Source organism: Nelumbo nucifera, chromosome 2 (genome assembly GCF_055504915.1).
Source record: "Nelumbo nucifera cultivar China Antique chromosome 2, China Antique-T2T, whole genome shotgun sequence".
NCBI classification, from domain to species: Eukaryota; Viridiplantae; Streptophyta; class Magnoliopsida; order Proteales; family Nelumbonaceae; genus Nelumbo; species Nelumbo nucifera.
Window position 1 is genome coordinate 21,179,558 of NC_142650.1, and position 122,317 is coordinate 21,301,874.

At 40.7% G+C, this 122,317-nt stretch overlaps 4 protein-coding genes and 1 pseudogene across 7 annotated transcripts; 2 read left to right on the forward strand and 3 right to left on the reverse strand.

Annotated features, from left to right (window-relative positions):
* Positions 1-1,620: 1,620 nt before the first annotated feature.
* LOC148801980 (transcription repressor OFP4-like) lies at positions 1,621-2,668 on the reverse strand (annotated as a pseudogene).
* A 33,461-nt stretch (positions 2,669-36,129) lies between these two features.
* LOC104595132 (protein JINGUBANG-like) lies at positions 36,130-37,880 on the forward strand. Its single transcript, XM_010255727.3, has one exon. The coding sequence runs from the start codon at positions 36,301-36,303 to the stop codon at positions 37,669-37,671; it is 1,371 nt and encodes a 456-aa protein (XP_010254029.1). The 5' UTR covers positions 36,130-36,300; the 3' UTR covers positions 37,672-37,880.
* Positions 37,881-43,372: 5,492 nt separating this feature from the next.
* On the reverse strand, positions 43,373-48,917 carry LOC104595427 (aquaporin TIP4-1-like). Its single transcript, XM_088898927.1, has 3 exons — positions 48,752-48,917; positions 48,436-48,677; positions 43,373-43,825 (listed from the first exon to the last, which is right to left on the reverse strand). Exons 1-3 carry the CDS (start codon positions 48,876-48,878, stop codon positions 43,436-43,438), a joined length of 759 nt encoding a protein of 252 aa, XP_088755053.1. The 5' UTR covers positions 48,879-48,917; the 3' UTR covers positions 43,373-43,435.
* A 4,155-nt stretch (positions 48,918-53,072) lies between these two features.
* LOC104595133 (Putative eukaryotic LigT) lies at positions 53,073-95,908 on the reverse strand. 4 transcript variants are annotated; one of them, XM_088898001.1, is made up of 15 exons: positions 95,722-95,895; positions 95,544-95,607; positions 94,573-94,641; positions 92,629-92,773; positions 78,778-79,067; positions 76,742-76,779; positions 76,532-76,611; positions 73,724-73,791; positions 62,591-62,903; positions 62,181-62,293; positions 62,036-62,101; positions 57,585-57,675; positions 56,370-56,437; positions 53,540-53,577; positions 53,073-53,434 (listed from the first exon to the last, which is right to left on the reverse strand). In XM_088898001.1, the coding sequence occupies exons 3-15, from the start codon at positions 94,618-94,620 to the stop codon at positions 53,245-53,247; spliced, it is 1,548 nt and encodes a 515-aa protein (XP_088754127.1). In that variant the 5' UTR covers positions 94,621-94,641; positions 95,544-95,607; positions 95,722-95,895; the 3' UTR covers positions 53,073-53,244. The 4 variants fall into 4 exon arrangements, with proteins under 4 accessions (XP_088754127.1, XP_088754126.1, XP_010254030.1 ...); XM_088898000.1 differs by lacking the exon at positions 94,573-94,641 and adding an exon at positions 95,243-95,333; XM_010255728.3 differs by lacking the exon at positions 94,573-94,641 and having other exon boundaries at positions 95,722-95,908.
* Positions 95,909-104,224: 8,316 nt separating this feature from the next.
* Positions 104,225-111,818, forward strand: LOC104595134 (putative lactoylglutathione lyase, chloroplastic). Its single transcript, XM_010255730.3, has 9 exons — positions 104,225-104,642; positions 105,885-106,089; positions 106,204-106,328; positions 106,475-106,539; positions 107,638-107,850; positions 107,964-108,011; positions 109,342-109,449; positions 110,046-110,186; positions 111,519-111,818. Exons 1-9 carry the CDS (start codon positions 104,486-104,488, stop codon positions 111,558-111,560), a joined length of 1,104 nt encoding a protein of 367 aa, XP_010254032.1. The 5' UTR covers positions 104,225-104,485; the 3' UTR covers positions 111,561-111,818.
* The last annotated feature ends 10,499 nt before the right edge of the window (positions 111,819-122,317 follow it).

A 122,317-nucleotide genomic window follows, 5' to 3' on the forward strand; every position in this document is an offset into this window, starting at 1 on the left:
AGCCCAAAATAAAGGGCTCGCGGCTGACCGCCACCATGGCCAGAGGGAAAGGTGGTGTTTTCGGTTCACCACCGTAAGTACTACCATGGCCCACGCTTGACGCTCCTGATCAACAGAGAGAAAGAGAACTACGACGGAGGCGGAACAGGAACTGCGGAAGAGGAGAGGGAAAAAAGGGCACTCGTTTCATCGTCGTTTTTCCTGTTTTCCTCCCTTCCGACATTTGTTTTATTGTGCCCAATGAACTCCTTCATCCCCCCACGGAGCCTTACCGGGAGTTAATGGGTTTTCTTGGTATAGGACATCATTGCACCAGGCACGGATACATCTGCTCTGACAATTGAGTGGGCGCTAACAGAGGTGACCAACATCCTCCATTTTTCAAGAAACTAAGAGAAGAACTGGATTCAGTCGGCAAGACAAAGTTGGTCGAAGAATCTGACATCCCTAATCTACCTTACCTCCGGGCAGTCATAAAAGAGACTCTGAGGCTGCATGCTCCCGCCCCACTAATCGTCCGGCAATCAGTTCGCTACTGCAACATCAGAGGCTACGACATACCGGCGAATGCTAGGATGTTTGTGAATCTGTGGTCCATCTCAAGAAACCCCAACTACTGGGAGGATCCCTTCACATTCAACCCAGAAACATAATGCACCAGCACAAGGTATCTGACTGAGATAACTCGGTTCAAGAATCAGGATTAAGGAGTTTAATTTGAAGTCAGTATTTTGTTCTGTTGGATCGTTCTGATTTCGTTTAGAAAGGATACAAGTGACAAATCCGTCGGTGTCTGGGAAATTAATGGTATTTGACGTAAAATGCGGCCAAACTCGTTTGTCTTTTTCGGTGGTTAAAGCATAGAAACTGGAGCTTGCAGTTTGGGGTGGGGGGGGGGGGGTGTTGTTGGACAGGAAAATTGCTTCATCTTTATAACAAGCACATTCAACAACATGCATATGCAACTTTTATCTTTCTTTTTTCTTTAATAATTTATTATTTTGGTGGTTTCAATGGCGAAGCCCTGTTTTTATGCCGAAAAGAGAAAGAAGCGACCATTTACTGTATTTTCTACGATTTAAGACCCCATACAGACAACAGTCACACAGACACAGCGCGATCAAATCGAACCAGTAGAGAACTGCAGACAAATATCAGCGAACAAGCATGTAAATAATGAGCATTGGAGCTAATCATTACATCTTCCATTTTTTGGATTTTGATGGTGATGAGGGGCATTTGGCCCGACCTGCTAAACAGTGGACATGTGGATGTCATTTATTGATTGGATGTGATTCAACACATCAACATTTCCTATCAATTAGGTGAGTCAGGCCACATTGGGTGTCTTGGGCATCTCGGCAAGGACCGAGGTCTTAGTAGTTCGGAATGATCTGACCAATCGAGGTGACATATATTAGATTTCTAGAAGCATGTCAGTTGTCGTTGAGCTCTTCGGGATCACGTCACACAACCGTAGGCTTTATCCTCATCCCGTATGGATTGGATGGACCTAATAAGCCTTATCGGATAGCATGTTATCCACCTCCCAGGGCGGAACGAACTCCTAACAACATAGGCCGAGGATCTCAGGACTATTTTGTGAAACTCATGGCAGTTCATTTATACAAGGATACCAGCCCCTGAGACCCAATTACGCACAATTTAGTGTATCCTAGCTCTCCTATTATCAAATTATTAGCTTGCAACATCACAGTTACTAAGTTAAGCATTGGAGTGACTATACCGAGTTAGTCACCCCAATTTCTCTGATCTTATTTGTCTTGCAATTCGACCGGCCACCTAAGTAACTGATGTCCGAACTGCCATCCAACTAGGAGAAACTGTGAGATTTGCTAATTGAGTGAGATTCGAACGTACAAGGGAACCCAAATTCTGAGAGAAAGTATTTAGATAAAGCTAGTGATGTTTATTGACCGTTATATAGGATTATACACCTTTTTCTTTATTTCTAATTTTTGGACGAACGAATTACTACAATCGAATGTCGATGATGCCCGGATGAAAGATAACAGGCGAGTAGTTTCTCCAAGTCTTTTGATGCCCGGATGTTGTTCTCCACAATCATCTCCACCATTGAATCCCTAAAGTCCCTTTGTGGGTCGAACGAGGACTTGACGACTGCAAAACTCTCCGACAGGCTCTTCCTCCGTGGTCTCGAGCTCGGAGTGGACGACACAGACTTCCGACCATAGGCCTGAATCTTCTTGCTTGCAATTCTGGGAGAATTTGCTCGGAGCTTAAATCCGGGAGAAACCGGCAACTGTCTTCGCAGAGCAGGGCTGATCCTCTGTTCTTTGAGAGCCTTGACATTTTCATGTTTGACCACCTTGACGGAGAGAGACCTGTGCTCTTTTGTCTCCTCCAATTTAGTAGAATATCATCTAAGTTTAGCGGGTTCAGTAGTGGCATATTTCTTCTTCATATCCCGGATCATATCGCTAAATTTCGCAGGTTTGGTCAAAATTGGCAGTTCAAGCCGTGCAAACGAATCAAACCTATCAAGTTTATCGAAATCTCTAGTAAAGGACTTGTCGTTCGCATCAATGATGATATCAGTGGCCGAAGGATTGACCCCACAACAGCAAGAGCTAGACCATGAGCCCAATCCGTCGAATGGGTCGGTAGGGAGAATTCGGGTAACAACGGTTCATGGATTATTACGTTTTAAAGTTCGAGTATTAGATTGTCGTATTTTGAAAAATTGAGTACTAGATTGTTACGTTTTAAAGTTCGGGTATTAAATTAGCATTCGGCCTAAATTACAAGGTATCTATCAGGAATTTTCCCTTAATTTTATTTTCTAACATGCTCCCTTACAAGAAAATCCGTCTGACTTGAAGCATGGATAAATACAGGCCCACTATACCTTGTGCTTAAATTTAATTAATTACGATGGGGCAATAAGAATGGAACACTAGACTATTTGGTCAAATAGATTCCAATGTTATTCTAAAGAATGATTCAACTCAAAAGCTTAACCTCTTAGATGAAGTCTCTAGGTAGGTTTTTATTCTCTAACACCTCACTAATACCACAACTAAAGTCCAGCACAGCACCAGAAAACAATAAAGGCACAGCACTAAAAGACAAAAAAACTCTTCTTCAACCCCATCTTTACTGCCGTGTGAGCTGCCACGTTGGCCTTCCTTGAGCACCACTGGAAGGAGACAACCAAACCACGTTGGCCTTCCTGGGAAAACTATCATCAAAAAGTTCAAAACCACATAAACAGTCTACTAGATGACGCAGCGTGGAAGCAATGGAAAACCGGGCTGGCTTTGCAAGCACCGGGCAACCGCTAGTTCCTAGCGAAGAAAGCCGAATTCTCTAGAGGACAGAGAAAAGGTGGCAAAAATTGAAGAGAAAATCTGAATTGATTTAGAAGTGTAATGTGTTATTAACTAGAAAATAACAGTATTTATAATATATCTGGAAATTGTAAAAGAACTAGGAAAGAAAATTAAATTTGTAGTTGATCTAAACATCTCAATCTTGTAGATAGGTTCAAATTCTTCTTGGCTTAATCTCTACTGTCCGATCTCCCTGGATCTTATCCATGCATGACTTATCCTAATCTTGGTATGAATCTTGGGTTATCTTGAACTCTTGGCTTCTTAGATGATCTTGGATTCTTGAATTCTTGATGGGTTTTGAATTCTTGATGGTTCTTGAATTCTTGAATTATCTTGGATTCTTTGGGTTCTTTGGCTTATCTTGAATTCTTCCAATGAGATGTCGCCCATATGATGAGATGGGCCTCCCGGATGAGATGGGCCTCCATCATTCTCTCCCACTTGGGAAAGACTCGACCCCGAGTCGTGGCTAGGATATGCGAGGGTCGTCTCTGGTAGGTAGCGATGAAGGTCAGCAACATGAAATGTTTTGGAAATACCTATGTGATCTGGCAAGTCCACTATGTAAGCATTGCCGTTGATCTTCTTGAGGATCTTGTATGGGCCGTATTTCCGAGGATGAATGCGATCTCTACCTATCTTTAGAACTTCCCAAACTTCGTTGATGTTGTTTACATTGGCTTCACCCAGTCCTGGAACATGATGGATGCCTTTTGCAACTTGCCTTATTTCAAGCCTCTTTGCTGCTATTCCTGGCTGAGGTCCGGGCACAAGCAAATCTCGTATTTGCTCATTATAGACCTCTATGACACTTACAGAAACTTCATATCGGAATAGTGCCTGCGGATCTTTTATAATGCGAAACAACTCTTCAAGGGTCCTATAGTTGACTCCACGTGCTTCTTTTGTTCCCTCCATTGTAAATGTTTTCCTAGTTCCTATCTGACCATAAGCAAATATGCAGACATTGTATCCATCCGAGACTGATGTTGCCAAGGGGGTTGTTTCTCCAAATACATCAGCTTGTCCTGCTTGTGGGCGGAAGACAGAGTCAAATTTGAAGACCTTCTTGGCTACACCATTCACCTTGACTCTAAGTCCACCATCAATTGTCATTGGTGCTTCTGTAGCAATTTCTTCTGTGTCCAGAGGCCTACATCTGCAAAATTCCCTTTCATTTTGTAAAGCTCCTTCCCTCATGGCTTGAAGCGTATAATCGAGACAATTCTTGATGTATTGAATCCTGTCTGCATCTTCAAGAATATTTTCGAGTGGTTGTCCATTGCTCAGAGTCACGTAACCTATCTCTGTGATGTAAAGAGGAGGAGTGCCGTATTTAGTCTTGTCATTATCTACAAGTAACTTTATCCCACGAGGATAAGATATCCAGTACTCCACGCCTCCTTTACTGGGTCCAAGTGCAATACCACCCTTCTGGCTTGTGGTGGTAGCAAAGGTGTCTGGAATATTTGGGCTCTCAAGTGCATCAACGATGTCACTTTTCCGTGTAGGATCAAAAGAAGTTGAATTATCCATCACATACGATGACATATAGTAGTTCAATCCAATGAAGTCAAAAGAGCCCCTGATTTCTTTTGATTCTTCCTCACTAAATACTGGAAGCCGATCTCTGACCAGCTGCTTCACGGGGTACAGGTAGTCCCCAAACACAAGTGGATCCAGGTATAGGCCTAATTTGTTGTCCAAAACTCGCTGAGTTGCATCGACATCTAGTTTTGAAGATGAATAAGGAAGATACCAATCTGCGTATAAGGAGATGCCAATCACCCCTTTCTGCTTTTGCTGATACTGGGATCTGTAGATTTTGACTGCACGCATGTGTGCAAGGAGAAGATTGTGAGCAACAATGTAAGGCTCCCTTGAGGAGTCTCCTGCTGCACAATTGCCGCCATTAGTTGTACATCTCCCTGGCGCATCTTTTCCATTCCCATAACCATGTGTAGCAAAGATTGATGGTTTATTTACAATCACCCATTTCCGCACCCTGTCACCGAATTCCTTAAAACAAAACTCTACAAACTCACTGTGGTCATCTATAATTCTCTTGTTTCTGAATCCCCCATATTCATTCTCAAGAACTTGTGGCACGTCCCAGTGAAAAAAGGTCACAAGAGGCTCAATACCATTCTGTAATAACTCCTTTATAAGATTGTTGTAGTATTGCACTCCTTTTGGGTTCACTTGACCATGTCTTGCTGAACCTCCTGGAGATATCCTTGCCCAAGATACATCGACCCTCAGGCTCTTAAAAATTTGAACATCTTCCTGAGCATAAATGTTTATAAGAGAGAGAACCTTCTCTTCCTGTATAAAGACATCGGATATTCTCATCCCTGGTGGGCCATCTGTGAATATGAACTTTGCAAAATGTAGGCCAACACGATAATTCCCAACATCCAGCGTTTGAAATTTGTATGAGAAGTTCCCAAGTCGAGCAGTTTGGTACAGTGGAAGAAAGTCATCGTCTTCTGCGTTTTCCCTTTCTGTTCTAATAACATCTCCGCCCGTGAAAAAACTGTCTTCTAGGAAATCAACCCCAGCAGAAGTAACAGTCTGATCTATTCCTCCTGCATTTATGCTTAGCACCGGAAGGGAACTGTTGTCTTGGGCTGTGGATGACACTGGAAGCTCGAGGGAAGCTTCAGCAAGCACGTCTCCTTCTGCGGTCTGCACCTCTAGAAATAAATCTGACATTGTAGTTTGGTTCTCTTGAACCCCCTTAGTTTCTGACCCACGAATACCTTCCTCAAGAGAAAGTTCAATGAAGGCTCTAGTATTTCCCCGGCCTGCTGTCTTTAGGTGTTTTGGTGTCTCATTGAATCCAACGTTGCTGGGTACATCGTTTCTGCCATCATCGGGAATAACTGGAGCAACGCCAAATTCTAGCTCGCTGTCACTTTCATCATCAAGAACAGGATGTCTGCATACAGGATTGACGATGGGTCTACCGTGGTCGTCTCCTTCGATTGGGTACGGGTTCTCCCGGTTCCTTGGAACAACCTTCCGTAACAAGGTCAATAGTTGTTCAGCCATCTCTGCCAACTGCTGCTCGATGTTATATGTGGTTGTGCACTGTTATTCAATTGCTTTCCAAACAGCTTGTAACCCCTGATCTTCGTCACAGGGTGGATTGCGACTACTACCGTCTTGGTTGGTCATTTGACTGGGCGAATTCCCTGCTCTAATACCACCTGACGCAGCGTGGAAGCAATGGAAAACCGGGCTGGCTTTGCAAGCACCGGGCGATCGCTAGCTCCTAGCGAAGAAAGCCAAATTTTCTAGAGGAGAGAGAAAAAGTGGTGAAAATTGAAGAGAAAATCTGAATTGATTCTGAAGTGTAATGTGTTATTAACTGGAAAATAACAGTATTTATAATACATCTGGAAATTGTAAAAGAACTAGGAAAGAAAATTAAATTTGTAGTTGATCTAAACATCTCAATCTTGTAGATAGGTTCGAACTCTTCTTGGCTTAATCTCCACTGTTCGATCTCCCTGGATCTTATCCATGCATGAATTATCCTAATCTTGGTATGAATCTTGGGTTATCTTGAACTCTTGGCTTCTTGGATGATCTTGGATTCTTGAATTCTTAATGGGTCTTAAATTCTTGAATTCTTGAAGGTTCTTGGATTCTTGAATTATCTTGGATTCTTTGAATTCTTTGGCTTATCTTGAATTCTTCCCATGAGTTGTCGCCCATATGATGTAATGGGCCTCCCGGATGAGATGGGCCTCCATCACTAGAGGTCTGCTATCAGATTCAATAATTAGTTCTTCAAATTATGAGACTTAGAAAAATTCAGAGCTTCCAAAATGGCGTTAACTTCGCTATCAGAAGGGATGAGGCACCAATAGAATCAAAACCCCAACACAAACCAGCATGGTCCCTAATAAGAAAACCGAAAGCAGCAACACTAGGATTCAAAACACTCCCCATCTGTATTTATCTTCCAAACACCAAAATCTGAGGAATCAACAATTGAGAGGCGATTCAGTTGGTATGTTAACCGGTTCGCTCCAGCATATATACGGATTTGGTTCTCACAACCATTGACTTTGGGGAGGGGATTATTAGTGCGGTTATCACCAAATGCAAAAAAAAAAAAAGGGGGGGGGGGGCTAAATCTAAAATATTAGGCTTAGGTCTGGACGAACCCAAGATTAGTCCAACACAATTCAAATTTGGACTTGGATGGGTTGGATGGATTTGAAAAGATTTTTTAATGCACCCACACATTAATAAATGCATATATTCACATTTGTTATCTTCTGATGTGAATTAATCATTTCTGCTATAATAAGGTAAAGGTTAGATAGTCAGTTGGTAGAGTTTCGGGTCGGTTGTATGGGAGTCTTGGGATTGAATCTCACCTTCACCCCTGTTATCCCATGCACCTCAAAAAAAATTGCTGTAAAATGGCTAACAAAGAAATACATCAATATCATATATTAAGGTCTTATAAAAGATAAGGTATGGGCCATTTGGCCCATTTTATATCATTAAAAAAGAAACAAATATTGGGCTATGCTTGGTTAGAGTATAAATACAAATAATGAAAATGCACCTGATCTGGTTTTACATTGACTAGTGTAAAGGCATGTACTATGAATATTTGTAAATAACATTATATAATTAAATTTAATTTTTATAACTTACATCAAAACCAAAATACAAATACCAAATTCCAAAGTTGTCTTCTACCTTTTTTCTCTACAATAACCAACTTTACATGTAGATTTTGCTTCGATTTGTATTACTAACAATAATGAAATTCTTCAGTTTGTAGGATCTCTAATTCATTATAGCAGAGACCCGGGATCATATCTTGCTGCCATTAAGGTTGGGAACTTAAGGGGATCGAAAATGGGCCCGCACTGTATAGCCCCATGAAGCGGAAAAAACTTAGAAAAACCTAATTAAACAATTTTGTTCGCATTGCACCCAAACACCCATAAGTCAACCAAAATAAACATTATTCTTGTTTATCAGCATGCACATTAAATCTAACAACGTAATTCTTATACATTTTTTCACATATAAAGGGCTTATACTATAATATAATTGGAATAAGAATGAAATTTGGTTGGATCTATTCCAATAAGCATGTTTGGTTAAGACAGGAATGAGAATGAAAATTGGAATAAGAAAGAATGAAATTTCATTCCCAAGGGACGGGGAGAGAATGGCCATTTCTACAAATGAGGGAATGCCATTCCACAAGGAATGAGAATGGGATTCCAATTCCACCCAACTAAGGAGTTGAAATCGGAATAGTTCATTATGATTCCAATTCTAGATCCCTATTCCCACAAACCAAATAGGGCCTTAAAATCCAAAAGGTTGGAGGGAGTACTTTTATCATTGATGGTGCACGATCTGGAAGCTCATAACTGGAAGACTACCTAGACATTAGTCGCGTAGCGAGCTAGACCAAGCTGCAAGACAAAGGATTAGAAAACCCGGGGTGGCTAACCCGACGAGGTTGCTCCGATGCTTAAGTTAGTATTGCACTCTAGTTGCGAGCTGAAAGCTTGAATGCAAGTATGCTAGTGAGCAAGTAATTTGCACGTACTTGAGTCTTGGGGGTTGATGCCCTTATATAGCTGGGCTGCCGTGGGTCTCGCAAAACACTCCCAGAATCCTCAGCTCGTGACTTAGGGATCCGTTCCGCTTTGGAAGGAGCGTAGCGTACCACTTAATAAAGCTTATCGTTTCCCTCCGATTCGGGCGGGGTGAGAATAAGACCTACAATTATGCGGTGTGAACTTGAGAAGTTCGGAGACAACTGGCAAGTTTCTAAGTTCGGTTATGTGGCACCTCAAAGTACGTGCATATTGAGGTGTTCCGGCTCCTAAGTGACTGAGCACCCGAGGTCCCTCGATCTGTTGATATAGCACCACATGCTAATTTGTCGTCTGGCTAGCAGGGCGCATCTACATGTCCTTTACTTATTAGGTTGGGCCAAATCATCCATCATCAATTATCATCATCATCATCATCGTTACTATTATTAGGATAACCTATAGCCTGAAAAAGTTGGGTTGGATTGATGTTCAGTTTATGAGATGACTTAGGATTGAAGCTTTAGCCAACATGGCTTGGCTTCATATTTATATGCCTGTATATAAGCACTTATGTATATATGCCTGTATGCATGCGTATATATGTACATATTTAAAGCACGTGGTATGCAAATGTATGTATGTATGTTAACGTTTAAAGCCAAAATTTTTCACCAACCGAATGAACCTCAATCCTTGAACTTGAGAAATAAAAATATTTGGAAAAAATAAAAAAGTTGGTACAACTGAACCCAGCGTGAACTCAAACCAAACTCAGCCCGACCTATTTCAACCTAACCCAAAAACTTCGGGTTGAGTTAGGATTAGGTTTAATTTGAGGGTCCCAGAGCTTGATTTGGGTTTGGATTAACTTCAAATCTGACCTAACTGACTAACGAGGGCTGGCTCATTGATGTATTAGCTGATTTATTCTAGAGTTGAGGAAAAAGGGTGTCGAAGGAAAAAACCTAACCTAACAGGCCCGACCTGCCAACAAAAATAAATTCCAACACATTACCGACTCGATATCCAAAAATGATTAATTGGATTTTGATGTCAGACTTTCCAACTCCAATATTAACTGTACACACACAAAAGGATGATGAAATTGGAATAAAATATGGAGTTGCAAATTACAATGGCCCAGCTTTTAAATTAACCATCTGATTAAATTAGGTAGCTTCACCTTCAGGTTTAATGTTTGGAAGGCCCAACTGAAAACGCAAAGAGGTGGGAATTGATGTTATTAGGGCTAAAATGAGAAGGAATCAAAGTTCGAAGGCTCGAGAGGCGGACCCTCAAATTCTTTTAAGTGACATAACTTATTTTCTCAAGGTCTGCACTTTTCTTCACCATTTCTCTCCAAGAACGCTGCCAAGTTAAATGCTATCTTATTAATCTGGCCAAGTTCCCGAAGCTCACTGGTTCAGTAAAAGCCATTTTTTTTATATATATATAGAGGAAAATAACTATCTTAGGGTCTCACCAAAACGTGTTTGAAATATTAATATATCAGAGGTCGAGATAAACGTCAAAGCAATATATATATAGAGAGAGAGAATAATCTATTTTCATCTTTTTATATTTTATTATAATATCTGTTTTTTTTCTGCATTTTTTGTGATTTTTTATAGTTTCTAATGATTATCTATGATTTTACATTTTTGTATAATTTCTATTATTATTTTTATATCTTTCTTTTTCTTTTTCATTTTCTGTGTTTTTTGTGCAATTTAATCATTAAAATGACTAGTCAAAATCAATCCCGAGCTCAGTCAATAAAGTCTCTAACTGCTTGTAGTGGAGATTTGAGATCACGTCCAACCTTCATCAGAGTTTAATTTGTGGGTTATGAGCATGGGATGAGTGGGATCCACTTCCTAGCTACAAAAACTACCCCAACACATTTTCAGTATTAATTATATTATCTGTGTCATCACATCTCAGACATGGTTGGTGGGTTTCAATCTTATAGCGAGATGTGTAGATACAGATCAAATTTGCATACGGTGCCCGACAATCCATCCCAAGTAGGTATTTGGAAATATTTTTCAATGCAAGTATAAGAGATGTTTTGAATGCATGCTGAGATGTACACGTGAAATGCCTCATAGAAATAATGTTGGAACCGTATTTTGTCGGGATGAGTAGATCTGGAATAAAAAATTTTTGTCTATTTGGAAAGAGCAACTCAAAAGAACTAAATTAACGGCCAAAGTCTTCTCATTGTATAACCAATGAAGAAGAGAGAGATGGCTCTATTACACCACGTCCATCAATCATTGAATGGCAGATCTAAGCTACAGGTACAGCGTTTTGCCTTGTTTTCTCTGAACCTTGAACTATTATTGATCAATAAAAATGGGATACACGGAAAAAACAGAACTATTCATTTCTGCTTATTTGCACTTTGCGGTGTAAATCTAATTATGCACAAGTTTTATACTTGGTTCAATTTTGCATTCACTTTGTATTATGATTTGTACTATTATTATTATTCTGTTTTTCTTCTTCCGTTTTTTTCCCATAGAGCTATATATAGTGGCACAAGAGGGGCGTAGCCCATCCTCCCTATCCATGACCCTCCAACCCAAGTGACAGCAGGATTTCACAAAGTCTCCACTACAACCAGCCTGAGACCGTACCAATTAAGCCAATTTTGGCATCATATCTTTCATTTACACTCATTTGTAGTATAAAATTTGCATCGAAAAAATTGATACAAGTCCCAATTTAATCAATTTAATTAAAGTGATGTTTGGCATACATGATGGTTTTTCTTTGTTGATTATCCAGAAATCAGTAATTTTAAAATTATTGTTTGATATCATTTATGCCATGTAAACTGATATCTAAGAAATCGGCTTCGAGTCTGGTACTGATTTTCAAGAGTCGGATATTTTTGTATTAGAGTTATTATTCAATGTCATGTTATCCTCAAAAAATCAGAATTAGTTAAAAATCAGAAAATCACGAAACCCATGACACCCCTATGCTGTTACATGATTATTATTCAATGGTTACGATTGAATCGTGACCGTGAGAACATGATTCTCCCTGATCAAATCGATGTAAACCTCCCCATCGGTTGAATTCAGACTTGCACCGAAAAATCTATGACACCTACGTGAACCACGCGGTGCACTTACCCAATCCAATCGGGTGTCATGGAGGGTTGTAAAACAAAGCATTTGATTTTGGGATTTGAAAGTCTAAGCTGCTAGATGGGGTTGAGGTTTACATTGAATAATAACCAGTGTATTAAAGTTATTATTCAATGCCAAGTCATCCTCAAAAAAATTGGAATCAGTTAAAAATCAGGAAATCACCAAAAAAGCTGATGCCTGAAAAGAAATAATTTCAACAATCGATTTTTGGCTGTTTTCCTAGAAATCAGCATAATCGACCAATCAAACAAGAAAAAAATCATTGATTTTTTCAAATTCTGATGTAAATCTTACGTGACACCGATTTCTGAAAAATCATCATCGACACCAAACATCACCTAAATGATTGAGGATACAACCTAATAGAAATGGGAGCAAAAGGACATAGATACATTTGGAAGAGAGGCAATTTATTAAAAAAAAATTAATTGGGTCTTAACAAATCACCAATGGAGACAAACTTTTCCTCAAGCTCAACTAATGGACCTACCGTTCAAGAGGTCAGATCATACACCTCTTCGATAAGGAGAAACAAGAATCGGATAATTGGTATCAGAGACTTCGAAAATAACTAGATAACTGAGGTAAACCACCTTTGTCATACCTTAGTTCTCTCTCTCATATAAAATGGGACTTTCTCACTCACTTCTCCCAAACAAATAACCCTCTTCTTCCTTGCGTTCTCTTTTGTATTAGGTGGGGACCATATAATTTTACTTTCTATTTTACATAAGACAAATTCAAACCTGACGCATAAGTAAACCAAACAAAGGAAGCATTAAGAAACAAAGGAAGCATTAGGAAACTCACTTATTTCATGATCGATCAATGGAGAGAAACCTAATTATTTGCTCAAATTCTCAATCAGTTAATAACGCTTTAGAGGGGCATTTTGGTCACCCCTACACAATTACTGACACATGGACGCTGTTAGTGATATAACATCCAATTCAGCAAGACAGCTCGACAAACCAACACGTGGCAATCAACATCAAGTGTGTGGCCGAGCTTGGCCCGTCGACAATACTAGCTTGTCCCAAAACTGTTCCATGCACCGCATCCGCACGAACACTATTATCGCGACTATAGGAGCAGCTCGCTGAACCGTATGCCACAAGACCCGTGGGTGACCTATAACCGCCGTGCGAATCTAGCAATTGACAGTCCAATACATCGCCAAATTGCGAAAATAGCTCCGCAGAAGACTCAGAGATGTTGCTTGATGACAACTGAACCTCAGCTATAAAAAGACCCTAGGACCACTCTGAAAGGTATGCGTACAGAAACTCTTGAACTCTCTCACATATTCTCACTGAAATTCCCTTACTGACTTAAGCATCGGAATGTTTTTCTGGGTAAAACCTACCCAGGCACTCTAACTCTTCTCCTTTTACGGTCCTTCTCAGCTTGGACTAATAATTACCAGCTCGACATTGACAGATCAAAACTCAGTTCGAGCCCAATCATTGAATAGATAGCGCATCATCAACAATCATCCACACCCTTTGTGCCTCGACAATGTCTCCTCTTATATTTTTGTGTAAAATCCTTTAGTTACTAAATTGGAGTAGGTTTATTTTTGTTATGTATATAGTGCTTATAATGCTCCCTGCTCATAGGATACGCCCAATATGCTAAAAATATCGAACCCTTAGGCATGGTTTACATGGTTTGCTTTCTCCTGTATTAGACTATGTAAATTAAAAAAAAAAAAAGAAAAGAATTGGTCCACAATGCAATCCATTAAAATACTGCCTCCCGTGGAGTATACAGTACAGGCCGTTACAGTAATTATTGGGACAGGAAGGATGCATCAATAATTTATATCATAAAAAAAATAATTAATATCAAACTCGACCGACCCAATAATTTCAAGTATTTAGGGTTGTATGGTTATAATGCAACCAGCATGGCTCAATAATTAATAAATATACCAGATTTGTTGACCTCTTGACTCAATAATTCGACCAAACTCCTTATCCAAGTCTTTATTCAAACAGTACTAGATGTAATTGCTCGATCGACGCCTCTAGCTCTACCTTACTTGGAAGGAATTAAAAACATAAGAGCCAGCTATCTATCTTATTGACAGAGGACATTTGTTAATGGAGAGTACTGTTGTAAACCAGCACAATGACCACCATCCCTGAATGAAAACCAGGTGCAGCTAATAAATAAAGCATGCATATGGTGGGTTTTAGGCTTTTCTTCAACGCTCTCTTTCTCTCTTATATTCTATCAAATCAAACACAACGATAAGGATATGCACTTTACTTAAAATCAAAATTTACTTTGTTTCAACTTAAACAAATTGAAGGTGAGATTCTTTATTGTTTACAACTGGAATTTGGGTCTGTCCGTTCCTGTTGAAACTCAGCCCGACTGCAGTTGCTGAGATAAAGCAAGATTCGTTAGGCTAAAATACAAGTCAGATGTTAGTCAGGCTGACCTTAGGGCCTTGGCCACTACCGGTTAATTTGCAGCCCTACCCAAATTGCAACCCAAAAATGCTTCAAGCATAGCGCTTCAAACTTCATTAAATCATTTTTCACCGGTCCCAAGTGATGATCAGATGAGAAGAATTGCAGTGAGTAACCGCACCTGGCTCCTCCATCTCCATGTTCATCAGTCATTAATTAGCTCGAATGACCGGAGAATAAAACAAAATCGTACGCTGCTTTATTTTTCAGGCCGGTGAGAAGAGAGAGATTCATGGACGCCTCGGCAAGGAGAACACGTTACCAGGGTCGCAGAATAACTCAACGATCCCCCACTGATAAAATATCACATCTAGGAGTCGTTGAGTTATTCTACAACCCTCGTCGCAGGTAATGTTTTCTCATCAGCAAGAGCCACTCCGGATCTGTTGCTCAAATTGTTATCACATCTATCTCCACAAAATACCACTGCCTGTAGGGATGCAAAGGGATTGAAGCGGATTCAATCAAGGTATATTCAAATTCAATCCGACATTGTTTATGTCGGATTCGATTAGATATGTTGGATTCGATCTTATATAAAGATCTGAGCAAATTAGATAAGACTCGATTTAAATTTGAATCCTATCAGTAGGTTGGATCTTTGGATTTGATCAACTTATTTTCTTTAAAAATTAATAAATTATTAAAAGAAAAATAAAATATACTAATTTAAATAAAATAAAAACAAAAATATAAATTTTTTAATTATTTTTATCATATATATACATGTTTTTTATAAAAAATATATTTATAAATAAATAATATATATATATATATATGATTTATATATTTTTTTATAAATATATAATATATATCAGATCAGATCTATCCAGATCGAATAAGAATGATCCGAATTCGATCCGATTTCTGATCGAATCCTATTATCCGGATAGGATATCGGATCCATTTACACCCTTAAGCCTTAACTCTGCCTGTGTATTGAAAGCATCTGCCATGAGAGATAATTGAGACAACTGTAATATTGCGTAGGTGCTGGGTAGGTATGTGAGAAAAAGTCGTGGGTAGCAGATTGGGTGGGTCAATTGAATTGGGCAGGCCCTGTCCACTCAAGTAAATTAAGCAGCCCATGTTAAGAACAACCCCACCCGGCCAGCGGCCACCCCCACGGTCCACCTACTGCAGGACGGTGGGTCCCATCTCATGCCAACATTTTTGTCCTCTAGTATCAGGAATGTATTTTCGTGGGTCCCATTGAATATGAAACGGGTAGATGATTCATTAGCCTCTGCCTAGGTTTTTTTTTGACAGGTAAAGGCAAAATATATTAAACTGTACAACAAACTACAAAGTTTTGAAGAGGAGGAAGGAAGGAAGGATAATGATGAAATAAAACTAGTTCCTGCGACATATTTTTACACCATCTTGCTAGATCATGTACAGGAATATTATACATACGCTTAATATGTACAAACTTTATAAAGTTAAAAGAAGAAAATAAGTTGTATGTAGATGTAAGTAGTCCCAAAATATTCTAAGATAGATCAGATCGTCGTTCAAGTGCATTGATCACTGACTGTGAGTCTGGGGAGATTATCAAATTAGATTTTCTCAGTTGCCGAGCATATATAAGTCTTTGATAAATTGCAAACAGTTCCGCCTCTTTTATTAATGACAAAATCTTTCTACCACCTGCAATTTGTAAACACTCCAATTGTATTGTTAGACAAATAATTCCTAAGGAGAAATAAGATGAAGTAATTTTTCCTGCATCCTCCTTAAGAGAAAGATGCAACTGAGGAAGAGGGTTTTGTATTGGATTCAAATCAGATGATTTAGTCAAAATTTGATTACAAATGGAGTTTGTTTTGTGAATAACCCATAGATTGGAAACATCTGAGTTTTTTAAATTTTTTTTGTTCCTAGCAAACCAGATGTAGTATAATGCAACAACATACCAGTTGAGAGCTTTGTAAAAATCAGTTTTATGTGTAAATTTTTGTGCTAAACTGATTATGCAATCAATCCAAGTATGGTGGGTAGAAGTATTCAAAATGAGGAGCAATCAAGGAATAAATGGTTGGTGAATTCGGGATGAATTTGACAAAAGACACAAAGTTGATCTTGGTTGGGTCCAAATATTTTTGTTTTTACTGGTAGATAATTATTGAAGATGATGCGCCATAAAAGAAGCTGATAACGAGGAGGACAAGAAAGTTGCCATAACCATTTAATGCAGGATTGAATGGAATTATTTAAGTGAGATAAAATATCCTGAATTAATATTTTATAGGCAACTGAGTTTGAAAATTTATCAATATAATGTTTAGTCCAAATCCAAAAAGTAGGAGTATTATTTGGGAGAATAGGAATTTGTAAAATGTGAAAAGCTTGAATAATATCAAAAAGAGAATTGATTAGCCAAGAGTTCCATTCTCCATTATGGATGAGATCATTAAAAGTCGAGCTAAGGATTTCAGACAGTGGACTGGACCATATGAAAAGAATGGTTATTCTGAATCTAAGGTACTTGGGATATGGAATCCGTTTGAACTTATTGAAATCAGATATCCTACCTCCTCATGAAAAAGATTTTGAATTTTAGGAGCAGTGGATTTGCAGAAGAAAGAACTAGGTGGGGGTCCCACGCAAGCACAAGAATGAATGAAATATCACCTACTTGCATTACTCTTACTCTTTTTGAATGTTGTACTACTTTAGCACGAGCACAACAAAAACCATTAATTAATGCTTACTCTCTATATACATCATGTTATGTCCACGCAGACACAATCACGTACGCAAGCACAACATGCTGTGGTTAGCAATCTCAATGTACCTGAAGCCCTCACCAGCCGGACGGATAGATCTTGTTCCTATCAAAAACACTTGATATCCCACGTACCGTTAATATAGCCCATCTTGTGGCCTACAAAGCGTGTGTAACAAATGAACAGTATGTTTTTTGTTGATAGCCCACCTCCCTGGATAATAATTAAACTTTTTTTTTCTTCTCCTCTGTGGAGGACGGTACTCAAGTAATTAAATATATTTACTATACTCATCTTACAGCCACATCCCATATTGAAAACATCTACCATGAATAATGATGATGCGCAATCTGGCCGGTCTTAGCTGTCAACGATCTTGCCTCTGAACTGACTAGCAGGGAATCTGAAATGGAGGAGATGAGGAAGCTCCGGGGGGAACCCGGTGTAAAGGCTTCGAAGCTCAAGTTAGAATCCTTCAAAGGCAAGATAAAACCAGATAGCGCAAAGTTTGCATACCTCTTCTTTGGGGGGGTGGAGAGCCTTTTATAACCACCTCGCGCACTCACTCCTAGATTTCTGTCAGGTTGGGTATGATTACTTCCGTGCTTCTGCCAGTTTGGGTGTCATCGCCTCTGCTGGGGCAGAACCGTCATTGCTCTTTTTGTCGGAGCCGTCTCTATAACTGGAGATGGCGGTGGTAGGTGATGGTGGCAGGTGGCCGTTGAAGTGCGGCCGTCAAGCGTCAGATCCCAAGTCAGTCAGGTGCGCCGCCCCTGGATACGGACTCCTTCGGTGTCAGGTACAGTGTGGTTTGTCCAGTTCAATGCTCTGGAGGCGAAGTGATTGGAGCGGTGTGCGAGGCAAAGTCTTGAGTTCGGATAGGGGAGTGTCCCGAACTGCCATGAGTCGGGCCAGTTCGAGTCACTGCTTTGTGTGGCTCGGAGCCAAAGGGAGAGTTCGGGCTCCTCGTAGGGAGTTCGAGCTCTTAGTAGGGAGGTTGGGCTCCTCTTAGGGAGTTCGGGCTCCTTGTAGGGAGTTCAGGCTCCTCTTAGGGAGTTCGGGCTCCTCATAGGGAGTTCGGGCTCCTCGAGGGGAATTTGGACTACTGGTCTCTTCCCTTTGGTGTTTGCACCCTAGGTACGCTGCTTCAAGTGCCGAGCTACTTGTTTTTTGCCACGTGGCGTGATTGCGAGGCCGAGCCAAATCTTCTTCATCAATTGCCCCCCACTCCTCGTGCTAAGGGTCTTGCCCTGGCGTGGGGAGTTCGCAAGGTGTCAGGTAGATTTGCCCTGCACTTTGAATCTTGGTTCTGACGGCGCGAGGTGCGTTGTCAGGGTTCCTTGGGTTTCTTCGAGCGTCCAAAAGGCGGGAAGCGTGCCGGCCTGCCTAAATGCTGATAGATGTGGTGGCGCGCGCTTTATTTCAAAATTTCAAAAAAAAGCGCGCCACTTGGGAGGCGCGATAGCGGGCGTCTTTTCAAATTTGAAAAGATGTGTCGCTGCCGCTTTTATTGAGGAGACGTGCGCTGGCATTTCGTCAGTTTCGAAAAGATGTGCGTCGGCACTCTGTCAGTTTCAGAAAGACGTGCGCCAATTACGTCTCGGTCTCAGGGGACGTGCAGTCAATGCGGCTGTGGGCCGTTGGATTGGCTTTGATCTAAGCCGTCGCTTTTCGGTCACTGTGAGTATAAATACCGGGGGGGACCCCAGTCGCTGTCACTTCTGTATTTCTTTTGAGCTCGCATTCAGTTCGCGTCCAGGTTTCTTCAGTTCGCGTTCAAGGTCTTCTGCTCGTCCGAGCTCCTGTGGTCTACAGCCTTTTTCCGGGTGAATACTTTCCTGGATTCCATCTCACTCCCCGATGTCTAGCTCAAATAGTCCTTTCGGCGGGTCTGATGCAGGTTCCACGAACCGAGTTGCATCCCCTGATAGCCCTAGTGAGCCGGAGGTAGAGCTCGAGGAAGAGTTCGAACTCGTAGGCCGAGGCGCTTCGAGCAGTTTGGCATCCACCTCTCGTCGGGGTCGGATGTTAGACAAGTTTGGTCCTTCGACCATGATGCCCGAGGGGCTCCAATCCCTCATTACCTACTATAACTTGCCCGGGGAGTACGCCTATTTCATACCTTCGGGTAGCTTTCCTTGAGAACACGGTCCTGATGAGATCGTGATATTCCGGGAGCAGCTCGCCGCAGGGCTGCGATTACCTTTTCATCCCCTCTTTGTCGAAGTCTTGAATCACTTCGGCGTGACGGTCGGCCAGCTGCACCCGAACTCCATTCGAAATTTGGTGGGGACAATCTCTTTATTTTGCAAAGAGAGCTTCCCTTTGGACTTGGAGATTTTTTCTTCGATCTTGATGCTTAAGAAGCAAGCGGGTCCCCTCCCCGGGCGTAGGTGGGCATACTACCTGTCTCCTCGCCCGGGCTTTAAGCTTTTACATGAACTCCCCAACAAGGTCCCAGCATGGAAGCGGGACTATTTCGGGGTGCGAAGTGTGCTGGGGTGGCCGTTTCAGACCGGGTGGGGGATGGTCGCTCCTGACTCCGGGGTCACGCTTGACAAAGAGACGGCAAAGGGCCTTCGGCAATGGGCGCGGCTTGGGCTGAAGTGTCAACAGTATCTGACGGAGGCCAAGCTCATTGCAGACGGCCTGAGCTCGGGTAGGTTCTTCACTTAGAGATTCAGTCTTGCTGTTTTTCTTGCTTTTTACTAATGGTGAACTTCTTTTCATAGGTGTGATGGATTCTCGAGGGACCCGGGGTGGGCACTTGTTCCAAGGCATGAAGAGGAGAAAGCGGGTTGCCAAGCAAACTCGCATCGAGATGCCCCGAGATGCGGAGCCCGAGGTGCCGGACTATCAGCCAGAAGATTTGCCCAGGGAGCCTGAGATGGTTCCTCCAATGCAGAAGCCGGCAGGGGGCCCTTATGCTGAGACTACCTACACAGGGGCTCCTACATACTCTGGTGCTCCTGCTTACTCCGGGTCTGCTCATACGCGAGCTGGGCCCTCGGGCTCGGGGGCCCCGGGGGATTTCAGGAATGTGCTGTCGCCGACCCATGCTCTTCAAAAGAGTAAGGAGGCTATTTTCCCCGAGGAGGTCGCGGCGTGGACTGATCTCCCTCTGCATCAAGTGGCCTGTCGTGTCGTTACCCATGCCATGGTGGTAAGTGTTTTCCCTTTTTTAGAGCTCTTTGGCTTTCGTTTTGTTGGTTCTTTTGATCACTCGGTTCCTTTTGGTAGGTGAATTCTTCTATTCACGCCTTGACGGCTCAGGTGGAGAGGAGCTCGAGGCAGGCGTGAGCTGCCGAAGAGGCTCGTCGTGCTGCCGAGGAGGCTGCTCGTGCTGCCGAAGAGACTGCTCGTTTTTCGCGGATCAGGCAGGCGAGGTCTCAGAGAGATGCCGAGGCCATGGGAGTGGTGGTGAAGCACATGGCGGACTTGAGGCTGGATCTACAGCATCAGGTCGAGTACCTTTAGGAGGACATCAGGGAGAGGACGCAGATCTTTTCTCAAGGTTTCGAAGATGCCAAGAAGAAGGCTGTCGATGAGTACATTGCTTCGCCGGGCTTTGATGATCTGATGGTGGATTCATACAGGAGGGGTTTTAAACTAAGCTGGTGGATGATTCGGAATACGTACCCCGAGCTCGATATTAGCGCCATATCCTCCACTTCGCGCATAACTCAGGAGATGGCCAATGCTGCTGATGGTGAGCCAGACTCCGAGGGCGAGGCGGGGCCTTCGGGTATTGTTGAAGTGCCTTCTGATAATGAAAAAATAGCTTCAGGCTTGTAATTTTTTTTTATGTACTACTTTACTTTTGAAATGGAATGACTTTTGGTTAAGTGTTGGTTGTTCTTTCTCCCAAACTGAGCATATTTGCCGAACTAATCATATGTCCGATCTGTTTCCTGTCCGGGCTACCGCACTCGCGCGGCCTGTTTTGGTGGTGATTTTATCCACTTTGCTTGGCGGTCTATAGGTAGTATCGCCTTAGGTTGATGATGTTCCATGCTCGGGGTACTTGTTTTCCCTCTAAGGTTTCGAGCTCGTATGCCCCCCCAAGTGCTTTCTTTACTCTGTAGGGTCCTTCCCAATTTGGTCCGAGTTTTCCCATGCCGGGTTCGGGTACCATGATCTTACAGAGAACCAGGTCGCCGACGCGGAAGCTCCTCTTCTTTACTCTGGCGTTATAGTATCGAGCTACCTTTTGCTGGTAGGCCACAGTTTGGATGTGCGCGAGGTCTCTTACCTAATCCAGTAGGTCGAGGTTGGTGCGTAACTCGTCTCTGTTTGTCTGCTCGTTGTATGCTTCTAGTCGCAACGTAGGTACTTCGATTTCCGCCGGGATTACCGCTTCGGTGCCGTAGGCGAGGTTAAAGGGGGTCTCTCCCGTAGCGGTTTTTTCCGTGGTTTGGTGAGCCCACAACACACTTGGTAGCTCGTCCGCCCACAACCCTTTAGCTCGGTCTAGTCATGCTTTCAGTTCGCGGAGGATGGCTCTGTTCATTACTTCTATCTGACCGTTTGCCTGTGGGTGTGCAACCGACGTGAAGTTCTGACGAATTCCCATACTTTGGCACCATTCTTGGAACTTGATATCCTCGAACTGTTTGCCGTTGTCGGAGATCAGTACCCGAGGTAGCCCGAAGCGACATACTATGATCTTCCAAAAGAAGTTATGTATGTTTCGGGCTGTAACTGTTGCCAGAGGTTCAACTTCTATCCACTTTGTGAAGTAATCTACTACCACCACTAGGAATTTTCTCCCACCTGTTGCTGGCGGGAATGGCCGGCCCCAGAAGGTCGATGCCCCATTGTGCAAAGGGCCATGGACTGGTGAGGTACTTGAGGTCGGCAACAGGCTGATGGTGGATATTGGCATGCTTCTGACACTTGTCACATTTTTTGACGAGCTCGATGGCCTCTGCCTTCATCGTTGGCCAGTAGTATCCTTGTCGAAGTGCCTTTTGAGCGAGGGCTCTGCCCCCCAGGCGTCCACCGCACAAGCCTTCATGAGTGTCACGGAGTACGAGCTCGGCTTCGGCAGGTCGCAAGCAACGCAGGTAGGGGAGCATGTAGGATCGTTGGTACAACCGTTCGTCTATTATGACGTATTTGGCTGCCAGGCGCTGCACCCTCTTGGCTGCATTGCAGTCCGTAGGGAGGGTTCCATCTAGCAGGAAGCTCGCGAGTGGGTCGATCCAGCTCGGCTCTTCTTCAAAGACGGGAGCGACCTCTTTTGCCCCATCGAGAATGCTGGGCTGAGGTAAGTTCTCTATGTACACAGTTCTCAAGGCGTTGTGACTCGTGCTGGCTAGCCAGGACAGGGCGTCGGCCTCAGTGTTCTCTGACCTCGGGATTTGCCTGATGAAGTGTGACTGGAAGTTGAGCAGAGCCTCCTTTACATTTGCCAAGTATGCAATCATAGTGAGCTCGCGTGCTTCGTACTCGCCTGTAACTTGGTTGACCACGAGCTGGGAATCACTGCAGATAACTACGTGCTTTGCTCCGACCTTGTGTGCTAGGTTCAGCCCGGCTATCAGTGCCTCGTACTCCGCCTTGTTGTTGGATGTTGTGAACTCAAAGCGTAGTGCATATTCCAATTTTGTTCCACTCGGGCCGCGTAGCACTATTCCAGCTCCGCTGCCCTACTGGTTCGAGGAGCCATCTACGTGAAGGATCCAGGGCTCCTCATCCCAGTTCACATTTGGCCTAACCAGGAGAGATGCTACACTGGCTGCTACTTCACGGGGTTCAGACTCTATTGGCTTGGGAGCTCTGAGCTTGCCCGAACTGGAGATCTCGGGCTCGACCGGCTCAGGGGCTTTGAGACTAAACGTGCACTCGGCGATAAAATCTGCCAAGATTTGGGCCTTAATAGCAGTTCTTGGCTTGTACTGGAGGTCGTACTCGCTGAGTTCGATGGCCCATTTTGTTAGTTGACCAAAAACCTCGGGTTTGAGTAAAACTTGCCTCAGAGGTTTGTCAGTCAGGATGATGACGGTGTGAGCCTGGAAGTACGGGCGGAGTTTTCGAGCTACTATCACCAGTGTGTATGCTAGCTTTTTTATCTGCGGGTACCTTGTCTCTGCTCCCTGCAAAATTTTACTAACATAGTAGATGGGTCGTTGGACCCGGTCTGCTTCTTTTATTAGTACCGAACTGACCACCTCGTCGCTTGCCGAGAGGTACAGTTCTAAGACCTCGCCCTCATCGGGCCGGGCTAAGGTAGGCACACTAACGAGGTAACTTTTTAGTTCGTCAAACGCGAGCTGACAGTCTTGGGTCCATTTGAACCCTTTGCCTTTGATTGCTGATTTGGACATGAAGCGGCTTAGAGCGGCTATGCGGCCGTTTAGCCTCTGAACTTCTTTTATTTTCTAGGGTAGTCTCATATCTAGGATGGCTTTTATCTTGTCCGGGTTGGCCTCAATACCGCGCCGGTTGACAATGTACCCTAGGAACTTGCCTGAGGTGACGCCGAAGACACATTTGTTAGGGTTCAACTTCATGCCAAATTGACGCAGGATTTGGAAGACAGAATCTAAGTCTTGTATTAATTCCTGTGAAAACTGTGTCTTGACGACCATGTCGTCTACATAACATTCTATCTTCGTGCCAATCAAGGGCCGAAACAACCTATTTACAAGTCTTTGGAAGGTTGCCCCGGCATTTTTTAATCCAAAGGGCATGACCTTGTAGCAGTACAGGCTGAACTCGGTTATGAAGCTGGTTTTTTCCTCATCGGACTGGTCCATCCTGATTTGGTTGTAGCCCGAGTAGGCGTCCAGGAAGTTTAGCAACTCATGTCCCAAGGTCGCGTCCACTAGGCAATCAATTCTGGGGAGGGGGAAGCAATCTTTCGGGCAAGTTCGGTTCAGGTCGGTGTAGTCGACGCACATGCGCCACTTGCCGTTCGCCTTTTTTACAAGCTCTAGGTTGGCCACCCAGCTCGGGTAATGGACTTCCCTTATGAAGTCTGCAGCGAGGAGCTTCTCGACCTCCTCATCGACCGCCCTCCAGCGCTCTGGGGCTAAGTTGCGTTTCTTCTGTCTAACGGGTCTGACTACAGGATCAGTATTAAGTTTGTGAGTTATCAGGCCGGGGCTAATACCGGGCATGTCGGTCGCGGACCAGGCAAAAATATCTAAATTTTGAAGTAAAAAACTCACTAGTTCGTTCGTAGGGGTTCCTCGACGGAAGCACCGATCTATAGTGTGCGAGCTGGGTCCGTAACCGATGTCGGGACTGCGACCGTTTCCTCTGTGGGCAAAGCTCGTTCCTCGCCTTGCTCCGCAGGCCGCTCTAGTTCAAGGTTGTCGGCCACCTTGGTTTTTCCCTTCAGGGCGGCAACATAACACTTGCGAGACTCAAACTAGTCGCCCCGCGCTACCCCCACACCGAAGTCTGTAGGGAACTTCATGACCAAATAGTAGGTGAAGACCACCGCCCGTAGGGTATGCGTGATTGGCCACCCTATTATGGCATTGTATGGGGAGGGGGTCGCGACCACCAGGAAATCATGGTTGAGTCTGACCGTACAATGCCATGTGCCGACTTCCACAGGTACTATTATTTTTCCGAGGGGCCTGACTTCCTCTCCGTTGAAACCCACCAGAGGAGTGTTCGCGGGCTTCAGCTCGCTCCTCTGTAACTGTAGCTGGTCAAATGCGGATTTGAAGAGGATGTCCGCTGAGCTGCCAAAATCTACGAGTACGCATCTGACTTCGAAGTCGCTGATCCTTAGTTTAATGACAAGCGTGTCATCGTGGGGGTAGTGGACCCCTCGCGCGTCGTCTTCCGTGAAGAAGATTGGTTATTCGGTCTTTGGTCTTTTTGGGGGGTTCCGTTCCTCGAGGGCCGCTTCGCGAACTGAAGTCCGGGCTGCTGCCGAGGTACACCCTGCTACCACCGAACCTCCCACAATTACATGGATGGTTCCCCGAACTGGCCTCTCTTCCGGAGGCTGTCGCTGCAACGGTTCGGCAGGTCTGCTGCTAGATTCGAGGGCATCCTTTTCGTGCTCCCCTTGCCGACCTGCCTTATTGTTATTATTGTTATGTTGTATAAAATTTCTTAAGTATCTGCGACGGATGAGTCCCTCTATCTCGTCCGGGAGATTATTACACTGCTCGGTACTATGACCGTGGTCTCTATGGAAACTACAATACAAATTCTTATTTCTCTCGTTCGGATTTCCCTTTAGGCGAGGTGGCCACTTTACGTATGGGGCGTCCTTGATCGTCATTAAGATCTCAATCTGCCTCGTGTTTAACGGCGTGTAATCCGTCCGAACTGCTAGGGGAGCTCGGAGCGACTGGTTCGGCTTCAACTCCCGGGCTGGGTTTTTTCTGTCGATTGGGTTGGAGGGCTCACCTTCCCTCTTTCTTTTCTCGTTCCCGCTTTCGGTTCGTTGGTTAATTTCTTCCTCTATCCTCATGAACTTGTCCGCGAGCTTGAGGAATTCGGCCACGGTTGTGGGCTGGTTAGCTACCATGTGCCATTTGAACTCTTTGTGCGTTACTCCTCTCTTGGCCGCCACGAGCTGCACCGCGGGGTCTAACCGCGTTATCTACAAGCATGCTTCCTTGAATCGCTTGATGTAGCCCCGGATGGATTCTCCTTCCCTCTGGACTACTCCGAAGATGCTTTCCTCTGTTCTGGGGCACCGCTTGCTGGTTACAAAGTGTGCAATGAAGACCTGCATGAACTGGGCCCAGCACTTTATCGACCCAGGGGCCAGGTTCCTGTACCAAGTGCGGGCTACCTCCCTGAAGGTGGTGGTGAAGGCCACGTACATGCACGATTCACTGGCCCTGGCGAGGTGCATTTGGGACTGGAAAGCGTTAACTTGGTCATTGGGGTCGAAGGACCCGTCATACTTGTCCGAAGGTGGGAGCTTGAAATCTCTAGGCAAGGGGACCGCCAGGAGTTCTGATGCGAGGGGGGAAGGAACTGAGAGAATCGGGGCAGCTTCTACCTCGTCCGAGCTCATCTCTTCCTTGCCTCTGAGCTCTGACAAGACACGGGTGGCAGTTCGGCGACTTCGCCGGTGCCTTCGTTGTTGAGTGGGCCTGGTATTGGCGATGCTGGCCTCCGTGTTGCCAAGCTCGATGGGCCCGGAATGCTGGTAGTCTGCTGCCAGGGCGCCGAATCGGTTTTCCGTGAGCGGGAACTCGGGCTTGGAGCGCCGAGGTGCCGATCTTGCGGGCGAGGTTCCCGACCCACCTGCGAGCTGCGAGGCGGGGACAATTTTTCTCTCACTTCGGCCTGGGGACGGGGCCTAACTATTAGGGGGGTTCTGGGGCCGGGAGGCCTTTCCCCGGTGGGGGCGTCCATCCTGTGGGGAGGCCTTAACCGGCCTCGGAGTAGGGTGCCGAGGTGGAAGTAGTGGTTGGTTCAGCGGCAGTTGGGGGAATTGCTGTTGATAGTGATACTGGGAGATGTTGTGCAATACTTGGTGCTGATGAAGCTGGTGTTGCTGGAACTGTTGCATTTGGGCTTGCATTGCCCGCATGCACTGCATCAGGTCGTCCAACCGGTTTTGGCTGGCTGCCAGGGGGACGGCAATTGGTTCAGTAAAGGTTGTCTCAATAGAGGGAGGAAAGGGGATGCTCGTGGCAGGAAGGTTTACGGGCGCCACTGCTTATGGCGCATTCAAGCTGGGGATCCCATCCATCGAAAGGGGGATGGTGAACTGTCCAACGCATACCATGGGGACTTGAAGTTGTTCCTCGGTGGTGTTTGTCTCTGTGCCACGTCCGGCGTTGCTGGAAGAAGCCATGAGTGTTGGGTTTTTTGAAGAAAAGAGGTTATGAGAGTTTGGAGGGAGGCCTTTTGAAGCGTTCCCACAGACGGCGCCAATTGATGATGCACAATCCGGCCGGTCTTAGTTGTCAACGACCTTGCCTCTGAACTGAGTAGCAGGGAACCTGAAACGGAGGAGATGAGGAAGCTCCTGGGGGAACTCGGTGTAAAGGCTCCGAAGCTCAAGTTAGAATCCTTCAAAGGCAAGATAAAACCAGATAGCGCAAAGTTTGCATACCTCTTCTTTGAGGGGGTGGAGAGCCTTTTATAACCACCTTGCGCACTCACTCCTAGACTTCTGTCAGGTCGGGTATGATTACTTCCGTGCTTCTGCTAGTTCGGGTGTCGTCGCCTCTGTTGGGGCAGAACCGTCACTGCTCTTTTTGTCGGAGCCGTCTCTGTAACTGGAGATGGCGGTGGCAGGTGATGGTGGTAGGTGGTCGTTGAAGTGCGGCCGTCAAGTGTCAGATCCCAAGTCAGTCAGGTGCGCCGCCCCTGGATATGGACTCCTTCGGTGTCAGGTACGGTGTGGTTTGTCTAGTTCAATGCTCTGGAGGCGAAGTGCTTGGAGCGGTGTGCGAGGTGAAGTCTTGAGTTCGGATAGGGGAGTGTCCCGAACTGCCATGAGTCGGGCCAGTTCGGGTCACTGCTTTGTGTGGCTCGGGGCCAAAGGGAGAGTTCAGGCTCCTCGTAGGGAGTTCGAGCTCTTAGTAGGGAGGTCGGGCTCCTCTTAGGGAGTTCGGGCTCCTTGTAGGGAGTTCGAGCTCCTCTTAGGGAGTTCGGGCTCCTCGTAGGGAGTTCGGGCTCCTCGAGGGGAGTTCGGACTATTGGTCTCTTCCCTTTGGTGTTTGCACCCTGGGTACGCTACTTCAAGTGCCAAACTACTTGTTTTTTGCCACGTGGCGTGATTGCGAGGCCAGGCCAAATCTTCATTCATCAAATAATAAGGGAGATGTTTTCGATATAAGGCTTCAGTGTGAAAAGCAGATCTTAATCAATGAGGAGGAAGTTACCAAGTTTGTGATGCTAACAGAATGGATTAATTTATAAATTTTAGGCTGTCCACTTTGTCAAAAATTTTAATTTGTATCAGGTTGGCCTATTGGGTTTTTAAAATCTAAATCCTTTTTATATATAAAAATGGAAAATCTTCCATATTATATTCTCTCTATACTCTACATAAGACAATTCAGGTTTAGTATATTTTTGTTATATATAAGTAATAAACAAGTAAAATAACATAAACTAACATCAAAGTTTTTATTTTTTTCATTATAACACATAAAAAATACATAAAAATATCAATTATCTTTCGTATAAGACTCAAAACATATTCTCTAATGTATTGATAATTTAATTGTAAATATTAGGAGATTTTTAATAAATTCTGGCATTCCATCAGGGTGGGTAGGGCGGACGAGTAACCACTACGTAAGGTGAAAATTGACATCTCCAAATCAATGCCAATCTATATATACATGTATCTATCTATATATATGGGTGAATGATCTCTGCTTTTGATCTTGTTGGATAAATTTATTGGCACTTGTTACACGAATAACCCTCTTGGCTTTGGCTGATTTGTGCAGGCTGCATCCACAGCCAAAGTAAACCAATCAGCTAACAAGTTCACATCTGCGCCCTACAACGTTTCATAGTACATCTCTGCCATGTATTAGAAAATTCTCTTGATGATGTACCAAAAATGGTCATATCAGTATCGGGAGATGTTCTTAACACAGGGCGAGGATGTGCTTAAGGACGTTGTGGGGCACCCCTTTGTGGCGCAGATCTAAACTAACTCATAAGAGCTGTTGGATTGGTTTCAACGAATCAACGTCAAGCAAAACATTCCTTTAAGGCACTAAATTTTTTTGGGAGAATGACCAATAAGCCCAGATCAAAATTTTATAACCCCAACATAGGAGGAAATTCATCCTGACCATGAATTAATATTAAATTCACGGACAGAATGTGGTTTATAGGGGAAGAGGCTGAAATTAAGAATTCTGCACCGTGTGTATCCGTCTTTGTCCGATTCTTTTTCCCAAGGCAAAATAAGTGGTGATGGGCTTTTAAGTAGAAGGACACCAAAATACGGAGCAGCTGCAGAGAGGGATTAGGAGGTACAGCATTTAACTTGGGTGCTGTCCTGCAATTTGCTGCTGCTACACAAACGGCTATAGCCCAGCCCAGTTGACAGCCTCACATGAATTGGCATATTCATGTCACACGTGAACTTTTCAAACGGGCATTCTTTTATAACCCAACCAATCTATATTATTTCCTCTATTTCTCTCTCATAAATGTGAGGCGCAGAAAGTCAGAATTCAGAGGCACAAATTTGCAACGCAATCCATGTGTTAGAGACTCTTTTACTTCTTTCTTTTGTGTTGATTGTTGGTGGAAGGCCGGATCAAACGCAGAATGTATTAGGCCATGTTTATAAGAGTGCTTTTAAGTGTTTATTGAATAAGTATTAAAAATAATTGCTTATTTGAAAGAGCATTTATTTGCATTTGGCATCCAACTTTTTCATGTGTTTATTTTATATTGGGTGTTTGGTTGTCTTTTTCTCTAATAAGCACTTATGACTATTTTGTCCTTCATTTTCTTTCAAATTTTTAAAATATACCCTTTGAAAACATATTTATTAAATTACTTTTATAAAAACACATTATAAAAATATTTTTATGAAAACACTTTTTTGAAAATATTTTTATAAAAATATTTTTTTGAAAGCACTTTTAAGAAAGTACCTATACAAAATCACTTTTATAAAATTCAATAGGGATAATTTTGGAAGAGAAATATTGAATAAGCGTTTATTGTATAAGCACTTCAAAAAATCTGGAAATTTGGGCTTAAAAAATAAGCCCTTATTTTTAAAATAAGCACTTATTTCGAGCTTATTTCCTAAATACCAATAAGTGGTTAATGAATGGCCCAAATAAACACTTATTTTTAAGCATTCCCAAACATGGCCTTAGTCGCATAAGACGGAGTGACATGATTGAAAAAGATCCGAGTAAATATGCTTGTTAGTTTCCATTGTTTAATAACTAGTTAAGCTCTCCATGTAAAAGAACATAGAATCAATGTTTTAAGGAAGGTTTTAAAAACGGGACTGGATACGGAACCATTTCAGCCACTGGTTCTCAAGTCAAACAGTCCAATCGTCCGATTCAAATGGACAGCCCATTCTGATTTAAAAATAATAATTAAAATAAAAAAACAGCTAAAAACTGTTGTCCGAATTAACGGTTCAATTGCCCGGATTAGTGGGTCATTCACCAAGTCAACAATTTTTGGCCTAAGAATGGTATTAGGGTGAAACAGAACCGATTGGCTGAACAATTCTTGGGTCAACCAGTCTAACCATCCGATCTGGTCCGATTTTCAAACATGGTTTTAAGACTGCCCGGATCAGGCAATCGAATTGTGAAAACCGGGAACCTGTGGCCTTTTTGGGTCCCAGTTAAATGACAGTTTGGTGGGTTGAACGGGCAAATCGCTCAATTAACCGGTAAAACTAGAACCCAGAGAGTATTCTGGTTTTTACTCTGGTGAGCGTCGTTAAAGTTAAAACATTGCATAGAAGGATTCAGTGTTTTCTTTTTGAAAATTTTATACACTTTATCATAAAAATTCATTATAGAACTTGTAGCAATGGTTGGGGTTTCCAAATTTTGAATATAAAAGAGATGGGAAAACGTTATAAATAGTAGCATTTAATGTGCTATTTATTATTTTCCAAAAAAATGTGCTATATAATGAAGTGCGATACATACTTAGTTATGAGAAGCATTGTATACTAAATATCTGACGTACTATTTATTTAAAGGGTAAAGTATAAAAACCTCCCCTATAGTTTAATTTTAATAAAAACTTCTTGTAGATTTAAAACAAAAAACCCAACAACAATCTTCTTTCCGTTAACGATCAAGACAGAAAGCGTTATACTTATGAATCAATTTTTTTTTTCAATAAATACCTATTTTACCCGTTTTCAAATTAGTTTGCATCTATTTTTGTTAAAATATCTTTATCGACATTTTATCCTCTTTTCCTCTCATGTTGTCCTATTTACCCTCTTTTCTTATTCCAGCTGATCAAGTGCGAAGAGGAGTGGGAAGAACACAGCACAAGGGTTCAAGGAATTCTATTGATTCTGTTTTACCTGATTTTTGGTAAAATGAAGTGGGGATTCTTGCTTTGTAACGGAGAGCAAAATCCTTAAATGCCCTATTAGTCTTAGGGACAACAAAAACAATGTGAATGATTTGTTTCTAAAACAAAAACAAGAGTTTGATGGTGGCTTAATTGGTAGGTCATCCACGTGCGTCATAAAACCTGTTTCTTCATTTCTTAAAAAAGCAAACCCCTTTCTCTTTCTTTACTCACCTTATAGTTCAATGGCGGCCCCCAAGGGCGGAGCGAGGTTTTCAAAACAGTGTTCCATGTAAATTTTCCCCTCCCATACTCCTTAACCCAAATATGGTTGGCCCCCTTCTATGGGCTCATTTGTATTTATTCCATGGTTTTTAAAACAGGATCGAACCGGATGGATGGACAAAAAAACCGAGAATCGGTCACCTGATTAGTTCTGTTTTCCCCCAAAATCGTTGTTTTGGTCAACAAACCACTGAATCGGCCAGTTAATCGTTCGAACGGTTTTGACTATTTTCCAATTTTTTTAATTTTTTTTTTGTTAGAACAGGCTGGCTGTTCGGGTCGAATGATCGGACCATTCAAACCGGTAACCAAACGCCTAACCGGTTCGTTGTTAAAAACCATGATTTATTCCCCCCACCCCTAATCCACTTTAGGTTTTGGCTCCCTCATGAAAATTTCTTGGCCCCGCCCCCAGTGGCTAATATAAAGAGCCATTTATCCAGTGCATGGTTAGATATTCGATCTGTTATGTCAACTCTGCATGAACCAACCAATGTTTTTAACCCGTCGTTGATGCAGCTAGTCGAACTGTTCGAATCGTCATCTGGCCAGGATTTCGGATCTAGTTTAGTCAAGACCCGACAAATGATAAAAAGCCGTTGACTTGGTCAAGAACCGCTCAACCCGGTGACCAAGTCGCGGGTTGCACACTCAATACATGCAAAGCTTTCGGAGGCCATAACTTTGCACTCCAATGTCCGATTGGGGTGATTTTTTTTTTTTAATTTTGGGTAATTTTTCAAGATCTATGCATCCCAAAGAGCTGTAGGTGCCTTGCCTAACTATTTTCGCGAAAAAAAACACTTTTTGACTTTAAATTGTAATTTTTATATTTTTATAAATAAAAAATTAAAAAACATAAATTAAATATAAAATAATACATATAACATATCTAAAACATATTTATACATTATTTATTGATAATATATATATACACTTAATACATATATGTGCTACATGGCACAATCTGAACTGTTTGACCTGGTCGATTGAACCGGTGACCAGTGACCCAGAGGAAAAACGGTTCGGTCTTTGTGTCAATTTTTAAAGCATTGGAACCAACGGTGGCTCAGTATATATATATATATATACACACACACACACTTAATACATATATGTGCTACATGGCACAATCTGAACCGTTTGACCTGGTCAGCTGAACCGGTGACCGGTGACTGGTGACTTGGAGGCAAAAACGGTTCAACTTTTGTGTCAATTTTTAAAACATTGGAACCAAATGATGGTGGCTAAATTGGTAGGGTTCCTTGGCTCATTATTGTGAAGACTTAGGATCAAATCCTACTGTCACCAGGGTTGGGGGTTACGGGTATAGGGACGAGCCATGGGGTAAGGGGAAAAAAACTCCATGCAACAAGAATTTGCAAGTCAATACACTGAAAATGTGTACCAAAATTTTCATTTATTTTTCAAGCATTTTGAAATTAATGTTCAAATCATACTCAAATATTCCTAACTTTTGGCTGTAATAAAGTTGGGCACAATATTCAGTTTAACATTTCGGTATATCTAAACTAAATAACCAAAACCGACGTGGGATATATATAAATTTCATTACATTTTTGACAAAATAAAATAAAACTATGACCGTCACATTTTTTAACACACTTCGGATCTTCTATCCAAAAGTTCTTCCCACATCCCTACATACACAACACTACCTTGAGTATTGCAAACATCTCCCATTGAATGATAAGATAGATATTCCCAGTGCTTTGTGGGTGACAGATCTTAGATCTTTTAAACATGGCAAAACGAAGAAAAAAGTAAAAGTAAAAATAATTGAGAGATATCCACAACTGTGCACCTTCTTAAAATTTCTATCAAGTAGTTGGAGGAATATGGGTTGCCTCTACAAAGTAAGGGTGTAAAAGGATCGAATTCGAATTGGATCAGGCAATATCCTAATTCGAATCCAATTAGAAAATCCAATATCTGAATTCGATTCGATATCCAACAGATATTGAAAATTAATATCCAAATTCGAATCTGATTAAATATTTGAATATTTGATTCGATTAATTAATTATTTTAAATAATTAATAAATATATAAAATAAATATTTTATTGATATAAAGTATATAAATATATAAATTATTTATATAACTTAATTATATATAAATTATATATAATATTTTATATATTATATATAAGAATTAAGTAATCGGTCGAATTCGGATACTTATCGAATTGAATTAGGTCATATTCGAATTCGACCAATTAGATATTCGAATTATCCGAATTCGATTCGATTATGTCGAATATCGGATTTGAAATCAGATTTTCGAATCCCGTTTGCACCCCTACAAAGTAAGCAAACTGATCCTTGTGGAGCTTTTATGAAGTTTTAAGATGCAAATTAGGAAGGTGTGCGGCCCACTAATTCAAAATGTAGTGGATCCCACGGCTCATCATTTTCATTTGTCTAACAATAGAGTGGTTTAATTTAAAAATGAAGGGTAAATTGGGATCAAAGATATAATTAAGTAAGAGTAGATGTGGAATAAAAATGGGGAAAGACCAATTTATATCATTTTGCTATTAAAAGTATGAATGAGAGTTATAACTTTTGTTTGACTAAAATATCCCAATTTTTGAATTTGATCCATCTATAATTATAAGGATAGAAATGTGATTTGAACAATCACTTTTTCCTTATTTGAACCCCTATCATGAAGTCTTATTTTAAAGTGTTAACTTCCATTAATAGTCATTGAATCCTATTCTTAACTAGAATACCCCTATTTTTTAATTTAGTCCATCTTTCATTGTACTACATTTCTCCTCATTCAAAGAAAAATAAGTGTGACAAAGAATAATTATTTTTATTGATGATAAAAATAAAATTTAAAATTTAAAAAAAAATCCAAAAATGGAGTTGTTTTCCCATTTGGTGGTGAGTCAACAATTCAACCTTTTGGGTCAAATATGTCAACCCTTGATGTCATAATTAAATAATAATAATAATAATTGAAATATATAAAAACAAGAAAAAATATAAAAAATATATAAAAAGGTTTATAGAAAACATTTGGGTATATCTGTAATATTGTATATTCATCATATTAAACAAAAATAAGTGTGACAAATAAAAATAATTTTTATAGACATAAAAAACAAGAACTTCAAAAGCATATTATTTACTATTATCATCATCATAAAAAATTGTCACATACACATACACACTTATTAGTCAATTAAAGTTTCTAACTAATATCATTTTATTCTTTCTTTTTTTTTTCCACTAAGCTATGTATGAATTATGAAGAAAACGAAAAAATACTAACGTTATAAGAGAATTTGAATAAGAGTTTTTTTCTTGATGTTGCTTACTGGATATCAGTCCGAATCAGGTACGCACAAAGTTGATTTTCATACAGACATTGTTCAGTTATAATCAAGTTTTTTTATAAGATGGAGGATGTGTGCCCAGATCACCAACCCAGAAAATGATAAAGATGATCTTAATTTAGAGCAATACTTGGCTTATATAATGTAAATTGTTTAGCTTCCATTACATAATAATGAAACTAAACAATACAAAGATCGGCAAGAATTAATGTTTGAAATATTTGTCATTCACCCATCAGGGCCATGTTTGAGAGTATTAAAAATAAGTGCTTATTTGAGCCATTAAGCACTTATTGGTATTTAGGAAATAAGCTTGAAATAAGTGTTTATTTTAAAAATAAGGATTTATTTTTTTAAACCTAAACTTTCAGCTTTTTTAAGTGCTTATACAATGAAGTTATTCAATTTTTTTCTTCTAAAATTACCTCTATTTACATTGAATTTTAAAATACCACTTATAAAATTATCCCTAGTTGAATTTTATAAAAGTACTTTTACAAAAGCACTTTTATAAAAGTTTTTTTAAAAAAGCAATTTTATAAAAGTACTTTTACAAAAGTGCTTTCATAAAACTATAGAAGTACTTTTATAAAAGTGTTTTTATAAAAGTGCTTTCATAAAAGTACTTTAATTTCATAAAAGTGTTGTTATAAAAGTAATTTAATAAAAGTACTTTCAAAGGGTATATTTTGAAAATTTGAAAGAAAATAAAGGACAAAATAGTCACAAAGACTTATTTAAGTGCTTATCAAAGAAGAAAAAAACTATCAAGCATCTAATATAAAATAAGTGCTTATTTTAAAAAATAAACACTTGAAAAAATTGAATGCCAAATGCAAATTAGTGATTATTCGAATAAACACTTATTTTTAACTTTTAAACACTCCCAAACATGTCCTAGTTTTTTGCACGAAAAATATTGGTGGTTCAGTGGTTTATCTTTATATATTAAAAACTTAATATTTCATAGACCTCCAAAATTACGGAATTGACTGGTGACCCTTCTGGATTCTGGTACGACAGAAGTAACCTAACATTGAGACTCCCTCATTAATGGTGGATCCACAACCGTCAATCAAAACAAACATAAATTTAAGACCTATACCACAATGAAAAGGAAAATCGAGTAAGGAGAATAATTCCTTACCAAGTGTCCTTGTCGTATCTTTTAATGCCTTTAACTTGTCCCAAGCTAACCCTTTCTTTCTACAAATTCAGATTCACTCTTGACAGCTCTTTTGCATAACATCGATCTCCCACACTACCATCAATCTCCTCTGTCTAGATCTCTCTCTCTCTCTCTCTCTCTCTGAGCTGCTGCTCTTGTCATGGATCTCTATTCCAAGAAATCGCTGGAGAGTTTCTTCGGAGAAGAACAGAATCCCATGCAATCACCCGCTCATCATCTCTCCATCATAGCCCACCAACAGATGGCTGATCAACGAGATCCCCAGTTAAGTCCAGAAAGACCTTCTTCCACATCCGTGGTCCACGTTTCACCCCCAAGCCCTGTCTCACCATGGACGCTCTCTCCTCTCCGAACCCCCTCACCATCTCTACTGTACCAGTGCATCGCCTCACTCCATCGACACGAAGGTAACATCTTCTCAATCGCAGTCTTCAAGGGCATCGTCTTCACAGGCTCCGAGAGCAGCCGCATTCGTGTATGGAGGCAGCCGGAGTACGTCGAGCGCGAGTATCTCAAGACAAATTCCGGTGAAGTTCGTGCCATCTTAGCCTATGGAAACATGCTCTTCACGGCACACAGAGACCACAAAATCCGAGTTTGGAATGTGTCAGTTTCTGAAAGCTTTCGCTCAAAGAAGGTGGCGACCTTGCCTCGACGAAGCCCGTTTCTGTTGTTCCCCAGGACTAACTCCCAACAGCACAAGGGCTGCATCTCCTGCCTTGCTTACTACCATGCAGAAGGGTTGCTGTATACTGGTTCCTGGGACAAGATGGTCAAGGCTTGGCGGGTGTCCGACAGGAGATGCATCGACTCCTTTCAGGCACACGAAGACAATGTTAACGCCATTGTGATCAACCAAGAAGATGGCTGTGTTTTCACCTGCTCGTCGGACGGATCGATCAAAATCTGGAGAAGGGTCTTTGGTGAGAGCTCTCATACTCTCACCATGACACTACGCTTCCAACCATCACCCATTAACGCCCTGGCCCTGAGCTGCTCGCCAACAGCTGACTGCTTCCTCTACTCGGGGTCCTCAGACGGCTTCATTAATGTATGGGAGAAGGAGGGGATCTCAGGTAGGTTTAGCCATGGAGGATATTTACATGGCCACCGCTTTGCGGTTCTCTGCTTGGTGGCCATAGACAAGTTGGTCTTCAGTGGCTCCGAGGACACGACCATAAGGGTGTGGAGAAGGGAGGAGGGCTGCTGCTTCCACGCATGTCTGGCGATCTTGGACGGCCATCGTGGGCCAGTGAGATGCCTGGCCGCTTGCCTGGAGATGGAGAAGGTTGTGATGGGTTTCTTAGTCTACAGCGCAAGCTTGGATCGTACATTCAAGGTCTGGAGGGTTAAGGTTTTCCAGAACGATACCAAGGTGATGAGCATGGAGGAGGACACAGCAGACAAGTATGATCACAAGACAAAACACTCAGCCATGGAGTACGAAATGTTTCCTGTGTTATCGCCATCTTGGGTGGAGAAGAAGCTTCAAGGTAGCCATTTGTATTAACATATGGAAAATTAATTATGAGATGTTAATTAAATTACTAAGCTAGGAAGAAGGAGAGAATTGTCTTGTGATCGAGACTGAGAGTCTTTCCAATTTGCCTATTGACGTAATAATTATTATGTATAATAGTCTGAATTGTTTTCATCTTTGCACTTTATTGTAATTGTATTGCCAAATGGCCCAAATTAGAACTGAATGGCCTCTAGCTAGTCCGTAGTATACACCATAGACCATAGAGCTAGACTTATTAAATTTTGTATCTTTAATTATTATGGTTGGACAATTAATGAATGATTTGAGCGATCCATCACCAAGGATGAGTGGACTTGCTAGCTGCAACTGCAACTGTGTAGCAGTAGTTTATCTAGGCCGAGTATGGATGAATGCAGTTGATGGGTCTGTCTGCAGGTGCAGATTCATGGAACATTCTCCATGCTCCATTGTTTTCACAGTTATGTCATATGTGCTGGGCCCAGGGCTACCTACTTTGAGCTTTGGTCCAGCTCCAATTAATTGGTTAGCTCCCTGCTGATCGAGTCCCTGCTCCATGATCGATCATTCAAGTGGCAGGTGGCTCAACGGCCTACATGCATGTAAAATTTAGTGCAGTCAGGTGCTAAAATTGTTGGCTCCTGTGCTTGCCTTTCTTGATAGTTGTTATATATCTATATCTATCTATATCTATAATATCTTTAATTATCTATAAAAGTGTGAATGGCGGGTCTTAGTTTCTGGAATTTTTATTGAGCAGTTTTAGCCCTATATTTTAGGTCTTTGGAGGGCATACATGTAACTATAATTTAATAAAATGTTGAACATTAATTGACACAATTAAAGAATGAATATAACTGGCTTTCCCTTTTGTCTAAGAAACAGCCAAATAATAAATATAACTGAAGTTACTTTCTTCTTTATAACTGATGTGATTAATTGACACTGGTTGTTTAGTATACGAAGCATACGGAAAAACACTTAATTCCCCCTTGCAACACACACGGAACATAGTTTTGAATTTTGGGTTTCCAAGTGCGTATATTTGTATCAATTGGAAACACTAGCAAGTGGATATTGAACAGTTTTGGATGTTTTCGAGTCTAAGCCTTTCATAAACGATTGTGGAAATGGTGACATGGGGACAATTGGTTTACTTATTCTCCTCAGATGATCGACTCCTGTAGTCGATGTGATGGAACAAGATACAAGTCATCCTCCTGTGAATTTCCATCAAATTGAATCGTCTAGCTTCGAGTTTTCAGATGAAATTTCATGCATTACTGCAAACAATGAATTTTATAGGAAAGTTGGCTTCAACAAGAGGGCTTTGAAGGAAAAAGTAATAAGAGCGGAAGAAAGGTAACGCTGAGTTGTTAACCCTTTTTACCATGGCTTGTTTGAGTAGTGATGGCCAGTATTTTCAACTTGTCTTTGACTAACCGATTGAACTGCTCAAACCGTCATCCAATCAAGATTCAGGATCCAGTTTGAGTAAAACCTGGAGAGAGGTTAAAAACCGTTGACTTGATAAAAAACCGTCCAATACAGAAGGCTGGACAGTTGACCCATTCAACCGAGTACGGGTTGCATACTAACCATGTAAGCAAACTTTGGGAGGCCTAACTTTGCATTTCGATGTCCGATTGTTGTGACTTTTTTTTTATTTTGGTAACTTTTTAATATCAATTTATCCCAATGTTCCATATCCCATTATTTTTTCCAAATCCCCTTTTTTGCCTCAAATTGCAATTTTTAATATTTTTTACGAATAAAAATTTAAAATTAAATTAAACATAAATTAGACATCTTATTTTTGTGCCCTTCATTATTTCAGGAACACTTCGAGTTTCAAGCATGCTTTATCTAACCTCTCAACTAACCTAGAGACATTTTTAGAATTTTACAAAAGTTAGAACCTCATAAATCCAAGACCATAAGTACGTAGAGCCAAAAAATACAAATCCCAAGACACCAAGATCACTCGAATCCAACACCATTTACCCTTTCATCCTAAGACCCAAAGCCGGAACTGATTCTGATCGTTTGATTAGAGTCATTTTGATCATAAACCTCATTTCACGTCAAATCAAAAATCTAAAATCATAGGTACATAGATCCCATAAATCCAAATCCAACGACACAAAGATCACACTAATCTGACACTGCTTACCCCTTCATCTTAAGACCTAAAGCCGAAATCGATTATGATCGTCCAATCAAGATCATTTTGATCTTGAACCTCAATTCATGTCAAATCAGAAATTTGACACCATAGGTATATAGAGCCTAAAAATCCCAAACCAACGACACCCATATCACTGAAATCCAACACCATTTACCTCCATCTTACGACCCGAAGCTAGAGTCGATTCCGATCATCCGATCAGTCATTTTCATCCTAAATCTCATTTCACATCAAATCAGAAATAAAAAACCATAAGTACATAGATCCTAAAAATCCAAATCCAACGACACCAAGATCACCCGAATCCGACACCGTTTACCCCATCATCCTAAGACTCGAAGCCAAAATCAATTCTAATTGTCCAATTGGAGTCATTTTGATCCAGAACCTCATTTCATGTCAAATCTTAAATCTAAGACCATAGGTACATGGAGCCCAATAATACAAATCCAATGACGCCACGATCACTAGAATTCAACACCAATTACCCCTTCATCTTAAGACCCGAAGCCTTAACCGATTTCAATTGTTTAGTCAGAGTTATTTTGATCTTAAACTTCATTTCACATCAAATCATAAATCTAAAACCATAGCTACGTAGAGCCCAAAAAATCCAAATCCGACACTGTTTATCCCTTCGTCTTAAGACCTTAAGCTGAAACTGATTCCGATCATCCGATTGAGATCATTTTGATCATAAACCTCAGTTCATGTCAAATAAGAAATCTGACATCTTAAGTATATAGAGCCCAAAAATCCAAATCCAACAACACACAGATCACTGGAAACCAATATCCTTTACCTCTTCATCTTAAGACCCGAAGTAGAGCCGATTCCAATCATCTGATCACACTCATTTTCTAAACCTTAGTTTATGTCAAATCAGAAATATATATATATATATAAGTCAAAAAAATGTTATTTTACATATTCATTTAATGTTTTTATACTATTATTAAAAGTGTGAATAATGGTGTGGAACTTTGTATTAGAATGCCCTTATTTTTTAATTTAATTTCTCTCTAATTGTGAGGGTACAAAATGTAATTTGAACTACACTAAATTTCTTCTCATTCAATTACCTCTCATTAAATTGTACTATTAACTCCCATTCCTTTATTAAATCCTATATCTAAGATATTATTACAAAATAAAAATATAAATTTTATCAATTAGATCTACATCCAACACTTTTAACGATATAAATACATGTTTTTTTTTTTCAATTTACACAAAATGGAACTATTTTTCCATCATGGTGGTGAGTAAGCAATTCAACCATGTAAGTTAAGTGGGCTAATCCATGATGTCATAATTAAATAAAAACTTTTAAAATATTGACAAAATAACAAATGTAGAAAAATTGGACACACACACACACACACATATATATATATATGTATGTATGTATGTATGTATGTATGTATGTATGTATGTATGTATGTATGTATGTATGTATGTATGTATGTATGTATGTATGTATGTATGTATGTATGTATGTATTATTCATGTTGGAAAGCAATCCAAAAGTAAAAATTATTTTTGTGGTGGCGAGTCAACAATTCAACCTTTTGAATTAAATATGCCAACTTTTAATATCATAATTAAATAAAAATATAATGATACAAAATTTTGTAAATAACATTTAGGCACCTATCTAATATTTTATATTAATCATATTAAAAAAACAAGTGTGATAAATAATAATTGCTTTATTGGTGTTGGAAATAAAACCAACCTAAAAATGAAATTGTTTTCTTGGTGACAAGTTAACAATTAAACCTTTTGGATGATATGCGTCAATCATTGATTTCAGAATTAAACAATAAAAATTAAAAAAAAAAGATAAAAATACAAAAAATATGAAAAAAAACAGAAACTCTATAGAAAAACATTTGGTCACATCTCTAATATTTCATATTAATCATATTAAAATTTAGATACAATAAACAATAATTGTTTTTAACTTTTTATTGATGATATAAATAAAATACAAAATTCAAATTTAATCAAAAAGTGAAATTGTTTTCCTATTTGATGGTAGAGCAATACAACATTTTAGGTCAAAAGTATCAACTTGTGAAGTTATAATAGATAATAAAGATTTATTTTAAAAAGATAAAAACACAAAAGTATACAAAAAATATATAAATTATGTAAAAACATCCAGGTATATTTTAACAAGATATTTCGGTCTCAGACCAGACTAAATTTGCATGGGCTATCTTGTGTACACTTTGCCAGAATTAATTACCACTTCAACTCTGGCTTAGAACCCTCTTTTCCCTTATTTGCAAGTGTATATAATAAATAGCTTCAGTTCTACTAAAAAGGCATACAGATACGTGTACTCTTCAAATGGGTGACTATGTATCACAATTTTCCGCTGTGAAAAGTAGGATCTGCTAGTACTTAAGCTAGACTAGACAAGCGTTGCCCAGCTTTTGGCACGGCCGGCCGCTTACCAGCTTTTAGTTGGGTTTAAGTAAGCTTTTCTCAAGCTGAGACAAAAGCTTAAGAATTGATCGGCTTGAGCTCAGTCGTTTTATTTGATAAGTCTTTTTAGAAAGATATTTCAATAATTTAGTAGGCCAAAATATATATTGAGGTTTTATGGTTTTTGTCTTTAAAAATTTGATAAGCAGCTCAGTCTAATGGGCTTTTAAAAGCCTTTTTAGGATCTATTTATCACATAGAAATATCAGAAAGCCTCATTTGAAGTTTCCTGAAATTCAGCATTTTCGATCTTTTTGTGCACGTGTCTTCTTAGCCTTTTCAGCTTTTGATTACCAAATAGAAAAAAACCAATTTTTAATCTTCTAAACTTGTGGAAACCAAGAAGACAAGAAAACATCGCATGAAAAGACTTATCAAACGCCACCTTAAATATTTGATATCAGGCCCATTTAAAACCAAACCAGTAAAACATTACTCTGGATTTTCGCATTAAGTTATACCCAGTGCATTAACTAATATCTAAACGAATCAGGCTATTAAAACGAGTTTAGCACCTTATTTTTCCAAAGCCAGAAATTCTAATAATGGGAAATTATTTTCCAAAATGTGGAAATGAGTTGGATTTGGGGGGTCCTTTTTTGTTTGCATAATTTTGCCATAATAAAGAATGGCCACTCTGAGGCATTCAGGATATTTTACCCATAAACTTTCTCAACCCATATCCTTACGCACAAGGCATTAGTATTAGAAACATCTTCCTATGAATGACAAAAAAGATATTATAGTGTTGTGTAGATAAGAATGTGAGAAAAGTTGGTGTAAGAGATTCAAGCTCGCCCTCTGACTTGAATCCGCCACAGAATCAAACTTGTAAGCCCTAGATTTCTATTACACCAATCAATGACCCCAAAAACCAGGTAGAAATGGCTGTAATTAGGGTTAAAAAGAACTCTAGTGATCCGGGCGCAAGATCTTCCTTACGGTTTTACCCTGCTACAGATGCATCGTCCCTCACAATCCCATATTTCCATGGTTTATTAATTAAGAATAGGTCTGGTAATTTGGATGTATTAGAAATTCTCATCTCCCACATTTTAGACTTTACAAATCTGCAGAAAAATGAATTTTCTACAAGTAAGATATAGTTGTAATACATATGAGAGAGAGAGAGAGAGATTTAGAAGGTGTGAAGAAGTTGTCATAAAGGAAGCCTGCGAGCACTGCACCCAGAAGGGGTCCCACCCAGTAGACCCAATGATGGGTCCAGTTCCCGGTCACCAAAACAGGCCCAAAGGACCTAGCCGGGTTCATTGAAGCCCCAGAAAAAGGCGCAGCTGCCAAGATGTTGGCACCAACCACAAGCCCAATCAGTAAGGGGCCCAATCCATCTAGAGAGCCCTTCTTTGGGTCCAAGATAGTTGCGTAGACGACGAACAGCAAGGAGAAAGTAATAACCATCTCCATTATGACTCCTTGTACGGGGCTCACCCCACTTCCAAGTGTCTGTACCGGAATATCCTGCACCACATTAACTAAATAAAAATTAAAGAAAGAGGGTATATCACAGGAATTGGGACCTGTTCTTAACACAGTGCTCTTCACAACGGTTTCATAGACACATCTCACCGTGCATTGAAAACATTTCCTACAAATAATAACACATAAGTATGGAAGATGTTCGCAATGAACGGTGGGATGTGTCTGTAAGGTCGGTGTGAGGCGTCATCTGTGAGGAGCAGATCTGGTCTCATATCAGGGTAATCGGGTAAATTGCAAATAGGTAGTTGGACAGTCTCACTTTTAGGGCCTAAGCTTTCAAATTTATTATTTTAATACCTAAAATTTTAGAAATATACATTTAAGTCCAATTCCATTAAATTGACAATATGATAAAAAGTAAAATTATAAAAATACCCATGTTCTGACACTTGTTTCACTGTTCATCTTTCTTGCACCTTTGGATTACAGGTGCATACAAGCAGTGACAAAGTAAACTCATCCCAACCTGTTCATTGGAGATGTCTCGTTTTCAAATACTTATTTTGTCGCCATTAATTTGCGAAGTCCAAAAGTAGAAGACAGATGAACAGTAAAAAAGAGTAAAAGATATGGGCATTTTTATAGTTTTACCCCTCACCATAACATTAATTTAACTAAATTGGACTTATATGTATATTTATGAAAGTTGAGGTATAAAATTGGTACATTTGAAAGTTCATTCTCTAAAGTGAGACTACCCCAAATTACAGGGTAACTATATACAAGTTACCTTTTTAATAATAACATATACCCACCCTCAGTTTTTAAATTTACTCTTTATTAATCTGAATTAATCTAAATCATACCCATTCATAAGCTATGCTCAAACCTTTCTTCAAATTTATTCTTGGCATGCCACTTGGGCAACCCGGATAAAGTGTTATACATGCCAAAAAATCAATTATACGGTTGAGATCAAAAGTTGAATTTGAGATACCACATCTATGGGCTACATCAACAACTGAATGTTAACTCAATTTTTATTTGCAGCGTGCATTTAATTTGCATTTGTGTAAATGTATGGGAGTGCAAATAGGCTTAGTGTATATATATTCAAGTTTATTTTTATTTTAGATTTGACTATGTCTTATTTGTTTAAGATGGATGTATTTGATTGTGGTATAAATTTCATTTGCACTGGTGTAAATGTATGAGAATACAAATAGACTGAATATAAATTTTGATTTACTTTTTTTCTGCTATTGATTTGCTTTTACTTCAGATTCGACCTTTCCTTGTTTGTTGTCAAAACTAAAATAGGAAGTAAAATGGTATGATCTTGCTTTATATGCAAGAGAATGGAAATAGGAGGATTGTTGGTTTGGGAGTAAGGTAGGAAGCAAGATAATATGGTCCTTACTTTATAAGGGAGAGAACCGAGGTAAGAAGAAGGTGCATGGTGCAAATTTTACATCAGGAGATTGAAATTTTACACCATTAGTGAGTACAAATGAGATAAAAAGCACAAATTTTGTATCCAAGTGCAAATTGTAGTTACAAACAAACAAGTACAAAACTGAACCAAGTGCAAAATTGTTATCTGATTCAGATTTACATAGCAAGCAAAGACGGCTTTATGAGAAATTAAATAGAAAGTACGATGCTTTACCAAAATAAAAGTAGAAAGTACAGTGATGTAATCCCTACCTTATATGAAAAAAAAAGGAGGCATGAGGAGGGTTATTTATTTGAGAGTGGCATATATAAGAAGATCCCCAATTTAATTGACTTGTGAAAGAATTGACAGAGGAAGGTGGTGTAAATTTTGCATCAAATTTTAGAATGCAAAATTTGTGTTCCCAATAAATACAGATGATATAATGATTATAGAACTTGTTGTCTCAAGAGGGAGTGCAAATCAGTCATAAACAAACAGATGTGAAACTGAACCAGATATAAGTTTTGCACCCATTTATTTGTAACTGTAATTTGCATTCTCACCTGATATTTGCACTATACAAATTTTGCATCCTACCTTCCTAATCACTTAATCTTATTTCACTCCGAAAAAAAAAAAAACCATTTTGTTAATATGAAGTGGATACCACATCACTCCACTTCAAATACAAACAAATAAAACAATTAAATCTAATATCTATATATATATATATATATTAAAGTAATGAAATCAGGGCAAAGTCTTCCCCAGTCAGACATGTGGCTTATTTACATTTAGACACCTGTCTTTGCAAGAAGAGAGACCATTCACTTATAGACTAATAAAGCCCAAAGCCAACTACCATGGCCATTTCTGATTTTGTTTTCTCTAAACCTTCACATACGTGTGATACTATAACTCTTCATACCTGAGAAGTGGGAAGTTCGCACTCTCAATCTCTTCCTAAAAAACACACAGTATCAAACAATTTTCAATCTTCAGACGTGAGAGGTGAGAAGTGGGAAGTTGCCACTCTCAATCTCTTCCTAAAAAAAGCATTAAAAGCATTAATAATTAATACAATGGTATTCGGGCATGTACCATTGAAAGCATTAATAATTATCAAAATACTGATATTTACATTTTAACATACCATTAATAATTAATTATCAAGACCCATATCAGTTTTATTCTTTACATAATATTTTGTTACAGTTTAATTACTGTTAATTATTTATAATTAAATGCAATTTTCTGTTAATTAATACTCTTAATTATTGTGTGATGCACTGTTATTTACTGTTATTTAATTAATAAACGTTTTATACTGTATGGTGCACTGTTACATAATATTGTTTTTTAATAAATATCGTTAATTATTTAAAATACTATAATTATTAAAAATAATGTTAAATAATAAATACATTTCTGTTAATAAATGCTGTTAAATGTAATTTATTACAATTTATAATTAATTGCTGTTAATTATATTACTGTGAATTAATAAATACTTTATTTTTAATGTCTTTACATTAATTTATTTAAATACTTTAATTATCATAAATATTAGATGTATTATTGTTCATTATACTGTAATTATCATTTATTTATATTATTATTATTAATGCTTTCTAATTAATTAATATCGTCTATTAATTACTAATAATAATTACTCACTGAATTCATTACTGATAATAATTTCTTATAATAATTACTGCTACTTAATTAATTAATACTAATTACTAACTATTAATTAACAACGATAATTAATTACTAAAAATATTTACTTACTGATAATAATTACTTATAATTAATTACTGATACTAATTACTTACTTTTAATAATTAATTACTGATAATATTTGTACTTATTAATTACGACCGATATTTAATAATGATAATTACTATTTCAAATTTATTCGTTTAATATTTGTATTAATTCATAATATTTAAAACCGATCTATACCGGTTTTATTAATTGTTAATTAATTAAGTAATTACGCTAATTAGCATTTATTAGTTGCATTAACAATTAGTTAACGTATTTAGCTAAGTTAACTAATAATTAATTATTAATTAATAACTAAATAACTATTAATTACATTACTTAATAAATTATCATCACTCATTAATAATAATAACCAAAATTTCAATATTTATAAAAATTTAAAATAAGTAATGATTATTGAATATTTACTTTTTATACTTATTTTCAATAATAATAATATTATATATATATATATATATATATATATAAGTAATGAAATCAAGCCAATCTCCCTCCCAGTCGGACAAACTTCACTTTTCTGGAAAAAACCAACCCCTAGACATGTGGCATTGTATAACAGGTGCCCTATTTTCATTAACAATTCTTTACAAATAGGTGAGAAGTGGATAGTTTTTATTCTCGATCTATTCTTAAAAAAATGGAGAAAATAAAAAAGTGGTTATTCATACTCACTTCTGCCTACATTCTTCATCTAATCTAAGCAATTTTTCATCTCTCAATCTTCGTTATCTACAGTGCTGCAACCTTTCTGGATCAGGTTAGTTTAGTTCGTAATACATGCTCTGTTTTTTTATAGAGTTCTGTTCTCTTTCAATTTTCTCTTTAATTCCCTGTTCAATCTTCGCAAAAGTAGAGAGAATACACTAAGGTATACTAGAATGGTATACTTTAGTACATGTTAACAAGTTTTTGTAGTACATGTAGACATTGAAGGTCAGAATTACCTGCAATTTCTTCCCAAGATCTCTTCGCGGCTATACCATGTGAGTTCCAAGAAGCTGTCCGATGCAAATATTTGCGAATTTGAGCGGTTATAGGATTGGTATGAATTAGGAATTCACTTACTGGAAGATGGGTTACGTTCAATATTTCGACTACGTACAATTGACCGAATCTACACTCAGCCTATTTGCATTTGCACCAGTGCAAATGAAATTTGTACTGCAAATTTGGTTTTTGGTAAATCCAAAAGTATTGAAAACAGCGGTCAGGAGGGCATGCTTAGCATTTGACAATGTGGATTCACAGTCAAAACCAACTATTGGACCAATTCACGTGGACCTGGGTCTCCATCTAATCCAACCCAACCTGCCGATCATTTTCCCGGTCAACCTTTCCGACAGGATGGCCGATCTGGGTTTGAGAAATTAGTCTTTGGCTAAACAATTAACAATATGGTACAGAAGGGGGAGAAGTTACTCACCAACCCTCCAGTGAGATACTTGAGGAGAATACAAGCCAGAGAAGATGCCAACAATTGAACAATCCAGTACAGGATTGATCGGAATACGGTAATGTGACCACTCACTACAAGACCGAGGGTGACGGCAGGGCTAAGGTTACCGGCAGAGTTGCTTAAACCGGCGGAGATCATCACAGCCGTCACCAATGCATGAGCAACAGCCACGACCAACAAGCCCAACAGGGGACTCCCAACCATTCGATCTGTTACAGCATTTTCGTTGTCGTAATAATTATCAAACATGTGCAAGCAACATGTTAGCAGAAGATTCACGTACCAGCAGTCATGGCAGCTCCGACTCCGGTGAAGACGAAGAGGAATGAGCAAATGAACTCGGCGACGAGGGACTTGAGGCAGCCGGTGTCGGTAGCTTCTCGGGTGGTGCCAAACGCTATCTTCGCCATAATTTGTCACTGGAGCGATATTACCAACCACCTACACTTCCTCGCTGATAAGCAAGCCAGGCCGATTTATATATTAAAGCTGTCAATGGGTCGAGTTTGGTTTCGCACAGTGTTGACCAGTTTAATCGGGTCTATAAAACCAATTAGATCCGATTATACTTGACATCATGATAACTTGGAACATCATTTTTTGATAATATAACCCTATTAAAAATAACAGTAAATAGTAAATTGTTTATATGTTGATAAAACCAAGTATTTTTAACCAAAATTATCTTATATATTGTCTATAAATTTTGTCCTTTAAAGTTTAAACATAAAATATAACAAGAATTGCAAATAAAAAAAATTAGAAGACCTTTATATATTATTTACTGTGTAATCAATTTAGATCTAAATCGGTTCTGAACAGTAAGAATCGATCCCGACACAAACCACAGAACTAGAAACGAAATTATCAGTTTGATCGATTTGTATCATATAAACCCGACCCATTGACAGCTCTAAATAATAATGTAGTGTAGAGAATAGAGAACTCTTGGGTTTTCTACTTTTTCACAACTAGATCATTGGATGTGTGTGAAGGGATATCTCCAAGGTTTTTAAAACCGATCTGGACAACAAACCAGTCAGGGATCCGGTTCTTGGGTTAAACGGTCCAATCGTTTGAACCGAACGGATGGCCCGTTCTGAAAAATAAAAATAAAAAACAGTCAAAACCGTTGATCGATTCAAACGGTTCAATCACCTGGGTCAGCGATTTACTAACCAAATCAATATTTTTTAGCAAAAATTCAGTTTTGGAGATCCGGTCCAACCGTTTGGTCCTGTCCGATTTTGAAAATCATGTGGTATCTCAACCTTCTTGCATAGTTGCATATTATTGGTAGGAGAAGCCGTTTCAGATGTTATGATTTGTCATTTATGAGGATGGCCTAGTAGCCCACTACCTACTAAAATCCCTTCATCACTTGGCTGTGTTACTGTTCGACAATAATGTTTTTTTTTTTTTGTTAATAATGATTAATATGCATTATGTTGTGTAAAATACACTAAGTATTGCATTGGGCCCTTGCACCCTCGTACATTTGAGCCAACCACTGGCCCAGTCCTATTGTCATCATTTAATTTTAGCAGTTTGGCCAAATACTTTAAAAACCAATCCGGACAGTGATCCGGTTTTCTTTCTGGGTGAGACATCTCTCCTTTCATGGTGAGATGTTCCTGATGTACAGTTGCAATGGCTGTTGGGTCCGTGTGTTGGGACCAGATTCGAATTGATGCTTCGACCATCCAAGTTGATATTAGACCATCAACTCTTCAAGAGTGAATGATATCAAAATTTAAAAGAGTAAATTTATTCTCTCTCTCTCTCTCCCTCTCTCTACCACTGTCAAACTGTTAGCAAACGGATTGTAAAATTTTTCTTTCTTCTGTTTTTAGAAGAAGAGAAGCCAATGTTTGCACTACAGACTATTAGCTGTCCACGAGTGGTAGGCTTCGCCTGACTAATGTGAAGCCCAATTACAGCAGACACAGGAGGGTTAGGTTCATGTTTTCTTTTTAATTTCTTGATTTTTCTGAGTGAACCTTTCTCTTTTAAATTCATAAACACCAATCGGGATATATCTAATTCGTCAGTGATAAACAAAGTGAACCTCCAATATAAATACCAATCTCCACTGTCAATTTGTACTTTTAATTCTTTATGATGTTTCAGGGTTAGGTAAGGTAGAACAAAGATTGAAAGAAACTTCAAAGGGATCATGAAATAGAAATAAAATATTCCCACATCTGTAGGGAAGGAAATCAGGCTAAGCTAATATGGATCATAGAAGTTCAATTACAGGGCTTTGCTCTGTATGTGTTTTGTTTCTCTCTCAATTTATCAAAGAAACATAGTTCAAAGTTTTATACATTGAAAATGCATGAAATGAAAAAACTGCATTCTGCACGTATTAATACTTTGAACCTTTGTTCCGAAAACTGCTACAAGTTGTGGAAAGAACCTCCAACTATTTGACCACCAAGCTTTTTGAATAAACACAATGTTCCTTTGAATTTTTAAACCCTTCTAAATTGATAATATCTAAGGGTCTTTACTCGATATTGGTCCCAGTTGAGGTATATAGATCATGTTAGAGAATAAAAACCTATTCAGGGTATTAGAACCTATTCAGGGTCTTTACTAAATATTGACATCACCTAAGAGCTTAAACTTATAGATTGAACTGTTCCTTGACATGATATTAGAACTATTTGACAAGTGATTTAGCGTTTGAGCCTCCTTACCCCCATTGTAATTAAAATTTCAGTACAAGGTATGGAAAGGTCTGTGTTTATCCCACTTTTAAGTTCAATAGGCATTTGCAAGAGGGGTGCATTAGAGAATAAAAAACTATTTAAGGACCTCACCTAACAACTAAAGCATTTAGGTTCAACAGTTCCATGACAGATCAACATGCATGTTGATGGGAACCCATATGCATTGTTACTCGTATTGTACAAAACTCAACACTAGAAAATTAGTAATTGATGCTGCTCGATCCGAGGTAATGCTTAAACCAAGGTCAGAGTCAAATAATCCTGCTAACTGGGCGGAACCGAGGTGGAAGGACGAGGCCGCGCTCCAAGATCTGAAACCAAGAAAAGTCAGCGGCCTGAGGAGTTATCCTCGAGTAGATACTCCGACGCTCAAGTTAATCGAGAAAAGTAGGCGATTGAGCCAAGTAGTTAGAGAATGGTGCTAGTCGAAGCAGAGTAACGGTATGAAAAGCAAGAATTGGATCCGTTACTTTGAGAAAGAGGTACCTTTTTATAGCCAAAGATGTGTCCTAATCGGATGAGACTTCCGGAGTTATCGAGATGAGATTAACAACCAAAGTCTTCGGGATAAGACCTAATCCCCAGCGGAGTTGTCCTCATCTGTACGATGATCTCTTGTCTTGGTTGCGCTTATCCACATGACGTGGTGCCGACGAGGAGGAAGAAATAAGGTGAGCCACAAGGGGGCATAGAACTGACGTGGCCGAGGTGATAAGATGGGCCGCAGAGGTGACGCGACACTGACGTGGCCAAGGAAATAAGATGGCCACATAGACAACATGTGACGTCTGGGGCCAGCTCAACCATAAACCAAACAGTAATAAATCCTTTCAACTCACTCATTTGGACAGGAAACTTGGTGGAAACTCTCTAATGGCAATGCTAGATCCACCATGTTTCCTCAAAAGATGTAAAAAAGGTTGAGATTCTTAAAGAAGTGAAGAAATGAAGGGGAAGAGAGAGGACATTAAAAATGTACGTATATACCCGATAATTATCTCTGTTGCCATTGTCATCGCCTTCACTGTCACCAGCATGCCCCCCGAACAACACTTCTTATACTTTCTAAAGACTTAAATTTGATGTAATACATAACACCACAACATGATCTGCCACCTTGTCTAATAAAGGTCTTATGTCTTAAACATCAAGAGCCACTTGGGACACAACATGCGGTGTATCCTACTTGGTTGGGTTTTGAAAATTGAAGGTGCATTTATACCCTTCAAGATATCATCATCCAAGCCTTGTCTCAACTATAGTGTTGTGTTCTACATGATCCTGACCCAATCATACACTCTTCAAGGTATATTAATAACTATACCTTTTTTTGGCTTCAAAATTATATATAACATTTAATATTTATATTAAATTCATACTAGCTGTCTAGCTAAACTGTCTTTGTGAGTGCAAACCTCATTTCCATATATCCAGTATAAATTATGGATTAAAATTTAAGTTTTTCCGTCTTTGAGTTTCTATATCCATTTGAGCCCTTGAATTAATTGTAATTGTATTTCTGAGATTGACAAGTTTCCCTAGCACACATCAATACCATATCAACGCATTAGTGTATCCACCAATACATTTCTTAAAATTGCCTTTCTAATACTGTATGTATTACAGATACTTTGAACCTTGATACCAACCAAATTTTCAAGTTATTTTAATCATTTCTTATTTGCAATGCCGCTGGGTTATAGGAAGACTGATAATCAGCAAACTGCAGTTGATATTTATGAAGCGACCATATTAAAATCCCATTCCCTTAATTTGCAGGAAACCTATTCTTGCATGGATATTCAACATTTCTAGGTCATCACTCTCTTACATGTTAATAAGAATTAATAGTTAAGCTAAAACTCAAAGTTATTCTGAACCCATTTCCTCCTGAGCTTATCATCTTAAGACCCAACATTCGGTCTGCAAGATATGGTGATCATACAATTTAAGATGCAACAAGCATGATGGAACATTATCAATTAACACTTGTACTGTTCAGTTTTTGTAAGAACAAATGAATCCATGGTGAGAGAATCATTCAAGATTCAACTTGCATAAATTCAGGAAAATGAATTTTAGCACAACAGTGATAGTACCCATCATCATCATATACAAACCTCTGTGACAGATGAGCCTCACGGATCAAATATTCCCCCCATTCCTCAGAACCAAATTGTTTGACAATGTCCCGTGCATCAAATGAATCACTCTTTCTTCTTCTCTTTCTCCTGAATAATCCCATCCTCATATTTTTAGCCATAACCTTATATTACAATGAATAGAAATATTGCAGAAAACTGAAAAAAAAAAAACAGAATGTAGAGTATAAATACCTTTTTCTGTGTCTTGCATTCATAACAGTCGCATGTAACTGCAGTTAGGAGGGTAAAAAAATCATTAGTATGAAAAGGTTTGGCATGTAAAACAGCTTTACTAATAATCTATACTTCCAAATATCATTACAGATCAATAACCATATTTTCCTATGTGTACTTCAACTAAAAGTAAACAAAAAATACTACAAGCAAAATTCAAATTGGCATTGATTTATAAGTTATAACTATTAGATTTTCATGATTGCTAAATTGTAGGAAGAAGTCTTCACAAACCATAGGTACAGTACATATTGCATGGTTTCTCATAAAATGGACAACATGTCCATGATAGACACGTCATTGTCCAACATTCCACAAATTCTTGACAGTTCAAAATTTCTTTTTTATCTCCTAGCTTGTTAGACATAAATGAACAGCTAATGAAAATGATGAATGTATGAATGTCAATTTTCACATTGTTAAGAGGCACATGGGCAGGGGTATATATGTCTTTTCTCTTTATTTTATATTACAAGATAGAGTTACAGACGTGTCCCCACTTTAATTTGGCTGTCTCATACTTAACAATAGGCAGAATAGCCATTCTCATGTACCCAAAACTATAAATACAAACCTAACCACCTTAGGGGAGATCTATTCTTTTCTCCCCTCTCTTCTCTTTCTTCCTTTCTTTCTTGCTGAAGGCTGAATACCATTTACATGGTGTCAGAGACAGGTTCTGATCATTCTAATGGAGATCACAGACCTCTTTGATTCCTACTAGAAGGGTTTCTTCTCTCATTTTCTTCTGAGATGGTTATTCTTCTGCAGGTACAGGAGAACAAGTTCTTTTTCTCTTTCTTGTTCAGTTACAGTCACTTAGAGTGATCTGTGTGGTGGTTTAAGCCCTCCACTTGAGGTTACCAAGGAGAAAGTGCCGGTGAATGTGGTATGAGTTTGGTGGTTTGTGTTAGTGGCATCCAGATTTCATATGTTGTGTGGTTGTATTTTGAAACAGGTCTGTAGTGATGTGAACTGTGAAATTATTTATCTTCATTATTGCTGCTGAAAGTTGGTTTAGACATTTGGGATCATCATGGATGCATCTGAAGTGGTGAGATTAAACGAAGTGGCTTGGTTCAACCTAAATTTTCTGGTGTGCAAACTTCTATTAAGTTAAATGGGGAGAAGTATATACCTTGGGCCAAATCATTAGAAATGTTTATTAAGGCAAAAGAGAAACTAAAGGTACTTGAGAGATGGAACACCTGTAACTAGTTGCATATTTGATGGGCTCAAAGAAGACAAACACCCATTCCAGACCATGCCTGGGCCCAATTTCAATTCTCTCTCTTCATAAACTAAAAGCTAAAGAATTGGTAATCTGGATCCAATGGAATGACATGATACCTCTAACAACAGAGATAGAGACACCATGTCAAGTTTCTTTTTTTGGTAATAAATAAAAAAAAAAAAACTTGATTTTTTAACTGATAACAGACTTAAGATACAGAAAACAAAAGATAAAGAACCACTAGTCAAATGCTGGGAGCAAATCGAAGGCCACAGTAACAAGAACAGAAATAAGAAAATAGCAAAAACATAAAAGAATTACAAGACAACATGTATTGAAAATCAACTTCTCATACAGAGAGGATGTAAACAAAACTTAACTATAAGTGAAAATTAAGCATAAAATGATACGTTCAATTGGGGTCTTTCTGTGTAAAAATAGGTCATGGGGCTACCAGGCTGAGTCTGACACAGAAGTTTGCACACCATGAAGATGAGCTGTTGGTCCTGTTCATGCCTTCTTGCATCCTTTAATCTAATTAATGGATTGTTCTAAGACACACACAGCCCTCTCTTTAGCTTTCAAAATCTAAAAGAATTGTAGTTATGATTTTCTTTACAAGTCTTAGTGTAGCCAACTCCATATAGTTGGAATCAGGCTGAGATGATGATTTTCTTTGAAAGTTTTACTTTTCAAAAAAAAAAAAAGTCTAGCAAACTAAATTTGGTTTCCCATCAATTAGAAAAAGGATAGCAAACTAAATTTGGTTTCCCATCAATTAGAAAAAGGATAGCAAACTAAATTTGGTTTCCCATCAATTAGAAAAAGGATATCATGATAAGACAATTCAGAATAAAGTGAATCAGTCAATACACTGGGATAGCTAGTTTTTACAGGAATAGAAGTTTCCAAAGAAATCCTAATTTTACCAAGAAATGATGGATGTCTAGGTAACCATATATATGCAAAACAGTATGTAAGTCAGGGCTTTTGAATTGACAAATTGAACTCAGATTCTCTTTGTATTTTCTTCAAAAATCATTCCAAGTGCTGCATTTTCAGGAATGTCGGAACTGATATACTTTATTTTGTTGGTTCAAATTATATCACGTCTTCTCTGACAGTAGTTCCAAGGTAAATTGAACTAGACAGGGGAAATTAGCTCCACAGTATTACATGTCAGTCACATCAGCCAAAAGCCTGAACTGTATCAGCCTATGTCCATCAAGGAGATGCATGCTACAGATGGGCAAACCTGTTTCGACTGAATCAGAAGTAGTCTTGCTACTAAGAAAACCAGTGGTTCAAAATAGAATTCTAATAAAACCCACATCCAAAAGGACTATGCTTGGCTCTTTTATCACAGGACTTTGCTCCCCCAGGGATTTCATCAGCTTTTTTATCTGGAATCTCTCACTCCATACCCCACAAACACATAGGATACAGTTGTCATGGTCAACCACTCAAACTTATACGCATGTCTAATATAGTCAAGAGAAAACAACAATAAACAGAACTAAGAACAAAGATAGATAGGTAACCATAATATTTTACCTTCAGCTTTTGCCGAGCATCCTTCTCAAGAACAAGACCAGCTTCACCATATGCATCAAAAATAACTTCTACTGAAGCTCAAGAAACACAAAAGTATAGACCAAGAGTCATCATTGTAGAGAGACTGGGCAGAATGGGCCCTAGCCCATTACTATCTTATTGATTAGTTCCTTCTTGTTATTTGTTCTTAATGGGCCTTTTCTTTATGGGCCTTTAATTCTTTTTATGTTTTCTAAGTATGCTGATAAGGTGGACGCCCACTTAAGGGCAGACTTGTAATTTATGTAATCTTAGTAAGATTAATAAAAGATTAGAGTGGAGAAAGAGGAGATGATCGAACTCTTTCTTTCTCCTTCTTCTCCATTCTTCCTTCTTCTTCTTCTTGCTGTCTTCTTCTTCTTCTCTTCCTCTTCTGTTATAATCTGAATTATTTTTACTATTTTTCATTGGTCTGAATCACACCTTGGTATCAGAGCAGGTTTTCCTTCTCTTTTGCTTTTTTCTTTTCTTTTCTCATACACCTTTCGATTAGAGGAGTGTATGGAGAGATAAGTTGCTGATTATTCAGAGAACTTGTATGACTGGTTGGTAGAGGGTTTGGCGAGTCAGAATCTGGCTGTAGATTGCCAAGAAAGTGGGGCTGCTAATTTTTTTGCCCAAAACCCTAGCCGACTAGAGAGTTTCCAGTTACAGGTTAAAGAGCCTGTTTGGGCCTGTTAACTTCTTTTTTATTTTCTTTTAAGTTATTGCTTAGCTGGCCACCCACTCAAGGGAAGACATGTAATTAGCCTAATTAATTCAGATTAATAAACAATTAGTGAAGTGAGAGAGGAAACCACCGAACTCTCTTCCCCTTTCTCTTCTTCTTCTCCATCTTCTTCTATTCTGCTGTAATCTTCTTTTCTCTCTTTTCTTTTCTACTATAATCAGTATTTTTCTATCAGATTTAAAGGACAGATTTACATCTGGCAAAAAGTTGAGCCAAGGGTAATTTTCACAATCACCAAGTTTTTTGGGTAAAATGAGGCCAAGGATGAAAGGACTTCAGATGACCTCCTTGCCCGCCCTAAATGGATTACACCAGATCATTGGGTGAAGAAAACCCCTTACCCATCACCATGTAAAACTCCAAGGATACTTTTTTTAATTATAAAGAACTTTTACATTTAAAATCATAAAACAAATAAAGAGGCATCCTTATATTCATCTGGATACGACAAGCACGTAAAAGGCGGTTCTCGCCATCAATTTCTTCTACTGGAGTATAAAGAACATGGGCCTTTGCAAGTGAACCTCTCATGCACTCCTGCAAGGACATAAGCATTTACCATTAATATATTCTCCATATAGGTCATTATCATTTGTTAATAAAGTCAAATGTGATGGAACCAAAAGAAGGCACCATAAGATACATATAGACAAGCATAAACTATTGAACTTGAAACAATCCTAAATAATTAAGCTAACCATTTTCCACAAACCAAGATATCTTGGGCAAGTGCCTACAATACTGTGTCTGCAATTAAGGCCCCAATTACTTGCCACATGTTGCACATACCAAGGATCAAGACCTACCACTACATCAAGCCACTAGGAAGTGCTCATATGAAAAGCCAGCATAATTAAATGACTTTTAGGCATCTGATTCTGTAGAACTTTCAAACAGCTAGATTGGATCTATTCACCATTCAAATTTATATAGTACACACATTGATTTTCTTTCAAGGTGAAAGCTCAAATTAATCTCCATATTTGGATCCCTTAAATTGTTAGTCCCAAACTCCCAATCATTTGGATATGAGCATCTGGTGAGCTTCAGGCCTTCAGCCCAAACCTTTTCATCAGTCTTGTAGTTCAACTTTGCTAAATGTTAATGAAAACCATATGTTTATTTAGTTAATAACAGTGTTTTAAAAGGCATGGCGCTCCCAAAACGCCCTGAGGCGTATGCCAAAGGTGCTGACAACTCTGAGGCGTATGCCTCTTGTGCTTTCTTCATGAGGCATGCTAGAGGCATACGCCTCATGCACCTCATGCACATCTGATATAAAAAGAAAAAAAAAAAGAAAAAAAAGAAAAAAAAGAAAAAAAAAGGAAAGGAAAGGAAAAGTGAGATCCACCCCTTCCTCTTCATCCTGACACCCTCCTCCCCTTCCTCCTCCTAACCCCCTCCTCTTAAGGAGGCTCACGCCTCTTGTGTTCTGAACTACGCCTAACGCCTCTAGGTAGTGGAACGCCTCGTGTCACGCCTCTGCGTTTTAAAACATTGGTTAATAATAATAGCATATCTTACAGTGTTTTCAAGTGTGTTTGTAGAAACATAAATCAAGTGGTTTATAGATGTATGCATAAACACAACCGTAAAGCTTAGAACTAGGTGTTACATTTAAAATGTAACAAAGTGTATTGCAAATTGAAGGGCATAGCTAGAGACAGGCCAAAGGACATAGTTTTTTTTTTTTGAGTATAAAGGGCATGGGTCAAAGTAGTTTAAGGACACATAATTTAACTAAAGAAAAGCATAACATTGCCCATTGCAAGTTCCATCTATTTGGGATCTTGGGAAGGTTGGACTGGATACAGATCTAACCCCCTGGGTTCTAGCATGAAGTGGCTGCTCTCATACTAAAACCCTGTCTTTTCTAGGGGACTTGGACAGACACAGGATAAGCAATTGTTAAAATGTGAATGGACCAGGCCTGAGCGCCCGGGGATAATTCTGTGTAAATTCTTCAAATTGGGCACCCAACTTGCACCCCCAAGCTTTGTCATACATGTCAGTCCAAGATTTTACTATTGCACCAAACCATGGCTCCTTAAGTACTAGTACATTTTTTCTTTTTTTTTTTTTTGAGAAAAAGAAATTTCCATATCCATGCACTATTAGTAAAAAGCAATGAATTAGCAGTCCCAATGTCTTTCCTTCCAATAACAGTATTTTTCAGTAACAAGGTCAAAAAGATATGTTAAAGCAAAGAAGCAGCAGAAAGAATACAAAGATTTGTATTCGGGCCCAATTGGTATTGGTGATTCACTAAGGGCTGAAATCATGGCAATGCTTGAGGGGGAGTACAAAGGGCAAGGTGCCTGAACACAAGAAGGATAATTATTGAAGGAGATTCAAAGCTGGTTTTAGGATGGCTACAAAGAGAAGGGGCAATTTGGTGGAACTATAACAATGAAAAGAAGAAATTCAGGTGGCTTAGAAAAGGCATGGAAGTGAGACTGCATTGGGTAAAAAGAAGTGCAAACTCCATTGCCAACAGCTTGGCCAAACAGGGGGTGGGGAGAGATCGACTCTTTTGGGCAAAGCTGTAAGATAATGGAAATGTTTTGTGGAGAGAGATAAGAGGGTTTATCTCTCACTGTTTATATCTTTAATTGTACTCACTGCTTTATTATTAATTAATGAAGTCTATAGTTATTGATAAGAAAACAGCAGAAAGAATACAAAATTTGAAGCAAAAGAAAGGAAAACCTCAGCTGAATTTTGTTTTGTTTCAATCAGATTGGCTCTGCAGATGAAGATTGGGAGATTCAGATGGGGATTTATACCATCTACAGCCTGATTGTTCAATCCAGCTAACCACAGCACCATAGAAATATAACATTTGAAGATCTAAATGAGAACTGATACCACCTACAGCCCAATTACTATGGTACACTACAAATGCAGGATATAAATATCTAAATGGGGATTGGCACCACCTATATCCTGACAATTCAGTCCAGCTGACTACGGTTCCCTAGAGGGCCTGTTACCATATTCGTGAAGTCAACTGGTATATTAAATTTTTCTATTTGTATCTCAATCTCTATAAATTCTACAAGGAGAAATGCAACAAGAATTCCCATTAGAAGAATTCTGTAATTGTTGATATTATATATGTTGGACTTTTTTATTCATTTGCTTCTTAAAGTTAGAAGCAAAGGATTTTTTACTGCCCTTTGCACCATCTATATGATACCCCGAATAGGCTTTACAAAAAAGTAATTAAAAACAAAATTATTTAATTGAGTGAATTAAGTTGTACAAGAACTTTATCAAATTTTCATACCTACAGTCTCTCCTAAAACCAAAAATCCAAAAGATCCCAACAGAATATCTAAAAACTAGTTGAATAATAAGGCAATTTTAAATGTAAAATATGTAGTGTCTATGAAAAGAAAGCATGAAGGATTCATTTCCCCATGAAAGGTCCTCAGAAGGATGGATCTACAAGGGGAGGGTAGAATTAACGTGAAAAATACTTTCATGCATATAGAAGATTTAAATGAGCTTCCTAAGCCTTGTTCTCTCACCACATAAAGGATCATATAGAATGAATCATAAGAAAAAGGCATGCAAGGGAAAGATGGGTCTCCAAGGGAAGGATAGAATTTTAGGCACATTTCCATTCATATCTTTTTTTCCAGGAATCCAAGAAGGCAAGAACACCTATATATATCCATGATAAATATCTTAAAAGTGACCAACAATCCCTTTATGCCAATGTCTTAGTTATCAACACTACCATTTTCTAATTCTTCCATATGGAGTCATATGGCTAATCCTATGCATCCATTGGATAGGAGACCCGGTGGATTGGCCACACCATTCCCCTGGTTCATGTCAACCCTATACCTTACGGTCCTTACCTTGCATTTGAGTTTTACCAAATAATATTGGCTATCCAAACTTTTCAATTTTTTCAAAATTTGAAAGAAGTCTGCCCAAAGGCTTTGACTGGACATGTAGCGAAGGCTTTCCAGAATGGTTTTTTATAGTGAACTGAAGAGGAAATTTTATCAAAGAAGAAAAGTCAGCAAACATACAAAAGGAGTGATAACACCCTACCAGTAAGAAACAAAAAGACAAAAATCAAGAAAACCCTCCCAACAGCTCTAGAAAAGACCAAAAGCCTGGCCCAAAAGACTCTCTATGAACATTAGCAAAATCAGGAAGGATCAATAGTCAATTAATAATTGTATTTCCATTTTCTGAGCATGGCTTCTCATGACTTTTTTGTCTATCTTCAAACTTCTTTCGTTCTTTTCTTTCCAGATACCTCAGCAAACTGCAAATGGAATGCGACTCCAGAAGATCTTTGCCTTCTTACTCCATGAATATAGAGAGAAAAGAGAAATATGTAGGACTCAAATTAGAAATGAAGGTTTTCAGTTTTTACTTTAAGAATCCCCACAAAGAAGGTTTGCCTGGATACATGGCAAGGGCTTCTAAGCTGAAATTTGCCCCATGAACAGGGAGCGAAGATAGGAATATGCAGGGAACAACAGCAAGCAAGATTCCTTGGTCATTTAGACTTTTTTGGTTCTTCCCCAGCCAATACAACCAGAAATCGCATTCCTTATGGCAATTTGAGAACTACAGAAATTGTTTTAGTATCAAAGGCACCATTTCTAGAAATCAGTGTACATTTTAGACTAAATGTTCCATAGTACCACAAAACATCCAGACCAGAAAAAGGAAATGGGATCAAGCCCATTCAGCAACACTCTTATGATTCAATATAATGAGTGAAAAAGTATTGCTAGCAGTTGATCCAATGTGAACCATTTTATTACCAAAAACTCTCTGAAATTAGAAAACCATTAAGTCCAACTCATAAAACATCATTATACATTTAAACCAAGTGCTACAAAACAACTACAGGAAAGCATCATACCAGTCCTTTAAGCCTAACAGAAACAGGCCTTCCATCTAAAGCATCCATTACTCTAGATGAGATTCTCTGCACAGAATTAAAAAATACACATATAACTTAGAGGTTAGCTTTTGGCTAATAACATCATAAATCAGCACAATTTTACCTGCAAAACCTCAGTAGCTGCAGCAACACGTTCCTCATTCCACAACTTCAGCATGAGTACAGTTAAGTGAAACGTTTTTGGTTTAATAAATATAGATCTCTCAATTCCCAAATCTGCAAGGAGAAAAAGATTCATTAAAAACCCATGATAGAACAAGAACAGAAGGATTGTTGCAAAAACTCCAAAAGGTTTGTATATGTAAGGTACAAAGTGTAGATTCCAGAAAAGAAGGGAAATGGGCTAGAGAGATACATCTGTGCGCCCCCCCCCCCCCCCCCCCCCCGAACCCCCAAAAAACACACACACACACAAGAATTCACAGTAAAGATTTATTATTACATTCTAGAGTTCTAATGGAATTCACTGTTAGAGCTCAATATTATAACCACATATGCTTCTTGCTGTCATACCAGATAGGTTAGAAGATTTTGATGCTTTGGGTGGATAGCTCTTGAAAGCTATTTTATTTATCTCCACCTTAACATGTTCATTATCATCTTCAACTTTAAGAGTAACTGCAACATTATTTTCTTCATCTTTCAGCTGGTCCTTATCTTCCCCATCCGTATTTCCACTTGAATCACTATCAAGATTCTCTAGGCTAGAATCCGTATTTCCTAGTATGGAGTTCTGAAAATTTATAAGCTTATCCACCAGTCCAGGGTGGATAGCCAATGGAAGTGATACAAAGTGAGAATAATCCAGATTTGGGCTTTTAACTGCCTGCAATTTGAACAAAAGAAAATTGTGAAATAGTGGATGCATGAGAAAATGCATGCATGTTTAGGAAGAAAATGTTGACTAGCATTTTGACCAACAGTATGAGCTACATTGATGTAAACAAAGGAGATTACAGTGCCCAATGAAATTTTCAAAATCAAAACTAAACAAGTCATTATAGGAAAGTGTAGTGAGAATGGGCCGAATGGGCCTTAGTGTTCCTTATTTCTTTTAAGTAGTATTTAAAAGTTATGTTTCTTAGTTATGGGCCTTCTTTTATTTTCTTTAATTATTTCTTTAGTGCTGGCCGCCCCATTAAGGGCATCCAAGTAATTGTACTCAGACATAGAATTATTAATAAAAGTGGTGAAAGGGGGCTAGAGAGAGAGGTTCAAATTCTTCTTTTCTCTCTTCCCTTCTTTTCTTCTTCCACAACCTATTGCTGAAACTTCTTTCTTCTTCTTTCTCTTTCTCTCTTTTCTTCTTTTCTTGCATTATCAGAATTACTATAGGTGTAATTTTCAACTGAAAGAAAACCTGGACAACTATACCAATAAAGCAACCATATTTTGTGTGTGTGACAGAGAGAGAGAGAGAATGAGAAGACTTGGAAAAAGAAACTGGATTCTATAATGTCATCATCATTTCATGGTTATTAAATTATTTATTCAGACCAAAATTAGGGGTGTAAACGGTATCCAAGTATCCGATTTCGAATTCGATATCCGACATAAATTAATCGAATTCGGATAATTCGATTAATTTAATTGTCGAATTCGAATACTGGCCTATTTGATTCGATAAACGAATTCAATTAAATATAAATATAATATATAATATATATGAATATATTATAATATTGGATTTTGTGTTTTGTACTCTTAATACTCTTAACCTTTTTAGAAAAAGTATTAAGTGTTATCGAGACTAAAAGATACAATGGTCCTTTTTAGAAAAAGGACAAAACACATTAATGATACAACAGTTCAGTGATTATTATATTATTTTTCGTCATTGGGACAATCACCCATTAGCCCCCTATCGGCGCCTTTGGTAGCGAACTGCTAGGGGCAGTTAGCGAGCTCTTCCTCGTATGTCGCCTTAGGCTTGGCTAGCTCCTAGAACAGGTCATCGTAATCTTACGGGTCTGCTAGCTCAGCCTTGTCGAGGTGAAGGTCGGCCTGAGCGAGGTGCTCTAAGCTAACTTACCGAGCTGGTCAGCTGACTCAACGCCGAGGTGTCATCCGAAAACCATGTGTCGCTAAACGATTGGGAGGACCAAATTACCCCTCATCAATTGCCCCCCACTCTCAAGCCAACGTTAGCTCGATGAAGAGAGTAGCTCTTAGTAAGGGTAATTGGTCCGACTGATTCATAGGTCGTTCGGCTCGCTTTGTAACTCGGTCCCAAGCTGAGTGAACCACGATCTTATTTTCGAATTTCGAATCTGGGAGGAGAAGAGGGCACGCGCGGGAAGGATTTTAGAGAGGCGCGTGATTCGGGAGCACTAATTTTTCAAATTTCAAAAAGGGGGGCACTATTTTAAATCTTCCCGCGCACGCCGCTAGCTGTAATCCAGCTGTCGGCGCGCTCTGGACCGTCGATCTGCTCTTGGCGGGCTATAAGTATGGGGTCCCCCATTGAAGTCCCCACTCATACTGTTCTTTTCTTGGAATTTTCTGAGTACTGCGCTTAGCAAGCTAAGCTGGTATGTTAGTCCGAGCTCTATTTTCTGTTGGTCCGAGTTCTGCCATCGTCATCTTCAATTTTCCTTCATTTTTTTCCGGTGAGTACTCTGGTTCTCGCAATGTTTGATAGTGCGTCTAGGGGTAGGCTGCCCGATGATAGGTCGGATAGAAAGGCGATCTCCTCAGGGGAGAGCTCGATCAGAGTATACTATGATGGTTCTTTGGTAGGAAAAAGATACGAGGTTGAGGAAGTAATAAACATGTTTGAACCGACCGAGTTGAATGGGGAGGAAATAATCGAGCTCTGTCATAGGTATCAAATCCCCAATGAATACCGCTAGATCGAGCCGGTTGTTGACCACTATCCATGGGACCATAACCATGATGCGTTATGTGTCTATGAGGAGACATTGGCAGCTGGTCTTCGCTTCCATCTTCATCCTTTTGTAGTTGTTGTCTTAAGACTTTACCCTGCATCATTGGGTCAGCTCACCCCCAATGTAGTCCGAACTCTGGTTGGACTGATTAGCTTGTGTCACCATCGGAACTTTTTGTTGAGTCTTGAGGTCTTCTCCACTTTGGTTCATATGAAGAGGATCTCGGGTCCATTCTGCTTTTACCTTCCCTTTCGCAATGGGAGGAAGGTATTAGTTGATTTTCCCAACAAGGTCAAGGGGTGGAAGAAGAGGTTTTTCTTTCTTGCCAAGGATGGTGGTTGGGGCGTGGACACTACTTGGTATAGCACTTGTCGGAGTGTCGTTGAGAGTCAGGATGTCGAGCTTCAGGTCGCGCTTCAGGAGCTCATCCAAGAGAAGGTTCAAGTAGAAGGGCTTCTGGTCGAGCCCATGCTTGTTCAAGCCGGCCTAAGTCATGTAGGTAGGTGGGCCGTTAGGGCATAACATCTGCATTTCGTATTTTTTCTTTGTCTATCTAGTCGCTCTAATGGTTTGTCTTTTCTTAGATATGGCGAGCTTGACTTCTATGATGAATGTTGACAGAGAGAGGAGGTCATCCAGGAAGAAACAGAGGGCGGAGCATCGTTCTTCTATGGGGGGGACCTCAGCCAGTGCCGAGGTGAGGTCGCCCAACTCTGATCCACCCATCATCAACCTAGAGGGGGATGACGAGTCGATGTATACTAATCAGTACCCAATCCCTGCCACCTTCCAACCCCAAGTCAGCCAAGAGGAGTGAGAGGCCAGACCTTATGTCGAGGACATTCCTCCCTTTGTCCCCCGCATTACTAATGTCTCAATGATAGACCGATCGTACAACCCTTGTGTAGCTCTTCGGATAGCTAGGGGTATGCTTCTCCCTGAAGACATGTGCCATTACAGCGAACTAGATCCCATCGATGCCGAAGCTCGGATGACTCATTGCACCGTCCAGGTTTGTCTTCTTTTACAGTTTCTTGGTCCTTGTCTACAGGATATCTTATTATGATCGTGGTTTTTGTAGGCGAACACTTTCGGGCAAGTCTTGCTGGACCACGTCCATTTCGGGTAGAAGGATAGGGCCAGCATGCAGGCGAGCATCAGCTCGCTTTAGGCCAAGATGCAGAGACTCCGGGTCGATTCTGAAGAGGATCGCCAACGCTTCTTCAAGGTGAACCAAAAGTTGCAGCGCGAGCTGTCAAGGGCCCAGGCTCAATTGGAGGAGAGGTGGTCCAAGTATGCTCAGGACATGCTCCGAGCTAGGAAGGAGGTTGTTGCTCACTTCTTGAGGTCCCCGGAGTACAAGAAGAAAAGGGCGGAGGAAGGCATCCCTTCATTGGCTTCGTTTTTGTGCGTAATGTGCCAGACGAGCTCATCACGTAGGTCGACAAGGAGCCCTTGACCCCAAAGGAAGAGGAGGACGATGACGAAGAAGGGGACGAGGAGGGTGGCGACGACGAGGCCCAGGATGGTGATGGTGATGAGTAGCTCAGCCCTACAGCATGACTGGTCTAGTGGTGGTCTTTCTATTATTTCCGGGAGCCGGTGCACTCCTGTAAGCTCTTATGGGCCTGTGTGCCCTATTGATGTCCAAACTATTGAACTTGCTGGAACTTGATGGAACTTTTTTTGGTATCCCTGTACGGCCATTTCGCCTTCTTCTATCTCTTCAATGGAACTTGATATTTTCACAGCGTAGCTTTTGCCACTTGTTTATTTAGCTTGGTTGGCTTGTCGTCACGCTAGTCAAATATGGCTTTGTAATTTTAATTCGTCGATTTTTGCTTTCTGTGATTCTTGGTCGAGTTGTCGGCTAATCTTTAGCGAGCTTTAGTGAACTCATAAGCACAGCTCGAAACACTTCGCTTCAAAGGTAATAATACCTACGGAAGTTATCTATATTCCAGGCCTGGGGTACCGCCTTCCCTTCGAGTGTTTTGAGCTCGTACGCATTTCCGCCTATAATTTTGGAGATCCTATAAGTGCCTTCCCAATTCGGGCCGAGCTTTCCTACACCAGGCTCAAATACCATAACTTTCCTGAGTACCAGGTCGCCAACTCTAAATTGGAGTCCCTTAGGTGTTATAGTACCGGCTACACATTGTTGGTATGTTGTAGTCCGAATGTAAGCCAGGTCTCTCACTTCTACTAGATCAAGGTTTGCTCGTAGATCTTCTTCATTCGTCTCTTTAGCGAATGCCTCAGATCGTAACGTTGGTACTTCCACCTCTGTTGGTAGTATTGCCTCGGTTTCGTACGTCAAATTGAAGGGTGTTTCACCAGTTGTTGTTTTGACAGTTGTTCGGCAGGCCCATAGTACACTGGGCAGCTCCACCCACAAACCCTTAGCTCGGGAGAGCCAAGCTTTGAGAACGCGGAGGATCGCCCTATTGGTTACTTCAGCCTGACCGTTAGCTTGGGGGTGGGCAATCGAGGTGAGATTCTGCTTTATTCCCATTTGTGCGCACCAATTCTGGAATTTGATGTCTTCAAATTGTTTCCCGTTATCCGAGATCAATACTCTTGGTAAGCCGAACCTATAGACGATACTCCTCCAGAAGAAGTTTTGGACGTTGTGAGTTGTTATGGTGACCAACGGTTCAGCTTCCACCCACTTGGTGAAGTAGTCTACCGCCACCACTAGGAATTTTTTCTGACCTTTCGCTGGGGGGAAGGGGCCCAACAAGTCTATGCCCCATTGTGTGAAGGGCCATGGGCTGGTTAGGTATTTCAGGTCGGTCGTAGGCTGGTGTAGAATGCTGGCATGTCGCTGGCACTTATCGCATCGACGTACTAGCTTGACGGCATCTGCTTTCATGGTGAGCCAGTAGTACCATTGTCGCAGGGCCTTCTGAGCAAGGACCCTGCCCCCCAAGTGTCCTCCACGTACACCCTCGTGGATTTCGTGTAAACTCAATTGGCCTCAGCTTGGTGTAGGCATCGCAGATATGGCAACGTGAAAGATCTTCTGTAGAGTTGCTCGCCTACTATCACGTAGCGAGCTGCTTGTCATTCTATCTGCCGAGCTGCATTTCGTTCTTTCGGCAATATGACTTGTCTCAGGTAGGCGAAAATTGGGTCTATCCACTCGGCTCTGTTGTTATATTGGCGACCTCTTCTGCCTCTCTTTCTATTGGCGGACGAGGTAGCTCTTCTATGTAAACGGTTCTCTTAGTCAAGTCAATCATACTCGCTAGCCTAGAGAGGGCGTGCGTCGGCCTCTATGTTTTCCGATCTCGAAATTTGTTGGAGATACCAAGAATGGAAGCTGGAAAGGAGTTCTCTTACTTTGGCCAAGTAGGCCGACATGGCAGGTTCCCGGGCCTCATTCTCACCATTCACTTGATTTACCACAAGTTGTGAGTCACTGCAAACCACAAGATGTTTGGCTCCAACCTCCTTTGCTAGTGCCAACCCAGCTATGAGTGCCTCATACTCGCTCTCGTTGTTTGATGCTCAGAACAAAAACCGGAACGCGTATTCCAGTTTTACTTCGCTAGGTCCGTAGAGTATCAACCGAGCTCTGCTTCCACTCTGATTGGACGAGCCATCCACATGGAGTATCTAGGACTCCTCATCCCATCTCGCGATCTCACGAGTTGGAGGTGGAGCCACACTGGTTGAGGCCTCCGACGTGGTTGTGAGCTCGATCACTTCAGGGGTCGACGAGTTGAAGGTGCACTCGGCAATAAAGTCTACCAGAACCTGTGCTTTTATCGCTGGTCGCGGCTCATAACGGATGTCGTATTCGCTGAGCTCTATTGCCCACTTTGTCAGTCTCCCCGAGACCTCGGGCTTCTGAAGAATGTCTCAGAGGTCAACCGGTCAGGACTACAATAGTGTGAGCCTGGAAGTAGGACCTTAGTTTCCAAGCTACTAGTACTAGCGCAAAGGCGAGCTTCTCTATGTCTAGGTACCTGGTCTCAGCGGCGTGCAGGACTTTGCTCATGTAGTAAACAAGTCGTTGTATTTTATCTACTTCTCTTATTAGGACAGAACTAACCACCTCGTCCCCCGCAAAGAGGTAGAGTTTGAGCTCGTCCCTGGTTTCAGGTTTGGTTAGGCAAACTAAGATACCTCTTCAGCTCGTCGAAGGCAAGCTAACATTCCTCAGTCCACTCAAAGCTTTGGTTCTTCTTAATGGCCTTAAAAAAGGGTAAGCACTTCCCCACCGACTTAGACATGAATCGGTTTAGGGCAGCTATTTGACCGGTTAATAGGAGGTCGCATGTCTAGGATTGCCTGGATTTTGTTTGGGTTGGCGTCAATACCACGCTAGCTGACGATGTACCCGAGGAACTTGCCCGATGTTACACCGAAAGCACACTTGTTAGGGTTCAATTTTAGGTTATGTTGTCTCAAAACATTGAAAACGAGGTCTAGATCGACGACTAAATCATTCCAAAAACGAGTTTTAACCACCATGTCATCGACATAGCACTCCATTTTATTTCTAATTAGATCAGAAAACACATGATTTACAAGGCACTAGAATGTTGCTCCAGCATTTTCAGTCCAAAGGGCATGATTTTGTAGTAGTACAAGCCCATTTCTGTTACAAAGGCCATTTTTTCTTGGTCTGTTGGGTCCATCAGAATCTAGTTATAGCCGGAGTATGCGTCTATAAAACTCAACGGCTCGAATCCAGAGGTTGTGTCCACCAGGCGAATTATCCAGGGCAAGGGGAAGCTATCTTTGGGGCAAGCTCGGTTCAGGTCTGTGTAATAGATGCACACTTGCCATTGGCCTTTTTTACCAACACCGGATTCACTATCCAGCTCGGGTACTAGACTTCCTTCACAAAGTCCGCTGTTAGTAGCTTCCCCACCTCATCTACTACTTGCCATCTTTCCAGGGCGAGGTTCCTTTTCCTCTGTTGGGTCAACATTTAATTTATGAGTTATCAGCTCAGGGTCTATGCCGAGCATTTCTGCAGCCGACTAGGAGAAAACATCCAAATTATTAAGTAAAAAACTTACTAGCTCGGAGCACACTGGGTCTTTTAGGCGAGCTCCTATCTATAGTGTCTTTTCTAGCTCCGTTTGAGATACCGGAACCGAAATGGTTTCTTCAGTAGGACAAGCTCACTCATCTGTATTCTCAGGTAGTGGCTCCAAGTCAATGTCGATGGCAATCTTGCCCTTTGCTTTTAAGGCGGCCACATAACACTTATGGGATTCTAGCTGATCACCTCACAGTACTCCAATGCCTGTGTCAGCAGGGAATTTCATAGCCAGATGGTATGTTGAAACAACAGCTCGTAGGGTATGCAAGATAGGTCGGTCTAGTACGTTATATAGAGAAGGCGTGGCAACCACTAGAAAATCGTGGTCAAACCGCACCGTGTGGGGAGGCAAACCTGCTTCCACCAGTACTCTTATTTTTCCAATAGGTCAAACTACCTCTCTGTTGAATCCTATCAGAGGAATGCTGGCGGGTTGTAGGTCGGCTTTGCCGAACTCCATTCGCTCAAAGGCCTCTAGAAATAAGATGTCGGCGGAGCTGCTGGAGTCAACAAGAATTCTCTTCACCCTGAAATTGTTAATGAGCAGTCTCACTACTAAGGCATTGTCATGCAGGTGTTGGATCCCATGCATGTCATCCTCGGTAAAGTAGATTACCTCTTCTCTTTTTGGGCGCTTTGACAGGTTGTTTTCTTGCTCCAGTTCCCTAAGTTCTTACTCACTGAGGTGGTGCACCCGGCGATAATCGATCCTCCTGTGATCATGTTGATTGTTCCCCAGACAGATCGCTCTTGTTGGTATCTAGGAGCTGCATCTTGCTCCCAACTTGCTTGGGGTACCTCTCTGCCTTGATCTTCAGGTCGTCGTTCATCCTTGATTAACTGTTTCAAATACCCCCGTTTTATTAGGTCTTCTATTTTGTTTTTCAAGTTCCAGCAATTCTCAGTGTCATGGCCAACATCCCGGTGGAAGTGGCAATATTTGTTGGGGTTCCTAGTATTTGGGTCACCCCTCATCCTAGGCGGCCACTTTACATATTCATTAGATTTTATGTGCATCAAAATCTCTCCCCTTTTAGTATTCAAGGGGGTAAAAGTCCTATTATACAACGGTGGAGTGGCTTGTCTCCGAGTCGAGCTCCGAGGTGGCAATCTGCTTTTTCTTCGCGGTGAACTGCTGCGCCTGCTCCTTGGCAACCTGCTGCTTCTTGGAGATTTGCTTCTTCTAGGGGATTTGCTTCTCCTCTTCTTCTTGTTGTTGCTTGCTTCCTCCTCGACTTGCTTTCTCTTTCCTATCAAGTCGGACTTCAATCCCACAACTTCTGCTTTCATGAACTGATTTGCGATGGCGAGGAACTTTTCCATGGTTGCCAGCGGGTTTAACTCCATTTCCCAACATAGCTCAGGGTGGCATACACCATTTTTGGCTGCTGTCAACTGCACGGCGGGATCCAAATCTGGAATCTTCAAACGTTCCATGTTGAATCTCCGTACATATTCTCGCACCGTCTTGCGGACTTCGAGTGTCTTCTGATGGTTACGAACTGGCTGGTGAACATATTGGCGAACTTATCCCAATTCTTGATGGAACTTGGGGCCAATCTCGAATACCAGAGCTAGGCTTCTTCTTTCAATGTAGTCAGAAAGGCGACGCACATACTTGTGTCATTGGCCCAATGGAGCAACATAAGGGCTTGAAAACTATCTGCATGTTCATTCAGATTTGTGGTTCCCTTGTACGTTTTGAGAGGCGGTGCCCTGAAGTTTTTAGGCCTTGGTGCCTTAAGTATCTCTGTTGCCAAGGGGGATGCTCGACTCAGTCGTGGTTGCTCGGGTAGCGTACCGGCCTAGCTTACTGCCTTGCTACTTAGCTTACTTTCTTCCTTGTTCACTTTGCTTCCCAATGCCTCCCTGGTTGGAGCAAGCTGGCTTTTCTTCCTAGCGCAGTGAGTGTGCCTTCCGCACTTTTTCTTGGTCCCTGCAGACGAGCTTGCAGCCTCGGTCCTGACAAGAGCCGCAGCTTGGCTCTCCATCGGTAGCTGGTTGTTATTAAGGGCCACATTATCAAAGGGAGGCTGGTTGTTGGTGTTCCCTGGTACACCGTTGGATCCTTGAATCTGGCTACGGACTGAGGCAAAGTCGATGCGGACGACCTGACTCATGTTGGCATTCTGTTGGAGAGGTATCTATTGATTGTTTCGAGGCACCTGCTCGAGAGGCACCTACTGACTGTGTTGGGGTACCTGCTCAAGAGGCACTTGCTGGCGTTGGTGTTACTACTGTTGTTGTTGTTGTGGTTGTTGTGGTTGCTGCTGTCCTACTACAGTGGCGAATTTGTTTTCCCAAGATTTGAGTTGCTTGCTCATTCCCTACACGCAACGTACCAAATCATAGAATTAGCACGTGACTACTGCTGCAGGAGCTACTACGGGCTCAACCGCAGGAGGAGGTGCATTCACATTTTCTGGTACAGCTACGGGGTATAGAGGAACGTCGATTTGTCCAATAGTAACGGTGGGGATTCGGCCATTATCATTGTTATTGTTGTTGTTGTTACTGGCAAGCTGGTTGCTTGAGGAAGTCACTTCTTAACTTTCAAAAAACAGTAATAGAGAACTTAGCTTTTGCAGCGTGTTCCCACAGACAACGCCAATTGGTGTCGCACAATCTGGATGCTCCCTCGTGTATTGTGACTTGGACTCTGACTAGATGTCTACCTAACTAGGCCGAGCTATAGGGGCCAAGCTGATGTCTGAATGTCCGAGTTGATGTGTGCTGCAAGGAGTAGAAGGTGAGTGTCTAGGCATTTTTTACCCGGGGAGGGCATTCTGATGCTTAAGTCAGTAGATGTTTGAGAAGCTTTCTGAAAGAGTGAGAGAGCTCTAGAAGGTTTAGTGTGCATACCTTTCTGAGTGGGTTTGGGCGCCTTCTATAGGTCCCTGGACTCAGGGAATCTAGTGTAATGGTCTTGAGCTCTTTGTGGAGCCGTTTTCCTGCTTTCCTGGCGCACTAATGCGTCAGTTACTGGATCCTCACGGAGGTTACGATGTCTAAGTAAAGTCGAGGCAACGACATGGCATGTCATTCTAATGGTCGCGCTATCGGCACCTTTGGTAGCGAACTGCTGGGGGCGGTTAGTGAGATCTTCCTGCAAGTCGCCTTAGGCCCTCTCAGCTCGACCGGCTCATAGAACAGGTCGCCATAATCTTACGGGTCTGCTAGCTCATCCTTGCCGAGGTGAAGGTCGGCTTGAGTGAGGTGCTCTAAGCTAACTTACTAAGTCAACTCCGAGGTGTCATCCAGAAGCCATATGTCACTAAACGATTGGGAGGACCAAATTACCCCTCAACAGCAATCAGAGGTAGAATGAGAGGAAAAAAGGAGATAGCACCAGGTTTTGTCGAAGACAAATGGGTTTCGTGGTGTTCCAACTTCTATCATTCGAGTCTTAGCTTCTACCCACTATAGCCATCCAAGCACTTTCATCTCTTGCTTTCTTCTATGCTCATAAGTCAGGGTTTTTTTCTTGTATAATGATTTTTAGATTTAGAATTTTCAATATTTATAGAATTTTCAATTTATATTTTTCAATGACTGACGGATATCAGATCGAATTTGAATCAGCTATTCTTTAATCGGAATCGAATACGAATATTGTTTGATTCGATTCGAATTCGCTCCGCTTACAGGCCTAACCAAAATCAAGTAAGATTCAGTGCAATACATCAACAAACTGACCTCATCCAGTATAACTTGTACTTTTTCTGAGGCTTTAGTTACACTTTCCACAGAAACGCCTTCAATGGCTGCAACAAGAAAAGTCAAGCCAAACATACTTTTAAGCCAACATGAGACAGGACATACTACCATTGGAAGCTAGGGCAACAAGTACATTCATACCATTGGATGAGCAAGGTTGGCCCACCAATCCAACTACTGACCAATTAGACTTCCAATCCAAGTACTAGTTGGGACCTATGTGATGCATGGGCTTGTTAAGAAAATTTGAGGAACGAGCTCTATGACATTTCCAATTACACAGTGGCCATCCAAGTTCAATTCAAGCATTATTTTTTTGGATTATATCTAATTTATCCAATCACAATCCAAGTTGCGCTTAGTGAGAGTGGCCAATTTCCTATGCTCTAGATAAATTTGTATTATTTTTTGTATCTTAATGCTATTTTTTATTAATTTTTAAATTGTATTGGTTTTTTATTATTTTCGTATTATGTTTTAGGTAAAATTATAAAAAAACTCCTCTTATAACAATTCTACAAACCACCCTTGTGTTTTGATACTAACAAAAACCTCCCCTATAGTTTTGAAAAAAGTACAAATATCTCCCTTCCATTAGCTTTTCAATAACAAAGACGTTGAAGCAAGGTTTAAAGTATCGATACGATACGAGTTTTGGTTGTATCGTATCGGCACTTAGAAACGGCTGAAACTCTATTTTCTTTTTAGTTTTTTTTTTCAAATTTTGGTTTTTTGGGAAGTTTTAGCATGCTTTTTATTATTAAAAAAATTGGGGGTCCAAAACCCTAGAAACAGGCTTTTAGGATCGTATCGTTTTCAAAAGATACGATATGATACGCCTGATACGAGGCGTATCATATTGATACTTTGAACCATGCGTTGAAGTTACCAAAAACCCATATTATTGTTAAGGCGTTATTGTACACAATTTAAAGTTTCAACTTCACCCTCCAATAATTTATTTTACTAACAACTTTCAAAGAGTAATTCTACACTTCTTGGACGAAATAAGGTTAAGGCTGAAATGAAGTAAAAGGGAGCAAATCTTTTTTTTAAGGTATTTTAGTTTTAGTAAACTTACATCTGAATGAAGTTAATTAATAGTAAATTTGATATTTTAAAAAAACTAATGTATTACATCAGCATTTTCCATTTGGAATAATGGAAAAAGGTATTTGCACCTTTTTTCAAAACAATAGGGGAGGTTTTTGGTAAGGTCAAAACACAAGGGAGGTTCGCAGGACTGTTAGAAAACCCAAGGAGATTTTTATAATTTCCCTATTTTTAAATGGAATTTAAATTAACTAAACTATATTTAAAATTAATAAAATTTTATTAATTTTTGTTTTTATTAATTGTTACTAACTTTAATTAATTAATATATATAAGATTTTCCCATACTAATTGGCCCTGAAAACAAAGCCAAAATCCTCCTCTTTTTAAAATGTTACCTGTTCATGAAGTAACATCTCAGTATACGTCTAATTATCTATGACCTGTATACAAGTCCTCTTTTTGAATGAAATGATGAGAAAAGCTCAATTTTAGTATGCACTTTTTCCTTTATCTCTTTTATTCTAATCCTCTTCTGTAATTCTATTCCTTTTTTTTTAAAAAAAAAAAAAGCAAAGCATTAAATGCACATTTCTCTTCTACCCATATTTTCTCTTTAAAGAATATTATTTTTCACAACCTCCTCTCTTTTCTCTATTCTATCTCATCCCTTTGCCAGATCCTTGATTCAGCATACACTTTACATGATCCAGCCACCTACATCTCTTCTTTCATTTTCAATTTCTCCATTACAAACCCTATTTTCTGGTCCCTAATACTATTCCCATCACAGTATTAGGTAGTGTTGGGTAATGGGAACAATATTAGGTACCCTACAATTGGTCCCCCATTATAGGACCTAGACCTTTGACATGTGCACATAAGCCTCAAGGAGTGAGCCTCAACTTCATGCAATCTCATTCCTTGGAGACAAAATGTACTAAAATCAAAACAGAACAGAGATATGCACAAAAAAGGATTACTTTCATTTTAGAAAAATGTAAAGATGAATTTACACTCAGAGCTTTAAAGAAAATAATTGCACTATTATTAACCCTTTGGAGATTATTAGAAAGTTATTAAAGTAAAATGAGACATCAAATTAAAATTCTAAATATGCTAAGCATAACAAAGTATTAGCCTAAACAAGTTACATATACAAAAAAACTTAGAATTGGTCTTAACTCAATGTTAGTCTTGTGATTAGACCATTAGAGGCCTACTTCAATTAACATATTGAACATATGATCTTGAAATAAGGCATCTCAAGATACAAAAATGCACCTTACACTTTTAGGAGTGAACTTCAAGGTGTAAGCTTCATACACATTTCAAACACTGGTTTATATAATCCTATAATTATGTACCTATTTTTCCTTTTTTATTGATAATAGATCAATGGAATTCTATTAAAAATGTATGTGTATGAGAGAGAGAGAGAAGTACAAAGTTCAATAGATAAAAAATTTCATCTAAAAATAGAAAATAGAAGTTTGTAAAATAAAAACTAGCTCACCACCAAAACCATAATTAAACTGGGGTTTCTAGGGATCAGAGGATATTTTCTGTGACATGGAGTACTAGGAATTGTCAGGAATATTTATAGTAAATTGGTAATATTACAAAAAGGAATTCAACTTAAGATACCATTTAATCACTAAAGATAAACAATATAAAACTTTCTCATTGATAAGATAAAAAGGTAACAATCAGTTGGATCAGTAAGCAACTTACTAATGGAGTTCTCCTTCTTAGATGAGGGAAATACAATTTTTACTCCCATTTCTTCCTCAATTTGTTTCTGTGTAGATCCTCTAAAGGAATGAAAGAATTATTTAACCATTAGTGACATTAAAAATTTAGATGCTCAATTTAGGATCCTTTTTCCCTGGGTGGACATGTCAAAATAACTATTCTAAATCTGGCAAAAGATTAAAGGTATACCCTTTTCCTTCGATGAAACGAATCAGGGAAGCAGCTACCTGCACAAAAAAGACCAGTCACTAAGACAAGTATCCTAAACTTGCATGCATGACATGCAAATGGTAGTAATTGTGCTTCACACTAAGCTCTACGGCATGATAAGAAACTTCTGACATGCCAAAAGTGAAAAGGGAACTACCAGGTCCAAATGTTGCTTTCTAAGATTGCATTGTATATTCAAAACCTCAACAACAACCAACCAACCAAATTTACAAAACTACATCAAATTATAATTAAAAGCTTGCTAATCTGAAATCACCAGTATTCATTTAATTGTAATCCCTGCAATGCAACTACTGTCAACTAAAATGTCATGGAATAATTCCTTCACCCAGAAAAGTACAAACAAATACCGTACTTTTGGTCTTTGAGAAAATGCAAAAGGTTTCTCCTTGATCAGACACGAGTACTCTCCAAAGATTTAAGAGAACCTATCTAAATAAAGATCACCAGGCAACTAGTCTTATTGAGTTGGAGTCAGATCGAGGCCAAAGACAACATTTATTGGATAGAACATCATAGGCTAATCAATAGGAGATAATAAAAAATCTAAGTGATACAAGGTCGAAGAGACACTTGATTCTGGTTAGCTGTAGTCTGCTTGCATTGGCTACACCAGCCTCATGTAGAGATCTCTTGCCTGATCAACCACCACTACACAGCCAAAGGCTGAATCTTGTACATGTATCTTCCACTAGCATCCATGTTGAGATTTTTTTTTTGCCTCTTTTTCTTTTTTTCTTGAGAAAAAGGTAACTTTGTTCATTGTGTAGAAGCCATATGCCAAAATGTCAGTACATGACAGCATGTACGAAATGATATGGATGTACAGCCCTTCCAATTACAGAAAACAAAGTTGATGCAGACATGTCACTGTACGTGTGGGGAAAAACTACTCAACTCCTGACCTGGTTAGGCTATCTATTAATGTATTCAGGTTCCTAGGAGTCCATCTGAATTGGGCATTTGTGTTCACCATATTCTCCCTGATTCTATTTTGATAATTAACCATCTTGGCCCACTTCCCACCCTATGGCCCTAATTTACCGCAATAGTTAAATCCTTACCATGTTGAGAATTTATGCAAATATTTGGCAAGAAGAAAACCACAGAGAAATTATGAAACTAGGGTGGATCACCCATTTGTTGGGCCTGCACAGAAGAGTTGGATAAAAAGTACTATAGAGGGTAAGGAGAGGTTGAAAAGAAAATCACTAATCTTCTAAAACCAAGCTTCTACACCTTGACCGCAATTGCACAAAATGTAAAATAAAAAGGACAAAGCCACCCATTTAAGTTGAACTTTCCAAGGTGAGCACTGATGAAATTCCAAATCCAGCTCAACCTTGACAACACTGATGTTAAAAAGGCCAATCCTTGGGGAACAGATGAAAGCATTAAGTATTATCATGCAAGCACACTTACTGGTGACAGTGCCCAAAGCTGTATCTTTTCCTTGCTCAGGTTTTGGCATGGAAGAAGAGTAACATGGTATGATTAGTGTCTTCAAAATGGTCTTAGCAATGGAGAAAATTAATAATAACAACCTTTGGCATGTGAAGAAGGTCCAAGAGATATTTCTATAGTACTTTCACATAACCAAACAATAGAATGGATTCCCTGCTTCAGGGTCTAAGAGACCATATCAATCATATGGAATAGGATCTCTTATTTGATGCAGTTTCCTTTTCAGTTGTTTCTCTTCCAACTTCACTTATTAACCATTCTTAAGAGATTCATCACAGGTTTGAAATGAATAACAAAATTTGACAATGTAATAGGAATTATTTTATTATTAATATTACATATCGGTGACAACAGAAGCTTATATGTTAATCATTTCAAACATGGAACTGGCAAAGGAAAACAACAAAAGCATAATATAACAATTGTATACCCAAAAGGCTAGTTGAAACCCAGATATATTGTACAAATAAAACTTAAAAACAACCATATAAAGTCCAGAAACCATATACCATAATATATATTTAAATTACCTCAACTGAAATTGAATGCCTTTCTGTCTTACTGGCCAAGTGGACATTTTCTTCTGCCTCTGACCCAAAAGCACTGTCTTCTTTAATTTGAACTTCGTGAATCATCTCACCGGGCTTGGTCTCACTACTATTAAACTGATCCTGAGGCAAGATCTCCCCTCTCACATTTGCAGAAAAAGTTGAAATATTTTCTTCTAAAACTTCTTTTTGGAGGTTATATTGCAACTCTCTAGAATTTGATGGACCAGTCAACTCACTCAATGATTTGCCTTCTTCTGATTTTGGAACATCTGATACAGAAATGGAAGAGGTACAGTTAACTGCTTCAACAGGAACCACAACTTCTGAATTCTGACTTGACCTCCTTGTCCATACTTTCTGGTTGGATTGTCACATCCTTCGTTAAGCATCCTTCAAGTTCACATAAAATAATCCAGTGTTTTGCTAACTGGAGACCTTGCAGCAGAGCCAACAGTTCAGTCAATTGTATGAGAAACTCTTTGAAGGCCGAACTGTTCACTCTGCTGCAAGGTCTCGGGTTAGCAAAACAATGGATTATTTTATGTGAACTTGAAGGATGCTTAGCAAAGGATGTCACAGTCCAACCAGAATGTATGGACGAGGAGGTGAAGTCAGAACTAATTAATCCATGGGCAATACTGCAATAGTTGATATAAGCCCCTAGTATTCAAAGGGCCTTTTGCTCTTCTTGCTTACAAGAAATATAATACAATACTTGTTCAAAAAATAAACCATCAAAATATCCAAACATCAGGCTTAATAATTTCACAGTATAATTAATTGTAATAAGAATAATGGTCACCAGATCTATAGTCTACAGCAAATTAACAGATTGTAACAAAAATGAAAGAAAATATTCCAAATAAAGAACGACAATAACATCTTACAAGGCTGCAAGCAGAGCTCCTAAAATACAACTCAACAAAGCCTTATCTCACTATATAAGGTCAGTGACACCGAGTCTTGTTTCACCATTCCACTCTATCAAGGGCCATTTTCCATAAAATAAGACCAACAAAAGCATAAAAATATCATCAGCATCATCCAAGCGTTATCCTAACTATACGGCGTTGGCTACATGAATCCTTTTTTTCCGTTCTGCTCTGTCTAATGCCATATCCATTTTTTAATTATGAACGCTTAAATCATTTCTTACTACTTTGAACCATGTCCTTTTTGGTCTACCCATAGCCCTTCTAGCCCCTTAACTTGCAATAGATCACTTCTTATGGGTGCTGTCAATAATCTTCTACACACATTACTAAACCATCTTAGTCTACTTTCTCTCATTTTATCACCTATTGGAGTTACTCCTAGGTTCCTTCAAATGACTTCAATTCTAACCCTATCTTTCTAGCTATTCCAATCATCCATCTTAGCATGCGCATTTATGCCATTCATTTTTTTGGACGTGTTGTTTCTAGACTGCCCCCCAACACTCTGATCCATACAACATAGCTGGCATTCACATTACAACTGTTTTATAAAATTTTCTTTTTAATCTGTCATATTCACCTATCCCACAAGACTCCAAATGCACCCCTCCATGTTGCCCATCCTGCTGTAATTCTATGGGTGACATCCTCTTCAATCTCTCCCTTGTTATGAATTACCGAACCAAGGTACCAGAAAAGGTCTCCTTGAGTTATCTCTTAGTCTCCAATACTAAGTATACCCTAATTTACACTCTCATTATTACTAAACTTATATATCATATATTCTGTTTTAGTCTCTTGTTTCTAAGGTATTTGTCCATAAACATAACTTTGCATTTAATCCTTCACTAATTTCATCAACTAAAAGAATATTATCAGCAATATTGATAAAAAAAGAATATTATCACAAACAACATGTACCATGGAATCTCCTCCTACATATGTTTAGTTAATTCATCTATGAATGTCCACAGGTAATGATGGGTGGTGTTGGTGCTCAGGTTGGCCGAGGACAACAAAGTAATTTCGCCCCTAGACTCTGAAGGCTGGCCAAAGGCTTTGAGGGTTCGGAGAGCTTGCTGCTGAGGCCGAGGTGTGCAGGCCGAGGCGGAGAGGGCTCTGAATACTGTAGAAGCCGAAGGTAGGTGGCCAAGGTGCTGCAAGGCAGAATACGTCAGAGGCCCCGGGTGAGAACCCAAGGCAGAGTCTCCGACGGTCAAGTTAGTACGGGGTACGAAGAGGGGAACTAGGATATAGTTTGTGAGCCCAGTTCCAAATTTGAACTGAAGATTGTATTTGATCCCTTTACTTGGAGAGGGGCACCCCTATTTATACTTGAACTGCCTGGAGGTAGGTAGAGATGAACGCCTGAGATGGGTGTCGTACGAGGGCAGTCAGAGAGCTCTGCAGGGATGCGTGGGCGCCCCGCGATTGGCTCTGTACGAGGGGAGCAAGGTAACCCCTGTTGTAGTGGATCTCGATCCCGAATCTGGCGCTTGTGGGCTGGGCCTCCCAACCTCAAATGGGCTGAGTTGGGTCACCCCACATCACTTGCCCCCCACTCCCGAGGCCAAGAGAAAAATTCGGTATTGGCTGATGGGAGTAGTAATGGTGAGCGCCAGTGGGCCCGGTAGCCGAGGTGTACCCTGCAGTGGCGTCCTCTTTCGCATCTCTGCCTGGTTCGTCTTTATAAGTTGGACCGAGACTGCAAGTGGCCTATGGCATTGCTGCTTGGGACTAGTGACCCGGGAGGCACGCTCAGTAAGGATGCTCTAGTACCGTCATTTGGGCTGAGGACCTATGGAGCCAAAGGCTATTTAGGTCGAGGGCCTGTGAAGCTAAAGGTTGTTTAGGCCGAGGGCTTGTGAAGCCAAAGGCTGTTGAAGCCAGGGGCTTGTGAAGCCGAAGGCTGTTTAGGCCGAGGGCCTGTGAAGCCGAAGGCTGTTGAGGTCGGGGGCCTGTGAAGCTGAAGGTTGTTTAGACCAAGGGCCTGTGAAGCCAAAGGCTATTTAGGCTAGGGGCCTATGGGGCCCGAGGATCCGCGCGCGAGACAGCTTTTCAGTTGAACCGGTGTGCATGCTCGTGAGAATGGGTCACCCGGATCGGCGGGTCACTGTGGGCGGACGCGATGGTTATCTTGAGCATTGTTTCGCCTTCCGAGGGTGGGCAATTAGGAATGCGACGCGGCTAGATCGCAGGTGCGGAGGTGCTTCTCATCCGTTAGAATCGAGATGATCCAAGCCGTTATCAGCACGTTGCTTCGCCTTCCGAGGCTGAGCGTCACATGGTGCACAATGATTGGGTTGTGGAGGCGTTGGCTTCTCAACCGTTAGATCTCGATAAATCTAGGCCGTTCGTTCTTCTTTAAATAAGGGCTTCGACAACAGAATTCTTGTCATTTTGCCTCCAAGTGCTTTCACCTTCGAGTGAACTCAGCTCCCAGATTCTCCCGGTCTTCAACACTCTACCTTCACTTCTTTTCCTTCCACTCCCCTTTTTAGGTAATTTCCAACGATGTCTTTCTCAGATTCTGGACCTGAGTGCTATGAACTTCCGAATGTATCTAAGGGGAGCTCCATTCGAACCCCTTCTCCCCTTTCCCCTTTAAGCCCTTCTATTTCCGTTCCCCTTCGGTGTGAGGTGGAGGTGCTCCGGGAGAGGGTAACCTCCAGGGGAGCCGAAGGCATCCGCCGAGGCAATGACCCTCCCTGTGAGAGCGCCCCATCTGTGACGCCGAGGGAAGCTTAGGGGGAGCAGAACCTGGACCTCGTCCCCGGGACGAGGGTTGAGAGTGTTGTCGGGGTAGTGGCCGGGGCTGATCCTTCTCGCCCAGAGTTCGAAGGTTCTCTAGAATGGGATCAGGTCAAGGCCCTGACGAGGCAATACTTCATCCCTTCGTCCTATGGGGTGAGGGCGCCTAAAGCGAGTGATCGGCCGTGGACTCCCAAGGAGGGGGAAATTTGCATTTATCAACACTTCCTCCAATTCGGTCTTCGGTTCCCCCTTCATCCGTTGATCTCTGACCTGCTAAGGGTGTATTGGATTACCCTTAGCCAATTGGCGCCCAATGCGATAGGAACCATTGTGGCGATGCTGGTGGCGGCTCGACTCTAGGGGGTGGAGCTAACGCCGAAGCTCTTCCGAGCGGTCTTCGTGCTGAGGAAGCACTCTTCCGAAGCTGGTGTCTTCTACTCCCAACCCCGCAAGTCCAAGGCCGTAGATAACCCCTCTTCCGTGAACAAATGGAAGAGTAAATATTTCTTTTTGTCTTGTCCCGAGGGCTGGTCCTTCAAATCGGGGTGGGGAGAGGCTAGCTTGTCTACAGAGAAAAGTGTCCCCTTGCTTACGAGTGAGGAAAGTGACAATCTCGCGCGGCTGCTCAACCTGGGGAGAGTCCGAGCCCAGCCCTTGGTGGAGGAGGAAATCCCATTGGTTTTCGCGGGACTCAGCCCTACCCCCCCTCAGTAGGATAGGCCACCCAACTCCTTTCCATGTTTTCCTCGCCTTCGTCTTTGTATAATGGTACTAACTGTTGTTTTGCTTACAGAAGTGCCGATGGATGCTCGGAAGGCCATATTGAACCGTGCCCACGTGATACAGAAGGAGCGGGCGAAGGCTGGCGAACAAACAGTTCAGAAGCCCATCGTGGCCACGCCAGCCCAGAAGGAGAAGGCATCGGCCCCTACGAAGGGGGGTCTTCCCGCCAGGTCACTAACAAGGGGATGAGAGCATAGGTCCCTGCCAAAGGGACTTCTTCAATAGCTCCCCCAAAGGGAGCCACTCCACAGATCCCCGCAAAGGGGAAGGGGCCTGTCGAGGAGGGCCATCCGGGCGCAAAGAGCAAGCGCCACAGCATCCGGCTGAGGTGGCAAGAGGACCTGCCGACGGGGTCGAGGCAGGGAGGAAGAGGCCGGCCGAGGAGGCCGTAGGGGGTCAGCTGCAGCAGAAGATGGCCCACACTAGGAGTTGTGCCGGTGACGCCCTGAGGAAGCCCCACAAGGAGCGAATGGGGCCGTTTTCTGCTCCCACACCGTTGGAGGTGCTCGCCCAGCAGTCTGACCAAATCTTCCACCCTGAGTGGGAGATCCGCAAGGGGGACTCCATCAACAATGCGGAAGTTGGCCCAGCGTTGGTGAGTGGGGCTCTCCTGGCACGGGACCGCTTCCAGATGCTGGGGATGACCCCGAACAGGTTGTACGAGCAGGGGCTACAGAGCCTGGCCGAGGTAACAGCTTGCTCCCTTTTCCTTTCCTTCTTTTCTCCGTTTATCTATTGGGTGCTAACCGTTTTCTCGTTGCAGGTCTGTCTTCACTTTGTTGGGCTAGAGGATCGACTGAAATTGACCCTAGCCAACATGGACAAGCTGGAGGCTAAGAAAGACAAGCTTCAGCAAGTCGCCACCACTGCCGTGGAGAAGCGCCGCGAGTTCCAACGATAATTCGACGACGAACAAAAGCTTCACATGGAAGCTGAAGAAAAGCTGAAGAAGGCGCAGGATCTCCTCTCCCAAGAGTAGATGGAGAGGGTTCGTGCAAAGAGCCTCATTTCTGAGGCCGAACGGCGTCAAGCTGAGATAGACATCGCCGAGGCGAACAAGCGGGCGGTCGAGGCAAAAAAGAAGGCTGAGGAGGCAGCTAAGAGGATTGCAGAAGCCGAACAGAAGGCAATCGAGGCTGAGAAGAGGGCCCGGGAGGGAGGGAAACGGGTCGATGAGTTGGCCAATCTCACTTCCGGGGCTTATTTGGACGGGATCGAGGGCACCAAGAAGGCACTTGTGGCGGTGCTTCCAGATTTTGATGTCGAATCTTTGAAGGTGATCCCTGACTCTCCTGAAGAGGCTGCTGATTCTACACTTCCTCCTCCGACTGGTGGTGAGGCTTAAGCTAGGCTTTTTCTCTTTTTTCTTTATCTCCTCTTTTTTTTTTGACATTGTACATATGTTAGGTACAAGGGGTGGCCGAGATAGAGTTGAGGCCCGTCTGGCTCCGCGAGGCCTAGGTAGAGCCGAGGCTCGCCTGGCTCCCGTATCCTTGCGTATTAGCTTCAGCAAGGCCGAGGAGACTTTCCTTATTGGGGGGTGGCTGAGGCAGAGCTGAGGCTCGTCTGGCCTCATGGGGCCTAGGCAGAGCCGAGGCTCGCTTGGCTCCCATATCCCTGCATACTTGTTTCGATGAGGTCGAGCGTAACACTCCGAGGAGGCTGGCTTCCTTTGTTGGTAGCGCTAAGTGTGAAAGTTTAGGAGGCTAACTGCCGCCGAGGTGGGGCGCTGTGGCACATGAGGCCCTCGGTCGTCCTGGTGTATTCTGACACATTAAGTCACAGCTAGGGTGTTCGCTACTTATTCGCTAAGTCTTGGCGTCGGTCTAGCGAGGGGGTACAGTCCTCGTAGGAGGCCATGCGCCCCTGCCAGTCGCGAGGCCGAGGAGGAACTTAGTAGGTACACGCACTAAGCATTGAGCCGAAGAGGAACCTTGCTGCATTCATCAGTAGTTTCAAAAAGATATTACAATCATTTGTAGTACATCCGGAGATTCTCCGAGTTCCATGTCCGAGGTACAGGTCTTCCATCTAGGTGTTCTAGGTGAAAAGTGTTAGGGCCGACGACTCGCTTGATTTTGTAGGGGCCTTCCTAGTTGGGGCCCAACTTCCCTACTCCGGGTTTGGGGACCATCACTTTTCTGAGGACAAGGTCTCCTTCTTGATAATGTCTTTCTTTTACCCTGGAGTTGTAGTAGCGGGCCACTCGCTTCTGGTAAGCGGCTACCCTTATCTGTGCTTGCTCTCGGTCTTCTTCCAACAGGCCTAAGTTTGCTCTGAGAGCTTCATCATTTTTGGCTTCGTTGTACATCTCAATTCGGAGTGTCGGCTGGCCGATCTCTGCTGGGATTACTGCTTCTGTGCCGTAGGTTAAGCCAAAGGGAGTTTCTCCCGTGGCTGTCCGAGGAATAGTTCAGTAAGCCCAGAGTACACTGTTCAATTCTTCAGCCCATAGGCCTTTAGCTCGATCTAATATGGTCTTCAACCCATTCAATATTGTCCTGTTGGTGACCTCGACTAGGCAGTTGGTTTGAGGATAGCCTACCGAGGTGTATTGTTGCCTGATACCGAAGGAGGTGCACCACTCCCGGAACTTGGTGTCATCAAATTGCTTCCCGTTGCCTGATACCGAAGGAGGTCTACTGCAACAACGAGGTACTTTCTGCCCCCCGTGGCCGGAGGAAAGGGGCCAAGGAGGTCCATGCCCCATTTGGCAAAGGGCCATGGGCTGTTGAGGGCCGAGAGAGTGGTGACCGGCCAGTGGCATAAGTTGGCGTGCCTCTAACATGGATCACACTTTTGCACCAATCTAGCTGCGTCCTTGTGGAGGGTAGACCAGAAGTAGCCCTGCCTTAGGGCTTTTTGGGCTAGGGCTCTCCCGCCGAGGTGGTTATCGCAGATGCCTTCGTGAATTTCTTGTAGCACATAGCTGCCCTCCTCCGGACGAAGGCATCGGATGTAAGGCAAAGTGAAAGATCTTCGTTACAGCTACCCTTCCAGTAGGGTATTGTGGGTTGCCTGTCGTCTGAGTCGTTTTGCCTCATTTCTGTCTTTGGGCAACCATCCAGCTGATAGGAAGTTGACGATGGGATCCATCGATGAAGGTTCGGCCTCTATGGGGAGTACTAGGACTTCTTCAATGGAAGGCCGAAGTAGCTTCTCGACGTGTACGGCCTGGCCAAAAGTTCCGCTCGAGGTGCTTGCCAACTTGGAGAGGGCGTCGGCTCATGTGTTCTCGGCTCGCGGGATCCGTTGCAAGGAAAAGCATTGGAAGTGGTGGGCTAAGTCTTGGACTTTGGCAAAGTACTTGGACATGCTTTGTTCTCTGGCCTCGTACTCGCCATTCATCTTATTCACCACTAGCTGAGAGTCGCTGAAGGCTTCGACGTGTGAAGAGCCGAGGTCCCTAGCAAGTTGGAGACCAGCAAGGTGGGCCTCGTACTCTGCTTCGTTGTTCGATGTTGGAAAGTCGAACCTTAGCGCATACTCTAGGACAACATCATCTGAGGTGAGGATGAGGCCCGCTCTGCTTCCTTTGGCATTGGAGGAGCCGTCAACAAAAAGCTTCCATCGGGGTTGAGCCTCGTCGTCCACATGATCCCCCTCAAGATTTTCTGGGGGCTACCGAAGGTCTCGGCTGAAGGTGCATTCTACTATGAAATCTGCCAGGGCTTGTGCCTTGATCGCGGGCCTCAGCCGATACTGGATGTCAAACTCAGATAACTCGATGGCCCACTTCGTCAGTCATCCTGAGGTCTCGGGTTTGGCAAGGACGGCCTTGAGGGGCTGGTTCCTCAGGACCACTATAGTGTGGGCCTGGAAATATGGCCAAAGTTTCCTTGTTGAAACCACGAGAACAAAAGCCAACTTCTCTACCTCGGGGTACCTGGTTTCGGCGTCGTAGAGGACGTTGCTAGCATAGTAAACTGGCTTCTGCACGCCATCATCCTTGATAAGGACTGAACTAACTGCTTCATCCCCGGCCGAGAGGTGCAGGTAAAGGGTTTACCCTTCGGCCGACCGGGTGAGGAGGGGAGGCAAAGTAAGGTACGCCTTGAGCTCGTCGAAGGCACGCTACCACTCCTCCGTCCATTGAACCTCTTTCAGCTTCTTGATGGCACAAAAGAAGGGTAGGCAGCGGTCAGCTGACTTTGACATGAAGCGATTGAGGGCTGCTATCGGCCGGCGAGTTTTTGGGTCTCCTTCATCGTTCGCGAGGGTGCCATGTCTAGTATGGTCTGTATCTTCTCAGGATTAGCCTCAATGCCTCTTTGAGTGACGACGAAACCTAGGAATTTGCCTGATGTGATGCCGAAGGCACACTTGCTAGGGTTGAACTTCATATTGTACTTCCACAAGGTGTCGAAGGTCTCGACTAGGTCCGAGATGTGGGTCCCGGCCTTCAGGCTCTTCACTACCATGTCATCCACATAGTCTTCGACGTTCCTCCCCATCTGCTCTTTGAACACTTTGTTAATAAGGCGCTAGTCAGTGGCCCCAGCATTCTTGAGGCCGAAGGGCATCACACGGTAGCAGTATGTGCCATGTTCAGTGATGAACGAAGTCTCCTCTTCATCATCTGGGTGCATCTTTATCTGATTGTATCCGGAGAAGGCATCCATGAAGCTAAGTAGCTCGTACCCTGCAGTGGCGTCAACGAGATGGTATATCCTCGGCAAAGGAAAACTGTCCTTCGGGTAGGCTCAGTTAAGGTTTGTGAAATCAATACAGATCTGCCATTTCCCGTTAGCTTTCTTTACCATAACCACATTTGACAACCAGTTAGGGTAGTGTACCTCTCAGATGAAGCCGGTGTCGAGTAACTTTTCAACTTCCTCCTCTATGGCCTTCCAACGTTCCGGTGCAAAGTTCCTCTTCTTTTGCCAAACTGGCCTAGAACTCGAGTCCACGCTCAGCTAGTGCGTAATGACCAAGGGGTCAATTCCGGGCATGTCAGCGGCGGACCAAGCAAAGACGTCGGCATTGAGTCTGAGGAAACTTACCAGTTCGGATAGGCTCTCGGGGGGAAGGTTGGACCCGACGCGAACTGTCTTGTCGGATTCGTCCTCGTCTAGGGGGACCAAGACGAGGTCCTCAGCCGACTGGCCTCGGCTCGCTGGCTCCTCCCTGAGGTCGAGCCCCTCTAGTGGCAGAGCTTCTTTATTCTTGCCCTTCAGCGCTGCCACATAGCACTGACGAGCAGCATGCTGGTCCCCACGAACAACTCTGACACCGTACTCGGTGGGAAACTTCAAGGCGAGGTGGTAGGAGATGGCTGCTCGGAGTGCGTGAAGAGTTGGTCTCCCAATGATGGCGTTGTAGGGTGAGCCGATCTTCACAACTAGAAACTCTATCATCCTTGTCACCTGCTGGGGCTCCGTCCCTACTTTGACTGGTAGGGAGATCTTGCCCTTTGGTTTGACGATGCTGTCGGAGAAGCCGACTAGTGGGGCATCTACTGGTTGGAGGCGCTCCGAAGCTATCTTCATTTTTTCAAAAGCTTCGTAGAAAAGGATGTCGGCTGAGGAGCCACTGTCAACAAGGATCCTTTTGACTACGAAATTTGCAATGACGGCCGAGACCACCAATGCGTCGTCATGGGGGACTGCTACCCCCTTCAGGTCCTCATCCGTGAAGGAGAGGGGTTCTTGCTTCTGCTTCTTGGGGGCCGGCCCCTGAATGTTCAGCTAGTTGTCTGGCGTAGGCTTTGCGAGTTGAGGACGAGGCTCCACCCGAGGTCGTGCCTCCCGCTATGACGTCGATGATGCCTACTACTTGTTGGTGCTGCTGCTGCTGCTGCTAGGAGGACGAGGCACCGGCCTCGCCTCCAACGTACTGCTTGAGGTGTCCCCAACAAATGAGGGACTCTATCTCGTTTTTGAGATCATAGCAGTCCTCAGTGTCGTGGCCGGTACCTCGATGGAACTTGCAGTATTTTTTGGGATTCCCCCGGCAGGGGTTCTTCAACTTTTCAGGCCACTTCATAAATTTCTCTTGCCCGATCTACATCAGAACCTGTGTGCGAGTGGAGTTGAGTGGCGTGTACTGATTGTAAGACAAGGCCGAGACCGGTGGCTTCCTGTTGTAGTTGTTGTTGCTACGGCCCTGGTCTCCACTCTTCCTCTTCTTCTCAGGGGCTCCATCCCGATGCTCTGTGCCTCTCTCATGGGCTTCCGTAGCCGAAGCCTCTTCGACCGCAATGTACTTCTAGGCCTTTTCTAGGAACTCTAGCTTCGTCTTTGGTCGGCTTTTGGCAACGGAGCATTTGAGGGCCGAGCCGGGGAGGAGTCCGCTGATGGCGGCATGCATAGAGACCAGGGGGTCGAGGTCACGGACCTCAAGTTCTTTTTTGAAGCGGTCGATGTATGACCGCAAGCTCTCTCCTCGCTTCTGCTTAACAATCATCAGCGAGACAATGCTTTTTTGGGGGCGTCGTCTGTTGATGAAGCGGGCGAGGAACATGATGGAAAGTTGCTCCCATGAGGTGATGACCTAGGTGGGAGGCTGGAAAACCACCGCCGAACGGCTCCCTTAAAGGTCGCCTGGAAAGTCCGGCACATCAAGGCGTCGGAGTATCCATACAGGATCATGAGTGCCCTGAAGCTCTCTAGGTGGTCGTCCGGGTCTGTGTTCCCGTTGTACATCTCCAAGGTGGGAGCCTTGAAGTTCGAAGGTAGAGGCTCGACGACGATATCAAGAGAGAAGGCATCCATTCTCCCAAGGGAATTGTTCTGTTCGGCCGAGGTATCAGTTTGGCTCTCCTTAACTTGTCGGATCTCGGCTTTGATAGCGCCAAGCTCGGCTCGGAGTTCGGCGAACATGGGGTCAGGCATGGCCCGTGCACCGTCTCGATCTTCATGGGCATGGTGGCGATCGGTGCGGACTCCGGAGTGCTCGGAGTTGAGACTGCGTGCTTCGCACTTAGCGCGATGGTCGTTTAGGACGTCCCGGAGGTCCAAGACGTGAGGGGAAGAGGCTCGACGCCAGCCCTCGGCCCTGGAGTGAGCGTTGGGGCGATCACGGCGTCCGCCTTCGTCCCTCGGCTTGGCCCTTTGGCATCGGTGATGCTACTCAGAGGGTTGGCGGCTATCCTTCAACTGTTCCGGTTCTTCCTCCCTTCGGCTAGGAGGTCTGGAGTTGTCCTCCCTTCGGTTGGGTGGTCCGGAGGTCTGAGAGAGCGGATCGGCTAGACGACTGCTACCAGACTCGAAAGGCTCGATTTGCTGCACGTGGCCGAGGTTGGGGACCGATTGGCTGGTGGACCCATGCCGGCCCGGTTGTGTGGACTCCCTGGCGGGGGGGTCACCCTCGGGGCGACCTCTTGCCTGGGGGTAGTTCTAATTGACTAGTTGTGTCAAGTACTCCAGACGGTCGAGCACGGCCTGGAATTGTTCATTGGTGACAATATTTTGTGTATTTCTTGTTCTTCGTACCATGTTGGGTGGTTGGAGATCGGGGACCTGATAGCTTGTCAAAGTTCTTTTTAGGGAACGTCTTAGCAACATTTCCCACAGACGACGCCAATTGTTGGTGCTTGGGTTGGCCGAGGACAACAAAGTAATTCCATCCCTAGACTACGAAGGCTGGCCAAAGGCTTCGAGGGTTCAGAGAGCTTGTTGTTGAGGCCGAGGCGGAGAGGGCTCCGAATACTGTAGAAGTCGAAGGTAGATGGCCAAGGTGCTGCAAGGCAAAATACGTCAAAGGCCTCGGGTTCTCTCTGACGGTCAAGTTAGTACGGGGTACGGAGAGGGGAACTAGGATATAGTTTGTGAGCCCAGTTCCAAATTTGGACTGAAGATTGTATTCGATCCCTTTACCTGGAGGGGGGCACCCCTATTTATACTTGAACTGCCTGGAGGTAGGTGGAGCCCTGCAGGGACGCGTCGGCGCCCTGCGATTGGCTCCGTACGAGGGGAGCAAGGTAACCCCTGCTGTAGCGGATCTCGCTCCCAATCTGGCGCTCATGGGCTGGGCCTCCCAACCTCAAATGGGCTGAGTTGGGTCACCCCACATCAGGTGGCAAGTATTATCTCAGGTTCTGAGGAAAATGTACCTCAGTTTTTAGCTTTTGGAGGATTAAAAATGACGAGTTTTCTTGATTTAAGAACTGAAGATGCAGGAAAATGAATGCATTACAGAAAGAAGATATGGCAACTATTATCAGGCATTGATTACAAGATTGGTTAGATCTAGGCTCTAATTCTCATTGGATGCTTGATTTGCGGAAAGACCATTGAAGATTTTCCCTAATCTTTACGTGGTGGCCAAGGATAAAGAGACAAGGGTGCATCAATAATATAGAATAATAAAATGATTTGGACCCCAAAGTTTTGAAAGATTTTATTTGATTGGGAGCTGGATGAGGTGATCCAATGGTTGGTTGTGAAGACAGCAGGTGGGAGTGGGAAAAATCTGGATCCTTTTCAGTAAAATCTTGTGTAAAGAGGCTTGCTGTTGTGGGCAACAGAAACTTCAAAAATTGTGTGGCATCCCAGGTGCCTGAGTGCCTCCAAAGATCACCTTTGTGTTGTAGACTACAACTCTAGATAAATGTCTTACAAAAGATAATCTGGTAAGGAGGTATGAACATCTCACCCTTGGGCTGCTCATTTTGCAAGCACTCTTTGAAATATGCTGACACCTTTTTCTCCAATGCTCCATAGGCTCGTAGATCCAGGGTTTTTCTTCTAAGATGCCTTATGCCTAAATGTAGACTGGGTTTTCCCTAGGACAGTCAAGGAGACCCTAAATGGATGGCTTTTTTTTGGACAGGGGTTGGTTCTAAATTGAAGAGGTAAAATGGCCTGAAGGGTCTTACCAGTAGCCATTATTTGGAGTATTTGGATGGAAAGAAGTTCAAGAATTTTTGAGAATCAGCAAGACAAGAAAATGAAATCCTTGAAGTATTTAATCTTTGGCATTCTCATGGTATCAGTTAGAGAGTTGTTCAGAAATGTTCTTTTTTGATAATGGACTGTTCTTTTTTGGACGGGGGTTGGTTCTAAATTGAAGAGGTAAAATGGCCTGAAGGGTCTTACCAGTAGCCATTATTTGGAGTATTTAAATGGAAAGAAGTTTAAGAATTTTTGAGAATCATCAAGGCAGGAAGATGAAATGCAACCCTTGAAGCATTTAATCTTTGGCATTCTCATGGTTATCAGTTAGAGAGTTTTTCAGAAATGTTCTTTTTTTGTAACTTGTTTACCCAAGAGCTATTACTAGCATGAAGGCTGACTTGTGTGTAACTTTTTGTATAATTGGGGTCTGTTATGTGGGTACAGTCTCTCAGATCACTCAGGATGGGAAGAACATGTTGCCTCACTCAATAAGGAAATAAGCTTCCATTAACAGAACAAACCTTCACGTGCAGAAGACTGGGTACAAACAGGCCTCCATACAGAGGAAAATGCTTTCTGCTTCTTGCGACTGTCTATAGAATTTGGACCACCCTTTTTCCTACCCATTCTCCAAGCATGACTCACACCATGATAGGCAGAATACCCCTAACATACAAATTAAATAAGCATGTCAGTAAATTCATGCTAAAATGTAGGCCTATAGTAACCAGTATAAATAGCTTCTTTTCTGATCAGAAAGTTAAGATTTTTTTTTATCAGCAACACAGAAAAACTTTTTTTGGTAGAAAGAAAAACTTCATTAATTACTTAAAATAAAAACAGCAACTTAAGAATTTACATCATAATGTAATAACAAAGGAGCATCTTCAGACTGGGAACAAAAGGACTGAAGATAGTTATGGGACCCCTATAACATGCCATGTGCTGCATGTTTCTGGGATAGGGGCTAAATTGGAACAAGCTAGGATTTATTTCAGTAGGTAATTGGTTTATATGTTGTTCCCCTAGGTGCTGATTATAAAGAAATCTAGGTTCTGATACAGTAAAGTCCCATGGTCATGAGCTTCAGTGAATGCTTAATTTTTCCATTCTAATCTACCAGACAGCATCTACCTGATGGTGGGTCCTGATCTCTAAAACATGAGTAGCAAGGCAGGTTACAGGGGCTCCAGTATTTGGATCCTGGCCCCCAGAACCAACAGTCAGCCCAAATAATAATACATTTTGTTGAGTTTTGGGCTGATATAACATGTTTCTTATTTACATATCATAGTTAGGGAGTTATTGGGCCTTAGGCCCATTAGTTTATGTTTTAAGTTAAGAGTGTTTTTAAGTTCTCACAAGTAGCCGACTTACTAAGGGCATACTTGTCTTTGTACCGTCTTTTATTTATGAGTATATAATCTAATGAAAGGGGCAGACAGACCTAATTCTAAGCTTCTCCCATTCTCTTCTATCTCTCATCTCTCTCTTTCTTAGCTGAAACCTTTTCTCCTCTTTCTTTTCTTCTTTCTTTTACAGTTTTTATATCAAAACAGGTTGTCCAAACCTTTCTACTTGGTATCAGAGCCAGGTTTAAACATTTATTGAGCTGCTCCATCATGCAGCCCTAGATCGGCCGACTACATGATAAGGTAAAGGGCTGATCAAAGACTTCAGGTAAGCCCAGTTTTTGGATTTTTTTTGGTGGAATTACAATCCCTTGTAGCTGGTCTAGGGTTTTACACCAAAATCAGGAAGAACTGGAGAAAGGGGGAGAGTCCTATTTTAGTAGGACTCTCCAATTTTGACCTAGGAAGTGGTGCTCTAGTTTTCTAGGGTTCCTTGAGGTTTTCTAAAAGGAGCGGTTCAAGTCCTAAGCACTGCTTCAATAACAATAGCTTTCATTCTTACCCAACTAGTATCTTAAATCTGAACTTTTTTTATTCTGATAAATTCATATGCCTATATGAACCATACAATTAATTAGCCTCCATTAAAGTCAATAATAATAGCTCTATATTCTATCCCTCTTAAGATAGCTTGGTTCACTATTCTGCCGATTCTCTCATAGATAATTAATTCTTCTCAATTTTATTACAATTATTAATTTATCTAATTAATTTCAGGTTCATTTTTCTTGTTTTTAAAATAACTAGACTATTTTTTTCATCTTCCAATTTAGTTTAATTAGTAAATTTATATTATTTCAACATATAGAGGCCACTATTTGGTGTAAAGGTAAAACCTCAGGCTGGAAAGCAAGAGAACGTGATTTCAAATCTGAGGACAGCAGGACAGCCACTCTGTGTAAAAAAAAATGCTACCCCAGATAGAAGGGACCAACATTGGATAATGGCCTTTATATTCCCAATACACATCAGAGTGAGCCCTGGGTGTTTCAAATATGTTCACTTCTTACACTTGAAGGTTTAGAAATTAAAAACCCAGTGTTAAATCCTAACCTGATTTCTCCACACTTCTGTTGTATGCTCATTTGGAAATTGAAACATTAGGTATTTCTACTTGGTATGCTGCAAAATACAAAGATCAAAGCCCTATATCAAACTATTATCTAAGTATTAAGTATTTATACTGGTCACATTGCAGATCCAGAACTGCACGGTACCTTTTTTATCTTGAACCTATAGACCTTCAGTTTCAAAATAACATTCCACCTTGCCTGCTTTAATATAAATCTGAAGCTAAATGATTCTGTGCATGTAAGATTAACACTGCCTAAGTATACTTGCAGTTATATCATTCAGAAAGGACAAAGGCACCATGTCCCACGTACAGGTCTTACATGTTCCTTAATGTATGATCCATGTACAACATAAACACACCAATATAGTATCAGAAGATTGAGATATAATGTCCAGCCAATCACCAAAATGAGTTTCCTAATCTTCCTAATAACTCTTACACCCACACAGCTTTCATGATTAAAGATTGTTGAAGTATCCTTCTTGCAAATACTCCAACAAATTCCAAAAGGAGATAAGTTCCAATTAATTTGACTACTCCTGAAAAAGTCCTATACATAGGCACACTTGAATCAGTGACCTCATATCAGCCACAATAGCTCATTCCTCACTTGAATGACACAAAGAACATTTATCATAATATCATTACCTTAGCAGTGATGAGGTCCATAGTAACGATCTTGTACAAGACAATTGTCAACATGAAGAAGCACATCTTAGTAGGTAAGGTTCATTTGGGGCTGAAATACATCATCATGGGGTAAGAGCATTCTCCCCATTAATACAAGAAAAATGTCCACCTAGGTATTTAACTAACAAATTTCCATGTTACAACTGAACTTTCAGGCATTTTAAACAACAGCTGCATGAGATAAAGATTGAATTTTAGAAGTCCCCTCCCCCCCCACCCTCACACACACACACAGAGAAAAGAGGTGGGAGCTCTGAACCTGAATGTTTCCTACGGGCTCAGAAAGAACGTATGCATTTGCGGCTTTCCAAACACGATCAACTCTGAAGATGGAACAAAAAGAACAATAAATGAAAAATCATTAAAATACAAAATAAAAGATCAAAGAAACTGAGAGAGAAAAAGATGAATTTTGAAGATTCCGAAGGAGGGTGCACCTGAAGAATAGATATCTGAAAGCAATCATCTAACTCCCAATTCCCTTCTTCTGAAGGAGAAGTGAGAGTGAACTGTAGAGTGTAGATTTCGTCGAAGATCGACCGGCAACCGCTGAATGGCGGCTCCTCTTGAGAAACAATCTTTTAGAGATAATGATACAGTGAAACAGCTTCATAAGCATTAGCATGTATCCGTAAAATACGTCGAATCGCTGAAAGACTTTTTTTCAACTGAAGCAACTCTAACCAGTCTACCCGTTCTGAGTACGGACAACTATAACCGGATCGAATCAAATCCAATATAGGTAGATTCGAGTCGGATCTTGTCCATCGGATTTATATCGAGATTTGAATTGAATTCAGATTACAATTGGATGAAATAGTATAAATAATTAAACTGAAGATAATTAAAAAATTATATGTTATTAACAAAATGAAATTAAAAATAACTTTTATATTGCATTAACAAAATGAATTCAAATCAGCCCCTCACAAGACTGCCCTCACACACAAGATATCCCCATCGTGTATTGGGAACATCTCCCGATGAAGACACCATCATTCTTGATATTATCATTGGGAAATGTTATCAATACACAGCGGAAATATATGAGACGATAAATTTCAACAACTTCAAAGGGGAAGAAGAGCCTACGAAGGACCACCAGGTTCCAACGGCGGGGGTTATAAAGAATAAGGTCATATGATATTCACAACCGCGAGGCTTCTTTTCTAGCAAGGTGGGAATCCACCTATCAGTCCAAATGTCAATTTGTCTTCCATCTCCTACCCACCACATAAGACCTTTTTTCTAACAATCTCAGGCCATGAAGAAGACTACGCCAAGCCCAAGTGGGCATACTCCCCAAAGAGGCAGATAAGAATGAGGTCTTAGGAAAATAAATATACTTGAGCAATAAACACTACGGGGCTTCAGGAGTCTGGATCATTCTCCAATTAGCCTTTGCTAATAACGCCCAATTAGCCTTTGCTAATAACCAAGCATTCTCGGCCTGCTTGGTTAAGAATGCTGCCCTCCCACCCCCTAAATTTTGTTCACTATTTTGTCAGTCATCTGAGCAAAGGTTGCTTTCTTGTTTCTGCCAATTGAACTTGGAAGGCCAAGATATTTAGAGCATCCCCTCCCTCTTTGATCCCTAGCATTTTAGCAAGAATTTTCCGAAATCTCTAAGGGGTATTCTTACTAAAAAAGTACCTTCAATTTATGAAGATTAATCACCTGTCCAGAGACTTCAGCATACTAATTTAAGATTTTCTTAATCTACAAAGCATATTGGATGTCAACCTTATGGAAGAGAAGGCAGTCATCAGCATAGAAGAGGTGAGATAAATCTGGTGCTGAACGCTTCCATTCTGGTGATGCCTGGCAGAGTTCATGAATTTTCAATCACTGATTTACAGTTTGGGTGAGACACCCACATGGCTTCAAAACGGAAAGGTCGATAACCTCTCAAAGGCCTTTGGATACAATTGACGATGATTAGGCCGTGATTTGACCCATAAACCAACTTGTTTAGCACCCACGCAGCTGGGTTCTGAGTACACCATGGAATGGAAGCCAATAACCGGTCTAGCCGCTCCTAGATTAAACCATATCTTCTCCTTTTGTTACACCACGTAAAGTGCTGGCCAACACATCCCAAATCAACTAATTCACAATCGTTGATGAAGTCATTAAACTCTTGAATACTTTTGTTAAAAGCTAAGAGGCCTCTATGTTTTTCATCAAGGTTGGAGATTACATTGAAGTCTCCCATCATAAGCCAAGGATGGTTTACTGAGCGAACAATGCTTCGGAGCTCATTCTAGACTGCATTTCTGAATCTATGATCTGGGTGCCCATAAACAAAACTACATCTCCAAGTTTGGTTCAATTTCCGATTTGTAAGAAGTGCCAATGATTCGGGGGGAAGAGTCAAAGACTTGGATATTGAAACCACTCGTCCAGCAAATGATTAAACCTCCTGCCAAGCCAGTAGGATCCACCGCAGTAGCACTTGATGAGATGAGGGGATTTTGGTTTCTGCAAGAAAAATAACCCCTGGACCATGGGTTCAGATATGCTCCTTTAGAGCTCAAACTATTGGGGCCCGACCCAATCCTTGGCAGTTCCAACAAAAGAAACTCATTATTCTCGGTAGCCCTGAAACTCCTTAAGGGCCACTGCTTGATCATTAGAGTGTCCAAAGTCAACAAGGTGCAATTTGTTATTCTCAACCGGTTTTTGTTTACGAGCATCACTCATGAAACCTCAGCCTGTCTACTTGTTAAGAGTGAAATGCCTTCTTGGAGACAGGTTCTCTACCATTTCCCCCTTCCCTTTCCAACTTTGCTTCTTTTCCTCAGTCTTTGTTACTGGGTTTTTGCCTCACGCAACAACCTCCTGTTTCAATATGTCCTATTGTTCTGCCATGTCTAGAAATTTCAATTTCTTAGTGGCTAAGTCATATGTCTCTTCAAGAACTCTTTTAATACCCCCCCCCCCCCCAAATCCTCTATTTTATTAATTTTAATTGGATTTGGGCTAAGGCCCGATGGTCTTCGGGCTATTGGACTGCCCATAGACCCTAGTGGAATCATATTCAATAGAATGGGATGGAGGGCTGATTTCAGTAGGTAAGCTAATTGACCAATCATATCCTCGTTGGGGTTCAGATCATACCTTCAATTATCCAAGGTTGCCAGGTTGATTTGATCCCCATACATCGATCCCAATGTGGCTTTCCATGCAAGAAAATGCGCCTTTTCTGCCAGGCTGTCCCAACCCACATTTTCAACTTCTATCACAGCACTTGTCTCACTCCTACCGTAACTTGTTAGAGGATCAGTTTGACATGTCTTCACCTTGTCCCCAACGGCTCCATTTCCGGCATTGGTCTGAGAATTCTCCAATAGTGTTGCAAGCGACATTAGACTATCATGTTTTTTTTGTGCTCACCCAATCTTCTCGGAAGCTCTGCAACATATTGGATCTTCTTTCCCGCTTTAGATGAAATTCGACGCAAGCCATGGACTATGTGACTTCGGGTCATATTTGTCTACTCAGTCCTCCTTTCTGTTTATCTTCTTCATCATTAGAAACCTCCTATATTCTTAAGGAATCCTCACCCAAAGAACACTTTTGAGTGCAAGCTTTATTGTCATGACCAATGCGCCCACATCTGTAGCAAAAAATGGGAAGTTTTTTCATACTGAAATTCAATCCATAGAGGCTCTCTTTGTTTCCACTTCAGATGATATCCGATTTTCAGAGGTTGAAAAACTTCAAGCTTGACTCTCAAATGCATGTAGCCTTTCCAAGCCTCTTCTAGGTTCATTTTGTCTATGTTAATGACTTCCCCAATGATGCTACCAAACTTATAAGTAGTTGTCTCTGTCATTTGTTGCAACAGCAGGCCATGGAGCTGTATCCATAACTCTCCCCATCTTAGGGGAATTTCCTTTAAGCTCATCCCAATAGTGTATTAGTGAGCCAGGATTAGGTTGTTCATGAAAGACCACAGTCCTTTATTCTGAAAACGACGAAGCTCCAAATCCTTATAAAAAAAGATGAGGAATCGTCCATCGATTTCGCTATTAATACCCATACCTGTATGAGCCCACACTTGTTGAAGCATGTTAAAGGTGTAAATCGGGCCATGTTGCCTGTCGCCCGGTATGAATTTGGACTGGCTCGACACGGTGGTCCGTGGGCCGTGTAAGGCCTGACATGATCATGCGGACTGTGCTAGGCCTGTGGGTTTTAGGTCTATGGGCCGGACCAATACAGCACAATCGAGCAGGCCGGCACAGCCCGACACGACCCATATATATATTATTTATATATATTTATATATATATAATATTATATAAATTATAATTATATAATAATATATTAATATATTAATAAAATTAATATTTTTTTAATATTATTATACGAATTTATTTAATTATTGTATATATAAGCAATTATATACATCAAAATTCATATAAAATTAAAATTTTAAGTTTTTTTATTAATTTTTAAATAAATAACTTTGGCCCTGTGCACGGCCCGACCCTGTTTTACACCTCTACATGTTCCTAAGGCCATTGTGATTCAATCGTTTCCTGGAAAAGACAATACAAACTAAGGCGGTTTGACATTGACTTCCCTCCTGAGCTTGATTTGTCTGTATTTCTTCTTCCACAATCCTATTTTCCTCGAGGTCCATCATTATGGTACCACGTTAGGGAGAGAGAGCTAAGCTAGACCACAAGTAGCAAACATCTAGGAGGGAGGAGAAATAGCTACGCTTCGTAAAAGATTAATAGAAAGAAGAAGCAGGGAGGGACCTGGTGATCACAAGAAAGACAGAAGTAGGGGGAAATATCACTAAGAATCTAGTAAACCAAATATTCAAGCTTCCAAATTTAAGAGAAAAGGACTTTTACATACACACCTATATGCATAAAAATAATGGAATAAAATGTTGGAATAGTTATCACTTTGACATGAAATGGCACATAAGGGGGAGATGATGAAAAGAATGGGAAGAGAAGAAAATAATTTTTTTTTGGCATTGGATGTGAAGCCAAGTATTAATATGTAGTCTTAATCATGCTAGAATAGGGACAACCAATCTTAGACCTATTATAATCAAAACTCAAAATGCAAGCCCATAATCAACATTATTAATAACTGGGGGTGCAAAGTGTATACCTAATTCATATCTAATATAACTAATAGGATTAGCTCAAATCATTGGGTTGTCTTAGATCATTGACAGGGCCCTACTTATCATGTTTTGCATGATAAGCTAACTTCCTATTGGCTCCAAATCTTACAAGTAAGACATTTAGATAGCAAGCTTCAATATGAGCCATTTTGATGATTTACCTTGTTGATGGTTTGGTGGGCCCTTATGCGATGAGAGTTGGTTAGTTGTTCAGGATCATCATTGATTGGCGCCATCTCTTCTCTAGAACTATTCCTCTACCATCAAGCTCTCCTTTGGAAGTAGTAATGGCAAGTTGCAATGGGGGCAGGGCACCCACTCCCATCCCTGCCCAATAGTGAAGATGTTTTGCCTCATCTCTAATGGCGGGGCGGCGAACCCAACCCCTATTAGGGATGGAGAATTTTTTAATTTTCTCCATTTCGAGGCAACCACCTAAAAATAATGTAGTTGTTTGATATTTTACAAATAAAATTATGAGAATTTTGGGGTATTTTAGGAATAGAATTATTACGATTTGGGGGTACTTTAGAAATGAAAATATGGGATCCTAAGATTTTAAGAATTCAAGAAGACTTAGAGATATTTTAAAAATCAATATTAAATCTAGGGATATTTAATTAATTTACCATTAGATTTGGAGTGGGTTCGAGCAATTATATGCAAACCCCGTCCCCAAATTGAGGCAAAAATATTTTCCTGTCCCTGTCCTGTCCTTGTTTAAGATCGGGGAAAACCTGCCTCGTTTAGGGCAGGGCAAGGCCTTGGTTTTACAAGGAAAATTGACTTCCCTATTTGGAAGCAGAAGCTTGTGCAATTATGCTTTTCTTCATGACATGAGATTTGAATTAGAGTTATCTCTCCAAGCTATATGATCATTGAAGGTGACACTGCAAACATTGCTTTGCTTTCTGTAGTGAGCTCTCTTTAAGCCACTGTAGTGCATTAGTATTGTCATTGCTGACTGCAGAAGTTTATAATCCGCCTTCCTATCGGTTCTATTTCACTTGTCAAAAGAATAACAGTATGAACTATGAAAAATACAATAATTCAACCATACATTGAAAACATCTCATAAATTTAACATGCATAATTTACATGTACGGATAATGGCCGAGTGCCATGCTCTTTGAGTTTATGGTGTGTTTGGTTTGAAGGAAAAAGTAGGGAAAGGAAGAGAAAGGTAAGAAAACATTTATAAATCTTGTATAGGCTTTCCTATTTTTCCCTTTCTTTCCATACCTTTTCCTTTAAACCAAACATTACCTTACACTCTATCAAGAATAAGTTTGCCAACATGTATGACTGTAGCAGCAAAAATATATTGATTTGCTGATATAGTTGTTGTTTTTGTTTCGAAAAACAAAACCAATCATGTTTTTGAACAAGTTTGAATCTCTTACCCACAAACTCTTCTCATAAGACACAACAGGCATGCATGGGAATATCTTGTCATTCATGGAGTGATGTTCCTAATACACAAGGATAGTGTCTTATTTGTAGGTACGTGGGAAGAGTTTGCAGGTAAGAGATCCAGAGTGGTTGAGCGCCCCAAGTCATTTTTCCAATATAACTCATCAAAGAAAAAAAAAGTCTCTTAATTAAATCTGAATTGGCCAAAGACAAAATCATGCAAACTGGGCTGGGCTATTTATGGCGAGCGAAGATGCCATTGTTCTATACACATGGCCGGGCTCATGTGGAACCCGCACTTATTGCATACTGAATACTAGCGTGTATAGGTAGCCCCATCCTGGTGTGCATGATTTTGTACTTCAACCCATCCAGATACCATGCTTTATTATCCATATGGTTCATTATGCCCTTTTGGCTTCATTAATAAAACAATTTATTTGTTTTCTTCCATACAATTGGGCATATCGCCAAAACATATAAAAAAAATATACTTGTTTTTCGCAATTTGTATTTTCTGCATAGATGGTATTATATCTTGCTCTCCATTTTGTCAACTTTTTTTTTTTTTTTTAAATTGGACTGAAGATTAAAAAGAAAAACTACCTAATAACACCAAGTTGACAATATCACCCCTCTATCATATAGGAAAACAATATAATAAAACCGAAGGATACAAAGAATGAAAACATATATATCACCTATTGGTTCAAAGCTAAATCAGCTAATCTATCAGCAAATTTGTTGGCTTCTTTGGTAGTAGAGAGATTTGATGATTTCCCACTCTTGCTCCAGGAATTCAAGCACTACCTGTTGAAAGAGACCTTCTACAATCCAGCCTGCCAATTCGGAGCTCTTCTAGCTCTGTCTTCGGTCTTTATCATGTACAGAGTTGAACTATTGGTGAAAGACAGCATTCTCCATTCTCCATTGGCAAACCACAAATATATTGTCAAATTAAGTAATTACTTACTGATGAATTGTTCACTGCTGAATGGAACTGGCCTATTAACCGCTTTACAAAAAAAAAAAAGAATATATATAGATGTAAAATGAAAGAATATATGTAGATGTAAAATGAAACATTGTCATATATGATACTACTAAAATATATATTTTAAACCTTATACCTAGATGTGAAAACCAAGGCAAGTATAAGTATTATAGAGATGTTGTATATTGTATGCTTTTCAGCATGCCAAGTGCAATTATTATATATATATATATTAAATAATGGAGTTATATTTTGTATTATCTATTAACAGCATCATCATACATACATACATATGTCCAAAAAACATGATACAGTAAAGACTTTGACCAATCAAAACTTTACTGAATTTTGACAAAAATTTAAAAACCCATCACATTGATTACCACTTTGAAGCAGATGCCCGAGTATGATGATGAATAGATACAATACTGAAAAACTTATAACCAATCAACGATCATCACAAAAGTGGTAACTAATCAGGTGGATTTTCATCAAAATATAGTTGGGAGTTGCTTTTTTCCCCTCTTTTACGGAGAAATGCAGTTATTGGGAGTTACTTTTTCCCCTTTTTTACGGGGAAATACAGTTATTGGGAGTTGGACGGGCATCCGGGTAATCCCCAATGTGTCTGGACTGGCTACATTGGGCCTTCCCTCAAGTAATAGTCAAAATTGACCTTGCTCAAGAACAAAATTACTCTTACGGCCCCATTCCTCTTTAGGTAGACATACATGGAAAAGTTGGTTAATGGGTAACTTTTTTCCATTTACCAATTTACCCATATTCTTTTTGCATTAAGTAATGGGTTCGATGGTAAAACTACTCCTATTTTCTTGGATAAAGCTTATTCATCTTTTATGTGGATAAATAATTTTTTTACCTGAGAAAAATATTTACAAAACATGATGAAACCATTTTACCCATTTAAATAGTTACTTTTTATGAATAAAATTGTTATTTTATTATTTATATGAAAATGTAAAAAATCAAAAGAACATAGATACTAGTGCATTTAACTAGGTAAATATTACAGTAAATATTATCTGTTTCACCCAATTAAAGTGCATTTACGTTGAACTGTTACAAGCAACGGGGCCGTAAGCGAAATTTTATTACTAGAAAACAAGGGTATTTATTGTCTATTTTGTCTGCTCACTTGACTAATGTGTCCTCCGGTTGTCATGCTGCCAACACTATCCCAAATAGGCCACTGCAGCTGTAAATAGGGAACACTATTGAAGATGTTTCAAATGTGTCGTTGCAATTGCGAGTTGGGACATGTTAGCAGCGGATTGTTGGTAGCAGATCCAAACTCAAATCAGCAATCAAGTTTAGACCAAATCAGCATCAAGAGAATAGACAGGTAGAGAGAGAAGCTAGACAAACGGACGATGGTCTGGACTCTGGGCCAGATTTTGGAGCTCTGGAATCTCATTCCCAGCCCACACCTGACTCCACTTTCCTGGAAAGCTAAAACCTTTAGACCGGAGACAAAGCACAGACCTCTCTCTCTCTCTCTCTCTCTCTCTCTCTCTCTCTCTCTCTCATATTAACGATATCTCTCTTCTATCGTCACACAACGGCAGATACAGAGTGACCCAACGAAACAAGCGAGGGTCAGAGAGCGCCTGCAGCAGAAATGGTGAGAATTCTTCCCATCGCGTCGTCGTCTCTCAATCTCGCTTCCCTTCGTCCTTCTCTCTCTCCTCTCAGATTCTCGACAACTGCTCGCCTTGGTGTCACTCTAACAGCATATAATCCCTCACGGAAGCTTGCTCTCTTTCGTCTTGGAAGTGGTAAGAAATCGGCACCTTTCGATCTCTTTCGCGACGAAGAAAACCCTATTTTTAGATCATTACCACCTTAAACCCCTGTTTTTGGTGTAGTCTTTACTGGAAAGATACAGGATTCCGATTATATAGCTGTAGCCGGCCTTCGTTCATGCTCGGAATTTATATCATGGATGTTTTGGATGCAATGCTCAAGAGTTTTTAGGGTTTGATTGATTGGTTTTCCCGGATGGGCAATTCCTTGAATTCTATTTTGGAACACATAATTCTTGTATGCAAATAAACAATTCGTTAGAAAAAGTTTAATCAGTTAAAGGTTCGGATTTTCATTTTTTTTTTCTTTTTAAAACTTTTTCCATTCATTTTTCATTCTACATGCAGACAACCACTAATAAGAGGCTGCCCAATTTGATATGAATGTCGTTTACGTGTGGTAGAGATATTTTTATTAGTTTTCGTTTCCTTCTTCCCGCATTCGGAGCATATTTCCCTAAAAATGTTCTGGCTAACTAAATGCGGGTGCAGTTATGGGGGTGGCTGTCATCATTGAAGGCACGCTAAGAGCCTGTTTATCCATCTGGACCATTGCCTATTCGTACCTCCTTTCTTGAATGCTAGCTCAAAAGTTATGCATTTGCTGCGTATTATGATACTAACCATCTGAGCAAGCGATAGATTGAGTGCATATAAACAAAGAATGCAATTAGCTATCAGAAGAAAGATGCCAAAACAGTAGACGTTTGGAATGATTAGATTAGTCGAATTTGCTGCTTGACCTTAAAGTAGGTTGTCCAGACACCATCTCTTTTAACCACCAACCCATGTGGCTCTGAAGTATTATGTTTTTGTTCTTTCATCCTTAATATGGTAGATTGATAAGATTTTTTATTTTATTTTTTTTCTATCATATTAAGTTACTTTGTGCATGTTATATTTAATTGCCCTGTTTTGCTTATGTGGCTGTACAGAGAATAATTTTGATGTTACATTGTTATATTGTTTGACTCTTGGAGTCTTTGAACTTCCATTTCCTATTATTATTTTTATCAATATTGTTACATTGCTTATTATTATTATTATTATTTGTTTTCACTAAACATATTCAGAATTGTGGCATATGCCTTTCCTTCCCCTTATTATTTGTTGGTAAAAACCGGATGTATCATAAAAAGATAGCTTTTATTATTGATAAAAATATAACAAAATATAGCTATATCACACACTTATCCATATAAGACTGTTTTCCAGCTATTCCACAGGCACAATCTTTTGGTATAAAAGCACCTAAGATGTTAAGAGCAGAAAGAAACAGCATAGAGGCTGGTACAGTTGGAAGTGTGGCACAAGCAAGCACTGCAGTTAGCCAGGAAAATGTATTGGAATGGGCCAAAAATGACAAGAGGAGAATGCTCCATGTTGTTTATCGTGTCGGAGATTTGGATAAGACCATAAAGTATGTCTATTTGGAATTTGGTACAATATACTCTGCTTCATTGTTCAAACTATGTATTTTATTATGAAGATGCAAGGTTAAGCTCAAATTCTAATTAATGCATGGTGATTGCAGATTCTATACAGAGTGTTTGGGGATGAAGCTGCTGCGGAAACGTGACATACCTGAGGAGAGATACACAAATGCTTTTCTTGGATATGGGCCTGAAGACTCCCACTTTGTTGTTGAGCTCACTTACAGTAAGCCATTCCTATTAATATTTGAATAACTCTCTCTGAAATGTGGAATTTCTTATGATTTCTCTCCTGCATGCTAAGACATGCACCTTATTTCTTTTATGAGAAGAATACACATTTAATTTGGTGCCATTGTTTTTGATTGGCAGACTATGGAGTTGATAAATATGACATTGGAACTGGTTTTGGCCATTTTGGTGTTGCGGTTGAGGATGTAAGTATCTAACCTTTCACATTTTTTGCATGAAGTGGTCACTCTGACTCAAACCCAGGTTCTCATGCTTTCCAGCCCAAGTTTTTTCCATTACACCTAGCAACATATGTTATATACATTACATACAGGCATCCTGATGCTGACAGTTCCGTTTTGCCAAGATCTTTTCTCTTACCACATAAGTAAAGGCCTTAAGCTTAAATAATGAAATACCACTTATTGATTGCAAGTTCCTGATGATTGTGAAAATTGTAACTGTGAATATGAAATCATGATTTCTTGGTCCTAAGGGCATATAGAAAGGGTGGAATTATGATGTTTAGATATCAATCATCTTGAAAATTCCTGAAGAGCAGTATAATTAGATGCATATAACTAAAAGCTAAAAACAACATGTTCCACCTTACAAAATGGCTCAGTTAGAACACTGCTCATATGCATGATACCTTGTTTTTCTCTTTTGAAAAGAAGGTGATGTCATAACATCATTACTGAAATATTGACAATCTCTCTCTCTCTCTCTCTCTCCCCCCCCCCCCCCACACACACTTAGTTGGTTCATTTAGTGAAATTCCCTGAATAACCTGAGAATCGTCCATGTGGCAACTTAGTATGGAAATCATTCATAAAAAAGAAACTTAGTATGGAGCTCAAAGGGAGTCTCAGCATACAGAAAATTTTGGCTCAAAAGTATCTCTTTCCACGTGCAAAATCAGTCCTCTTTTTACAAAACTAGAAGTATTGATTGAGAAAAACTCCAATATAAAGTTTTATATAGGTCTGATATACACTGTTCAATGAAATATGTGGACAACCCAGTAGGTCCCCCTATCTAATAGATGCTAATATGCTATGGATGGACTATAGGACCTGTTCATGTAGCAGAAATAGGTAGTATCATGTATTGGAGTCCCTACTTTGACCCAATTAGCATGCTTTTTCCTATATGTTATATGTAAACTTCTACTAGTAATGTTGTTAATGGATGTTAATTCTATAGTATGTGCAGTTGTTATCCTGTATATGTTGACTTTTTTTTCTTAGTTTGCCAAATATTATTATGATCTATGGTTCTATTCATACACTTTCTTGGAGTAGGTTGCAAAGACTGTGGATCTCATAAAAGCCAAGGGGGGGAAGGTAACAAGGGAACCTGGACCTGTCAAAGGTGGTAGTACAGTAATTGCTTTTGTTGAGGATCCTGATGGCTACAAATTTGAGCTTTTGGAAAGGGGGCCTACACCTGAGCCATTGTGTCAAGTAATGCTTCGGGTGGGTGATCTCGATCGCTCTATAAATTTCTATGAAAAGGTAAGTATTATTTTGGAAGGAATCACAAATTACTTGTAATATTAATAATCTCCCTTGTTAGTTCTGCATTGTTTTGTTTTGGAACTCATCTTGCCCCTTTTCTGAATTTGAAGGCTTTTGGCATGGAGCTTCTTCGCAAGCGAGACAATCCTGAGTATAAGGTAAGTTGGCATCTTCCAGTTATTGATAAACACCACATATTTTTGTCTATTCTTGTGTCCATGAAAATTTAATAAAAGATTTTAAAATAAGTAGAACTAAAAGTCTAAAACAGGATATGATGATAATAATAATAGGAGTACAAATATTGGAGACCAAGAGATGGTTTGATGTGACCTCTTTTGTCACTTTGGTTTAATGATCTGCAACAAGGGAGAAATTGAGGAGGATGATACCCATAGAATTAGAGCAGGATGGACAAAATGGAAGGGTGCATTTGCAGTCTTATGTGATAGGCAAACACCACTTCAGCTAAAAGGAAAATTTTATAGAACAGTTGTAAGCCCAAAAAATGCTATAGGTAGAGCGTTGGGTGGTGAAGAAATAACATGTTCAAAAAATGAGTATGGCAGAAAGGTGAATGTTGAGATGGATGAGTGGGAAAACTAGGAAGGTCAGGACCAGAAATGAACTCATTTTAATGAATCTAGGAGTAGCTCCAATAGGTGATAAAATGGGGGGAAAGTATACTAAGATGGTTTGGTCATTTATGGAGAAGACCATCTATGGGATCTATAAGAAGTGATTTGTTAATTGTTACATGTTGAAGGGGCTAGAAGATCTAGGGGCAGACCAAAACGGACATGGGCTGAAGTAGTAAGAAATGGTTTAAGGGCTCATAATTTAACAATGAATATGGTACTGAACAGAATGGAATGGCGAAATGGAATTCATACATCTAACCCCATATAATAGGGACAAGGCTTAGATGATGATGGCGAATAATGTATTAATTCTTGTATATACTCAACTCAACTAAGCTACGTCCCATCAAAGCTCCAACTGTTGGAATGGACATGCAGTATTCATGCACTGAAGCTTCTTTACATGCAGAATAAAGATGGGGTTCAGGCATTTATCCTCTGAGTATGCTAGAGTCTTATGTAATTAGGTCATTAGTGTACTTAGATTATCCTCATGAGTTGAGTACATAGGGTTTCATGTAAAATTGGTTTTGTTCATGTTGTGATATCTCTGGGCATAATAGTACCAGTTATACAAAACATTATGTTCAATTAGTGAAGGTCTCCACTAATCAAAAAAAAAAAAAAGGCAAAGAAAAGAAAAAAAAAGAAATGGTGAAGGTCCCCCAATCATTTGTTAAGAACTCACTGAATCAATCCTTGGCCTTGACTTTCGAGTGCATAGTAGGTTGTGCCTTAATGACTAGCTCTTTTTTACTGTTGTTTGGTATTATAATTTTATCTGAGTCATCCTTTGTATTATATTGATGCTTTGTTGATTATTGCTAGTTTTTTTCTCATTATTCAGTATACGATAGCCATGATGGGCTATGGTCCTGAAGATAAAAATGCAGTACTGGAGTTGACGTACAACTATGGAGTCACTGAATATGAGAAAGGAAATGGTTATGCTCAGGTAACGACTCACTCACCTCAACATAGTACACACTGAACTAAAACTTGATTGTGTTACATAAACAAATAAATTTTTACCTGTGTATTATGCATGTCATATATATGTGTAAATTTGTTATGTTCTTTGCTCCTGCCTTTATTTCCTAAGGCTGTGTTTGGTTGCAATGCAAATAAATTTGCACTGATGCAAAACTATGGCAATGCAAATGATTTGAGTTTAAATTCTGACCTATTTTTGTTTTAAATTTTAGCTTATTTTGTTTGATTGCATTATAAATGAAGTAAATTAAGACATGAAGCAGAATAAAATAAAATCCAAAACAAAATTAAATGAGAATTTGCATTTTTTTTCATTTGCACTCCCATGCATTTGTACTAGTGCAAATAAAATTGTACTGCAACCAAACACAGCCTAATGAGGTTGTCTTTACTCTTTACTGTTGACTGTTGATTTATCTTAGGATGTTTAAGTGAAAAATACGAATAAGTATTTGCACCATTGAGTTTTGCATGTTTGTGCTATTCGTCAATTAATTGAGATTGTTTATGTTATCTTATTGGGTTTGTGTAAGGTAATCCATCCCTTGTGCTTTTCAGATAGCAATAGGCACAGATGATGTCTATAAGACGGCAGAAGCAATAGAACTGTGTGGTGGCAAGATCACTCGTAAACCTGGGCCATTACCTGGCATCAATACCAAAATTACTGCTTGCTTGGATCCTGATGGTTGGAAAACGGTATGGTTTTTACATATAATTTTACCTAGATACTTTACATATTTAACCATATCTTCCCATGCCTTTGAGACTTGACTTCATGATTGTGAACCATTCATAGAAGTTTACTTTGATGACATGATTGCTGTAATGCCTGTTAGAGCTTATAAGCATTAGGATTAACATTATACACAAGTATTGAATTTCCAAAATATGCTTCAATGCCAAATTGCATGGGTGCTCAACAAGTTGGAGGAGGCATTATTACGGGAAAGATACGGCAACTAATCAGAATAGGTTTGGAAACTTCCACCAAAGCTAAAATGCTAAAACATATTGGTTTTCAAGTCAAGGGCTTGATTGGGAGGGCTGAGCTGAAGATTCAGCTAAGCTGGTTCAACTGCTTTGAAGTGCTCTGGATAAGCTATTCAAAGAGGCTGAAGCGGACAGCTTTTCAAATAGGGGTGCAATGATCCGATGCGATGCAGAATCCAATCCTATTTTGTCGGATTCGGATATCCCCCTGTTGGATTTTCGGATCAGATATTAGGATCCAATTGAAAATTGGATCAAATTTGAGTCACCCCTCTATCCAATCCGATTATATACACACACAAGATGAAAATAGTTGGAAAAAACACTTGTATTTTTTGTTTTTCTTTATATAAACTGTTGTATTTTAAAAGAAATTTCAGAAATTAAATTGGACCGGGTCATATTTAGATATCCAACATCCTTAATGGATTCGGATCTGGATCTGTGTCTGTGATATATTATCAGATCTACTATTTGTACTATCAGATCAGATTCGAATATGCTCCAATTCGAGTCTGATCCGATCCGTTTGCATCCCTACTTTCAAATGACTGACCGACAACTGATTTGGGCGCTCTAGATTTTTCACCAGCATAGTTTATAGGCTGTCCTTGTGGGGCCCACTTCAGAATGCCAGAAGCTGCTGCACTTCAGCTCTCCCAAATGGGCACTAAGCTTGTCAGAACTAATGAGAACTTATGGGATTAGTGTTTTGAGTGTGGTACTAGGAGATTGAGCTTACTCAGACGTGTTCGCAAGTGCCTCTTGTTTATAATTATCCTGTAATAATTATCCTGTATGAGCAGTTAATTTTAGTTTGTGCTCTTATTTATCAGTGAAGTTTTTAGGCCTTTTTTTACTTCTTTTATAAGTTCCCTAGCAATGAGTTTAAACATTTCTATTTAAAATTGCATACAAGAATACTTTATGTGGTTCCATTCTTTATTTCTTTTAGCATTTTTGAAGAGGTTTGTGTTATTTTATTTCTTGTAGCATTTTATCTGGTTCCATCCTCTTAGTTTCTTCTTTTCTTTTCAGGTTTTTGTTGACAACATCGATTTCCTCAAGGAATTGGAGTGACTCTGGAGACATCAATCATATGGCCGAGTTTTGCAATGAGTGAATTGGTGCAGAGATTCGCAACGCTTATGCCCATTAAAATCTGACACTGTCAAATTGATTCATCCGCAGGCACCTCATAAGGGCTACTCTTAACCCCATTTTGTAGATAAAATTCAGTTTGCCTAATGTAGAAAAAGTTGTAATAAACATCTCTCTAGGCATTGGATCTACAGCATTCTGGGAAGGTTACAATATTTATTTGATTTGTTTGTGAAATTAAGTCTAATCGTCTCACCGGATTAAACTCTGACTACATAAATCATGCCATGCTGGTGACGTGAAAATGTTAGTGTGTCACAAAAGATCATGAGCCATCACACCTAGAAAAATGGCAAAGTGTCAAAGATTACAAGCAATGGTCGAAAACTGTAAAGGGTATTAGATGGGTCGTGGTTTCTTTGCCTGCTGACGCCATTTCTTTTTTGTCAATGCTCCTACCATGTGTTTTCTTGTCATCTTAGCTACCTAACTGCACTTTGCCACCTATCGAGTCATTACTGAGAAAAGGGGAGAGAAGGAAAAATAAACGAGGGAAGAAGATTTCTACATGACCATGCAGAAGAAAAGTTCATGGCTACCCCAGGTTTCAATAGCACTGGTGAGTAGTGACTAACCACCTTAGGTGATCTAAATTCTTCATAAGAGTTATTACGACAATCCACCTCAGCTTTGCCAACGTAAAAGCAAATCTGCCGTGGAAGGATTTGTCTGCCAGTTTGAGTTTATACAGGAGTCCTGCTTGCAGTGAAGATGGAATTACTATCATGTTCCTCATTTGCAATGCAAACCATCATGTTTTTTTTTTCTTTTTCTTTTTTTTTTCAAATAATTTGAATCCTTGTTGCATCTTTCTTTAGTTGGCCCTCGTAGCTAACTAGTAACTACGTATAAGAGGTTATCTTCTCTCTCTCTCTGAGTGGCGATGAAATGACAAATTCCTTGCTGTCCTCGATCTGTTTCTCAGCTGGAGCAAAGGGAAGAGGTCCAATTCCCCTTCTTTCTTTGACCACTGACTAAGAAGTTAAAGAGCCTAATTCCATTGGCTTGGGCAGGGATAAAAATTTGGATATAATAAGCTCCGTATTTGGGTTCCTCCAGGAATCTCCTTTTTCATTAAAATCTTATACAAAAACCAATTTTTGAAAAAAAAAAAACTTAAAAAATAAAAGCGCATGGTTTTTAGTACCGATTCTATGTATCGATACTTCGAACCATGGGTTGGGGGAACTTGGGCAACAGAATCTGATATGTAATTCTTTTACTAAAGTTGCCCAACTGACTGGCCAGTGGCCGTGAAGTAATTCAGCTAGTTCTCGGCGCCCATCTTCCACTCTTTCTTTAGGTTAGTTCTAAGCTATTGAGAAGCTTGGAGGGTTGGAAAGGAATCTGAAGTACTGGTGGCAGCTCCGGCAGTAAGATGGATGTATAATATTTCTATAAGTAACTCAAGAGGATTAAAGACTGGGTAAGAACTAATAAGGTTTTCTATGTATTGACTGCGTTTATCGTACAATCCATCTCCACTCTCCAATCCAATGAAAGCACCGTTTCCATCACGAGAAAAGAATATTCTTCTTTCTCCAAATTTATTTCTGAATAAAAAATTATGTTTTGTATTGGTTGTATTAATCTTTAAAAAGATTGATGAGGATGTGCAGAAAACATCTACAGTGAACTCAGTGTAAAAAAATACAAACACCGCCATTCGTCTGCAATATTTAGTATGCAATACCAAATAAAAATAAAAAATAGGGAAAATTCCACTTTAGTATCCTTAACTTTGGGGGTAGTATCAAGTTAGTACTTAAACATTTAAACGTGTCACTATAGTACCTAAACTTTCAAAAAGTATCAATTTGGTCCTTGAGACTGAACCAGTTGGGGTGTTTGACATTCTATACTAATGAAGTCATTGTCTTCTACCTTTAGATCTGAAACACATTATTGTCTAGTTATTTCTTTTTCAGTTATTATTTCTCTCTATCATATTTCATGTTTTTTCTCTCTTTTTCTTTGAAAATAACTGGTTAAGTTTCAAGGTAGAAGACAATGAATAGTGCTTTCTTTTGAATGATAGTTTTGACATTTTCAACAGATAACTGGCGGTCATTAGACCTGTTCATGGGCCGGGTGGCCCGACCCCCGGACAAGCTTGAACAGGTATATAGGCCCGCGGGCTTAACCTCGGGCCAAAAAGCCCGGCCCGCAATAAATTCGAGCCGGGCTCGGGATTTGCCAAAATAGCCCAGCCCGAGCCCGGCCCGGCCCGACCTATAACTAAACCTAAAAACCCTAGTTGAATACCCCTCTTTTTTTCACCTCCTTCCCTTCTTTTTCCAACCGAATTCTTCTTCCCCACATCCTCTTTCCCTTCTTTATATTCTTTTTTTAATATAAATAAATTTTGAATTTATATATTTTTTTAATATAAATAAATTCTGATTTATATTGATTATTGAATAGGGAAATTTTCTAATTTTTTTTATTAGGTCGGGCTTCGGGCTTGGGCTCGGGCTTCAGGCTTTTTATTAGGGTCGGGCTCGGGCCCAAGTTGTAGGCCCGTTGGTTAGGTCGGGCTCGGGCTCGGGCCTAACATATTTCTGTTAATGGAGAGTAAAAGCCCGGCCCGACCCGGCCCATGAACAGGTCTAGCAGTCATTTAACGGTAGGGACGAATTTGACACTTTTTGAAAGTTTAGGTACTGTAGTGACACGTTTGAAAGTTCGAATACTAACTTGATACTACCCCCAAAGTTCAAGGTACTAAAGTGGAATTTTATTTGCACATGGAAATAAATTTGTGTACAAGCATATATGCCACTTAGACATGTTCATGGGCCGGGCCGGCTCGGGCTCAGGCCGGGCTTTGACTCTTTATTAACAGAAAAATGTTAGGCCCGAGCCCGACCAACAGGCCTACAACTTGGGCCCGAGCCCGGCCCTGATAAAAAGCCCGAAGCCCAACCTAATAAAAGAAATTTGAATTTTTCCCTTTTCAAATAGACATTATCTATTTTAATTCAAATGTTTTTTTTCCCCTATTTAAATGAACAATGGGCCTACAAGTGAATCAACAACCTTCTCAAATCAAAAAAATTATTCAAATGGACATCACATAGGGTTTTTATTTAGGTTTAACTATAAGTCGGGCTGGGCTATTTTGGCAAAGCCCGAGCCCGACTCAAATTTTATGCGGGCCGGGCTTTTTGGCCCGAGGTTAAGCCCGCGGGCCAAAAAGCCTGTTCAAGCCCGTCTGGGGGTCGGGCCGGGCTATTTTGGCAAAGCCCGAGCCAGGCTCGAATTTTATGCGGGCCGGGCTTTTTGGCCCGAGGTTAAGCCCGCGGGCCAAAAAGCCTGTTCAAGCCCGTCCAGGGGTCGGGCCGGCCTGTTGGGCCACCCGACCCATGAACAGGTCTAATGCCACTCCAAAGTTTTTGTACTTTTTTTTTTTTTTTTTTTTTTTTACATTTGACAGTTTAGGCTCAGTTTGGGAAAAGTACAAAATACAAATATGTATTGTGCAAATACAGATTTAGCGATACAAAATACAAAGTTTTGTAAAAACAGGTTTACCAATATGTACAATGCAAAGCTTTGTATTTTGTATTGCAAAACCTGTACTTGTGCAGTACACATTTGTATATGTCTCTTCCCAAACTGAACCTAAGGCTGTATTTGGTTGCAATGTAAATAAATGTGCATTAATACAAAACCATGGCAGTGCAAATAATTTGAGCGTAAATTCGACCTATTTTTGTTTTAGATTTTAGCTTATTTTGTTTGATTACAGTACAAATGAAGTAAATTAAGACATGAAGCAGAATAAAATAAAATCCAAAACAAAATTAAACAAGAATTTATATTTTTTTACATTTACACTCCCATACATTTGTACTAGTGCAAATAAAATTGCACTGCAACCAAACATAGCCTAAGCGATTTGATTCGGTTCTATGCTCCCACTTCTGTGGCACGAGGGTCCATCTGGCCAAGTTAGACAATAGATACCGTCGGTAGCAGACTGCTGACTGCTGTGAAAACATAATGTTGTTTGGAGATTTGCATTAACATGAATTATATCATTTTAGGTAGAGGTGTAATGTGGGCTGCCCGACCCACTTTTGCGGGTCATGCCTGTAGGCCGACCTGTTTTTTTAAAAGAATTGAAAAATTAAATAAATTTACAAAATAGAAAATAAATTGAAAAAAGTTTTTAAAATTTTATCTTATATGAATTTTGATGTATACAATTGTTTATATATAGAATAATAAAATGAAATTGAGAAAAATTAAAATAAAGTTAGAATATAATTATTTATAAAAATTGAGTTGTGCCATGCCAGCTTGTGGGCGGCAAAACCCCTAGCCTAGCATGACATGGGGTTTGGGCTGGACCTGATACAACCAAGTTGGGATCTTTTGCCAACAAAACATGTTCCAACTTCCTATCAACATGACCTGAGACCGCACATCTATCTCACCACGAGGTTAGGACTCACCATATATGAAATGTACGGTGTCAGATCATAGTAGGGTATTGGAACATGTTTTGTTGGCAGGAGATCCATACTTGGCATGGCCCACCTGCTACAAAAGCTGGGGGCAGGCAAGCCACCTTACAGCTCTAATTTTAGGGCACGCAAATGCTTGGTTGTTAGACGAAGAACCCGAACTGGACAGGCTTTTTGGAAGTCACTTGGTTGATCCAACCATCCCAAACCCATTACGTCAGGTCAGGTTTATTGTATTTCTAGTTTTCTACCCATTCAAAGTTGAATGGGAAGGGAAGGGAACAGATGTGCAGACTTCATTGCTAAAGTGGGAATTATGAAAAGCAAACACGTGTTTCACTCTTCTCAGAATCTTCCTCGGGATCTCTTGAACTTCAAGAAGGAAATGCTTTTCTTGTAATTCAATTTCTATTTGATAATTAATGACTGATCAATAAAATTCTTAGGTGACTGCCTCTCCACCTAGAGTAAATTTTAGGGATAAAAAGCTGAACTTGAAATACACAACCTGGTACTGTGCATGGTGAGACAGAAGCCAGGCACACTTCAACCAGAGCGATGGATTGGTGAGGTCCATGAAAGTTGAAAGCAGCCATACTCAAGCCCAAGGCTTCTGGCTGAAGATGAGACGGGCAAACATATCTTAAAGGTTAGCTACTGCTGGTGGTCACCTCCCATAACTCGGATGTTGCCCTGACCCAATTGCATATCTTATCATACAAGATGGTGATGTGTGACTACAATTCAAAGCGGGTGAATATAAATAGAGAATCTTTTGAAGGACTATACAACTGGGGTAACCGATGAATCTGCGTTCTGTGCACCCATAGGTGCACTGGACGAATGAAACCGCCAACCAAAAACAACCACGCCACCCTTTTAAATTTCCTCTAACTTTAACGAGCTTTTTACCATTAGCAACTGGAATCGGTTGAACCAGACAACAAAGGACAAAAAATACCTAGAAAGCTAAAACCCATTTTCATTTTCAAGGATTTCATTCGAAGTTCGAACTCCCTCCCATTTCCTCCTCTCCTCTGTCGAGCCCTAACCCAAAAACATCCCACCGGCGATTGTGGACGCGAAATATATCGGCGGTAAGCGGAGTTTTGCTGCTCCTGGTTTTCAAAATACAGATTGCAACCTCATTAGTGCATTGGTTATGAAGGAACCAAATTGATAGATTGGAGTGGACTTTTATTTGCATCTCCATACTTTTACACCAATAAAAATGAAATTGCATTGTAAGTAAACAAACAAAGTCTTCCAAAGTTCAGTTAAGTTAAACTTTTAATTATTCCAGTTTCTTGTGCGGAGTTATGCTAATTGCATTCAATGAAAAATACAAAAAATACATAATTGCTGAGGCATATCATCAATCAGCAATGTTGTTTTTCTTGATACTGCCTAAAATAGGAGCAATGAAGATAAATGTGCACGCTGGTTTTTTCCCCAAATAAAGCATATCATCAATCAACCTTCGGACTGCCAATTAGAGACAGTGGGAGCATCTATTGGATTGCAAAAGGTGATCCTTGCAAGGCCTCTAGTTCCTTAATGTCCATTTTGGAAGCATTGATGGTCACTGACAGAATGAGGGTCTTCAACTTGATCGTGAAAATAGATAGCTTACATCTCATCAATAGCTTAAACGACCCAAAAAACTCTTGTGATTTGAATTTTTTTTGATCCAGTATCTCTTTTAGTTAATCGGTGTAAGATAGGTTAAATTTCAGTGGATTCCGAGAAGCTTGAATCTGGCTTGAGTTGTACTAGTGGTTTTGTCAATGTTTTCTTCTTTGTGGACGATTTCTCTAGTGTTGGTGTTTTGTAACCAATGCAACTGAACTTGTCATGATCATGGTTGACAGTGCAACTAATTATTTGAGTCGCATGAGTTCTCTAGTGTTGGTGCTTTATAGCCAATGCAACTGAACTTGTAGTACAAACACCTTTAACTGATTAAATGTTCAAATTTGGTAGCCATTGGCAATGATGTGTAATTCACCTTCAAACAAAAATGATTTTTACAAAACATGCAGTAATTAACGAGTGGATGAAGTTTGGGCATTAGTGCCATTAATTAATGCTGATCTCAAACTTAATGTCATATGGGTACATTCTGCAAATAATCACTTAATTTAATATTTATCATTCAAACTCGCCATGATTCACCACTGGATCATCTGCTTCCTTGTATTTGGACCTTAAGCCCTAATTTCATCAAACTACTGATCAGCTTAAGGCCGTGTTGGCTTTGACACAAGCCTGCCTTAGTTTCTTGGTTTTCTCTATAAGCTCCAAATGCGGTAGTTCTCTCTATAAGTTCCATACCTAATTCCTATTTTCATCCACAAATTCAACAAGAAACTTAGTTTAGAAGAGTCCGCGTTTTGTGCACCCGTGGGTGCACTAGACGAGTGAACTAGTGCAACGAGACAGGCGACGAGGAGAAGATTGTGGGGGTGATAGCTACTATCACTGGAGGGTCGATTGTGGCCGGATGTAGTACCTCGACAGGGACAAACTCAATTAAAGAGTTACATCATAAAGATGAAAACCCCCCAAAGAAGTCGAAGTTTAAAGAGGCCATTTCCTTCATTGGATACAATCTCCGGGGAGTAGGCCGTTGTAGGCCTACAATGCCAGTGTAGGCCATCCTTTGCTCCATGCTCTTCAGTCAATGGTATCAACGTACCACCTCGCGATGAAATTCCCGACTAAGCATGGGGTCGGCATAGTCAGAGGGGATCAACTTGAGTCCCGCAATTGTTATGTGGCAACCCTAAAAGGAAAAGGCAAGCAACCCTTGGTTGTGGATGTCGACCTCGACCCACTTGAGCAGCCCAAGGAAGAGCACGACAAGCTCGTCGAAGAGACGATCTTGACTCCTCTTTTTGAGATCGAGCCAAAGAAGAAAGTGTAGGTCAAATCGCACCTTGAGGGACCCCAACGTGCCAAATTGGTAGGATTCTTAGCCTTAAACTCATATGTTTTTGCTTGGTTGCCACCAATATGCCCGGTATAGACCCCACTGTGATAACCCATAAACTGAATGTGAACCCCATTGGTCAAACCCCTAAAGTAGAGGAAAAGAAACCTCACCGCTGATCGATGGAGGACCATAGACGAGGAAGTTGGGAAGCTACTAAAACTGGCTTCATCAAAGAAGTTGAGTGCCCGGATAGGATTACCAACGTGGTACTTGTAAAAAAGGCGAACGGAAAGTGGCGTATATGCGTAGATTCCCAAAGACTGCTTCTCGCTTCCTTGAATGCCACCTTGGGGTTCGAATTGCTGAGCTTCATGGACACCTACTCAAGCTATAACCAGATCTCAATGGACCCCGCCGACCAAGAAAAAACTACTTTCGTAACTGAGACCGACCTATACTATTACAAGGTCATGCCCTTCAGCCTTAAAAACACAGGGGCAACCTATCAAAGACTTGTAAATAAATTTTTTTCTGAATTAATAGCAAATAAAGTTGAAGTGTACGTCGATGATATGGTTGTAAAAAGTCATTTTTCTAACTCTCTTATTTCCGACCTCACTGACGTCTTTAACATTTTAAGAAAATACCAGTTAATACTTAACCTGAGCAAGTGCGTTTTTGGTGCCACATCGGGAAAATTCCTAGGCTACATAGTAACCTGACGTGACATCGAGGCTAACCTAGAAAAAATATAGGAAATTTTGGATATGACATCATCTTGGTCCATTAAGGAAGTCTAGAGACTTACAGGTTGGGTCGCCGCCCTTAACCGCTTCATGTCTAGGTCGGCAGGGCAGTGCCTCCCTTTCTTTCAAGCAATCAAAATATGTCAGGACTTCCAATGGACGAAGGAGTGCCAAATCACATTTGAAGAACTTAAGCTCTACCTGAGCTTGCTACCGTTATTAACAAGGCCAGAGCCAAGAGACGAGCTCATTTTGTACCTGTCCACTAGAGACAAAGTCGTCAACTTGGTGCTGGTTCGGGCAATTGACAAAGTACAAAGGCCTGTTTATTATGTGAGTTGAGTCCTACATGTAGTCGAGACCCGATATCCCAACATCGAGAAGCTTGTTTTTGCACTCATCATCTCATCTAGAAAGTTGCGCCCTTACTTTCAAGCACACATTATCATTGTACTCACCGAACAACCACTCTGCCAAGTCCTACAGAAGCCTATCAGGGCAGTTGACAAAATGGGCGATTGAGTTAAGCGAGTACGGCATACACTTTGAACCGTGACCAATAATCAAAGCTCAAGTGTTGGCAGACTTCATCTTAAAATGCACATTCAATATGCTAACGATCGACGACTTGCCCCCAAGTCAAGAACCACCAGCACAACACCGGCAGACGAACCTGGGGTAGAACCTTGGATTCTCCACATAGATGGATCATCAAACTAGAGGGGTAGTGGGGTCAGACTCATTTTGGTCGGGCTAGATGAAGTAAGCCTCGAGTACGCCCTAAGATTCAGATTCCAATCATCCAATAGCGAAGCCAAGTATGAAGCTTTGATAGCTAGTTTGTCCTTAGCCAAAGAGATCGGCGTAAGATATCTACAGGTGTGCAGCGACTCACAACTCGTTGTTAACCAAGTAAACGGGAACTACAAAGCTCGAGAACCAACAATGATCAAATATCCAACAAAGGTTCGTGAGCTCATTCAACAATTTGATTCGCTTTCCATCCATCACATACTGAGGTTGGAGAATCACAGGCTGACACGCTTTCAAAGCTAGCTGGTGCCATAGATAATGCAAAGAGGACGATGCATAATTAAGACTTACCTCGACCTAGCATAGAGACAACAACTGAAGAAGTCACCCTCGTGCAAGTCACTAAACTGAGCTGGATAGACCCAATTATCGAGTACCTACAGCATGGGGCAGGACCATCAGACAGGAATGCATCTCAAAAGCTTAGACGAAAGTCAAATCACTATGTGATAATTGGCGAACATCTGTTTAGGAAATCCTTTACCCTCCCATACTTGTGTTGTCTCCGACCTACTGAAGCAAAACACGTCCTTCATGAAATCCACGAGGGACTATGTGGCAAATACTTGAGGGACAGGACCCTAGCATAGAAAGCCCTCAAACAAGATTACTATTGGCCAACGATGAAAGCCGATGCCATCAAGATCGTCCAACGATGTGATAGATGCCAACGCTATGCCAATATACCTCAACAACCTACTGTTAACGTACAACACCTCACCAGTCTGTGGCCTTTTGCATAGTGGGGGATAGATATCCTCGGCCCATTCCCCATGGCAATTGGGCGTAGAAAATTCCTGTTATCTGTGCAAAGTTTCTTCTAGAGAAACATTGTTTGTCGGTTGGACAACCTCGCGCACTGATCTCAGATAATGGTAAACAGTTCGAAGACATCGGGTTCCAGAACCGGTGTAATGAGCTAGGGATTAAACAACACGTCACATTCGTGGCCCATCCCCAGACAAATGGGCTGGTTAAGGTGACAAACCAAGCTATTCTGAAAGGTTTGAAGGCTCGACTAACCCAATCAAAGGGGTTATAGGTAGACGAACTCCCTAGCGCCCTCTGGGCATATCAAACAACCACCAGTGAGATCCCTTTCAACCTCACTTATGGGACCAAGGCCGCAATACCGACCGAAATTGAAGTACCAACACTTAGGACAGAAGTGTATGTCGAGGATGGTAATGACGATGAGTTATGCACCAACCTCGACCTCGTTGAAGAAATAAGAGACCGAGCTCAAGTTAAGGCCGCAACGCACCAGCAAAGGGTGGCTTGCTATCATAATGCTCGGGTCAAGAGGCGAGATTTCCGAGTTGGTGACTTTGTTCTTCGGAAAGTCATGGTACCTGAACTAGACTCAGGTAAGGTCAAGCCGAATTGGGAGGGCCCATACAAGGTGACAAAAGTCATTGGTCTCAGCGCCTATGAGCTTGAAACCTTGGAAGGGAGGTCAGTACCCCGTACATGGAATGCCGAGAACCTAAGGAAATACTACGTGTAGAATTTTTGAGCTCATCATGTAACAAGTGACTCACTTTTGAAAGTTCATCAACACAAATGCTTTAATTTAACTCAGCACGAATGCTTCGATTTAATTCAACCTAAATGCCTCGATTTAATTTGCACATCGAATTTGAAGTTCATTTACTTAGCTCTCTTTGATTTTTGTCATCTTGACAATATTTCATTGAGAAACAACCGGTG

Excerpts from the sequence above, each read along its gene's own strand:
- LOC104595134 (XM_010255730.3), top strand. The coding sequence starts at position 104,486 with ATGGTGAGAATTCTTCCCATCGCGTCGTCGTCTCTCAATCTCGCTTCC. Across the intron at positions 104,643-105,884 it reads TCTCTTTCGTCTTGGAAGTG|CTATTCCACAGGCACAATCT; the intron begins GTAAGAAATCGG and ends ACTGTTTTCCAG. Across the intron at positions 107,851-107,963 it reads CTATAAATTTCTATGAAAAG|GCTTTTGGCATGGAGCTTCT; the intron begins GTAAGTATTATT and ends CTGAATTTGAAG.
- LOC104595133 (XM_010255728.3), bottom strand. The coding sequence starts at position 95,750 with ATGATTGCTTTCAGATATCTATTCTTCAG. Across the intron at positions 95,608-95,721 it reads TTCAGATATCTATTCTTCAG|AGTTGATCGTGTTTGGAAAG; the intron begins GTGCACCCTCCT and ends TTCCATCTTCAG. Across the intron at positions 62,294-62,590 it reads AAAATCTTCTAACCTATCTG|ATTTGGGAATTGAGAGATCT; the intron begins GTATGACAGCAA and ends TTCTCCTTGCAG.
- LOC104595427 (XM_088898927.1), bottom strand. The coding sequence starts at position 48,878 with ATGGCGAAGATAGCGTTTGGCACCACCCGAGAAGCTACCGACACCGGC. Across the intron at positions 48,678-48,751 it reads CGGAGCTGCCATGACTGCTG|ATCGAATGGTTGGGAGTCCC; the intron begins GTACGTGAATCT and ends ATGCTGTAACAG. Across the intron at positions 43,826-48,435 it reads AGTATCTCACTGGAGGGTTG|GATATTCCGGTACAGACACT; the intron begins GTGAGTAACTTC and ends AATGTGGTGCAG.
- LOC104595132 (XM_010255727.3), top strand. The coding sequence starts at position 36,301 with ATGGATCTCTATTCCAAGAAATCGCTGGAGAGTTTCTTCGGAGAAGAA.